The following is a 144,179-nucleotide window of genomic DNA, read 5'->3' as shown; positions in this document are numbered from 1 at the left end:
AATTAAAAAATAAAACGGAAATTAAATTTGATTTAAATTTTTAGATAGTCATAACATTTTTTCTGAGTTTAAAATTTTTTTAAAATAAACAAATAATTGTATCTACTTATGGGCAACAGCGCAGTGTTTTGATATATGTATTCATCCCTGAGTTTGTCCTGTAGTATTATTTTTGGCTGTCAGATGAATCCTAGGGATGCCATAAATAGTGATTTTTAAATGGATATAATAAAATACACAAAATTACTAAAGAAGTCAATTAAATTGAAATATAGCTACCAAAAAATTTTAAAAAATTGTAATATGGTAATATATACACTCTAACAGAATAAATAACAGGGAAATAACTTTAGGTCTATTATAATGAGTAATATGATACTGATGAATATAAACAATATTATTTTGTGACAATTATTATATGCTATAAAAATAAATTTACATTGGTGAAAAAGTCAAAGTTATTGTTATCGCTTCTGTGGGTTTTTTTAATGCTCATAATTAAATGAAATGATAGCTTCCAGTTAGTGAAAATCAATATTTAAATTTTTCCTAGTTCTCAGATTCCCTGATTTCTAGGGATTATGGACCCCATTTAGGAAACTCTGCTCTAAAGAATTATTATATTTTATGGTATCTTAATATATAAATATGAAACAAAGATACAAGTACACAAAAATAAATATGTCCTCCTGTGTTGGTCGCCCACCACCTTAGTGATTTCTAATTTCAATGATTTCATTTTTAGGAATTTTATTAAACTGATAATTTTTATATCTAATTTCTTGTCATATATTTTTATACCTATATATTTTGTTAAAAATATTTATCACATTTATTAATTTGAGTATTTATTTAAATGTATTATTTCTACTGACTTTTATCCATAGTGACTGATTTCATTGCATGTTTTATTAATTTTGTGTTATACATTTTATAAATTTATTACATTTGACCATGTGCCTTGCATGGTCAAATGTAATAAGGTAATTCCCACTTTACCTGTGGAATTCTTTGAGGCCTGATTTTATGTGATTTTTCTCTAGGAAGGATTTATATTTACTTCTTTCAGGTGCCTGGAGACACTACCAACCCAGGAACTGTTTAAACCAAAATTTCAGCTTTATTTTTGTTTTTAAGATCCACATACATATTGTGACCAGAAGGTCCTAAATCTGTGTGTGAGTGCAGGATTATAGTTAGTAATTTTCTGGATAGATTCCTTTTTTTTGACCCAAATCTAAGGATGAATCAAGAAAGTATCTTTATGTCTCCTTGAAGGTGTGGCCTTTTAGAAATCCCAGATTTAGGTGTCTTTTCCCACCTTATTGACTCCCTGGGTCCCATAGTGGGTCAGCAGATGCTCACCAGGCAAATGCAGGTCCAAGTACTTGCTTAACTCTCTAGTCATGTCTGTTTTTCATTGTTTTTGGCCTCTGAGAATTCCTCTAACTTTCCTGCCTACTCAGGCTTGCATTAGTTTATAAAAAATTACATTGTACAGCTTTTTTTAAATTTGGTTATATTCTCTACTGGGAGGAATTCTTTGGATACCTAGAACACCATTTGTAAGATTTGGTTCTGATTGACATTATATCTTGTTTAATTTTGTTTAATCTTTACAATAATCCTGTGAAGTATCTCTCATGTCCCCTTTAGTTATAAATGTTGAAAAGAGAGTCAGCAAGAGCAGCTAAACCGCTCAACATTATATAGCAAATCAGTGGCAACGGTGGGATTTAAAACAATGTCTGCTAGGCCACTAGCAGAAGAACTCATGTTCTTTCCCTTTTGCTCCCCTGGTTTTCATTCTGGGCCTTAACACAACGTTATATCATGTACATTATACCAGAATGTTAGGTCTGTTCTAGCAGAGAGTTTTGTCTATTTTGCCCTCTCACATACAACCAGCATCTACAGCAGAGCTGACTCACAAGAAAAGGTCAGTAAGTATTCATTTGATCAACAAACAAGTGAATTTTTACACTACCACATAATCTTCATAATGATAATTTTTGAGGTTGCTTAACAAGCCATTTGAGTTGACTAATTAAGAATCTCTTTTTTGAAGATCATTGTGTTTTTACCTTAGTCTAAGAAAAAAAAAATCTATATGTACTAAGATGTCATTGTAAGAGCTATCTTATAAGGACAAACAATACTCAGGAACCGGTCAATTATTTTTCTTTCTTGCTGTGTCTCTGCCCCACATTGCCTAAATACTTTTCAGTGTTGTTTTGTTTTGTTTTTAAATCAAATCAAATCACATCATGAAGTTCCTGCATTTCAACTTGTCACATTGGTCTGATGGGTTCCCCGCTCCTGGTTTTGAGAGCTTCGGAGGTGGCTCCCTTTCATCTTCTGTACTATTCTTTGTAGAGATTAGTCACAACAACAACGTGATCTTAGGCATTTCTTCTCCTGTGCAGCTGACCGTGAAGCAAAGTAAAAGGGCAAACTATTTATAAGTCAAGCGGTTACAGGTGCAGAGAATAGATAAGTATTTAGCTTTGTCCAGGTTGGGAGACCATTCTTACTGAATTTCCTTGTTTGGGCTATTGTAGCATAGGCTCACATTTACAGGCAGGTCTCGAGCTTTTTAAAAAGCATGTCCCAGTGGCTGAACTTAATCCCACCTAAACTGCCTTGAGAAATCTGTCAGTCAATGTCTCTATTATCAGTTGATGTTTTTCCAGTCAAAAACTGTTAAGTAATGTACCTACTATAAACTAATGCTACGCGAGGAAGAGGTAAAATTCACAGGGGACAGCAAAGAAATTAGTAATATATAGAATACTTGCTATGACTGATATATATGCAGCCATGGGAGCATCCACCAGAGAACTGCTCCCTTTGGTGTGGGCAGGGATGGCTCCACAGAGACGAGTCAGGAAAGTATATCAATGTTCCTTCGAAGGTGTGGCTTCTTGGAAATCCTAGCTTTAGGGGGTCTTTTACCTTCTCTTACCTTCTCCAGTTATTCACAAATAGCCTTACCAGGTTCATTATTCCTCAACATTTTTCTTTTTTCATCCTTTTCCTCCCAGCTTGGATTTGTATCTATTAATTACTAATAGATATGATGATTTATTGTTTACAATTAAGGTGTAATTTATTTCTCCAGGAAGAGAGAGGAACAGCTATGGTTCTAACTCCTCCTCACCCCTGATAATTACTTGTATGAATTAAGTTCTTCAATACGCATGCACCTAGCAAACACTTTTCCCAGTTTGTCCCTGAAATGCTCTTGTTTCTATTTCCTGTATTCAAGGAGCAACAATTCTTTGATGCTCACCTACCTTTGTTTATTTGCTTTTTAAAATTTATGTACTTACTTATTTGTACTCTTGCTCACCATGGTCTCTCTTGCCTCTCAAATTGTAGGAGTATTGAATATATATTCTTACTAAATTAGCTGTTTGATCCCGCTACAAATCCAGTATTTTTATCTTGAACAACTTTTTTCTTTTAACAATGTGTGTGAAATTTTTCCCAGTTAATTCTTTGGAGTTCAAGGGTTAGATGTTATTTATTGTGCTTCATGGGTTTGTTTTTAGATTTAAGATGTTAATGTACACAAAAACAATACTAAAATGCTTAGGCTCATAAAATAAATATTAATTTCCCAGAGTTTGTATCTTTTTGTCCTTTCCTTTTACAATTTCCTTTATTGTATATTCATTCATTCTTTATTTCTGTAACAAAAAGTTCCAAAATATCTTTGTTCTTAGCACTTTGCAGGCACAGGGTATAGACACAAACTCATAAGATATGGACTCTGCCGCGGAAGATGGGAGGACATGCTGTTTGAATACATCAATAAATAAGAAATCGTTTCATGCTGTTTTTGTTCAGTATGTATTTAATGATAGGTTTTACTATTTCTTTGATGTCTGTGAAGCTTCTATTACTTTGTGAGAATTTTGTTTACTGAGTCAAATTTTCTGCCTAGAGGCCTTAAGCTGCTGTGACAGACATGTTGAAATTTTTATAATGCATGAGTAGAGTATCAGTGTTGAGGCTCAATGCAGTGCATTTGAGAACATTGTTTTTTCTGTAAGGAAACAACTTCCTTTCACTCTGACCTAGGCACAGATTTACAGATGCACTTAGGAAATCTAGTGATCCTTACTATCTGTTATCTCTAAATGTGACTGAATTGCATTGAATAAATATTTACTGAGAGTCTACTAAGAAGAGCTTCCAAGATTCTGCATTAGATTTGTACAGAAGTCGCTGTAATATGCTGGGAGAGCCATCAGAGGAGACAGAAGCAAACTCATGGTGGTAAGAGGATGCAGGAGTCTGTGGTGGCTGTGGTCTTAGGAATATTTCAGGGTATCAAGGAAGTAAGCTGATGAATGATTTCTGAAAGGGCTTTGAATACTTGGCTGGCAATGGCAAGTTACATATGACCAACCTAATTATCACTTTGCTCCTCTTCCAATAATGAGTCAGTGTCTGTCTGGTGAGGTTCTGACACACCCAAAGTGCTCTGCCAGCAGATATATGAAACTCTGAAGAATAGTCTTCATATGATCTTTGGTTGTGATATGATTAGGAGGGAGTAGTCTGAATTGTGGGGCTCCCTGAAGTCTTCAAGCAGGGTTCTGGTCAGGAAGTTCTCTCCTGGAAGGTGGGAGGGGTCCTGAGGGGTCATGATCTATTCAAGCCCCCATCCAACCCCCACATCATGAAACATTCCCATTTGTGTCTTCTGGAGCTTCATGTTACTATGAAGTACAAAGACCATTGAATACTTTCACTTTCATTTTGGAAATCCTATCTATTGAGGGTAGGAAATGTGGTTTCTAGGATTCGTTGACCATTTAGTTACAATTTGAGATTGCAACTGACTTGCAGGATTTCAGACAATGCAAAGGCAAAGTGTAGTCTATTCCTAGAAGAAAAATCATGGGTTGGGGAGATCTTTTTTATCTATGCCACTTTTTAACCTTTTTTTGGAGGTACTGGCAGCTATAGCCACATAAATTCTACTAGGCCATCGATGGCTGGGTCTAGATCTGTGACTTTCAAATTAGGTCCTAATAGGTTTGAAATAGGGTTATAGTGGTGTCAATTGTAAATTGGTTCCTAAAATTTTATTTATGTCCCATCTACTCCTTTAACAAATATGCCTTAAGCACCTACTATGTGAGGGACTCTGTGTTAATTCTTGTCAAGAGATATAAAAATGTATAGTCTTGGCTGGGCGCGGTGGCTTATGCCTGTAATCCCAGCACTTTGGTAGGCCGAGGTGGGTGGATCACGAGGTCAGGAGATCAAAACCATCCTGGCTAACACGGTGAAACCCCATCTCTACTAAAAATACAAAAAATTAGCCGGGCATGGTGGTGGGCACCTGTAGTCCCAGCTACTTGGGAGGCTGAAGCAGGAGAATGGTGTGAACCCGGGAGGCGGAGCTTGCAGTGAGCCTAGACTGTGCCACTGCACTCCAGCCTGGGCGACAAAATGAGACTCCGTCTCAAAACAAAAACAACAACAAAAAAAAAGTGTAGTCTTGCATGCCTCTTTATCACCTGTCAAGGGTGATAAGTTTAAAACTATTTTTTTTCCTCTGGGATTTGAAGATTTTCTCCTGTTTCTTTTCTTCACTATTTCTTAAGATGAGAGTCTCTATGTCCTGTGAAGATGTAATAAGCAAAGAACAAAAGTAGTTTTCTGACCTTTAACTGTTTCAGAATAGTTTTGAATATATTAGTTAAAATAGCATAATATTATGTCTTCAACATGAATACAATATCTTAAATTTCATGAAACATGTCACACACTTGTTCTGTGTAGTAACTGTAATAAGGCAGGCATCGTTAAATGCCCTGTTTTGTAGATGGTGACTCAGAGGTCAAGTAATTTCATTATGACTGGTCAAGTGGCAGAACCTGAACTGGAAAGGGGAGTGTGGTGCCCTTTCCATTGCTTTACATTTCCTTGTAAATGTCAAGAGCAGCTGAATGTTAGTATTCTTTTCAAACTGCAAAGTGACTTTTCAGCAATTGGGGTTGTTGTTTGAAATGTTTTTGAATGGCTTGTCTTCTATCTTTCCCTTATAGGAAAAGAAAAATACGACACATAGCCATGGTTGAAGACATGTACCTTCATCTGAGAAGACATCTGCAAATATTCTGGTCACTATTAAACTATATCCAATTTTTAAGTTGTTTATTTTTTAAGTGAGGGCTGTTTTTATAGATAAAGTTTAAAAAGTCTGGCATTGTTGGCATATATTTTACATTAACCTTTGTTTTTGGAAGAACCAGCTATTCCCAATGTTAGTGTAATCATATTTTTTTATTGTTATATGGCAGTTGCATGTATTACGTTTTTAAGTTGTCATAATAACCTGGTGAGAGAAGTACTATTATTATTTGACTTTTGTAGATGAGAAAATTGAGAGACAGAAAAGTTAAGTGACTTGCCCAAGTTTATACAGCCAGCAAGTAGAAAAACTGAGATTTAAACTCGGGATGGACTTGTTCCAGAGCCCATGTTTTTAACCACAGCATTATACTGACCTGTCTTGGCACTGCACTGATGAGGTGTGTGATCTTTCTTAGGTCATCTAATGGTTTTGGTTTTCAGATTCATTTATGAGAAGGAGAATGCATGGGATAATTTATTTTCTGAGCAGTATTCCTTGTATGCATACATGCCTTTATTTAATCCTCACAAGAACCCTAGACATAGAATTATTATCATCCTTATGTTACATCTGGGAAAATTAGAACTTAGAGAGTTCAAGTAACTGCTAAAGGTGACATAATTGCTGTAAGAACTGGGAATCACCGCCAAGATTTCAATCACTATGCTTTACTGTCTTTCCTTTTTAGGGGCTTATGCTGCCTTCAAATTCTATACATTGAATCCTGGCTTTTTATTTTAGAGTCATAATGGCAATATATTTGTTTCATAAAACCTTTCATTTAGAATTCATCCAAGAAGTGACTTAGTCTACTTATGGCTGCAAATATTGGGGAGCCATTAGCACAGTAACAGCAATCTTAACAATGAAACATTGTGCTATTAATATTATATTATTATTTTTTTGAGGAGTCACATGTGTGGCAAACAGGATGTAACCGGACATGTCAGGCAAGCTGTTGCTAACCCTGAAGACTACAAGGGATTAAATTCTCATTATTCCTCAGAGTTAGTCCCCAAATATCTGTGTATGTTCAGTTTCTTCAGTTTGGCAGGAAGTTTTAAAGAACTAAACAGCATGCCCTTCCGCCTGTGGCATATTCATCAGCTATTTTTGGGTGAGTCATCGGAATTCTGTGGTTTGTATCCTGAAGGGGGAGAGGAGACACTGTATGTTTAGCCTTTTTTTTTTTTTTTGAAACAGCTAGTTGAAAAAAAAATCCTTTGATAAAAGTTCAACATTAGGTAAGAAATATCTGCGGCAGGATCTTTCCATTGTGATAAATATTCCTCTCATGTTCACATCTCTGGGAATATTATACAAGTTTAATTATTTGACCTGTGCATATTCATGGCTTGACCTAGTGCACACAGAAGCTCTGGTCTGGTGTTTAGCTGAGGCAATTCATGGGGAATAAACAACTGGCTGAACGAGTCTTCTTCTTTCCTTGGAGTCTCTGCTCCCTAATGTCAAATCAATGGTCTAAGCTGGATAGAGTTGTGGACGTTTATGAAAACACAAAGACCAAGCCAAACCTCTTGAGGCCTGTTAGGTAATATAACTAACACTGTAATTGTGGATTATGATTAAATATTTGTAATGGTAAAAAAAGAAGTGGGCGAAAATTGACAGTCTTTTTCTTTCTAACAACAAGAGAGCTTAAGAGGGAATTCCAGTAATTAATACATATTTTCCTATCTCATCAGGAAAAGGAGCTGACTGTTAATGGAAGAAGGAAGAAATACAAGTTTGTTGGGTATTTAGTATATGCCAGACGCTGTACTAGGGCTCAAAAAAAATTCCATAGAGACCATTTAGATGTGGCGAACATACTACTTTCAGAAACTGAAGCGAGTTTGTGGTCTACAGCATCAGTAGTCCATAAGACAGAGATTTAAGAAAAGAAATGGTGGTATTTAACACCCATGTTCAATTACAGTTATCCATATGATATGACTGACTGATTTGTGACTGTCAACAGACATATTCATAGAGGACAATTTCAAGTTAATCTTCAAAACGGGAGAGTTAAATTATTTTTAAAAAATAAAGAGTGACTACTGTTTGGTCCTTAAAATGATGTTAGGTGGATCAGGAATTAGGCATTAAATGGCATTAAAACACATAATGAGAAAATTCTCTCTTTTTAATTCCCTTTCAACTTTCTGAGTATGTCAAGCAGGAAGTTTCAGTGTGGTGTTAGTGAAATTTTAGCTCTTCTCAGGGAAGGCAACATCTCCCTTCATAACACTCCTTTTTAGAGTTACATTTTATTATGTTTTATTTCTGGCAAGTGAAATTGGTTTCCATTTATATGGAGTAGACATTAAAAATGTATTCATATGAAATATTAATTGATTTAAAAATATTAACTAAATAATACATGTAGTGAGCTGAATGGGCAATGGGACACTACCCTGAAGAAATTATCCATTGTGTAAAACTTCACAATTTTAGTGATTAAGAGGCAGATGGTTTCATAAATGAAAACAAAAAAAGGAGTTTGTTTAAGATCTACCTGCTTGTCCAGAGCAGTTGTGTTCAAAGTGTGGTCCATAGACAAATGATGGTCTACGAACTTTTTGCCTGTCTGGATAAAAATAAATATAGAACTCGTGAGTAACCATTTAGAAACTTTTATAGCTTTTATACCTTATAGCTTATTGCTTTGATATCCAATTGCACAAAATATTTTTCTAGTAATTATTTTTGGTATTTTACAAAAGTGTCATTCTGTGATAAATTAGGGGAAAACCTAATCATTTGAGAGGGATTGATCTAAAACATATATTTAGAACAAGAACAAAACTAAGAAAAGTGGTAGTCTAAGCAGTTATGGAAAAAGAACATGCATTGGCAGAAAGTATGCGATCATCACAGGATCTGAAAAATAGAAGTAAAGAGACTAAGATGGTACCTTTGTAAAGATTGGGACTGTCACAATTATCCCAAGGATCCAGTGTAGGTCTTGTCATATAATCAGCATTTGATAAATATCTGTGGAGTGAATGAAGAAGTAAATGAATCAATGAATGAGCTATGGTGCTTGGCAAGTAGGTCTAATGCAATCACCAGAGAAAATGCTCTATTATATTGCAGTAATAGTTCATCATGCTTTTCCATTTATAACACTCTCTAATTCCCTTTTTTTCTAGATATATAAATAGCAAGTCAACTTCCAAGTATGCATTAATTAGCTTGTCAGTGACTCTTGATTCCAAAAAGGTGGTGCCTCAATTTAAAATAAATGCTTTTAAATATTGGGTTGAATACTACAACAGGAAGCATAGACTGGATTGTGTTTCAGTAGGAAAAACCTCACTATCTCAATGGCTTAATCCAACAATCACTTATTTCTTTCTCACATACATGTCTAACAAAGTTGACACAGGGCTTTGCTTATTACAGTCATCTCAACCTGTGTTTCCATGATAACCATAACAAAGGATGTAGCAAATAACACACTGCCTCATAGAGCTTTTGCCTGGAAGTGACACATTTTACTTCTATTCACTTTTTTTTTTTTTGGCGAAAGCAATGAGTTCACATCTAATATCAGTGAGGTAGGGAAGTGCAGTCCTACTATGTACCAGGAAAGTGGAAAGCCAGAAAAGTTTCTTGAAGAACACTAATAACCGGCATATACACCCATATGAATTAGATTAACAATAATTATTCTACCTCTGGTTGATCTTCTGTGATTGTACCAACAGCATTGAGTTTATGCACTGCCAGATAACTGGGCTGAATCGTCAATGTGGTGATCCTGTGAACATACTGCTGTTGATACACTTCTGCCTCAGCTGTCAGCTTGCTTACTTTAGCAGCAGCTCTGTTTTCCATTCTTTCTAATATCAATAGTGACATCTGCTACAGAATAGCAACTTCTCTGGTTTGAATTCTCTCTCTACCAACTAAACATTACAAGTGAATATTTCCTCCCATGAGAAGGAAGGTGATTGGCCTTAGATCTTGCCCTGAGAGATTTCTTCTAATGAATTTTTTAAGTGGCTGCAAATGTAAACTTTCTGTAAATATTCTTGTGTGAGATTGTTAGAATGAGTCAGGTTCCAGGAAGCTGATCAAGCCTGAGAAAATTGAACATATGAAATTTCTAGACTTGCAAACTTGAGAAAGAGGCCTGAGGTCCTAGTGATCTATAGTATTCATGCTATGAGTGTTCAACAGTTTCTGTCTGTCTGTCTGTCTGTCTCTCTCTCTCTAATCTACTTATTTTCTAAATGTCTTCCAACACAGGACATACAAACATGTCTAAAGTGGGCTGGAAAGGATACTTCTGAGGTACATAAACATTTTTGCTCTGTAATGCAATATAAAATATCTCTACCCCTTGCTAATAGTTTTGCATAAAGTACTTAAAAATTTTCCAGAAAAAAAGATTTACCTTAAAGACATCACTTTTTTTAATGATACTGTCAGCATTATGTGGACTTCCAAAATTAGTGGAATCTGAATCCAGATGGGTGAAATCTAATGGCACACTAGAGAAACCCATGATTTTCAAAATTATAAATAAATATCAAAACATCAATATCTGCTTCTGTCTACAAACAGATGACAGAAGGAGGCAGATGTTTGAGACTTCAAAACATGATTAGTATTAACAGTCAAATTAGATTACTAAATGTCTTTAAAGCCACTTTGAAGAGGCTTTTCCCCAAGCGTCTGTATTGAACATATTAACAGAATGATTTCCAGATCTTTACAAGATTGTGCCAGTGGCACAGACTAATCACCCGCTGAATTATGGGGGAATGGGGGAGGATTTTTTATTATTCCTACATCAGCTGTGGCACATCTAGACATGTAACTAATCATTTATTAGCCTCTAATTTTGGAAGCTGGCTTTAGATGATAATCCTCATAAAAAGCTAACAAGGAGATGCCTTTGATAAGGCAGTAAATCATTAAGTAGAGAAATAAGCAGTTGATTTATGACTACTTAAATATTTTAGTCTCTGAAAGATAAACCTCCATTTCTGTTTTGCAAGTGATATTCCTATTGTTCCTTAAAAAAATTAAACTTTGATTACATGACGCAGACAGAACATATTTCCCCCAGTTTCAGAGATTGTAGTTGAGTGACTGAACTTAAATACTAAGATCACTTCCAATTTCCAGAGCCTACTCACTAAGTTTCTTGAAACAGTCTGTGTCTCCAGAGCAATCAGCCTGGCATTGGCAGAGCAAGTGCTCTGTTAGTATATTCTGGTATGTAGTGCATCAATCCTGTGTTAAAAATTTAAGATTCTATAGGTAAAATATTACTCAAATCATAAAATATTGTCCTTTTAAAAAAATCTAACACGTCCTTCATGTTCTTGTTTCAGGACCTTTGCATTTGTCATTCCTTGTAGCCAGAACACCCTTCTCTGAGATATTTTGTGGCTTATTCCTTTATGTCTTCCAAGTCTTTGTTAAAATTTTGCCTTCTTAGAAAGACCACAGCTGCCCACATTTTCTGTAGTATCACCTCACTCACTTTCTAGCCGTGCTGTTATTTTCTTCATAAAACCGTACTGTACTAACACATTAATTTGTCTATCTACTTATCTTTCTTCTTTATTAGAATGTAAACTCCATGAGATGGAGTGGTAGTACTGTGGGAAGTACTTCATATTGTTTATAACTGTTTCTATAGTGCCTAGATTAATGCTTACATCTTACCCGCTGAGCACTTAATACTTTTAATAAAAGTATGAAAGAGGGTTAGAGCAAGGTGAAGAAATAGAAGGCCTCACCGATCATCCCCCAACCTACCTCTGCAAGGACACCAATTTAACAAATATCTACACACAACAAAACACTTTCATGAGAACCAAAAATCAGGTGAGCACTCATAGTACCTGGTTTTAAATTCATATCGCTGAAAGAGGCACTGAAGAAGTAGAAAAAACAGTGTTGAATTGCCTATGCCATCCCTCCCCCATCCCTTGGCAGTGGCAATGTGGTGCAGAGAGCTTTTCTGCACCCTGGGGAGAGGGAGAGCCAGCAACTGTGAGGCATTGAACTCAGTGCTGCCCTTGTTATAGCTGAAAACAGAGCCGGACCAAACTCAGCTGGCACCCTCCCGCAAAGGGAGCATTTAAACCAGCCGGAGCCAGAGGGGAATTGCTGATGCCAGTGGTTGGAACTTGAGTTCCTACAAGCCTCACCACTGTGGGCAAAAGTTCTTTGGGGCTTCAAATAAATTTGAAAGGCAATTTAGGCCTCAAGGACTGCAACACCAAGGTGAGTCATAGGCTGAATTGGACCAAGAGACAGTAGACTGTGGTTGCATGCGACCTACTGCAACACCAGCTGGGGCAGCTAAGGGAGTGCTGGCCTCACCCATCCCCGAACCCCAGGCTGCAAAAATCCTGGCTTTAAAAGAGACGCCTTCCTTCTGCTTGAGGAGAGGAGATGGAATAGTGGGGAAGACTTTGTCTTGCATCTTGGATACTAGCTCAGCCACAGCAGGATAGCGCACCAGTCAGAGTTGTGAGACCCTCATTTCAGGCCCTAGCTCCTGGACATTTCTGGACACACCCTAGGCGAGAAGGGAATTCATTGCCTTGAAGAGAAGGACTCAGTCCTGGAAGGATTCATCACTTGCTGCCTGAAGGGACCCTGAGCTGTGAATAACCAACAGGGATATCCAGGTACTACATCAAAGGTCTTAGGTGAGATGCTGAGACTTGCTGGACTTAAGAGACACTCAGCACATTTCCAGTTGTGGTAGCTGATTAGGGTGAGACTCCTGCTTGAGAAAAGTGAACAGAAAATTAAAGGAAACTTTGCTTTTCACTTTAAGTATCAGCTCAACCATAGTGGAATGGAGTACCAAGTGGGCTCTTAGGGACCCCAGTTCCAGGACTTGACTTTTGGATGACATTTCTTGTACTTCCCATTGCCAGAGGGGAGCTCACTCCCCTGAAGGGTGAGTCCTAGCCAGGCAATATTCACTACAAGCTGACTGAAGAGCCTTTCAGCCTTAAGGGAACATCAGAGATAGTCTAGTAGCATTCCCCAAGGGTCTGAGATAGTGATATCCACTGGGTGAGGCTCCTCTGCCTTTGGAAAGGGGAGGGAAGAGTGAGAAGGACTGGGTCTTGTAGTTCGAGTGTCAACTCAGCCACAAGCAAAAGAGAACCCTTGTACACTGGTGGTGGTAATGTACATTAATACATTAATACAAGCACTATGGACAACAGTTTGGAGGTTTGTCAGAAAACCTAAAAATAGAGCTACCATATGAGCCAGCCATCCCACTGCTGGGTATATACCCCAAAGAAAGGAAATTAGCTGTTGCAGCTCTGTTTACAACAGCTATGATTTAGAAGCAAACTGCATGTCCTTCAACAGATGAATGGTAAAGAAAATGTGGTACTTACACACAACGAAATACAATTCAGCCATAAAAAGAACAAGATTCAGTCATTTGCAGCCACATGGATGTAGTTGGATGTCATTATGTTAAGTGAAATAAGCCAGGTACAGAAAGACAAACATCAGGTTTCCACTTACTTGTGGGATCAAAAAATCAGAACGATTGAACCCATGGAGATAGAGAGTAAGAGAGTAGACAGATCATTACTAGAGGATGGGAAAGGTAGTGGTGGGTTGAGGGAGAAGTGGGGGTGGTTAACTGGTACCAAGAAATAGTTAGAATAAATGAATAAGACCTAGTATTTGATAGCACAACAGGGTGACTATAGTCAATTTAATGCTACATTTAAAAATAACTAAATGAGCATAGTTGAATTTTTTGTAACACAAAGCAAAAATGCTCGAGGGGATGAATACCCCATCTTCCATGATATGATTATTATGCATTGTATGCCTGTATGAAAACATCTCATGTTCCATAAATACATACACCTACTGTGTACCCATAAAAATTAAAAATAAAATAAAAAGAATGAAAGAATGGATAAATGAATGAATAAGTTGATTAATCCATAAGACTGGAAAATTTCTCTGGCTCCCAGGAGTATATTGCTTTTTTTCTGTAAACTTAGTTAATGTGTAGTAAAATCAGATCTTAATATAACTTTTTATGATCTATCTTGTGACAATAGTCGTATAGTATAGGCTTATTCTTTTATGAAGATAATAATTTAGTTCTTTTTTCTCAGTATGCTGTATCCAAATTTGAACTAAAGTGGATTAAACAGGTTTTATTTGTGGGAAATTAGGGCCTTAGAATAATGAGGTAAATTCTGATAGCAAATGCTACCTCTCTTCAGTTTGTAGTGAGAAAATGTTAGCTTTTTAAATAACAAAGATGAGGACTTTTAGGCAAAGTTAATTGGTGAGAGCTAAAAATTCTCAAAGTTCTAAAATTTGTATATTGTTTGCATGTATGTAGTCTTTAGGAACTCATGACAAAAGGATATATTTTAAAAATAATGTGGAAATTTGAAAATGAAATCTCTTTTCCAATTCTAAAAGAGCTTTTCTTTTCCCCCCAAGGCTCTACAGTTTTAATTTAGCACTGTATTAATCAAATAATAACCAAATAGGGTTTATTTTAAAAATCCAAGGATGTTTAAATTAAGAAATCCATTATTATATTTCATCCGCAAAGAACTTTTCTAACATGCTGAGAGCTGAGAATCTCAAAAGACTGCACCCCCCGACCACTGCTTCTTAGAAAATTTCTTTTCTGTAAAAAAATGGACTCATAAACAGTCTTTCTGAATTCCAACAGCATGTTTACAGAAGCACTTGGGCAGGAGAGCATGGTAGGCAGTTTTGGATCTGAGCTTGGAAGATCTCTTTTCACATCTCACAGTGAAAAAACAAATCTATGGAAAGAAATTTGAAAAAACATGCTAGTAAACCCAGTGTCTAGGATTTTAATAATCCTCAATTAGAATAAATACTTACTATCCAGCTCTGGTATCCTATTTCCTCTTTGGAACACTCACATAGGCAGTTCAGAAATATTTGTGCCAATGTTTCCTTGGGAACATATAAAAATGGTAGAAATTATGAAGAATAAGTACACCAGGGTAATATCATTTTGTGAATAAATACAATTTATATTTGTGTTCAGCTGAGAATTTCCTAGTAGCATACATGATTTTGTCATAATTGAATTAGGCTCACATAGCAATCCACTCCTGTAAATGGCTGTGATTATTACTCTCATGTCAAGTTCTTCAGAACTCTTCACCCCCTCGCCAGGTGTGTGCAGGGAGAGATCACGAAGGGTGAAAGCACGAATCATGTGGGTCTGGAAGACACATTATGTAGACATGAGACAGTGATAAATTAGTGGAATCGACAGATGTGTCCTTTGCATTAAATAGTCATCAGATCCTGAGAAAGACAGTTATTCTGTCTGCCCTGCATTTGTTTTAGGAGTGGCATGGAGATTTGACTGAATATAACATTTCCATGCCATTTAACCTGCTGTGATATATGATTCATTTTCTGAGACAATAGCATTCATATGTGTCTAGGTTATGCTGGTGAAAGCGGATTATATCCTACTTTTATTTTATAACTAATGTTTTTTCTTTTTTCTTTTTTTTAAATTTATTATTATTATACTTTAAGTTTTAGGGTACATGTGCACAACGTGCAGGTTTGTTACATATATATACATGTGCCATGTTGGTGTACTGCACCCATTAACTCGTCATTTAGCATTAGGTGTCTCTCCTAATGCTATTCCTCTCCCCTCCCCCCACCCCACAACCATCCCCAGTGTGTGATGTTCCCTTTCCTGTGTCCATGTGTTCTCATTGTTCAATTCCCACCTATGAGTGAGAATATGCGGTGTTTGGTTTTCTGTCCTTGCAATAGTTTGCTGAGAATGATGGTTTCCAGTTTCATCCATGTCCCTACAAAGGACATGAACTCACCAGTTTTTATGGCTGCATAGTATTCCATAGTGTATATGTCCCACATTTTCTTAATCCAGTCTATCGTTGTTGGACATTTAGGTTGGTTCCAAGTCTTTGCTATTGTGAATAGTGCCGCAATAAACATACGTGTGCATGTGTCTTTATAGCAGCATGATTTATAATCCTCTGGGTGTATACCCAGTAATGGGATGGCTGGGTCAAATGGTATTTCTAGTTCTAGATCCCTGAGGAATCGCCACACTGACTTCCACCATGGTTGAACTAGTTTACAGTCCCACCAACAGTGTAAAAGTGTTTCTATTCCTCCACATCCTCTCCAGCACCTGTTGTTTCCTGACTTTTTAATGATCGCCATTCTAACTGGTGTGAGATGGTATCTCATTGTGGTTTTGATTTGCATTTCTCTGATGGCCAGTGATGATGAGCATTTTTTCTTGTGTTTTTTGGCTGCATAAGTGTCTTCTTTTGAGAAGTGTCTGTTCATATCCTTTGCCCACTTTTTGATGGGGTTGTTTGTTTTTTTCTTGTAAATTTGTTGGGGTTCATTGTAGATTCTGGACATTAGCGCTTTGTCAGACGAGTATGTTGCAAAAATTTTCTCCCATTCTGTAGATTGCTTGTTCACTCTGATGGCAGTTTCTTTTGCTGTGCAGAAGCTCCTTAGTTTAATTAGATCCCATTTGTCAATTTTGGCTTTTGTTGCCATTGCTTTTGGTGTTTTAGACATGAAATCCTTGCCCATGCCTATGTCCTGAATGGTAATGCCTAGGTTTTCTTCTAGGGTTTTTATGGTTTTAGGTCTAACATTTAAGTCTTTAATCCATCTTGAATTAATTTTTGTATAAGGTGTAAGGAAGGGATCCAGTTTAAGCTTTCTACACATTGCTAGCCAGTTTTCCCAGCACCATTTATTAAATAGGGAATCCTTTCCCCATTGCTTGTTTTTGTCAGGTTTGTCAAAGATCAGATGCTTGTAGATGTGTGGCATTATTTCTGAGGGCTCTGTTCTGTTCCATTGGTCTATATCTCTGTTTTGGTACCAGTACCATGCTGTTTTGGTTACTGTAGCCTTGTAGTATAGTTTGAAGTCAGGTAGTGTGATGCCTCCAGCTTTGTTCTTTTGGCTTAGGATTGACTTGGCGATGCGGGCTCTTTTTTGGTTCCATATGAACTTTAAAGTAGTTTTTTCCAATTCTATGAGGAAAGTCATTGGTAGCCTGATGGGGATGGCATTGAATCTATAAATTACCTTGGGCAGTATGGTCATTTTCATGATATTGATTCTTCCTACCCATGAGCATGGAATGTTCTTCCATTTGTTTGTATCCTCTTTTATTTCCTTGAGCAGTGATTTGTAGTTCTCCTTGAAGAGGTCCTTCACATCCCTTGTAAGTTGTATTCCTAGGTATTTTATTCTCTTTGAAGCAATTGTGAATGGGAGTTCACTCATGATTTGGCTGTCTGTTTGTCTGTTATTGGTGTATAAGAATGCTTGTGATTTTTGTACCTTGATTTTGTATCCTGAGACTTTGCTGAAGTTGCTTATCAGCTTGAGGAGATTTTGGGCTGAGACAATGGGGTTTTCTAGATATACAATCATGTCATCTGCAAACAGGGACAATTTGACTTCCTCTTTTCCTAACTGAATACCATTTATTTCCTTCTCCTGCCTGATTGCCCTGACCAGAACTTCCAACACTATGTTGAATAGGAGTGGTGAGAGAGGGCAACCCTGTCTCATGCCAGTTTTCAAAGGGAATGCTACCAGTTTTTGCCCATTCAGTGTGATATTGGCTGTGGGTTTGTCATAGATAGCTCTTATTATTTTGAGATACATCCCATCGATACCTAATTTATTGAGAGTAGCATGAAGGGTTGTTGAATTTTGTCAAAGGCCTTTTCTGCATCTATTGAGATAATCATGTGGTTTTTGTTGTTGGTTCTATTTATATGTTGTTTTACATTTATTGTTATGCATATGTTGAACCAGCCTTGCATCCCAGGGATGAAGCCCACCTGATCATGGTGGATGAGCTTTTTGATGTGCTGCTGGATTTGGTTTGCCAGTATTTTATTGAGGATTTTTGCATCAATGTTCATCAGGGATATTGGTCTAAAATTCTCTTTTTTTGTCATGTCTCTGCCAGGCTTTGGTATCAGGATGATGCTGGCCTCATAAAATGAGTTAAGGAGGATTCCTTCTTTTTCTATTGATTGGAATAGTTTCAGAAGGAATGGTACCAGCTCCTCTTTGTACCTCTGGTAGAATTCGGCTGTGAATCCATGTGGTCCTGGACTTTTTTTGGTTGGTAAGGTATTGTTTATTGCCTCAATTTCAGAGCCTGTTATTGGTCTCTTCAGAGATTCAACTTCTTCCTGGTTTAGTCTTGGGAGGGTGTATGTGTTGAGGAATTTATCCATTTCTTCTAAGTTTTCTAGTTCATTTGTGTAGAGGTGTTTATAGTATTCTCTGATGGTAGTTTGTATTTCTGTGGGATTGGTGGTGGTATCCCCTCTATCATTTTTTATTACATCTATTTGATTCTTCTCTCTTTTCTTCTCTATTAGTCTTGCTAGTGGTGTATCAGTTTTGCTGATCTTTTCAAAAAACCAGCTCCTGGATTTATTCATTTTTTTGAAGGGTTTTTTGTGTCTCTATTTCCTTCAGTTCTGCTCTGATCTTAGTTATTTCTTGCCTTCTGCTAGCTTTTGAATGTGTTTGCTCTTGCTTTTCTAGTTCTTTTAATTGTGATGTTAGGGTGTCAATTTTAGATCTTTCCTGCTTTCTCTTGTGGGCATTTAGTGCTATAAATTTCCCTCTATACACTGCTTTAAATATGTCCCAGAGATTCTGGTATGTTGTGTCTTTGTTCTTGTTGGTTTCAAAGAACATCTTTATTTCTGCCTTCATTTCATTATTTACCCAGTGGTCATTCAGGAGGAGATTTGTTCAGTTTCCATGTAGTTGAGCGGTTTTGAGTGAGTTTCTTAATCCTGAGTTCCAGTTTGATTGCACTGTGGTCTGAGAGACAGTTTGTTATAATTTCTGTTCTTTTATGTTTGCTGAGGAGTGCTTTACTTCAAACTATGTGGTCAATTTTGGAGTAGGTGTGGTGTGGTGCTGAAAAGAATGTATATTCTGTTGACTTGGGGTGGAGAGTTTTGTGTATATCTATTAGGTCTGCTTGGTACAGAGCTGAGTTCAATTCCTGGGTATCCTTGTTAACTTTCTGTCTCGTTGATCCGTCTAATGTTGGCAGCGGGGTGTTAAAGTCTCCCATTATTATTGTGTGGGAGTTTAAGTCTCTTTGTAGGTCTGTAAGGACTTGCTTTATGAATCTGGGTGCTCTTGTATTGGGTGCATATAGATTTAGGATAGTTAGCTCTTCTTGTTGAATTGATCCCTTTACCATTATGTAATGGCCTTCTTTGTCTTTTTTGATCTTTGTTGGTTTAAAGTCTGTTTTATCAGAGACTAAGATTGCAACCCCTGCCTTTTGTTGTTTTCCATTTGCTTGGTAGATCTTCCTCCATCCCTTTATTTTGAGCCTATGTGTGTCTCTGCACATGAGATGGGTTTCCTGAATACAGCACACTGATGGGTCTTGACTCTTTATCCAATTTGCCCATCTGTGTCTTTTAATTGGAGCATTTAGCCCATTTACATTTAAAGTTAATATTGTTATGTGTGAATTTGATCCTGTCATTATGATGTCAGCTGGTTATTTTGCTCGTTAGTTGATGCAGTTTCTTCCTAGCCTTGATGGTCTTTACAATTTGGCATGTTTTTGCAGTGGCTGGTACCAGTTGTTCCTTTCCATGTTTACTGCTTCCTTCAGGAGCTATTGTAGGGCAGTCCTGGTGGTGACAAAATGTCTCAGCATTTTCTTGTCTGTAAAGGATTTTATGTCTCCTTCGCTTATGAAGCTTAGATTGGCTGGATATGAGATTCTGGGTTGAAAATTCTTTTCTTTAAGAATGTTAAATATTGGTCCCCACTCTCTTCTGACTTGTAGAGTTTCTGCCGAGAGATCAGCTGTTAGTCTGATGGGCTTCCCTTTGTGGGTAATGCAACCTTTCTCTCTGGTTGCCCTTAAAATTTTTTCCTTCATTTCTACTTTGGTGAATCTGATAATTATGTGTCTTGGAGTTGCTCTTCTTGAGGAGTATCTTTGTGGTGTTCTCTGTATTTTCTGAATTTGAATGTTGGCCTGCCTTGCTAGTTTGGGGAAGTTCTCCTGGATAATATCCTGCCGAGTGTTTTCCATCTTGGTTCCATTCTCCCCGTCACTTTCAGGTACACCAATCAGATGTAGATTTGGTCTTTTCACATAGTCCCATATTTCTTGGAGGCTTTGTTCATTTCTTTTTATTCTGTTTTCTGTAAACTTCCCTTCTCGCTTCATTTCATTCATTTCATCTTCCATCACTGATACCCTTTCTTCTAGTTGATCGCATTGGCTACTGAGTCTTCTTCATTTGTCACATAGCTCTCTTGCCTTGGTTTTCAGCTCCATCAGGTCCTTTAAGGACTTCTCTGCATTGGATATTCTAGTTAGGCATTTGTCTAATTTTTTTTCAAAGCTTTTAACTTCTTTGCCATTGGTTCGAATTTCCGCCTGTAGCTCGGAGTAGTTTGATCGTCGGAAGTGTTCTGATCTCAACTTGTCAAAGTCATTCTCCATCCAGCTTTGTTCCATTGCTGGTAAGGAGCTGCATTCCTTTGGAGGAGGAGAGGCACTCTGATTTTTAGAGTTTCCAGTGTTTCTGCTCTGTTTTTTCCCATCTTTGTGGTTTTATCTACCTTTGGTCTTTGATGATGGTGACGTACAGATGGGTTTTTGGTGTGCATGTCCTTTCTGTTTGTTAGTTTTCCTTCTAACAGACAGGACCCTCAGCTGCAGGTCTATCGGAGTTTGCTAGAGGTCCACTTCAGACCCTGTTTGCCTGGGTATCAGCAGCGGTGGCTGCAGAACAGCGGATATTGGTGAACCGCAGATGCTGCTGCCTGATTGTTCCTCTGTAAGTTTTGTCTCAGAGGAGTACCTGGCCATGTGAGGTGTCAGTCCACCCCTACTGGGGGGTGCCTCCCAGTTAGGCTACTTAGGGGTCAGGAACCCACTTGAGGAGGCAGTCTGCCCATTCTCAGATCTCAAGCTGCATGCTGGGAGAACCACTACTCTCTTCAAAGCTGTCAGAGAGGGACATTTAAGTCTGCAGAGGTTACTGCTGTCTTTTTGTTTGTCTGTGCCCTGCCCCCAGAGGTGGAGCCTATAGAGGCAGGCAGGCCTCCTTGAGCTGTGGTAAGCTCCACCCAGTGCGAGCTTCCTGGCTGCTTTGTTTACCTAATCAAACAACTAACTTGGCAATGGTGGGCGCCCCTCCCCCAGCCTTGCTGCCACCTTGCAGTTTGATCTCGGACTGCTGTGCTAGCAATGAGTGAGACTCCGTGGGCATAGGACCCTCCGAGTCAGGTGTGGGATATTATCTCCTGGTGTGCCGTTTTTTACACCCGTTGGAAAAGTGCAATATTAGGGTGGGAGTGACCCGATTTTCCAGGTGCCGTCTGTCACTGCTTTCTTTGACTAGGAAAGGGAATTCCCTGATCCCTTGCAATTCATGGGTGAGGCGATGACTGGCCCTGCTTTGGCTCACGCACGGTGCGCTGCACCCACTGTCCTGCACCTACTGTCTGGCACTCCCTACTAAGATGAACAAGGTACCTCACCTGGAAATGCAGAAATCACACATCTTCTGCGTCACTAACGCTGAGAGCTGTATACCGGAGCTGTTCTTATTTGGCCATCTTGGCTCCTCCCCCTTTTTCTTTTTTCTAATTACAAACATAATTCATAAAAATAGTTACTTCAACTTTTTATGGTATTTAAAAATTTACATAAAATATTTTAAATAATGTTTTAAATCCATTCATATATTTATTTGGCAACTATCCATGAAATCCCAGCTAAGTGCTAGAGTGTATATTTATTAAAGAAATATACATGACCCTTGCTCTTGTAAGTGTTGTAGTCCAGTCCTAGGTATATTCTAACTTTCATTAGGACTTTTTATTTGATCCCTTAATTATTTAATAAAGTAGGTTTATGATTTTCCCCAAATCAATTTTCTTGTAATAATTTTTTACTGATTTCAAATATAATGGCACTAAGGACATACAACATGGTCTGAATGATGCTTACTGAAATTTACTGAGAGTTTTTTTATGGACTGATGTGCGACCAATTTTTATAAAGGTTTCATTTATGCTGGAAAAGAATGTAAATTCTCTTATTATTAGAAATGTAGGGTTTGATTTGTGCCCATTAGATGAATTATTAATTAAGCTGTTCAAATATTCTTTATTTCTATCATAATTTTGGTTTGCTTTATCTGTTCATCTTGTAGAAAGCATGTTAAAATTCCTCTCATTGATGGTGAATTTTATCATCTTTTCCTGGCAGCTTTGTTAATTTTTTTTGCTGTCTATATTATGAGGCTATGTTGATATGTATATACATATTTAAATTTGTATATGATCCTGGTGAATTGAACTAGTCAAGTTCTAGATAACTGCAGCATTGGCTGACAGCATGACAACGTCTTGTGAGAGCCTGCACTAAAACTACTCAAGTAAGCTCCTTCTAGATTCCTCACACTCTGAAACCATGAGAAACAATATGCTTGTTGTTTTAAGCAGCTAAATTTTGGGGTAATTTGTTACATGGCAATAGATAACTAACACAATCTCATTTTCTCTATTTTATCTTTTTGGAACTCTAATTGTACAATTATTAGACTTTTTTCAATCTATCCCCCTTTTCTTTAAACATATCATTCCCAATGCTTTTACTCTCTGTGAATTAGTAAGTATAATTTATTCAGATCTTGCTCATAGTTTACCAGTTCTTCTTTGTTTCATTATAAACTAGTATTTAGATTATGTATTTATTATTATCTATTTATAACTGAAATTCTATTTATTTACTTTCTCACATCTTTTTCTCATTTTTGACAAATTCTAATTCCTCATGTTTGGCTGATCATAATTTTTTTACTACTAAATGGATGATGATAAGAATGCCCTAAGTTCCAGAAAGGATTTGTGTTTCTTTTTGACAAGATCCAGGGTGTTATCAACCTAGAAGGGCATTCAATTTATTACATTGGCTTCAGAGTTCCAGGACTTTTCAGACATAGAAATGAACCCTCTACCTCCCAACCTTCTTGATGGGAAGCTTAGAATTTCAAAATTCTTAAGGGAGTATTATTCTTCACTGAGTAAAGGCTTAATACAGACAAGTTACAAATTACATTTGCTCACACTCTAGTCAGGGTAAGGTGCATGCTAGTAGCAGAGATGTGAAGGTGGAATTGTTTCCACAGCCTCTGTATCTCTAAGAAGACTGTGTCAACCCTTTTTCACCCAGGCCAGAGAGGAAAGGCAGTTCTTGCAGTTGGTCTAATATTAAATAATATTAATATTAGGTTATAATATAAATATTATTTATATTTATATATTATATTTATATATTATTTATATTTATATATTATATTTATATATTATTTATATTTATATATTATATTAGGTTATAATATAAATATTATTTAATATCAGTTAGTTTATTTTAGGGTCTATAGGGTTCACAAACTTCAGGAAGTATTCTGTTGGCGGATGGAAAGTATCTCTTTACAAGTGTCTTCTTCTTCATGATTCTTAGGCTTTATAAAGGAGACCCAGTGATATTAAGACTCTTGGGAAGTAAACTAGCGCTTCTTAAATTATTTGTGGTGGCGAATTTATTTTTATTATTTATCAATTCTCTTCTTCCATTTTGTTTAAATTTATACTTCAGCTTTTTCTTCTTTCTCTTGGCTCATTAAGTATTGACAATGATTGTTTCTCTTTTTGTCCATCCCTGATACAAGCATTGAGAACTTTAAGTATGGCATTGGCAGCATCCCAGATTGAGATGTGGCACTTTCATGATTTTGTTCTTTAGACAGTCTATTGCATCCTAAGTTGTCTTCCTTAACAATAGTATAGTTACAGAAGAATTCATTCTGCTGAACGCGATAAGAAACAGAACTCAGAAAGAGGGACACCTAGAGGATGAAAACAGAAGATACAATTTCAGTTGTTGATAATGTGATATTATGCCCAAATTATTCAAATAAAAAATTCTTAGAATTAGTTGAATTGAATTAAAAATAAACATTTGCAAATTGATTTCTTTCTTCTATACCAACAATTAGAAGATAAAAAGGCGAGGAGGGACCAAGATGGCCGATTAGAAGCAGCTGTGGTCTGCAGCTCTCACAAAATGGCAAGAAAATTCTGCACCTTCAACTGAGGTATCCAGATTCTCACATGAGAGCCTTGGGTATGAAGCACAGAGTTGTGCGGAGTCTCAGCAGAGTGGCTGCTCCCTCACTTTGGCACGCAGGGAAACTCAGGAGTTTTGCATACTCTAGCCCTAGGAATTCCAGCAAAGAATCCTGTGCATTCCCCTAGGAAGGGGGCTGAATCCAGTGAGCCCAGTGACATTGTTCTGCAGGCCCCATTCCCGTGTCACCTCACAAGTTGAGAAGCACTGGCTTGGAATTCCAGCTGGCCAGCAGCAGTAGGCTGGAAAGGGCCTGAGACCACGGAGTTTTTTGGGGGAGGGCAGCCGCCATATCTGTGGTTCCAGTCTGATGCTCTAGCCTGCTGGCATTGTGACCAGAAGAAATTGCCCACAATGCAGCACAGCTGTTGTTCCTGATCATGACCTGTCTGCTTCTTCTGTGTGTTTTTGTTGCTGTTGTTGTTGTTGTTGTTGTTGTCGCCCAGGCTGGATTGCAGTGGCGGAATCTCGGCTCACTGCAAGCTCCACCCCCCAGGTTCACGTCATTCTGCTGCCTCCCAAGTAGCTGGGGCTACAGGCGCCTGCCACCTCGCCTGGCTAATTTTTTTTGTATTTTGTAGTAGAGATGAAGTTTCGCCGTGTTAGCCAGGATGTCTCCATCTCCTGACCTCATGATCTGCCAGCTTCCGCCTCCCAAAGTGCTGGGATTACAGGCGTCAGCCACCCGGCCTTTTTTTTTTTTTTTTTTTTTGAGAACGGAGTCTCGCCCAGTCGCCCAGGCTGGAGTTAATGGCCTGAACTCGGCTCACTGCAGCCTCAGCCTCCTGGAGTCAAACGAGTCTCCTGCCTCAACCTCCGGAGTAGCTGGGATTAAAGGTGCCCGCCACCATGCCCAGCTAATTTTTTTTTTTTTGATGGAGTCTGGCTCTATCACCCAGGCCGGAGTGCAGTGGCACAATCTTGGCTCACTGCAAACTCCACCTCCTGGATTCAAGCGATTCTTCTGCCTCAGCCTCATGAGTAGCTGGGATTACAGGTGCGTGCCACCACACCTGGCTAATTTTCGTATTTTTAGTGGAGATGGGGTTTCACCATGTTGGCCAGGCTGGCCTCAAACTCCTGACCTCAGGTGATCTGCCTGCCTTGGCCTCTGAAAGTGCTGAGATTACAGGCATGAGCCACCACACCTGGCCAATTTTTGTATTTTTAGTAGAGACAGGGTTTCACCATGTTGGCCAGGCTGGTCTTGAACTCCTGACCTTGTGATCCGCTCACCTTGGCCTCCCAAAGTGCTGGCATTACAGGTGTGAGCCACCGTGCACGGCCCCAGTCTGCTTCTTTAAGTGGGACCTGCATCCATCCCTCCCCACTGGGCAGGGCCTCCTTGCCAAATTTCAGCAACTCCAGCCAGGGTTATATGAACTGAACTCTGATTTCTCCCTGGGATGGAGTCCCTGGTGGGAGGGGCAGCCAGCTGTCTCTGTGGTTCAGCCAACTTATTTTTTCCAGGCTGCTGGCTCTGGAGAGGCCAGGTGGTCAGCACAGCATACTTGATCTGCCAAGGGGCAAATGGACTGCTTCCTTAAGTGAGTTACTGATCCCATTCCTCCTCTCTGGGTAAGACCTCTCAACAGGGGTCTCCAGACACCTCCTACAGGAACCTTCAGACAAACAGCAGACCTCTCAGTGGAAACCCTACAAGCCAGAAGAGATTCAACATTCTTAAAGAAAAGAATTTCAAACCCAGAATTTCATATCTGGCCAAACTAAGTTTGATAATGTTGGGGTGATCAGACCCAACACCAGGTCGTGGGGGCGATGAAGTCCGGTGGAGTCAAAGGATTGAGAAAAAGACAGTTTGAGAAGTAAAGTGGGACCAGGGGGCCATCGTGATTGTGGAGGCTGCAAAGGCCCTGAGCTTGGAGCCCATGCTATTTATTGGTAATCCAACAAAGAAACAAGTGGTGAGAATGTAGGGGTCGAAAGAGCAGGCACATGATCTACAGCTGTGATGGTTTAGCATTTATAAGGAACATGTTCTGCTACTTGAGATAATGGGAATACAATCGATCTAGGAGCCTAGGAGGGCTAGAAGCAAGGAGCCAGCAAGTCTAGACACATTCCCGAGGACATTATATCAGACATGCCCGCACTGCCTCAGTTTTTTTTCCCAACACTTAGCTTTTTCCCGACAGATGAGCAAAGGAGAAATAAGATTATTTTCAGACAAGCAAATCCCGAGGGAATCCGTCACCACCAGGCCTGCCTTGCAAGAGCTCCTGAAGGAAGCACAAAATATGGAAAGTAAAGACCATTACCAACCACTACAAAAACACACTGAAGTACAAACACCAGTGACACTATGAAGCAAACACATAAACAAGATTGCAAAATAACCGGCAAGCATCATGACAACATAATCAAATTCACATATAACAATATTAACTTTAAATGTAAATGGGCTAAATGCCCCAATTAAAGGACACAGAATGGCAAGCTGGATAAAGAGTTAAGACCCATCACTATGCTGTCTTCAAGAGACTCATCTGATGTGCAAAGACACACATAGACTCAAAATAAAGTGATGGAGGAAAATTTACCAAGCAAATGGAAATCAGAAAAAAGCAGGGGTCACAATCCTAGTTTCTGGGAAGACAGACTTTAAACCAACAAAGATGAAAAAAGACAAAGAAGGACATACATAATGGTAAAGGGTTCAATTCAACAAGAAGAGCTAATTATTCTAAAGATATATACACACAATACAGGAGCACCCAGATTCATAAAACAAGTTCATAGAGATACTCAAAGAGAGACTCCCACACAATAATAGTAGAATACTTTAACACCCCATTAACAATATTAGACAGATTATTGAGACAGAAAATTAACAAAGATACTCGGGACTTAAACTCAGCTCTGGATCACAGGGATCTGATAAATATCTACAAAATTTTCCACCCAAAACCAACAGAATATACATTCTTCTCATTACCACATGTTATTTACTCTAAAACTGATCACATAATCACAAGTAAAACCCTTCTCAGCAAGTGCAAAAGAACTGAAACCATACCAAACAGTCTCCCAGACCACAGCACAATCAAATAAGACCTCAAGATAAAGAAATTCACTCAAAACCATACAATTTCATGGAAATTGAACAATCTGCTCCTGAATTACTTTCGGGTAAATAACTAAATTAAGCCAGAAATCAAGAGTTTCTTTGAAAGTAATGAGAACAAAGGCACAACATACCAGAATCTCTGGGACACAGCTAATGTGTGTAAGAGCGAAATGTATAGCACTAAATGCCCACATCACAAAGCTCGAAAGATCTCAAGTTGACACCGTATCATTACAACTAAAAGAACTAGAGAACCAAGAGCAAACAAATGCCAAAGGTAGCAGAAGACAAGAAATAACAAAGGTCAGAGTGGAACTGAAGGAGACAGAGACACAAAAACCCTTCAAACAATCAATGGATTCAGAAGGTGGTTTTGTGAAAAAAGTAATAAGATAGATAGACCACTAGCTAGACTAATAAAGAAGAAAAAAGTTTCAAATAAACACAATCAGAAATGATAAAGGGGATATTACCACTGACACCACAGAAATACAATCAACCATCAGAGAATACTTTAAACGTCTCTAGTCACATAAACTAGAAAATCTAGAAGAAATGGATAAATTGCTGGACACATACACCTTCCAAGACTGAACAAGGAAGAAATTGAATCCCTGACTAGACCAATAACAAGTTCTCAAATATATAGCCTACCACCAGCACCACCACCACCACCAACAAAAAGCCCAGGACCAGACGGATTCAAAGTTGAATTTTACCACATGTGAAAAGAAGAGCTCATATCATTTTTACTGAAACTATTCCAAACAATTGAAAAGGAGGGACTCCTCCCTAAGTCATTTTATGAGGCCAGCATTACCCTGATACCAAAACCTGGCACAGATACAGCAAAAAATGAAAACTTCAGGCCAATATCCCTGATGAACATTAGTGCAAAAATCCTCATGAAAATACTGGCAACCAACTGAATACAGCAGCACATCAAAAAGTTTATCCCCATGATCAAGTTGTCTTCAACCCTGGAATGCAAGATTGGTTAAATATACACGAATCAATAAATGTGATTTATCACATAAGCAGAATGAAAGACAAAAACCACATGATTATCTCAATACACTTAGAAAAGGTTTTTGACAAAATTCAACACCATTTCATATTAAAAACTCTCAATAAATCAGGTATTGAAGAAACATACCTCAAAATGATAAGAGCCATCTATGACAAACTCACAGCCAATATCATACTGAACTGGCAAAAGCTGGAAGCATTCTCCTTGAAAACTGGCACAAAACAAGAATGCCCTCTCTCACCACTCCTATTCAACCTAATATGATAAGTTTTGGCCAGGCAATCAGGCAAGAGAAAGAAATAAAGGGTATTCAAATAGGAAGAAAGGAAGTCAAATTATCTTTGTTTGCAGATGACATGATCTTATATCGAGAAAACCCCATAGTCTTAGCCCAAAAGCTTCACAAGCTGATAAGCAACTTCAGCAGTCTCAGAATACAAAAATCAATGTACAAAATTTGCTAGCATTCCTTATACACTAACAATAGACAAGGAGAGAACCCAATCTTGAATGAACTCCCATTCACAATTGCTACAAAGAGAATAAAATACCTGAGAATAGAGCTAACAATGGAAATGAAAGACCCCTTCAAGAACTACAAACCACCTGTCCAAGAAATCAGAGAGGACACAAACAAATGGAAAAAATATTCCATGCTCATGGATAGGGAGAATCAATATCATGAAAGTAGTCATACTGCTCAAAGTAATTTACAGATTCAATGCTATTCCCATTAAACTAACATTGATATTCTTCACAGAATTAGATGAAACTATTTTAAAATTCTTATTGAACCCAGAAAGAGCCTGCATATCCACAACAATTCTAAGCAAAAAGAACAAAGCTTGGTGCATCATGCTACCCAACTTCAAACTATACTACAAAGCTACAGTAACCAAGGTGATATGGTACTGGTACAAAAACAGACACATAGACCAATGGAACAGATTAGAGAACTCAGAAATAAGACTGCACACCTACAGCCATCTGATCTTTGAAAAACCTGACAAAAACAGGCAATGGGGAAAGGATTTCCTATTTAGTAAATGGTGCTGGGATAACTGTTTAGCCATATGCAGAAAATTAAAACTGGATGCCTTACTTACACCTTATACAACAATGAACTCAAGATGGTCAAGATGGATTAAAGACTTAAATGTAAAACCCCAAACTATAAAAACCCTAGAAGAAAGTCTAGGCGATACCACTCAGGACACAGGAATGGGCAAAGATTTCAAGATGAAAATGCCAAAAGCTATAGCAACAAAAGCAAAAATTGACAAATGGGATATAATTAAAGAGCCTCTGCACAGCAAAATAAACTATCACCAGAGTGAACAGACAACCTATAGAATGGGAAAAAATGTGCAATATATCCATCTGACAAAGGTCTAATATCCAGAGTCTACAAGGAACTTAAACAAATTAAGAAGGAAAAAAACAAACGACCCCATTAAAAAGTGGGCAGAGGACATGAACAGACACTTCTGAAAAGAAGACATTCATGTGGCCAACAAACGTATGAGAAAAAGTTCAACATCGCTGATCACTAGAAAAATGCAAATCAAAACCACAGTGAGATACCGTCTAATGCCAGTCAGAATGGCGCTTATTAAAAAGTCAAGAAACAACAAATGCTGGTGAGGTTGTGGAGAAAAAGAAATGCTTTTATACTGTCAGTGGGAATATAAATTAGTTCAATCATGGTGGAAGACAGTGTGGTGATTCCTTGAAGACCTAGAGGTATATTCCTTGGGTATATACACAGTAATGGGATTGCTGGGTCAAATACCATTTGACACATAGACCAATGGAATAGACACATAGACTATTGACCAAATACCTTTAAACTCAGCAATCCCCATTACTGCGTAGATACCCAACGGAATATAAATCATTCTATTATAAAGATACATGCAAGAGTATGTTCATTGCAGCACTATTCACAATAGCAAAGATGTGAAATCAACCCAAATGCCCATCAATTATAGGCTTGATAAAATGTGGTACATATATACCATGGAATACTCTGCAGCCATAAAAAGGAATGAGATCATGTCCTTGACAGGGACGTGGATGGTAATGGAAGCCGTTATCCTCAGCAAACTAACATAGGAACCAAAAATTGAACACTGCATGTTCTCACTTATAACTGGGAGTTGATTGATGAGAACACATGGACACATAGGGGAGAACAACACACATTGGGGTCTTTTGGAGGATGGAGGGTGGGATAGAAGAATAGCTAATGGAAGCTGGGCTTAATACCTAGGGCATGGGTTGATCTGTGCAGCAAACCACGATGATACATGTTTTCCTATGTAACAAACCTACATATCCTGCATGTGTACCTTGGGACATAAAATAAAAGTTGAAAAGAAAAAAGAAAAAAAAAGAAAAGAAAAGGGCATGGAAAGATCCCCAAACACAATAGCAACTGTGAAAATAAAGCAGCCCAGAAATTAGCTTAACAATACATGTATGGAAACTATATGAAAAACTATAAAATTTTACTGTGAGTTATAAATAAATGAATACAAGAAATACAGACATATCATGCTCATGATTGAGATTACTCTGTGTTATTAGGATATGTTTCTTTTCAAAGGAAAGATGATATATTTATTTAAAGTAATGTCAATCAAAATCTCGATGGACCTCTTTTAGGAGATGTGCACAAATTATTTTGAAGCTTATCTGGTAAAATAAGTAGAGATAATTCCTGCCTGTCCTCCTGGGGAGATGCAGGACTGGGCTGGGTAAGGAGGTTATAGATGGCAGTAAGGTAAGTACACAGGCTCGTGGCAGAGGATGGGCCACCACTGGAGTCTTGTAGTCTCTGAGTTTTCAAAGTGGTCCAGGAAAACTTCTGACAACACTTGGGCATTTCCCACTGAGGTGGATGAGTATATTTCAGTCATCCAACAAATATTCTTTAAGCATTAAGCATGATTCTAGGAAGTGGAGATGGAACAGTGAACAAAACAAAGTCCCACCCTGGGACTATTTGTTCTATTGGGACTGGTTCTATTTGGGAAGGAAGACAATAAACTTGAATTTTGTCAACTAATTCTTAATACTTTTAATGGAAACCTGGAGACACCTATCAAGACCCTAATGTAGTAAACTAGTGCTTTATAAACTGTTGGTCATGAAGGCCCAATTGTTTTACTTTCTAATACAGGCACACAGATATTTTTGGACATATGAAATCTTTTGCTTGGATGATGTGGCAATATCAAAGTTTCTACACACACTCAATTTTTGTTCTTATCTCATTGCTGACTGCTAATTAACAGTTTGTGATTGGTAGGTCCTTGGACTACACTTTAAGTAACATTGAAATAAATAATCTCAGGGACAATCTCAGCAATGGGATGTAGTGCTACAGACAAGCTACTTTTGAAAGGGAGTTGGCTCTGGGAATCAATTTTCCTTTATTTTATTGGCATTTCATCATTGTTCTCCTCCATTCATATAAGAGCACTCCAATTTTTAAAAGTTTCAGCCTTTCTACTCTTAAAAATTGGTCTCCATGGCAGCAGAATAAGGGGCATCAGCAGTGGCAAGTTAGTCTTGCAGAAGAGAAGGAGTTCAGACTTCAGACTTGACCATTCTTTGTCACACCTTGAAGCTCTGCCCACTAGCTCTGTGCTAATGGATGCTTTGGGCAGACTTCATTCCATGGGAAATAGAGTTTACTGGAACAGAATATGGATAATCTTCTAAAAGAAAGAAAGAGACAAAAGCGGGGATGATCAGAGTGTTTCCTTTCTCTATATACTGAGACATACTGGGAATTTCAGTTTCTGAAGATCCAAGAAATAATAAAAGGCCTAATTTCCCATCTTAATTTCAAGTTCAGTTTTTTCCTAATTCCCAGGTCTCTCAGGCTCTCAGGCATGCACAGGGCCTCGTTCAAGTTATGTCAGAAGAAATTGCTATTCACTTCAAAGAAAGTTCAAACTTCTCAAAGCATTAGTTTTTCTGATCATAGATATAAATAATTGTATACACCTTTTATAGCTGTTTAGAGTTTTAGAACTAATGCTTATAGATCCTCTTAGCACAGGTTCAGTAATATTCTAAGTGCTCCCTTAATGTTAGTTTTTACCTTGGAAGCGAAAGTTGGGTAGGTGGTTACTTGTTTCTATGTATGGTATACTTCTATGTCCAGGCTTCCATGTATATGTTCAGAAAATATTTCATTGATTCTTTTTCTCTATTTGCTTTTTATACAAAAAAGAAGAGGCATGCTGGTATATGATTATTACTATGGGTTTAGTTAACACACTTTGAATTAGATGTTGTGGACCCCACATTTCTCTCTTTTTTTTTAGTGACTTGCACTCAGAGAGTTTGGTTAGAAAGTCACTTTAGTCTTGAGGGAGATAAACAACACATCCCCAAAGGGCAACCTGGAGTTGCCCTTTGATGTGATAGTTAACCACATCAGTTAGTGAAGTGAGTGAGGGGAGGGGTAGTTTGACGAGCTAGCTTCCTCAAGGAGACAAGGTGTCCCCCCACATTAACCTCATGCTTTGTGTCCCAAGTCAGGACAACTTTGACTCATTTCAGTCTTTATTCCTAGGCAGAAGCAAGTATTAGTCCATGCCAGTTTATCCCTTGATTTGAAAATAGTCTCTGGCTGTCAGACACAACTATGTCTGAAATTAAGATTAAGCCCTATAAGTCTTCAGTGAACAAAATGGAAATAAATACTGAAAATCCCCCTACCTATCTTGAAAGCATACCCTGGAGTGAGAGATTGTTTTCTCAATTAAAATTTATCTTTTCAGGTGTTTTGTAGAAGTCTAAAGACTCAGTCAGTGGGCATGAGTCATCTGGCTGTGGTAAGATTAGAAATTCCTAACACATGATATAGGAGGCCAGTGCTCCAGGAGGCAGAGAAAATGAAGGAAAACAGCTTTCTATAGCTCTTACCCCCCCAACCCCCATCTCTTTGTAACTTAATTTTTCTCCTCAAGTTTCAAACAAGTACAGATAGAACCGCTTGTTTTCTAATCTTTTTCTCTTTTTCTCATTCCTCCTCTTCTTTCTTTATTCTTCTTTTCCCCCTCTTTTTGTTTCCTTTTCCTGACTCTTGAAAACCATGGCAAGTGCTTATTATTTCAGTTGAATATGTTAAAAACCGTTATCAGGAAGTTGATTTTGTGTGTATAAAAATGGTGAACTAAGATACTGTTAAAAGAGTGGAATAAATGAAGAGGAGAGACAGAAGAACTAAAGATGGGAAAAGGACTGGAAAAGAAAAAGAGACTAAAAGGAAGGTAAGGGGCGAGGAGGAAATGGGCCTCTGAGCCTGTAGAGACCAATGGGGACTACAGAAGTCTGAGTTTATTTAAAAGACTAACTGGGGGACATACTTTGCTAAATTGTGCTTTTTCACTGGCTAATATCATAACTAAAAAACCAAAGGTATTGCAGCTTCTATTTCAGGAAATCACAATCCAACTATTCAATTTTTTTTCAGCTGTTTTGATGTTAAAGATAGGCCAGAGCACAGGTTTTATGCATTTGAAATTGCTAAGTAGCTGGCCCCACGGGTTCTTCACTCACAGTGCTCTTCAGGTGACTGGTCAGTGTTGGTGAGGATAATGTTTCCATTGCTCATTCAGTCTCTTTGGCCTGCTTTCCTGAAGGAGAATAATACAAATCCTAATTAAAATGAAAATGAGAAGTTACTAAATGCCCTTTCCTTTACAGAACTCTATTTCATTTACAGAGGTCGGATGTTCGTGTTTAACTACCAAATCCCTCTATCTCACTTAGAGCTCAGGAGTCAGTAATCTAGACAAATAAGACAATGTGGTTCCTAAAAGTGCCGAAGTACTTTTCTGCCATAATTTTTTTTTTTTTTTTTTTACTTTGAGGACATCTAGCGGCCGTTTAGTGGCTGTGCTCTTCAAAGGCAAACTCAAAGAAACTTCAGGACATAGTAGCAATGGCAGAACCTATTTTTCTGAACACCTTCACACTTACATTGATTTATCTTAAGCCTGAAGACAAAACTGCTGTGGTCCTGGAGGATAAACAGGCTCATTCCAGACTCTGCAGCTAAATCCTCACTTCCTACTTTCACTGTTATCAGACAAAATTCCCTTGGCCTAATTGTTTTATGGGTAGTTTTTAATGAGCTCGTTGTATATTGACACAAATAGATCTCCTTTTAAAGACTGCAGAATGGCTACAATCATGTCAATTCATCAACTAATTAACAGATATTGATAGCCTGCTTTGGGTGGACATTTTGAGGGTCATACTAAGATAAGACAAAGGTCTACATGAAAGGGAATTTTTGACCTCTTTATTCTGTTTGGGCTTGAATTTTATTGGGTAGCATCTTCATCAGTGGAAAGAGGGCAGGTCTTTTTCAAATCCTGGTGGTGAAAGACTTCTTTTCAGCTCTGTGCTGAGAGATGAGGGCCTAATAATCTGAGTTTCCCTTTCCTCATTTGTAAATGAAGGTGATTATACTTAGTTCATAAGGTGGTTGTGATGATGACATGAAACCTGAAGACAACTCACATAGTGTCTAGTATCTGGAAGATACTAAAAAATTTTTAAAGCCCCTTGTCTACTCCTCTCACTTCACCCCATGCCTTCGACATGGCCCTTGCTGCAGTGGTCTTCTGGGCAAAAGTGTTCACTGCCTCACCCAGAGCCCTGCAAATGCCACTCTGATCCATCTTCATCTGAGTCTTTGGAGCTAACCACATCTCACAGCTTTGTAATTCTGATCTACTGACTTGCCCTGGATCTTTCATACAAACCTGTTCTATAAGATCAAGGTAAATCACACAAAATAACTTGTATAGGCAGAGTTTCTGATAGTTATGATAAGCAGCATCAAAACTGGCTCTTTTAGCAGTAAATTCCCTGATAATCATGGGTTCAAGAAGTGACATGTTCAGCTTGTTGACATGGAAGCTGTTGATACCTATATTTTTCATTTAATATAAATTTAGACAAGGTGATTTCTAAGATCCTCACTGCATGTAACAAAGTTCAAACATTTTAATTCAGTCTCAAAGAGCCACTCTAGTCTACTCACTTCTTTAGATTTATCTTGGGTCACTGTTGCCTTGCTCATTATATTCCTACCCATTCATTTTAAAAACTCTTTTTGAACTCACTGAGCTCTTTTCTACCTTTTGACACTAGACATAAGTTTTCTTCGTTTTGGACTCCTTGTTTTATTCTTCATCTGGCTAATTCCTTCCTATTCATCCTTTGGCATCAGCATAAATATTGCTTTATCAGAGAGATTATTTCTGACCCTAATCTAAATTTGGTCTCTTCCTTTATTCTCTCTCCTTATACTCCTCCTTCCTATTATAATTTCTAAACATGTGCTTGTGGTTTTATTCGTTCATTTATTGTCTGTGTCCTCACTAGAAATGTATACTCAATGAGAATAGGGACATATCTGCTTTATTTCCAATGTCTAGCAAGGTGCCTGGTTCATGCAGGGCATTCAGTATCAAATGACTGAAACTCAACCCTTCTAATAAAAAAGTCAATGGCCCTATGACTCATTTCTACACTTTAACATACTCCACATTTCCCTTGACAAAACTTCTGTTTTGATTATTAGCCCTCTGGGGAATCCCCTTTGTCTCAGATTATTTTTGGTTACTGATGGTTTCAATTCAGCAAATCTTGATTTATAAGAAAGAGTTCTTAAAATCATCTTCATTTTTCTCCATTCAAAAAATTATTTTTCTTCTTAAACAGGCAATTCAGTGTAGGTTTTTAACATATTTTTTGTGCAAACTTATAATAGTTCAAATCCCATTGGTACAAATTCCCTCACAACAGATATCTTTGCACAATGAAAAGATTTTTTCAAGCCCTCAGTTTGTGGGCTGAGAACTACTGAAAAATTGAAGTCTGTTCTCTAGATTCTTGTTAGTGAATAATGTGCAGTTCCATAGACCTTACTCTTGACATGTGACTAAGACTTACCTACTAGTGAACTATTAAGGAAGGTATTAAGGAGTGCTAAAATGTGGTATTCGTAAGCACCAGAGTATTAATCAAGCTTAATGAGGATTTGAACTTCTCCTTCTTTTACCATATTAGGCTGGCACAATGTCTTGGCAATTGTAAAACTCCCAGGTAATTGAAATTTCTAGGACTACATATTTGATAATTATTATAGCATGGTTTTTACATTGGTTTTGTATTTTATATGTGATTAACATTGCTTTTTCAAAATTGGAATTGCTGTTCATTTAGCTTGATTCTTTTCAATTTAACTTGTGAGTTGTTTGGTTAACCTTTCCCAGATCCTTCCAGTCAGAAGTAATTTCTCTTATTTCTGAACTCTTATAGTTCTTTGTAATACCATTTTAGTAGCCTTTACCAAAACCTATCTTTCAGATATTTGGCTATTTCATTCAGCTCCCATTTTTGGACCTCTTCTGCTTTCTGGATTGTCTTTCTCCATTAAAAATACAATCTAGTTAATTCCTAACTTCTTTACTCTGCAAACCTCTAATTCTCACTCATCCTTTAAGGTTTAGCTTAGGCAACCCGCCAGGTGACCTCTCTCCCACTTCCTCATCCTCATCTTCATTGCACACTTATATTACTCTATGTATGACTCTGTTGTAACATTTACCATGCTAAACTGTCAATTTATTTCTCCCCACCAGACCATGCTTCTCAAGGGAAAGTAGCCCACATTTTATTAGCACTCAGTGTCATTGCCTTAACACAATACATGTTTAATAAAATTAATATGTTTTATTTCCTCAAGTAGACATCAAGGTCCTTAAGTTTAGAGATTATGTTTCATTCAGTCTTATATTTCATTGTCTACTATAATGTCTTGTATAGTACATGCTTTCAAAACTTTTGCATAACCCTAAGGGAAAACCCCTACACTCTCCTCTTGTCTCTAAGAAAATGGGGCTATAAAAACATCTCTAACTCAAGTTGGTGGGCATCTGCAGATTGCATTTCTATTTAAGAAACTCTAGGTATAGAAGTATCAGTGACCCCATTTGTCAGGTATCTTCAGAGAATGTTTCTTTTGTAAATTTTAAATCAAAATAGTGGCTTGGGCTGTCTCCACAGAAGTGAGAAATGACAAAATGCAGGTGGTGCACTAGATGAATCTAATTAGATTTAGAATGAGAAACTAGTTTTGAAAGCCCTGTAGTCACTGCCTGTCTAGTATTTCTTCTATTGTGTGTAGTAGTATCCACAAAACAAAGATGTCTTGATATGTGTTTGGTTGATGTAAGAAAGTAACCTCACATATTGCAAAAAGGAGATTTTGAGCTGATTACATTATAATAACTTTTGTAAATCTTGTTATGTTTTCACATAATCCTTATTATTTATTTCCATTTTTCTTTGTTATTTTTATAGCCCACCTTTGGTGGGATCTGAAATGCTCTTACAATATAAACATATATGTCTATTGAAAAAAGCAATATCCAGAGATTCTTAGGGTCAAACACTAAATTCTTAGTGTAAAAATAATCATTCTCTTGAGTTTTGACCCATTCTATTTTTTTCAGAATCTGAGACTTTACTCTCACTTAGTCTGCCTTCTTCAGTCCTTATAGAAAAACCAATTATGGATGTCTATGGGTAGTGAAGATAAGGCTGCAGAAATGAAGTAAGGTGTTCTCAAGGGAAATTTAGACTTTATGAGAAATTTTGAGAAATTTTACACAGGAACAATTCGAATTAACAATCTTTTAAAAGTCAAATATTTCTGGGAGAATTAGGTGTTAAGGTAGGAGGAGAAGGTAGGTGTGTGTGTGTGTGTGTGCATGTACATACGAGTGTGGTTTGGCTGAATTAGAACTCTTCTTTATTTTAATGCCAATTTGCTCAAACGCAAACACACATACATACGTGTGCATGTATAGTTTTTATTACCTAGCTGAATTTAGCCAGTTTGAAAGAACGGCTATTTAGGCAGAAGGTCTGAGCGGCGGATGGGAAGGATAATGAGGAAGGCAAGCCTGATTGGGTGGTCCATCATTCTGAGGGCCTTTGAGGATGGAAGGTTCATGAAAAACAGTAAGTATGATAGTTAAAAAGTATTAGAAATACACTGCTCCACTTACCAGCTGTGCGACTTTGGGTAAGTTGTTTAATCTCCCTGGGCCTCAATTTCAGTTTTCTCATTTGTAAGATGTAAATAATAATAGGCCTATCTCATAGGGTTGTTGTGTTAATTAAAGGAGATTGATACATATAAAATGCTTAGGACATAAGCACTCAATATATATTAGTTTCTGTCCTCCTCTTCTTTCTCTTCTTCCTTTTTCTCTTCTTTTTCTCCTCTTCTTTTGTTCTTTCTTTGTTTCCTGGTGGAAGGAATACAAGACTGTACCAGAAGATGCAAGAAACATCAGAAAATAAACTCTGGCAGATACAAGAGATAATTCCTCTGGAACTGTGGTCTTTTGTCATACTTCTGTGTCTGCCCTGTAAATCATCCTCTGTCCTGGCAAAGAGGAGGCTGCAAGAACCATAGAGTTCTCCACTCTGAGACCCTTGGCCTCAAGTAACCACTGAGTCCTTGGTCACTTTAAGGTATACAGAGAAGTTCTGGCAGAAATTTTCCTCATACTAGGGCTGAAAGATGAAAGTGATTATCTCTGAGGCAGCTGGTTCTCTAGACTTCCCCACTGTATATAAACTTCTGGTTGTGAGCATTAGTGAGCTGGCTCCACTACAGAACATGTATGTGGAGAGAGAAGGGTGTCAGTTCCCATTTGTCCACAAATGGAGAATTTGTGCATTATTGGTGACTGCCTCCCATTTCAGTCCACAGCATTTAAACTCCAGCGAAAATAGATGCAAGCAGTGATATTGAGCTCACAATGTGCCAGGCACTGTTCTAAGTGCATTCTGTGTATTAATTTCATTTATGCTTACAACTACCAAATGTAAGAGACACTATTATTATCCCAGTTTAACAAATGTGAAAACCAAATCACAGAGAAGTGAAATAGCAGAGTCAGGACTAGGCCCATCTGACTTCAGAACGTGCCTCTGAGCTATTGCCATCTCTCAGCGCCCCCTGCCGTATTCAGCTCTTCAAAGGCTCTCATTCTGTGCTTAAAAGCTATCACAAGATTGTTTATTCTGCAAGCCATGCTTTTTCTCTTTAATCTTCACTTGGACACCTATTATAATTAAAAATCATTTCAGTCAATAAGCACCTAATATATTCCATTTTATTTGATTCCTTATTTCTCTTCTCCACAATAATGTTATGTTTTATTTCCTATCCTTAGTCCATTGTACATTGCCTGGTACAAAGGAGGTGCTCAGTAAGGTCTATGGAATGAAATAAAAAAATTATATATTGGGTTGAATATACAATTTATTCATTTTTGAATTCATTTTTTCAGAATATGATTGTATAGACAGGTCCAACTATAGAAGGTTGTCATGAACTTTGAAGTTTACAATAAATTTAAATGCGTTCACAGCTTCTAGTTAGGCAGAAGAGGCTAATAATTCTACAGGTGGTAGCTTGCTTTTCTAAGGAAAAGAAGAAACCAGCAGTACAATTATGCTGATTTCTGCCATTTAATGGTGTGTTTTTTGATTGTTTGACACTAGGTGGAGCCAAGAATCCTTGCAGGGAAACTCAAGCAGGAACTACTGTTACCAACCCTCTGATTGTACTCAAAATAATTTGAAGTGTTTTTTTTTTTTTTTTTAAAAGATTGCAGACTGGTGCATTATTCGCATCAATTATTTAATTACATTCATTCTCCAGTGAATTATTTGCTCTACTGGTTACCTTATTATTTTTGAAGTGGAAAGGTTTTATACTTTATTTCTTTCAGTTTCCTAATACTTAGAAACAATTTTAAATATTTAAGTGAAATCTCTATTTGGTAGTTGAGACTCAAAACACCAAATCTTTCTTCACTCTCCCACCCTCACCCTCCTTTCTTTTAAGTGCAATGTGGTTGCAGACACTGAAGGTCTGGCATTCTGTGAAAAAAGGTTCTGGACTAGCAGTGGGGAAGTTTTCTTTTTCTTCTCTTTCCTTTTTCTTTTTTTATTTTTAAAATAATTTTTGTACATTAAAACAGTGAATATCAGCAACTGCAATTCGTTCAACATAACCAATTTTACACTTAATAAGTTCACATGAAAGTCAAAAGCAGAGTCATAACCATAATAGTTTTGACTCTGCTTTTGACTTTCCTTATGACCTTGGTAAGTCACCTGTCTTCTTCGGGTCTCATTTTCTTCATCTGTTAAATGGAAGGAACAGGCACCAACTTGAAAGACACATTTTCATTTGAATTTTTCGTAATTTTGGCCCCTGAATTATTCTGATCTGTGTCATTGACTGGTTCTCTATGCTTCCTTGTCCAGCATGTGTTTTTGAATTCTATAGATTTTGGCTAATTATGGACTATTACTAGATGTTCATTAATTACGGACTACTGGAGACCTGAAATGTGTCCTCTACATAGGCTCAAGTTCATTGTTAATTTCCTGACATAATTTCTTACAGGATGCCGAGTTACTGTTAATTGTATTTAGTTCAATTAAAGGAAAACAATAATAGAAATTCATGTTTTATTATAGTGTTACCTTAGGTTTTTCCCTTTATAAATGAGCTTAGTGAGGTAGCTCTATTTCTGCAAAGTAGCGTTGATTTCTTTCCAGAGGGGTATTTTACTCTAGTACTTTTAATTTTTCAGCATAAGACTATTACATGGTTAAGTTGAACCAAACCTTAACTGGGAAAGCTAAACTAAATCTTAATTTTCATTTTATCCTTCACCCTGGGTGGGATGTCGGAATAAATCAGTTTTAATAGCTTTTCCAAATATCAGTGTTCACAGCAATTAATAGATGGTTCTGTACCATTTTCATATGGTACTATATTTAGTTGGTAAAAACCAGATGATGATTTTCCAATGGCTAAGCTGTAGGTATTTTAAAATAAGAGTATTATCATTTGCTAGACCAATAATTCCCCCAATAAATTCAGTAGCATGTAAATCCTAAAAAAACTCCCTAAGGAAATTATTTTATGATTAAATAGCTTAGGTAACATTGCACATTATATATGGGGGTTCACAATGAATAGCATAGTAAAGGCTATGAGAAGGCCTGCAGTTATGATTCTTTTTTAACTTTCACCTGGTATTCCCAAATTTTTATGACCTTTTCTCTATAATATTGTGCAGAGCTTGATATCCATGAGCCATATCTGATACATATTTTCTCTTATTCTTAAAATTTTTTCAAGGCAATCATTTATATTAAATTACTATATTAGCTAGCATCAATATTTTACCTCTGGAACAAAAAAGAGCATTCAAAATTTAATAACTCTTTGATTTTATTTACTTAGTAGTAAATAAAAGTGAAATTATAGTTGGAAATTGTACTTTGAAATTGGAGTTTCTTCCATTTTGAAGGAGATTTTCCTGCCCATAGTCCTTTACTAGCAGTGGACCAGGTAGATGTGTTTTTCAGTCTAAACATGATGGAGGAAGGTTCACAAATTTGGACCAAAACCATGATATAATTTCCCCATATTTCTCATTTCCTTGATGCTAAAACTGTTCTCTTTATATCAGTTGAAATGGGTCTTATTACTAGCTAAGGTCTCTTGAATTCAAATACTGACTTTCTGCTGTGCGCCTTTTTGCAAGCTTACTAACCAATCTGTGCCTCGTTTTCCTCATCTGTAAAATGGATATATTAGTATCTATGTTAAGAGGTTGTTGTGAGGACCAGGTAAGTGAACACTCACAATGCACTTGGAGCACTGATTGGAAAGCCTTTCATCATGTCAGCTATTATGGTTAATGCTTATGGTTCTATGCCTAGGTGGTGATGGAGAATGTCATGCATTAGCCTTTCCCCAACGCCCTCATCAATAGAATGTAAAATTTTTAGAGAAATAGATAAATCTTAAGCTCTGTTTTGCCAAGGCAAGAATTTCCAGTTCATATTGCGTTATTTGATCAAAATTCTATTTTGCTTTCCATCTATATCCTTAACATTAGTCAATTAGTTATCCATTTGTTGATCTCATATATATTAACTGAGTGCATGTTGTTTTATAGGCACTGGGCTAATATTGTAGTAATGATATTGGACACGTTAGATATGGCTCCTCTCCTTGTAGACCTCAGAGTTATAGAGGGACTCACAAAGAGCGTACTGGGTACTGTGAGAGAGGAATTCATGAGAGTAGACAGAGTTAGCCACCTCCAAATAGGGAATTATGGAATTTTCATGGAGAAAAATAACATCAAGGTTGAAGTCTTTTTTCTTTTTAGTGCCTTCATTTCTTCATATTTACTTACTTATTTTCAACTTCTATTTTAGATTCAGGGGCTACATGTGCAGGTTTGTTACCTGGGTATGTGATGTGACATTTGGGGTACAAATTATCCCATTACCCAGGTATTGAGCAATATTTACCCCTCTCCCTCTGTTCCCCCCAGTAGTCTCTAATGTCTGTTGTTGCCATCTTTATGTCTATGAGTACCCAATGTTTAGTTCCCACTTATAAGTGAGAATATGTGATATTTGGGTTTTTGTTACTGTGTTAATTTGCTTAGGATAATGGCCCCAGCTGTATTCATGTTGCTGCAAAGGACATGATTTAATTTTTTTTATGGTTGCATAGTATACCATGATGTATATGTACCACATTTGCTTTATCCAATCCACCATTGATGGACACCTAGGTTGATTCTATGTCTTTTTTTTTTTTTTTTTACTGTGAATAGTGCTGTGATGAACATGCAAGTGCATAGGTCTTTTGGCAAAATAACTTGTTTTCTTTTGAGTATGTACCCAGCAATGGGATTGCTGGATTGAATGGTAATTCTAAGTTCTTTGAGAAATCTCCAAACTGTTTTCCATAGTGGCTGAGCTAATTTATATTGCCACCAACAGTGTATAAGCATTCCCTTTTCTCCAGCCTCTGTTGTTTTCTGACTTTCTAATAATAGTCATTCTGAGTGGTGTGCGATGGTATCTCATTGTGGTTTTGATTTTTCATTTCTCTGATGATTACTGATGTGGAGCACTTTTTCATGCTTGTTTGGCCACTTGTATGTCTTCTTTTGGGAAGTGTCTGTTCATATCCTTTGCCCATTTTTAATAGGGTTATTTGCTTTTTGCTTGTTGAATTGCTTAGATTTTTTATAGATTGTGGCTATCAGACCTTTTTTTGGATGCACAGCAAATATTTTCTACCATTCTGTAGGTTGTCTGCTTACTCCTTTGATAGTTTCTTTTGCTGTGCAGAAGATCTTTCATTTAATTAGGTCCCAATTGTCTATTTTTTTTGCATTTGTTTTTGAGGATTTAGTCATAAATTACTTTCCAAAGTAGATGTCCAGAATGGTGTTTTCTAGGTTTTCTTCTAGGATTATTATAGTTTGATATGTTACATTTAAATCTTTAATCCATCTTGAGTTAATTTTTGCATATGCAGAAGGTAGGGATCCAGTTTCATTCTTCTTCATATGGCTCACCAGCTATCTCAGCACCATCTATTGAATAGAGAGTCTTTTCTTTATTGCTTATTTTTGTCAACTTTGTCAGTGATTAGATGGCTGTAGGTATGAGGCTTTATTTCTAGGTTATCTATTCTGTTCCATTGGTCTACATGTCTGTTTTTGTACTAGTACCTTGCTACTTTGTTTATTGTAATCCTATAGTATAGTTAAGTTGGGTAATGTAATGCCTATGGCTTTGTTCTTTTTGCTTAGGATTGCTTTGACTATTCAGGCTCTTTTTTGGCTCCATATGAATTCTGGCATTTTTTCCCCCAATTCTGTGAAAAAATGATGTTGGTAGTTTGATAGGAAAAGCATTAAATTTGTAGATTGCTTTGGGCAATATGACCATTTTTATGATGTTGGTTCTTCCAATCTATGAGCATGAAATGTTTTTCCATTTGTTTGTGTCATCTATGATTTCTTTTAGCAGTGTTTTGTGGCTCTCCTTAGTTAAAAGTATTCCTAAGTATTTTATCATTTTTGTGACTATTGTAAATGGGATTATATTCTTGATTTGGCTCTCAGATTGAAGATTATTGGTGTATAGAATGCTACTGAATTTGTACACTGAATTTGTTTCCTGGAACCTTAAAATTGCTTATCAGTTTTAACAGCCTTTTGGCAGAGTATTAGGGTTTTCTGAGAATAGAATCATATCATCAACAAAGATAGTTTGACTTTTTTCTTTTCCTATTTGAATGACTTTTATTTATTTCTCTTGCATGATTGCACTGGCTAGCATTTTCAGTACTATGTTGAATAGGAATGGTGACACTGGGCATTCTTGTCTTGTTCCATTTCTCAAGGAGGATGCTTCCAGCTTTTGCTCATTCAGTATGATGTTGGCTGTTGGTTTGTCATCGATGGCTCTCGTTATTTTTGAGGTATGTTCCTTCAGTACCTAACTTCTTGAGAGTTATTATAATGAATGTATGTTGAATTTTATGTAAGCTTTTTCCAAGTTCATTGAGACGATCTTTGTGTGTGTATGTTAACTTCTGTTAATTTGGTGAATCTCATTTATTGATTTGCACATGTTGAAACAACCTTGCATTCTAGGAATGAAGCCTACTTGATCATCGTGGATTAACTTTCTGATATATTGTTGAATTTGGTTTGCGGTGATTTTGTTGAGGATTCTTGTGTCTATTTTCCTCAGGGGTATTGGCCTGTAGTTTTCTTTTTTAGTTGTGTCCTTGCCAGGCTTTGGTATCAGAGTGATGCTGGTTTCATAGCATGACTTATGGAGAAGTCCTTTCTCTTAAATTTTTTGGGATAGTTCCAGTAGAATTGGTACTAGCTTTTCTTTGTACATCTGGTAGAATTTGGCTATAAAGTCATCTGCTTTGGGGCTTTCTGTGGTTGGTAGGTTTTATTACTAATTCAATATCAAAACTTGATATTAGTCTATTCAGTGTTTCAATTGTTTCCTGATTAAATCTTGGAAGGTTGTGTGTTTCCAGGAGTTGATCCATTTCCTGTAAATTTTCTAGTATGTATCCTAATAGTCCCTGTATTAGTCCATTCTCACATTGCTATAAATAAATACCTAAAACTATGTAATTTATTTAAAAAAAGAGGTTTAATTGGCTCATGGTTCCACAGGCTGAAGAGGAAGCGTGATGCTGGCATCTGCTTGGTTTCTGGGGAAACCTCAGGAAACCTTTACTCATAGTGGAAGGCAAACGGAGATCCAGCACTTCACATGGCCAGAGCAAGGAGAAAGAGAAAGAGGGGAAGGTGCCACAAACTTTTAAATAACCAGATCTCATGTAAACTCACTCAATCACTTTCATGAGAACAGGACCAGGAGATGGGGCTAATATTTCATGGGAACTCCACCCCCATGATCCAATCACCTCCCAGCAGGCTCCACCTCCAACACTGGGGATTATAATTCGACATAAGATTTGAATGGGGACACAGATCCAAACTGTATCATTCTGCCCTTGGCCCCTCCCAAATCTAATGTTCTTCTCACATTGCAAAATACAATCATGCCTTTCTAACAGTCCTCCAAAATCTTAACTCATTCCAGCATTAACCCAAAAGTCCAAAGGTCCAAGTCTAATCTGAGACAAGGCAAGCCCCTTCTACCTATAAGACTGTAAAATCAAAGAACAAGTTACTTTCTCCAAGATACAATGGGGCTACATGCATTGGGTAAATAATCCTGTTCCAAAAGGGAGAAATTGGCCAAAAGAAAGGGTCTCCAGGCACCTTGCAAGTCTAAAACCCAGCATGGCAGTCATTAAATTTTAAACCTTCAAAACAATCTCCTTTGACTCCATGTCTCACATTCAGGACATATTGGTGCAAGGGATAGGCTCTCAAAGCCTACTCAGGTCCATCCCTGTGGCTTTGCAGGGTTCAGTCCTCACAGCTGCTCTGATGGGCTGGTGTTGAGTGCCTGTGGCTCTTCCAGACTAGGGATACAAGTTGCCAGTAGATCTACCATTTGTGAGTCTGGAGGACAATGGCTGTCTTCTCACAGCTCCACTAGGCAGTGCCCCAGTGGAGATTCTCTGTGAGGGCTTCAACCCAGATTTCTTCTCCTCATTGCCCCAGTAGAGGCTCTCTATGAGGGATCCAACCCTGCAGCAGGCTTCTGTCTGGAAATCCAGGCTTTCCCGTACATCCTCTGAAATCTGGGCAGTGGCTTCTAAGCCTCAACTCTTGCATTCTGTGTACCTGCAGGTTTAACACCACATGGAAACCACCAAGGCTTATGTCTTGCACCCTCTGGAGCAGCGGTCTGAGCTGTACGTGGGCCCCTTTGAGCCATGGCTGGAGCTGAAGTGGCTGGGATGCAGGGCTCAGTGTCCGAAGGCTGTGCAGGGCAGCATGGTTCTGGGCTTGGCCCACAAAACCATTTTTCCCTTTGGGGCCTCTGCAACTGTAGTAGGAGGGGCTACTGTTAAAGTCTCTGAAATGCCTTCTAGGCTGTTTCTTCATTGTCTTGACTATTAGTACTTGGCTCCTTTTTACTTATGCAACTTTCTTCAGCCTGCTTGAATTCCTCCCCTGAAAATGGGCTCTTCTTTTCTATCACATGGCTGGGCTACAAATTTTCCAAATTTTATGCTCTGCTTCCCTTTTAAATATAAGTTCTAGTTTTATGACATTTCTTTACTCATGCATATAAGCATAGGCTGTTAGAAGCAGCCAGGTCACATTTTGAAAGCTTTTCTCCTTAGAAATTTATTCTGCCATATTCCATGAATCATCATCTGTCAAAGTTCCACATATCCCTAGATCAGGGGCACAATACAGCCAATCTCTTTGCTAATATGTAACAAAAGTGACCTTTGCTCCAGTTCCCAATAAATGCCTCATCTCCCTCTGAGAGATCCTCAGCCTGGACTTCATTGTCCATATCACCATCAGCATTTTGGTCACAACAGTTTAATAAGTCTCTAGTGAGTTTCAAACTTTCTCTCATCTTCCTGTCTTCTTCTGAGCCCTCCACAGTCTTCCAACCTTTGCCAGTTACTCAATTCCAAAGGTGCATCCACATTTTCAGTTATCTTTATGGCAATGCCCCACTACTTGGTACTAATTTTCTGTATTAGTCCATTCTTGCCTTGCTATAAATAAATGCCTGAAAGTGGGTAATTTATAAATAAAATAGGTTTAATTTGTTCATGGTTCTTCAGGCTGTACAGGAAGCATGATGCTGGCATCTTCTCAGCTTCTGAGGAGACTTCTGGAAACCTTTACTCATGGTGGAAGGTGAAGAGGCAGCCAGCACTTCAAATGGCTGGAACAGGAGAAAGAGAGAGATGGGGGAGGTGCCACATCCTTTTAAATAACCAGATCTCACAATAACTCACTCACTATCATGAGAACAGCACCAGGAAATGATACCAAAGTATTCATTAGAACTTTGACCCCATGATCAAATCACCTCCCACCAGGCGCACCTTCAAACTTGAAGATCATAATTCAACATGAGTTTTGTATTGGGACAGAGATACAAGTCATATTAATCACTGAGGATCTTTTGTATTTCTGTGAGATTGGTAGTAATATCACTTTTGTTATTTTTGATTATGCTTATTTGGATCTTCTTTCTTTTTTTTGTGATATAAAATTGTTTACTAAGAGCGTGACAATTTATAATACCTGGAAAGTAGAAATGGCTTTTTAATACAGTTTAAATTAATGCAACAGGAGTAGCTGAAGGCACAAATTAAAAATCATTTGCTTTTTTATACTTCAAATATAGAAAAAGAAGAAAAACTTTAATTTTAAAAAGTACTCTGATAATCCATAGACTTCATGTTGTACTTTTTAAAAGAAAATCTGATTAAAAAAACATATTTAGCCTTGTTGAACATCCACAATAATAATTTTTGAAAAAAAACTTGCCTCTTAAAGCTATTAGACACAGGGAAAGCATTGTGAATATACAAATATTTTAGTTCCAAAACTAAACTCTGCCACGTGTATACCTATGTAACAATACTGCACATTTTGCACATGTACCCCAGAACTTAAAGTATAATAATAATAAAAGATCCCGAAGAGTAAAGCAGGTGAATTGGTTTAAATGTCTGAATCTTGATGACTCTTTTATCCATTTTCATAGCATCCAAAACATGTCAATGCTGTGAGTTCCTTTGTTAATTTTTTTTGAATTTCCCAAGTGAAAAACATACGAAAGAAACAAAATTCAATTTACAACTAGCTGCAGAGAGCCATGGATGTGACCGGTTATGTTAAAATTCCTGCCCACTTCCACTGCATGCACAGGCCATCCAGCTGCCCCTCGTCGCACCCAGTTGTCCCAGTGATGGTGTTTCCCTGGCTATCACTACCACTTCTCTGCCCCTGTAGCCTGTTAGACAAACACCCTTTGCTGTTTCTGACAAAGAGTGCTTGCAGATCCACATAATTATTCTTGTAGCTCCAAATCCCAAGGATCTGACCACTAGCTAAAATGGCCATTTACCTGTTTTCATAAATCTTTTTTCTAGTTTTATTATTTATAATGGTTTTTTGTATTGTTACAGCCGCCACAATGCACATCCTTTTCCTGTTAGCTTTTCTCTAGGTCTCCCTTAAATCTCAGCTAAGAAGATCTCCTATATATGATTAGCCATTCCTTTTCTTTGAATGTTCTTTAAGACAGACAAACCCCTGGGATGACATACAGTTGGTTAAAAGTACATCATCAGGTAATCATACCACATCCATCAACTGTTAAGAAATACCAGAGACTAAAAAACACCCTGCTTTTCAGACCCAGTAAACTAAGAACTATCTTACAGTAGCACAGAATTAGCAGATGTTAAGCCTCAGGTAATTGCTAGAGGAGGTATTCCAAATCAGAGACCTTGGGGACCTCATCAAATTTGCCAGGATATCTCAGTTGCTCCATTCTGCCTGGTGTATCCCTAAGAAAAAAAATTAAATAGTGTCTTTCTTTGTTAATCTAGCTAGCAGTCAATCAATCTTGTTTATCCTTTCAAATCACCAACTTTTGGTTTTATTGATTTTTTTATGTGGAGTTTTTGGGTCTCTATTTTATTCAGTTCAGCTCTGATTTTAGTTATTTATTTTCTTCTGCTATCTTTGGGGTTAGTTTGTTCTTGTTTTCCTAGTTACTCTGGGTGCAGTGTTACATCATTAATTTGTGATCTTTCTAACTTTTTGAGGTTGACATTTAGTGTTATGAACTTTCCTCTTAACACTGCTTTTGCTGTATCCCAGAAATTTTTGTATGATGTGTCTCTGTTTTTCTCTATTACAAAGAATTTTTAAATTTCTTTCTTGATTTCATTGTCTACCCAAAAGTCATTCAGGAACAAGTTGTTTAATTTCCAAGAAATTATGTGGTTTTTGAGGCATCTTAGTATTAATTTCTATTTTCATTCCACTGTGGTCTGATAGTATAATTTTAATTTTTTTGAATTTATTGAGATTTGCCTTATGGTAGAGCATGTAGTCAGTCTTAGAGCATATTCTGTGTGCTAATGAATATATTCTGTGGTTGATAGGTGGAGTATACTGTAGATGTCTATTAAGTTTATAAATATGGATGCTCAAATATTGGATGCCTATATATTTAGTATAGTTATGTGTTCTCATTGAATTAAATCCTTTTATCTTTATGGAATGCCCTTCTTTGTTCTTCTTTACAGTTGTTGGTTGAAAGTCTGCTTTCTGCTATAAGAATAGCAACCTCTGCTCTTTTTTGTTTTCTATTTGTGCAGCCGATCTTTCTCCAACCCTTTACTTTGAGCGTATGGCTGTTAGGTGTGAGATGGGTCTCTTGAATACAGCAGATTAATGGATTTTTTTTTTTATTCAACTTGCCACTCTGTGTCTTTTAAGTCAGGTGTTTAGGCCATTTACATTCAAGGTTAATATTGGTATGTGAGGTTTTGATCTTATCATGAAGTTGTTACCTGGTTGCTTTATAGGGTCACATATTGTGTGATTACTTTATAGGGTTTACAGACTATGTATTTATGTGTATTTTTGTGGTAGCAGATATTGTTATTTCATTTCCATATTTAGGCTTCTCTTGAAAATCTCTTGTATTGCTGGTGTAGTGCTAATGAATTCCCTTAGTCCTTGCTTGTCTGGAAAAGATCTTATTTCTCCTTCTCTTACGAAGCTTAGTTAGGCAGAATGTGAAATTCTTGGTTGGAATTATTTTTTCTTTAAGAATGCTGAAAACAGGCCCCCAATGTTTCCTGGCTTGTAATGTTTCTGCTGAGAAGTCTGCTGTTAGCCTGATGGGTTCCCTTTGTGCATGATCTTCCCTTTTTCTCTAGCTGCCTTTAAGATTTTTTCTTCAGTGTTGATCTTGGACAGACTGGTGGCTGTAATGCCTTGGTGATGTTCATTTTGCATAGTATCTTACAGATGTTCTATCACCTTCTTGTATCTGGATTTTTACCTGTCTAGCAAGGTTAAGAAAGTTTCTTGAATTATTCCCTCAAATATATTTCCTATTATTAAATGCCAAATAATTTGTATGTTTTTTTGCTTTGAATGATTACATATTTCTTAAGTACTTTGTTCATTTTTAAAAAATTCTTCTTTTTTTAATTCTTATCTCACTGTGTCAGCTCAGAAAAACAGTCTTCAAGCTCTAAATTTTTTAATTCTGCTTGATACAGTCTGTTGATACAGCTTTCAATTGTATTTTGAAGTTTCTTAGGTGAGTTTTTCAATTCCAGAATCTCTAACTGACTTCTTTATCTCTTCCTTCATTTTCTAGATTGCTTTAGAAATTTCTTTGTGTTGATTTTCAACCTTGTCTTAGATCTCATTAAGCTTCCTTGAAATCAATGCTTTGAATTCTTTATGTGTCATTTCTGAATTTCCATTTTGGTTAGGGACCATTGCTGGAGAGCTGATGTGGTCCTTTTGTGGTGTCACTCCTTTCATATTTTTCATGCTGGCAGAATTCTTTTGCTGGTTCTTTCTCATATGGAGACACTAGCTCTTTAATTTTTATAATATTTTTGTGTGGGTAGTGTTTTTTCTTCTTGCTTTCTCTATAATGTTAATATTATTATTATTTTTATTCTTTCCTTTTCCCTTTTCCCTCCATTTTGGGGGGATGTGACTGTAGAGAATGCTGGATAGGGTCTTCTGCCTTTGCTTTCATAGCCTTATTCATTTACTTTGGCTGATTTTATATTGGGCTGTGGAGTTCAACCTACAAGCTATTGATGGCATTTATAGGTAAGAGCTGGCTGTGGCCAACGTGTCTGGGTATATATTTGATTCTTATTTACTGGCAGAAACTCCCTATTGCCTAAGACAATAGACAGATTCATGGCATGTATAGTGGTCTCAGCTCCCCGACCAGCCCCAGAGCAGCAAAGACCATAAAGGGTCAGGGGATGACTGGGCAGGTCCACCTATTTGTCCCCTGATGGCACGCTAAGGCACCAGCACCAAGGGCGAGTCTTGTGAGCAGCCACCAAATACTGACAGGTGTGCCTAGGGATGGAGTTGGAACACTGCTTCAGCTCCAGGTTCTCTGCACAAAATTGGAGGATGGCCTAAGCTTCTAATCCAGAAGGGTAAGCACTCTAAGTGCCTGGAGCTCTGTATAGCCATGTAGCAGAGAGGATCCCCTGAACCAAGATCTCTAAACAGGAGAGTTGGGTGACAGACTGATTAACCAGGCATGCATGTGCTTTGAATTCCTGGAGATCTGTTTGGGCCTGAAGCAGAGAGGCACTTGCTGCACCATGATCTATGTCCAAGGAGGGTGGGGTGCCTCAGGCTGTTGAACCAGATGAGTGGTTGTTCCAAATGCCTGGCATTCTGCATGGGTATGAAGCAGAGAGATTCTCCCTGTACCAGGATCTCTGCACAGGAAGGGTGGGGCAGGTCAGGTTGCTGATCCAGATGAATGGTGCCCTGAATGCCTGGATATCTGCTTGTGCAGGTGCTCATAATGCCTAGAGATCTGACTGAGCATGTAGTAGAGAGGTGTGCCAGGATATCTGCACAGGAAAGGTGGGACAGCTTAGCCTGCTAATCCACGTGAGCTGGTGCTCTGAACACCTGGAGATCTGTGCGGGTGGGGCACTGAGAAAGCCCTACTGTACCAAGATCTAGGTCCAGGAAGGGTGAGGCAGTTCAGGCTGCTGAACCAAGTAAATGAGTGCTTCAAATGCCTGGAGACAGATACCTGCCTGGGCATGGAGAAGAGAAAACTCCACTTCATTGCAGTCTATGTCCAGGAAGGTTAGGGTGGCTCAGTCTGCTGAACAAGTCAAACGGGTGCTCTGAATTCTTAAATATCTGCTTGGGTGTGGAGAAGACAGAGCCTCCCTGCACCATGATCTATTTCCAGGAAGGGTGGGGAAGCTCAAGCTGCTGGTCCAGGCAAGTGAATGCTCCAAATGCCTGGATTTCAGCCTAGGGGTGGAAGAGAGAGGGCCCCAGTGAGCTACAATCTCAGGAGAGCAGGGTAGGGAATCCAGCAATGGCACATATCAATCAGTTCCAGGTTGTCAAGCTGGCCCTGGCAGCAAATCTTGCCACTTAGGAGAAATTACAGCTGTAGCAGCTCTCCTCCTGACCCAGGGTTGTGATAGGGGAAAAACACAATTTTTGCCTTACTGCTGAGGCATTTTCCAGAGTTCTGGCTGTGGAGGCCCTTACCACACTGAGAGCAGGTGCTCTAGTCTCTGGCCTGAGACTAAAATGCCTGTGTAGCCACACTGCTGTGTCAACAAAGAATGGCTGACTTTGTATGCATTCAGATTAAAAATGGCATCCTGCTCTCATTTCTGGGTCTGGACTGAGACCCTGGACTAAAAGTGTATGCAAGTTTTCATGGTATCTTTCCTTTACAGCATCTCTAAGCCTCTCAGCCTCTTGCCAAGTTAGCTCCAGGGTGTGGGAGACACAAAGTGCTTTCCCTCAGCCTGGGTTGCTCAGATCCCCAGTGGAAAGGTGAGTTCCAGAGGGAGGATGTCTTCCTCTCTCACATGCTGGAGCTTAACTCACTTTTATCAACTGAACACCACAGAGGCTGTTTGCTGGTGTTCTGCTCTCTGGGATCTGAATGAGAGGAAGTCAGTCATGTTCAAAGAATTGAGAGAAATTCCACATGTCCTAAAGATAGAATGTAATGTGTTTGAAAGTAATGTGTGTGTGTGATAAGAATAAAGCTAGATATACAATTTTTCACATTAATTAGGCCTTTAGTGAACTATAGGTAGAGTGATAATCTGACAACTGTTATGTATTCATGGCCAGGCAGGAGATTCTCATCAGAATACTTTTAAGGCAGAAGGATGCAACATTTTGAAGACAATTTTTTTCCATTTTATTTGTAGTAAAGTACACATAGTATAAAATTTACCATCTTAATCATTTTAAGTCTACAGTTTAGTGGTACTAAATACACCCACAGTGTTGTACAATAATTACTACCATCCATGTGATAACTCATCTTGTAAAACTGAAACTCTGTATCCATTAAAAATCACTCCCCCTTCTACGCTACTCTGTTCAACTTGCTCACATAGGAAACTCAAGCCCTAGGAGAACTGTTGGTCCTGAACTCTGCAGGGTGGTATGACCTATCAGCTAAGTTGGTCTCACCTGAGCACCTCTTGGTCTTCTGGCCTGTCCTAGGAACCAAGTCTGACCATGCTTGCCTTCAAGGCAGCCTCAGAAGCCCTGGGGGCCTGCATCATAACTTCTGCACTGGTGGACTGTGCCTGAACAGTGGAGGACTTCAGCAGGGTGGCCCCCATGGCTATGCACCAGCCCACACACTTCTTCACCCCACTGCAGCTTCTTCTGGGCCCATGGCAACTCCACATCACTTTGCTGGCACATGTCTGCGTGGGCGACTTTTGCTTTCCTTGCTCTGCCAGCATGTGACTGTTTGTGCACCCTGCCTTGCCGCTGCTACAATAGGATGAAGCCCATCCCCTCACCCCTGCCAACAGCCATTGCAAGCAGAGACTTGGCAGGCACAGAGCCATTCATCCCTACCCCTGCCAGTGCCCTACTCTTGTAGTCACACTGCCGGGGGAGTGAAAGTAAGTGCAGAGAACATAGGATCGATCCTCTTCCAACTCCTGCTTGTGGCACACAGAGAAGGCACAGAGACATGTGCCCACTGGTGCCCCACCCCTGAGCCAACACCACCATCAGAACAAATGCACACATAGTCACCAGCAGGTGCCTCTGCCACCAACCCAGCTGCGTTGCCTCTGCCACCGTGGTTAATGCCTGCAGAGAGGAGGGCACCCACTAGCATCCTGCCGCAGCTGATGAGTATGCACCCCACTGTGCTGCTGCTACCACTGCTGCTGGCACATGCGAGCGAGAATGAATACTGCTGTCACTGCACTATGAAACACTTTGTCCTACACCACCCTTTGGAGTGTAATGACCAGCAGTGTGGGAGCACCTCGGCTCCCCCCAGTGCGTTGGATTCCTGACCTTGAGAAACCAGAGAACAAAGTCAGGGCCCAATACAAATCCTGCAGAATTAGAGTGTGCAGTTCAGAAATCGGGTGGGAGCACCTCGGCTCCCCCCAGTGCTTTGGATTGCTGACCTTGAGAAGCCAGAGAACAAGGTGAGGGCCCAATACAAGTCCTGCAGATTAGAGTGTGCAGTTCAGAAATTGGGATCTGAGTACCGGCCCCCCAAAAATCTTCCAGAAACAAAGCTAGTCAGTTGAATCTACTTTATGCCACAATCAAAACCCTCAGGGTAATCAAATATGATAAAAAGAAAAGAAAAAAAAATCCAAAGGTCAGCAAGCTCAAAGATGGAAGGAATGTAAGCCTACAGAGAGAAGAAGAAATCAACACAGGAACCCTGAAAACTCAGCCAGAGCTCCTTCTTTCCTCCAAGCAGCTGCATTGGCTCTGCAGCAAGGTTTTTGACCAGCTGAGATGGCTGAAATGACAAATACAATTCAGAATATGCATACAAATGAAGATCATTGAGCTCTGGTAGTACACTGAAACTCCGTCCAAGGAAGCTAAAAATCGTGATAAAACAATGCAGAATCTGATAAACAAAATAGCCAATATACAAAAGAATGTAACTAACCTGATAGAGCTGAAAAACCTACTACAAACATTTCATAATGCAATCACAAGTATTAGAAGCAGAGTAGACCAAGAGAAGGAAAGAATGTCAGAGCTTAAGGACTGTCTTTCTAAAATAAGACAGTCAGACAAGATTTGGGAAAAAGAATGAAAAGGAACAAACAAAACCTCCAAGAAATATGGGATTACTAAAAGAGGCCAAATCTGTGACCCATTGGTATCCCTGAAAGAGATGGGGAGAAGGGAACCAACTTGGAAAAATATTTCAGGATATCATCCGTGAGAACTTCCCCAACCTAGCTAGACAGGCCAGGATTCAAATTCAGGAAAATTAGAGAATCCCATTAATACACTCCAAAAGGAGCATCCCCAAGACATATAATCATCAGATTCTGCAGTGTTGAAATGAAAGAAAAAATGCTAAAGGCAGCTAGAGAGAAAGATCAGAGTCATGTACAAAGGAAACCTCATCAGACTAACAGTGGACCTCTCAATAGAAGCCCTACAAGCAAGAAGAGATTGAGGGCCGATATTTGACATTCTTAAAGAAATGAAATTCCAACCCAGAATTTCATATCAGGCCAAACTAAGCTTCATAAGCAAAGGAGAAATAAGGTCCTTTTCAGACAAGCAAATGCTGAGGGAATTTGTTACCACCAGACCTGCCTTACAAGAGCTCCTGAAGGAAACTATAGAAAGGAAATATGTGGAAGTGAAACTAAGCACAGAGAACATTAGGTCATGTGTCAAAAACACACTGAAGTACACAGACCAGTGACACTATAAAGCAACCACATAAACAAGTCTGAAAAATAACCAGGTAACATCATTATGACAGGATCAAATCCATACATATCGATACTAACCTTGAATGTAAATGGGCTAAATGCCTCAATTAGAAGACACAGAGAGGCAAGTTGAATAAGGAACCAAGATCCATTGGTATGCTGCTTTCAAGAGACCCACTTCACATGCAGTGATACTCATAGGCTCAAAATAAAGGAATGGGTAAAAATCTACCAAGCAATTGGTAAGTGGAAAAAAGCAGGGGTTGCAATACTGTTTTGTTTCAGACAAAACAGACTTTAAACCAACAAAGACCAAAAAAGACAAAGAAGGAGATAACATAATGGTAAAGGATTCAATTCAACAAGAAGACCTAACTATCTTAAATATATATGTACCCAGTACAGAAATACCCACATTCATAGAGCAAGTTCTTAGAGACCTTCAAATAGACTTAGACTCCCACACAATGATAGTGGGAGATGCTAACACCCTACTGACAATATTAGACAGATCATCAAGACAAAAAAATCAACAAAGATATTCAGGACCTGAACTAAGCTCTGGATCAAATAGACCTGATAGGTATCTACAGAACTGTCCACTCCAAAACAGCAGATTATACATTCTTCTCACCACCACATGGAACTGACTATAAAATCAGTCACATAACTGGAAGGAAGCTCAAGTGATCTGACCACCTTGGCCTCCCAAAGTGCTGCAATTACAGGTGTGCACCACCGTGCTTGACCTTCAGGTAATTGTTTATAGCAATTTGAGAATGGGTTAATATTGTGCATGTTTTAATTAATTAATTAATTAATTAAATTTATTTAGAGACAGGGTCCCACTCTGTTGCCCAGGCTAGAGGGCAGTGGTGTAGTCACAACTCACTGCAGCTTCAACCTCCCAAACTTAGGTGATTCTCCCACCTCTGCCTCCTGAGTGGCTGGGACTACAGGCATGCACCACCACAGCCAGCTAATTTTTATTTTTATTTTTTGTAGAGATGGTGTTTCACCATGTTGCCCAATCTGGTCTCAAAGTCCTGGGCTCAAGAAATCCACCTTCCTTAGCCTCCCAAACTGCTGGGATTACAGGCGTGGGTCACTACACCCAGACTGTCTCTGTTTTAAGTGTGTTATTTGGGGATTTTGTGACTGCTGAGTTGTTTTAGGTCCTTATATAGTGTGAATGTTAACCCTTTGTCAGATCTTTGGCTTGAAAATACTTTCTCCCATTCAGTAGATTGTCTTTTCACTCTGTTTATTATTTCCTTTGCTGTGTAAAAGCTTTTTAATTCAATGTCATCCCATTGATAGGGGCTGGATATTTGTCCCCACACAAATCCCATGTGGAATTTTAATCCCCAATGCTGCAGGTGGGGACCGGTGGAAGGTGTTTAGATCATGAGAGTGAATCCCTCAGGGCTTGGTGCTGTCTTCATGATCATGAATTTTTATGAGATCTGGTCATTTAAAAGTGTGTGGCACCCCCTGCCACTCTCTCTCTAACTCTTGCTCCTATTCTCACTATGTGATGTGCCCGATCCCCTTTGTCTACCACCATAATTGGATGCTTCCTGAGGCCTCTGAGAAGTAGATGTTGCTATGCTTACCGTACAGCCTGGAGAACCATGAGCCAATTAAGCCTCTTTTCTTATAAATTACCCAGTCTCAGGTACTTTTTGTAGCAGTGCAAGAATGACCTAACATAAAATTGGTACTAACAGTGAGGAATCACTACAAAGATGACTGAAAATGTGGAAGCAGCTTTGGAACTGGGTAACAGGCAGAAGTTGTAAGAGTTTGGAGGGCTCAAAAGAAGACACAAAGATCAGGGAAAGTTTAAAACTTCTTAGAGACTGGTTAAATGGTTATGACCAAAATGCTGATAGTGATATGAACAGTGAATTCCAGGTTGCTGAGGTCTCAGATGGAAATGAGGAACTTATTGGGAACTGAAGCTCAGGTCATGCATGCTATGTTTTAGCAAATAGTTTGGCTGCATTCTGTTCATGCCCTAGGGATCTGTGGAAGTGTGAACTTCATAGTGACAGAGTATCTGGCAGAAGAAATTTCTAAGCAACAAATTGTTTATGATGTGGCCTGGCTGCCCCTAACAGCCTGCACACAGGCACATGAGCAAACGAATGACTTACATTTGGAACTTATATTTTAAAAAGAAGCAGAGCAAAAACATTTGGAAAATTTCAAGCCTGTCCATGGGGCAGAGAAAGAAAAAGCTTTTAATTCAAGCAGGCTGTGGAGCAATTTCTTGCTAGAGAAATTTGCACAACTAAATGGGAGCCAAGTGCTAATACCCAAGACAGTGGGAGAAGACCTTGAAGATATTTTAGAGGTCTTCACAGCAGCCCCTCCCATCACAGGTCCAGAGGCCTAGAAGAGAAGAATGGCTTCATGTGCCTGGCTCAGGACCCTGCTTCCCTTTACAGCATCAAGACACAGCTCACCACATCTTAGCTACTCATCTCCAGCCTCATCTCAAAGGGGCCCAGGTACAGCTCTGGACACAGTTCCAGAAGGTGCAAGCTATAAGCCTTGGCAGCTTCCACATGGTGTTAAGCCTGTGGGTGCACAATGCGCAAGAGTTGAGGCTTGGGAGCCTCTGCCTAGATTTCAGATGATGTATGGAAAAGCCTGAGTGACCAGGAAGAAGGCTGTTGCAAGATTGGAGCCCCCACAGAGAACCTCCACTAAGGCATTGCCAAGGGAAACTTTGGGGTTCGAGCTCACACACAGAGTCCTCACTGGGGCACTGCCTAGTGGAGTTGTGAGAAGGAAGCCACTATCCTTCAGACCCCAGAATTGTAGATCCACCAGTGTCTTGCACCCTCAACCTGGAAAAGCAACCAGCATTCAACTTCAACCCACTGGAGCAGGCCTAGGGGCTGAACCCTGAAAAGCCCCAGGAATGGAGCTGCCCAAATCCTTGGGAACCCACCCTTTGCATCAGTATGCCCTGGATATGGGACATTGAACAAAATAAGATTATTTTGGAGCTTTAAGATTGAATAATTTCCCTGCTGGGTTTTGAAATTTCATGGGGCCTGTAGCCCCTTTCTTTTGGCTGATTTCTTCCTTTTGGAATGGGATTATTTACCCAATGCCTACTCCCAATGTATATTGTAAGCAAATAACTTGTTTTATTTTACAGGCTTATAGCTGGAAGGGACTTGTCTCAGATGAGACTTTGAACTTTGGACTTTTAAGTTAATGCAGGAATGAGTGAAGACTTTGTGGGACTGTTGGAAAGGCATGATTGTATTTTGCAATGTAAGAAGGTCATGAGATTTGGGAGGGGCCAGGGGCAGAATGATGTAGTTTGGATGTTTGTCCACACCCAAATCTCATCTCAAATTGTAATCCCCAATGCTGGAGGTGGGGCCTGGTGGGAGGTGTTTGGATCACGGGAGCAGATCCCTCATGGCTTGGTGCTGTATTTGTGATAGTAAGTTCTCATGAGATCTGGTCATTAAAAAGTGTGTGGCATCTCCTTCCATGACTCTTTTTCACTCTTACTCCTGTTATTGCCATGTGATGTGACTGCTCACCTATGCCTCTCATCATAATTGGAAGCTTCCTGAGGACTCCCCAGAAGCAGATGGCATTAAGCTTCCTGTGGTGCCTGCAGAACCATGAGCCAATTAAATCTCTTTTCTTACAAATTGCCTAGTCTCAAGTTTTTTTTTATAGCAGTGCAAGAATGACCTGATAAACTTACTTGTTCACTTTTGCTTATTTTTCTTGAACGTTTGAAGTATTATTTTAAAACACTTTTGCGCACTTTCATGTCATTTAAGGCATTTAAGATATGATTTCTTTTAGTATTGTCAGTTTGGGATTTTACATTTAACTCTTTAAGTCAGTTTTCAAATATGTTCAGAAATACAGGTTTAGTTTTATTCTTATGAATGTGGATATCCAATTTTTGAATCATTTATTGAAGAGACTGTATTTCCTTTAGTATATGTTCTTGGAATCTTTGTGAAAAATAATTTCACTGTAGGTATGTGATTTTTATTTCTGGTCTCTCTTTTGTTCTATGGTCCATGTGTCCAATTTTATGTTGGTACTATGCTGTTTGGATTATTATACCTTTGTAGTATAGTAATGTGATGTCACCAGCTTTTTTTTTTGTTGTTGTTGTTGTCATTTTAGGATTTTTTTCTATTTCTGTGAAGAATTTCATTTATATTTTGATATCAAATCAAATAGGGATTCCATGAAATCTGTAAATTGCTTTGGTAGTATGGTCATTCTAACAATATTAATTCTTCCCATTCATGAATGTAACATATCTTTTCATTTCTCTGTCTTCTTCAATTTCTTTCATCAATATTTTATAGTATTCAGTGTAAAGATCTTTCACCTCCTTGTTTAAGTTTATTCCTAGGTATCTTATTTACTTATTTATTCTGAAATCTATTTCAAATAGAAATAGATTTCCTATTGAAATTGGAATTATTTTCTTGATTTTTTTTAGATTGTTTGCTACTAGTGTACAGAAAAGATTCTGATATTTGTATGTTGATTTAATATTCTGCAACTTTACTGACTTTGTTTATTAGTTCTGATAGATTTTTCTTGAAATCTTTAGGGTATTATCTCTATAAGATCATGTTATCTGCAAACAGGAACAATTTGACTTCCTTTTTTTCCAATTAGGATTTCTTTTATTTCTCCTCTTGTCTAATTGCTCTGGCAAGGACTTCCTCTACTATGCTGAATAGAAGTGGTAATAGTGGGCATCATTTTCTTATTCATGATCTTAGTGAGAAACCTTCAGCTTTTTCCATTCAATGTGATATTATCTGTGGGTTTGTCATATACAGTCATTACTTTATTGAGATAATAACTTCTATACCTTATAGAGAATTTTTAAATGATAAAGCAGTGTTAAATTTTGTCAAATGCTTTTTATATATGTATTGAAATCATCATATGGTCTTTGTCTTTCTTCTTTTTAACGTGATGTATCACATTTTTTGTGTGTTTTTGTTGAACCATCCTTGCATTCCTAGAAGAATTCCATTTGATCATAGTAAATGATCTTTTTAACGAGTGGTTGAATTCAGTTTGCTAGTATATTGTTGAGAATGTTTGCATCTGTTTGTCAGGGATATTGGCCTAAAGCTTTTTCTTGTGTTGTTGTGTTCCAATTTATTTTTGGAATCAGGATATTGCTTGCCTTGTATCATTAGTTTGGAAGTATTTCTTCTTCAACTTTTTTCTGAAATAATTTGAGAAGAATTATTGGATTATCATTGAAATATTATTATTGAAATAATTCATATTAGATCTTCTTTAACCATTTGGTAGAATTCAGCAGTGAAGCTGTCAGTTCCTAATTTTTTTTTTTTTTTTGTAGGGGAGATGGAAGACTTTTTGTTATTGATTTAATTTCCTCACATAATACTACTTTGTTCAGATTTTCAATTTTTTAAATAATTCAATTTTAATAGGTTGTGTGTCTCTAGGAATTTATCCATTTCTTCTATGCTTTCAAATTTATTGGTATATAGTTTATATTAGTCTTCTATGATCCTTTGTATTTCTGTGATGCCAGTTTTAATGTTTTCTATTTCATCTCTGATTTTATTTATTTGGGTCTTCTCTTCCTTTTATTTAAAGTTACTGTATCTAAACTTCTATTGTGTTCATCTTTTCAAAAAGACCACTCTTTGTTGAGTTTCTTTTTTGGTTCCTATTTTATGTATTTCCCTTTTGAGCTGTATTGTTATCTTTCTTCAAACAATTTTGCATTTTATTTGTTCTTGACTTCTTAGTTTCTTGATTTGAAAAATTAGGTTGTTTATTAGAAATTTTTCTTCTTTTTGCATCAATATTGCTATGAATTTCCCTTTTAAAACTGCTTTTGTTATGTCCCATAGGTTTTGGAATAATGTCTTTTCATCCTTGTCTCAAAAACTTTTTTAAACTTATTTTTAATTTATTTATTGAGGTATTGTTCATTCAGAATTATGTTGTATAATTTCCATGAAAACTTTTGTAAGGTTTCAAAAATTTTTATTTTATTGATGTATAATAATGATTTATGGGGATGTATGATATTTTGATATGTGCATACAATGTGCAGTGATTAAATCTGGGTAATTGGGATTTCCACCACCTTAAATATTTATTTATTTATTTATGTTAGAAGTCTTCCAAATCTTTTTTTATGCTATTTTGAAATATTCAATGTTATTGTTATTATAGTTACCATACTCTGCTATTGAACACTAGAACTTATTTCTTTTATCTATTTGTATTTTTGCACCCCCTAACTGACCTCTGTTTATCCTTCATCCTCCTACCTTTCCCAGACTTGTAGTCACCATTCTGCCACCTGCCTTAATGAGATAAACATTTTAAGCTGCAATATATTAGTGAGAACATACAATATTTGTCCTGTTTTTCCTGGCTTATTTTACTTGTAATGTCCTCTAGACTTATTCATGTTGCTGCAAATGAAAGAATTTTATTCTATTTATGAATAAATAATGTTCTATTTCACATATATACCACATTTTCTTTATTCATCCATTGATACACACTTAAGTTGATTCCCTGTCTTGGCCATTGTGAATAGTGCTGTAATGAACATGGGAATGTAGATATCTCTTCAACATACCGATTTTCTTCTTTTTGGATATATATCCAGTAGTGGGATTTCTGGATCATTTGATATTTCTATTTTTTGTTTTTTGATTATTGTGAATATTTCTTGCTATTGTTTTCTAGTTTTTTGCCATTATGGTTTGAAAAAAATACTTGATATGATCTATATCTTCTTAAATTTGTTAAAATTTGTTTTGTAGCCTAACATATGATGTATCTTGGAGACTATTTAATGTGCACTTAAGAAGAATGAGTATCCTGCAGCTGTTACATGGAATGTTCTATAAATGTATGTTAGGTCCATTAGGTCTATGGTATGGTTAAGCGCAATGTTTCTTTGTTGATTTTCTGTCTAGACTATCTTCCATTGTGGAAAGTGAACTGTTGAAGTCCTCTGCTATTATTATATTGCAGTCTATCTCTCACTTTAGATTTAATATTTTCTTCATATATTAGGATGCCTGCTGTTTGGTGTATATATATTTGCAACTGATATTTTATCTTATTGAATTGTATAATAACCTTATCTTTTTTCCTTTTTTTACAATTTTTGCCTTAAAGTTTTACCTAGTATAAATATGGCTACTCCTCATTTTTTATTTCCATTTGCATGAAATAACTTATTCAGTCCATTCACTTTCAATCTGTTTGTCTTCAGTGGTGAGGTGAGTCTCTTGTAGACAACATATAGTTGGGTCTTATTTTTTTAATCCATTCAGCAATTCTATATCTTTTAATTGAAAATTTAGTTCATTTATATTCAAGGTTCTTATTGATAGGTAATGACTTACTCCTACATTTTGTTAGTTTTTTGGGGGTGCTCTTTTGTAGATTATTTGCTCTTTTTTTCCTTTCTTGTTTAACTCTGAGGTTTGGTGGTTTTCTGTGGTGCTAATCTTTGTTTCCTCTCTGTTCCTCATTTGTGTATCTGCTGTTAATTTCTTTCTTCACGGTTACTATATGGCTAATATAAAAATCTTGTAGCTGTAAGACATTATTTTAGGCTGATAATAACTTTGGTTGCATAAAAATACTCAGGACTTTTCTCCCTCGCCTCTGCTTCCTGATTTGGGTTGCCTTAATTTACTTTATGTTGTGTGTGTTGCTTAGTCACCAATTGGGGTTGTTCCTTTTTTTCCTTTTTGACTTTAAACTTTTATACTAGAGGATTGAAAGGTTTTTAGCACTGGGATATTCTGATTATGATTATGTATTTACCTGCAATAGTTAGTTGTATACTTTCATAATAGTAATTATGGCTTTTTGTTTCTAGTTGTAGCATTTTCTTAAGCATTTCTCTTAAGACCAGTCTAGTAGTGATGAATTTCCTCAGTTTTGCTTGTCTGAGAAGGCCTTTAATTTTCCATTACTGAAGGATAGCTTTGCTGGATATAGTATTCTTGGCTGACTTTTTTTTTTCTTACAGCACTTTGAATACATCATTCCACTCTCTCCTGGCATATAAAGTTTCTGCTGAGAAATATGCTGACAGTCTAATCATGATTCCTATGTGATGACATTATTCTCTTATAGCTTTGAAGTTTGTCTCTTTATCTTTGACTTTTGACAGTTTGATTACAATGTGCTTCAGAGAGATTTTCTGCAGGGAGGTGAGTCTCATCACCTTTGAATCTTTGAACTTCCTGGATCTGAATGTCCATTTATCTCCCAAGGCTTGGTAATTTTTCAACTCTTATTTTGCTACATAGGTTTTATGTGTCTTTTCCATTTCTTCTTCCTCTTGTACACCTACAATGCAAACTGTTTTCTACATAATATGATGTCCCATAAGTCCTATAATCTTTATTCTTTCTTCTTCTTATTTTTTTCCCTCTGAAAAGAATATTTCAAAATACTGTCTTCAAGTTCAGAAATTCTTTCTTCTGTTTAGTCTGCTGTTGAAGTGTTAAATTGTATTTTTATTTTGTTCTTGAATTCTTTAGCTTCAAGAATTCTATTTGGTTATTTTTTGTGATATCTATTTCTTGGTTGAAATCTCATTCAGATTATGAATTGTTTTCCAAATTTATAGAACTGTTTTTCTATATTCCCTTGTATCTTACTGAGTTTTCTTAAGATCATTATTTTGAACTCCTTTCCAGACATTTCATAAATAGCCTTTTCTGTTACTGAAGACTTACTGTCTTCTTTTGGGATTGTCACATTTTCTTGACTTTTAATTTTTTTTTGTCTTTCTACACTGATATTTGCACATCTACTCAAACAGTCAGTTTATCCATTTTTTTGGAGTAGTTTTCATAGGAAAATACTTTTTGTGTAGGTGTGTCCCAAGATTTTGGGTAAGAATGGTGTGTTGGCTTTGGTTCTGGGTAGACTCAGTAGTGTGGACTTTCTATGGATTCTTCAGCTATAATTTTTTATCTGCAATGACTGTGATTGTCTCACTGGTCTAGGCTGTGGGAATTTGTAATGACAATGGTACAGTTTCCTATGCAGGTCTGCCTGTTTCTCTGAAGGATAGGATGCCCATTGGGTTCAGGTGATGTGGTCATCTCTTTAGGCCTAGGCTCTAGATAGCTGGATTATTGGTGCTGCAGGTACCACAATGGCAGGGCCTCAGGTATACAGGTGGTCAGAGGCTACTGGCTGCAAGACCGGACACTCTCTAGCTGTGGGTCCTGCTTCAAGATGGCTGCATGCCTAGGTTATTTTTTAAAACAAACACCTTAGTCCTAAATTTAGTCATTTGCAACAAATGTGCTTACTTTATTTTAACTGTTGCATAAGATCAATTCATAATAAAGCCCAAGTGTCTCCTGACCATGGTGTACAATCATACTATGGGAAATATAGTCAAAATAAAAGTAACAATTAATCTTAGTTCTTTTCCTGGAACATTATTGTAGAGCTTCCTCTTTTATCATGTTATTTTATTCTAAAATGTTCTTGCTTGTATTATCAATCTTAACTTTTTCCAGATAATTGTGCCAAGCACCACATTCTGTTTAAGTAGTGAGTCTTTGTTATACTATAAAATCGGACATACGTTTTCTGAATATGTCCTGCAAAACATCTGCTTATAACTGCAACCTCCTGGAGAATGACTCCTGCTCGATTCTTATGGTGCTATGACCCCACTCTCTAGGTGTCTTTTTCTTGGTTTGTTCTGCATTATTTTTTAAATCATGCAATGATGGTGGAAAAGTTGTATATTTTATTTTGGGTTTTAGAAGGAAGAGTGATTTTCCAATTAAACCTAAATTGCAAAGTTCACTTCATTGTAACTGTGCCAGTTTATTTTCATTAAACAACATATTGGCTGTCATAGCTATGAATGATATTATAATCCCCAAATGCATTTATTCTTTCAATAAATATGTAATGAGTACTTTCTATGTGCTAGGCATTGTTCTGGTGCTTAGGATACATCTGTGAATAAAAATGTCAATAACATCTATTTCCATATAGCTTATTTTCTAGTTGGGAGAGAAAAACAATTCACAATAAATCAAAAAGTTCTACCTGGTAGATCTGGATTAGTAGGTATATTGAAGAATATTTTAATACTAGAAAATAACAATATATTAGAAGGTTAAAATACATTTGGGGTTTAAAAATGATATAAAGCTTGTCCAATTAAGTTACTTTTCTAATCCTTAGAATCTTCCTGGGTGTGGGTTTCCATATGTAAATTCTCCAAATTGTCTTCTTATATTTTGTTTTATTTAAATCAGGATTCAATCAAGCCACTTGCTGATTTGGTTATTTCACTGAAGTATTTTAAAAGTCTCCTTTAATCTGGTATAGTGCCTTTATCTCACTCCCTTTTCCCATAGTTTGATTGAAATGTCAGTTTTCCTATAGATTATTTCACTGTAGCAAATACTATTTTGCTCTATCATATTCTTGTGGCATTCACTGTTCCCATGAATAATAACTCAGTGTCTTCCAAAAAAATCGCAACTGTCACTCTGCCTTTGAGCTTCCTTGCCTTTCCTCACCACCGGGCATGCCAACATTCATGCCTTAGTTAACACTTCCCTCTGTCTTCACCCATCCTCAACAGTCTTCAACCAATGGCTGATAAGAGTAAATAATCTAGATCTCTCATTTTCATTTGGGATAACTCTGAGATATATTCTACTCTGTATTTCAGAGTCCCTTAGTGGGACTTAACCCAAGCGACTTGCAGTAGTACACGTGCTCAATAATACTCTTTTAGTGGCTTAATTGTTTTTCTGTGCTTGTGTTGCTCCCTCAGTTCTCTGCCAGTGATATCCCACGAAAAACCTATAAACCTTTTCTCAAGGTTTTATTTTGAGGGAATCCAACCTAAGATACCACAGATCTAAATTTGGTGAAATAAGTAATTCTCATAATATCATTTATTATATTAGTCTGCTTCTATAGACTGAAAGCTAGAATAAAGGCTTTTTTAGATTCAGGGTTTTTTTAGCGGGAAGGGTCAAGAATTTTTTGTAGTTAGTGCTGAGTATCTCACTTTGCATCACATCAGGCATCAAACAATGCTGGTTGTCTCACTTTTAGTACATTAGTAAATTAAGATGGCGGGAGTGTGTGATTCCCTACTAGCCTTATGCCTAAAGGTTTTAAGATTCATTATAATGACCATTGCCAGAATCAGTTATTTCATTAAGGATTGTAAACTGATTATTTTCTTAATTCTATTATTTCTTCAGCATACATTACCTGAAATTCTTCTGCATTGAATAAGTTTTCTCTCGTCTACTGGTGATATTTTGTTATCTTATAATACATTTTACACCAAAAGGTAGGATAAATGCTGGAATTATCTACTTATCTGAGTAAAAGTTTATACCCTAACAACTTAAAATCTTGTCCAATAAATTTTATTTCATTTTCCTTCTTCACTTTGTTCCATTCCTACTCATCTTTCTTTCTCTTCTCTCTCCTCTACATTCTAATCCTGCTTTTTCTCCTTCTACTTTTCTATTCCTTCTCCTTCTTTATATTATTGTAAACCATATCTTTTACATAATCAACGTTTTAAAATCATTTTTGGATGTTACTATTGGCCCATCTTTGGCCCGTGAGGGCCCTATTACTCTTCTGTTCTTTTGGCATGATCTTGTTTTACTTTGATAGTATCTGCAATAGACTCTATTTTTATGTTCCCCAAAATTCGTATATTGAAACCTCATCCCCAGTGTGATGATATTTAAGGTAAGGTCTTTGAGTGGTAATTAGGTCATGAGGGTGGAAGCTAAATGAATGGGATAATGTGCTTATCAAGAGATCCCAGAGAGATCCCTTGCCTCTTCCATCATGTGATGAGACAGAGCCTTGACATTGTCTATAAACCAGGAAGATAGACTTCAGCAGGCACCGAATCTGCCAATGCCTTAATCTGGGACCCCCCAGTCTCCAGAACTGTGAGAAATACCTTTCTGTGTTTTATAATCCATCAGTTTATGGTATTTTGTTATAGAAGCCTGAATAGACTAAGACAATATCTTTGCTTACTGGCACCTAAAGATATTTCAGGTTCCTTGTGAACATTTCTTTCCTAAGCTTACAATCAGATGTTTTGAAAGAAGGTTCCCTTTATTAGAACTTATTTAGAAATTATAGTCTTAGAAATAGGACTGTGTATTGCTACCATTTGTCCACTGCTTCTAGCATTTTTTAATGAATAGGGCAAGGAAACAATGTTTCCATAAAGAGGGAAAATAATTATTTTATAGTGATATTTTCTGATTCAAATTTAAGAGATTTTACTTAAAATATCTGATTTTATAGTTAAATATAATTTACATTAGATTCTAATGACTTTTACAAAATTACTAATTTCCATTATTTTACAAAAAAGTTATTAATAAAAGACTGCTGAGTAAAGGTTTTTTTTCTTGTTCTTTTTGTCCATAGAATATATCTCATTGAAAATGCACAGGGAAAATACTGGTGTTAGTTGGAATAATTATTTTCTCTATGTGTTTATGCCATGATCTTAACATATAGTTACATTTATTTGTTTTATCATTTTTATTTACTTTTGGGGGATTTTAACTTTTTTTTGTTTCCTTGATTATTAAAAACAATTATATGAGTGTAACACAAAAAGTATATTACAAAGTATGTCAGATAATTTTTGCCTTCATCCTAATTTCCTCTACTCTTCTTCTATAGATAGAAAGTAGTTAATCCTTTCTATTTGTTTTGCTTTATTCTTCCAGGATTTTCTTTGTTGTTGTTGTTTTTTTTAACAATGAAGCAATTATATCTATATCTATCTATTATCTATTTATTTATCTATCTATCTATCTGTCTATCTATCTATCTATATATCATCTATCATCATCTATCTCTAACTGTAATCTGTATTCCTCTCCTTTCTTTACAAAAGGTAGGTCATGTACATTGTTCTGTACCTTGCTCTTTTTACATTTTACAGCTGCATAGTCTTCTATCATGTGAATGCTCCAGTTATTTGACATTTGGTTTATTTCCTATCCTTTGCTATGTAAAAATGTCAGAAAGAATAACATATATAGCTTTGCAAGTGTATTTTCAGGACAGATTCCTAAAAGTGAGGTTGATGTGCAAAAGGGTAAATACACATTTACTTTCATTGGGTGTCTTAGTTCAGTTGGGCTGCTATAACAAAATACTGTCGACTGGGTAGCTTATACACAACTGATATTTATTTTTTGTAGTTCTGAAGGCTGAGAAGTCCAAGATCAAGGTGTCACCAGATTTGGTATCTGGTGAGGGCCTGCTTCCTGGTTGATAGATGGTGTCTTCCTTCCATCTCACATGGTAGAAGGAGCAAGTAATCTCTCTGGCATCTCTTTTTATGAAGGTATTAATCCCATTCAAGAGGTCTATCCGCATGACCTAATCACCTCCCAAAGTCCCCACCTCTGAATACCATCCCCTGAGGAGGTAGTATTTCAACATAAAAATCTTGTAGGACACACTGGTATGTGGTATGTCTTCAGACCATACCACTAAATATCACTAAATTCTATTCAAAGGAACCATAACAGTTGCATTTCCTCCAACAGTGTATGACAGTACCTGTCTTCCCTCAGTCTTGCTAACAGAGTATGTTGACAAACATTTGGAACTTTGCCTATCTGGTAAGTTAAAAATTATATTACAGTATAGTTTTGATGTTTTATTTCACGTGTGAGTGCAGTTGAATGTCTTTCAAATGTTGCAGCTTTTGTATTTCTTCATCTTCAAATGTCTATTCATATATAGCAACTATATTTCTGTTAGATTTTCTCTTTTTTGAAATAAGTTTATTGAGTTATAATTTATTTACAATAAGCTTCACCCTTTATAGATGTATACTTTCATAAATTTTCACAAATGTGTATGGTCATGCATTATCATCTAACTACCACCACAATGAAGATATTGAATCTGAAAAGGATTTGTTTCTCTTTGTTTTGCAAATTGTCAAAATTTTTAATATATTAAAGATATTACACCTGATATGGTTTGGCTCTGTGTCCCTATGCAAATCTCATGTTGAATTTGAATCCCCAGTGTTGGGGGAGGGACCTAGTGGGAGGTAATTGGATCATGGGGGTGGATTACATCCTTGCTGTTCTCATAATAGTGAGTGAGTTCTTATGAGATCTGGTTGTTTGAAAGTGTGTAGCACTTCCCCCTTTCTTCCTCCTGCTCCAGCCATGTAGTGTAGTGCATGCTAGTTTCCCGTTTGCCTTCTGCCATGATTGTAAGTATCCTGAGGCCTCCTCAGCTATGCTTCCTTTACAGCCTGCAGAACCATAAATCAATTAACATTTTTTCTTCATAAATTACCCAGTTTCAGGTAGTCCTTTACAGCATTGTGAGAATGGACTAATACAACCCTTTGAGATAAAGGTTGCAAATATTTTTTCTTTCTCTTTTTTTTGAGACGAAGTCTCACTCTATGACCCAGGCTAAAGTGCAGTGGTGCGATCTCGCTGCAACCTCCGCCTCCTGGATTTCAGCAATTCTTCTGCCTCAGCCTCCCAAGTAGCTGGGACTACAGGCATGTGCCACCACATCCAGCTAATTTTTTTGTATTTTTTTAGTAGAGATGGTGTTTCACTGTGTTAGCCAGGATGGTTTCGATCTGTTGACCTCGTGATACACCCACCTCGGCCTCCCAAAGTGCTGGGATTGCAACTATTTTTTCATAGTTAATAATTTTTTTCAGACTTTGCTCGCATTATATTTTACCATACAAAAGTTTTTAAAATATTTTATTGAGTGTGTTAGTCTTCCCTTTTATTTCTTCCAGATTTAAAGCTTTCCTTGTTTGTAAAGGAAACCTATATTTTCTCACAGAACTCCTAAAGTTTTATTTTTAATATTTAAATCTCTAATCCATTTGTATTTTATACAGTGCCTAGTATAAATTATAGATTAGATTAGATTTTCCCATGAAGTTTTATGCAGTTGTCTGGAGATCATTTTTTAAAGTTTACTTTTCTCACTATTTTTATTTGCCACCTTTATTACATATTAAATTTCTATATGTACTTGGATCTATTTTTATTTTGTCTATTATGTTCCATTCACCTACTTGCCTATTCAAAGGCTATTTAACTTTTAATTATAAAGAATTTATAATAAATGTGTAATGTCATCTTACCTGAAAAGTAAGGCCTTCCTCTTGCTCTCTTTCTCATCACTGTGTGATGCTGAGGTAATATAAAAATATAAACAATAATTTAAATTGCAGTAAGTATTTTATTTTGAATCATGAATAGTTTAAAATTAAAATGTTTGTGACATGAAGATAATCTTTTTCTTTCTTAGGTTCTATTCATACAATAAATTATATTGCTGTATTTGTTAATAATGAGCCTTTTCAGAAATGAGCCCCACAATGCATTTTTAATAGTATATTACATTCTATTTGCTGAGGTTTTATTTGACTTTTTATTACCACTCTTAAGGTTTTGATATTAATCTATACTATCTTCATAAAAATTTATTATGTTTTACTCTTTGCCTATACAACAGACAAATTTAAGTAGTATTAGGACTATCTGATTTTGAAGCTTCTTAGAATTGTCTAGAAAAAGCTATCTAAGTCTGGTGGTTTGGTTTCTCCTTGGAAACTCTTCACAAATTTCTTTACTTCTATTAAAATGGTTATATAGTCAGCTGTCTGTATCTGCAGGTTCCATATGTGCATACTCAACCAACTGTGGAGCAAAAAGATCCAGGAAAAAACATAAAAAAAGATGGAGTACTATACCGCCTTAAAAAAGAATAAAATCATGTCCTTTGCAGTAACACAGATGGAGCTTGAGGCCATTATCCTAAGTGAACTAACACAAGAATAGAAAAGCAAATACCACATATTCTCATTTATAAGTGGGAGCTAAAGACTGAAGACACATGAACATAAAGATGGGACAGAAGACACTGGGGACCACTACATGAGGGAGGGAGTGATGAGGGCATGGTGTGAACAACCACCTGTGGGTAGGATACTTACTACCTGGATGACAGACGGTTGGGACCTCAAGCCTCCACACCACACAATTTACGCATGTAACAAACCTGCATGTGTACCTTTTAATGTATAATAAAATTTGAAATTATAAAATATTTTAAAAAATAAAATTGAAAAATACAAATAATAAATATGATATAACAATAATGAATATAGCACTTACATTGATTAGGTATTATAAGTAATCTAGAGATAATATAAAGCATATGGGAGGGCCTGGGAGGCAGAGCAAGACGGTAGAATAGAAAACTCCATTGAGTGTCTCCCCACGCAAGGAAACCAATTTAACAACTAGCTACACAGAAAAAAACACCTTCATAAGAACCAAAAATCAGGTGAGCACTCATAGTACCTAGTTTTAATTTTATATCACTGAGAGCAGCGTTGAAGAGATAGTAGTAGAAAAAAAAACAGAGAAGATAGAATAAGCAGAGACAGAAAAAATAACAGTCCTGAATGACCGGTGCCACCCCTCCCCCACACCCCTGCAGCAGCAGCTTAGCGTGGAGAGCCTCTCTGGGCACTGGGGAAGGGAGATTGTGAGGCAATTATGAGGCATTAAACTCAATGCTGTTCTGTTAGAGAAGAAAGGAAAACCAGACCAAACTAAGCTGACACTCACACATGGAGGGTACATTTAAACCAGCCCTAGCCAGAGGAGAAATCATCAGTCCCAGTGGTCTGAACTTGAGTTCCCACAAACCTGGCACTGAGGGCTGCAGTGTTCTGTGTTTCTAAATAAAGTTGAAAAGCAGACTAGGCCATAAAGAGTGTAATGCTTAGGAGAGTCTTAGTGCTAAACTGGGCCCACAGACAGTAGAGTGTGGGGGAGCACACAACTACTGAGACAGCAGCTGGGCAGCCAAGTGAGTACTGGCATCACGGTTCCCCTAACCCCAGGCTGCACAGTTTGTGGTTCCATAAGAAATGCCTTCCTTCTTCTTGAGGAGAGGAAAGGGAAGAGTTGGGGGGACTTTATCTTGCAACTTGGACACCAGCTCAGCCACAGCAGAATAGGGCACCAGTCAGAGCCATGAGTCCACCATTCTAGACCCCAGCTCCCTGACAACATTTCTAGACACATCCTGGGCCAGAAGGGAACCTACTGCCTTGAAGGAAATGACCCAGTCTTGGCAACATGCATCATCACCAGCTAACTGAAGAGCTCTTGAGCTTGAATAACAAGCAATGATATCCAGGTGCTATGTTGAAGGCCTTGGGTGAGTCTCTGAGACTTGCTGGCTTCTGGTACCAGCACAGCCACAAGAGGTTAGAGCACCAAGCGGGATTTTGGGGTCACTGATTTCTAGAACTTGACTCTTGGTTTGCATTTCTAGACCTGCCCTGGGCAAGAGGGGAGCCCACTACCCTGAAAAATGAGTCTTAGGCCCAAGAAGCATCCACCACAAGTTGACTTAGGAGAGCCTTGGGCCTTAAAGGAACCTCTGTGGTCATCCAGCAGTATTCCTCATAACCTAGGGTGGCAGCAGCTACGGAGTGAGGCTCCTCTGCCTGTGGAAAGGGGAGGGAAGAGTAGGAAGGACAGCATCTTGTGGTTTGAGTGCCATGTCAGCTGCAATACAATAGAATACCGGGTAGACTTCTAAGGTTTTTGACTATAGTCCCTGACTCCTGATGGTAACTGTGGACCCCCCTGGGACCTGGGGAACTGCATTGCCCTGAAGGGAAGGACACAGGCCTGGCTGGTTTTGCCATTGCCTGATCATAGAGCCCTGGGTCTTGAGGGAACATAGGCAGTAGTCCTTATTTTTCATGTTTTGTTATTTATTTATTATTTTCTGAAACAGAGTCTTGCTCTGCCACCAGGCTGAAATGTAGTGGCATGACCACAGCTCTTTGTAGTCCTGACCTCCCACGCTAAAGGAACCCTCCCACCTTAACCCTCCTAGTAGCTAGGACTACAGGCATGAGCCACCATGCCCAGATAATTTTTTAATTGGCCACATTGCCCAGGCTGCTCTAAAACTCCTCACCTCAGCAATCCTCCTGCCTCAGTCACCATAAGTGGTGGGATTAACAAACATGAGCCACCACCCCTGGCCATTTTGTGATTTTCAATAACATTTTTCCTTCACCTAAGTGGCTTAACAGGAGGTGGTTTTAGTTTCTAGGTAGAGGGGACTGTTTTGGTTTTTGATTTTGTCATTAATTTATAACTTTGTTGTATTGTGACGAAGATTACTACTTCTATTAATTATCTTTTTGAAATTTAGTGATTTTCTGAGATCTAATATATGGTAAATTTTTAATGTGTTTTCTATTTCTGGAGTTCAGAGTTTAATATATATCCATTCATGTAGAATTATCTTGCTGATTAAGTTTTTAGGTTTTTATACTTATTATTGTTTTGTTCTCTTCATTTGTCTTGGACAGGAAGGTGTGTTAAAGCCTTCATTATTAGTGGTTTCTGTCTGTTTTCTTCTTGCCTCCCTTGTAGTTCTGCCTTATAAAAGTTTTAACTTTACATTCGCTTTATAAATGTTAACAACTTTTGTTTTCATTGTAAATTATAGCTTTTGGTATTAAAGTTACCATCCTTTAATGATTTTTGGCCTGAATTGTACCTGATATGAAGATGATAATACCTGATTTTTATTTGAATTTTCCTGGAATGTGTATATGTTTACCAAACTTCCCTTATTTTTTAATCTTGCTGAATTATCTTGTTTTAGATTTATCTCTCACATGCAGCATAGAGTTGGGTTTTGCTTTATTTAACAGTTTAAAAAGTTTTCTTTTTTAATAGATGATGTTAAACTGTTTACATTTATGGATATAAGCAATATGTTTAAATTAGATTCCATTATACTGATATGCTATTATATACGTGTGTATTTTTTCACTAATAGGTCTGTTCATTTGCTTTCTCTCCATTATTTTTAGCATTTTTTTTGTTATTTAGAAAGTTTTAGTTTTTGTTGTATTTTATCTTCAATCTCTTCATTTATTATATATGGTCTATTAAAATTCCTTACCATGAAAAATGATGATGTTAGTTTGTAACCTGTTCTTTCCACCCCACTTCCCAATTAGATCAAGAATAATTAGGAGGGGATTGTCTGAAAAATAAGAAAAATACAGAAAAGCAATACAAGGGCATTCTACCTTATATATGCAAGCTGCTGAACCCTAAAAGATGTCATTTAGTGAATCACAAGATTAATGTAATTGGAGTTTGTGGTGTGGTAGATCTGAGGAGTAGTGAATGGTGAGGCTGGGGCAACTGCTATAACTATATGAAGCTTTGTGTGAAGAGGTTAAGAACTGAGGTTCTGGAACCTGCTAATTGGATTCAAATCTCATTCTCCTCAACTTCCAAGCTTGGTGAACTCTGATAAATTTCTTAATCACTTTAAGCCACAGATTCAACGTTTATAATATGAGGATACAAATATTACTTATCTCAAAGTTAGGTTGGTAATAAATTAATTCATCCATATAAAACAATTATCATGGGGCTTCATCCATAACAAACATTCAACATAGATTAGCAATGAATATTTTTGTTAGTATTAACCAGTAGCAATTACTACTGCCATGACTTTTCCTTCTGAGAGATAGAGAGGAAGAGGCTCAAATCCTATCTGAAAATCACTTTAGAAAAGTGTTGGATATGGAGAAGAATGTTCTAGGCAGAGGAATCACCATATATGAAGACAAAGAGGTGAGGCCAAGTATAATATAATAGGAAAATAAAGTATACTTAGTTTGCAAGGTGTGTTTAGGAACAGTGAGAGGTGAATTTGAAAAGGTAGGCAAGAGTCTTTTATAATTTTATAGGCTTAAGATTTTGTTCTAAAATTAATGGGAGCCACTGAGGGATTTTAAACATAGGAGCATTAGTCATCACAAAATATTTTTTGGAAGAATCACTTTGTCAATATTGTGGAAAATAGATTGGACATTCGTGAGAGAAGAGGTAGGGAGAACCGTCAGGAAGATGTCACCATAGTTAAAGATAGTAGGAGATGGGAAAGATAAGTTATATGTTTCAGAAGATAGACTTGACAGGACTGAATGACTGACAGGACTGAATGATTGATAAAATATGGAGGCGAGAGAGAAGAGGAGTCCAGGATCTTTTCCCACTGGTACGAATGGTTGGATAGATGGTGCCCTTCCTAAAATTAGGAATGCAGGAAAAGTAGAAAGCCTGATTAGAAAAATATCTTGGCTTGGCTTTGTACATCTTGAGGTTGAGGTGATTATGGAACACACAGGGTGAAAATGTATAATCAATAGCTATCATTATGTGTAAAAATTCAGGAGGAAGATTGGAGGCAGAAATAAAGATTTGGTCTTTTTGTCATCAAAAATCTTTTCATTGGAAAAGTCCTATACCAAAGTTAGTTATTGTTGCCATCACCACAGCAGTCGTTATTTTGAAGACAAATATTACACTGTAGAGTTATTCTTCCTTATATTTAATTTGAAAATATTTACTTGCTAAAATGCATAGGCTTGGGGTAGAATGATAATTTTCAGGCTCTGTGAAGCTTCATGTATGAGCAAAGAAGGAAATGCTGTCAAAAGGGAAAGAAATATTTTTCCTAATCCAAAATGACTTCATTTGCAGCAGTTACAGAGAATTTGATTTTAACTTTCATTCACAAATGCTTTAACAAGGTTAAACTGAAGCAATGAAGACAGCTTTATTAATTGGAATCTTTCAATACTGTCATGCTTTCTTTGCTAGGAAGCCAGGAGCTTATGTTTTCAAAAATTCATTAAAATGCCAGTGTGCATCAGTCAGAGAAATCATTTTAAAAACATTTTAATCTTAAATATAGGGTAAAAAAAAACCTTCACACTCATTTATTTTTGTGCCAAGAAATAAAAGCTCAATTGAGCAACGGCATGAGTTAGAGTCTGGATTGTACAGAGTGGCTGAAGAACTACTCACTGATTCAATTCAATGCATAATTTTTCATCACCACTCAAAATTGCAGAGCCAAGCCTAAGTTAAAAAAAATACATAAGAGAAAAGCAGCCTTTGCTGATTGTTTGCCAATTTGTCCTTTATATATTAAAGGATAAAGGCATATTAAAAATGCAATTTTTACAGGATTTCTAACAGGTCTGAAATTCTCATTCTTATTTAGCCTAAGGCAATAATTCTTACAATTTTTTTTGGTGTGTGTCTTAGAGCATTTTGAGAGCCTGATGACAGAAGTGGATTCTCTTCCTAGAAAAATGCTCATATTTACAATATTTTTCACACTATTTTGGGGCATTTTTGACATACCATTTTCCCTGAAGTCCAGAGATCTCAGATAATAAACTGCTGGTTGAGATATTTAATCCTCTGAGATAGTCATTTGAAGGACAATTCAACTTTTAATCTTGAGCTTGAGCCTTGACATTAACACAAAACTATATTACACTTTTGTTTGAAAGAGATCTGAATCTCAAGGGACGGTATGAGCTATACGTTAGCTTTTCTACTGGAATATATCCACTCTTTATATGTACTTACTTGGCCTAGTCACTCAGAAAAAGGAAACAATCTTTTTATTACAAATTTGTTTGAAAAAAAACTAATTAATGAAAAAAATCAGACTATCTAGGAAGTTGGACATTGGAACTAGAATGATGTTTAAGAAACATGGTCAACCCTTACCTCTCACTATAGACAAAACTAATTCAAGATGGATTAAAGATTTAAATGTAGGGCCTGAAACTATAAAAATTCTAGAAGAAAACCTAGGAAATACTTTTCTGGACATCAGCCTAGGCAAAGAATTTATGACTAAGTCCTCAAAAGCAAACACAACAGAAACAAAAATTGACAATTAAAACCTAATTAAACTAATCAGCTTCTGTACAAAAAATGAAACTATCCACAGAGTAAACAGACAACCTACAGAATTGGAGAAAATATCTGCAATCTGTGCATCTGACAAAGGACTATTATCCAAATCTATAAGGAACTTAGAAAATCAACAAGAAAAAAACAAGCAACCCCATTAAAAAGTAGGCAAAGACATGAACAAATGCTTCTCAAAAGACACACAAGCTACAAGTAAACATGAAAAAATGCTCATTGTCACTAATCATCAGAGAAATGGAAAATCAAAACCACAATGAGATACCACCTCACATGCATCATAATGGCTATTACTAAATAAAGTAAAAAAAAAAAGATATTGGCAAGGTTGCAAGTAAATGAGAATGCTTACACACACTCTTGGTGAGAATGTAAATTAGTTCAGCCACTGTGGAAAGCAGTTTGGAGATTTCTTCAAGAACTAAAAATAGAACTACCATTTGACTCAGCAATGCCATTACTGGGTATATACCCAAAGGAAAATAAATCATTATATCAAAAGACACTTGCTCTCTCATCTTTATTATAGCACTATTCACAGTAGCAAAGGCAGGGAATCAACCTAGGTACCCATCAACAGTGGACTGGATAAAGAATATGTGGTACATAGACACTATGGAATTGATATAGCCATAAAATAAGAAAATTATGTCTTTTGCTGCAACATGGATGCAGCTGGAGGCCATAATCCTAAGTGATTTAATGCAGAGACAGAAAACCAAATATCACTTGTTCTTACTTATAAGTAGGAGCTAAACATTGGGTACATGGACATAAAGATGGGAACAATAGACACTAGGAACTTCAGAAGGGGAAAGTGGGGTGGGGAAAGTGTTGAAAAACTATCTACTGAGTATTATGTTCACCATTTGGGTAACACGTTCAATTAAAGCCCAAACTTCAGCATTACACAATTTACCCATGTAACAAACCTGCACATGTCCCTCCTGAATTTAAAAATTTAAAAATTTAAAAAAAAATTTAAAAGAAGCATAAGGCCATGGAATATATTTAAATTGCCATTATCCAGAGAGTCCTTCTAGCTCTTGGATGGATGGATGATCAACATCTTAACCCTATACCTGAAGAGCAACAGGCGGGAAGGGTTAGGGAAGGAAGCACTGTGTTTAGTCCCTGACATATATTTTCTGTTTCTAAATGCATATTGTATTAGTTTGTTTTCACACTGCTATAAAGAAATACCCAAGACTGAGTAATTCATAAAGAAAAAAGGTGTAATTGACTCACAGATCTGCATGGCTGGGGAGCCCACTGGAAACTTACAATCACGGCAGAAGGGGAAGCAGAAGGGGAAGAGAGCACATGAAAAGCCCAAGAAAAACTGTCATTTATAAAACCATCAGATCTTGAGAGGACTCCCTAACTATCATGAATAAGCATGGGGGAAACTGTCTCCATGATCCAGTCACCTCCTACCAGGCCTCTCCCTCAACACCTGGGGATTACCACTCAAGATGAGATTTTGGTAAGGGCACAAAGCCTAACCATATCACATGTCCTTAATTTGTCCTTTAATTTGGAAATTTAGTTTCCACTTTTTGCCTCAAAATAGACTTTTTTTTATTATCCAGACATTTAATTATTGATTTGATTTTTACAATTTAACACATTTGTTTTTTTCTTTTTATTATTATTATTATTATTATTATACTTTAGGTTTTATGGTACATGTGCGCAATGTGCAGGTAATTTACATATGTATACATGTGCCATGCTGGTGCGCTGCACCCACTAACTCGTCATCTAGCATTAGGTATATCTCCCAATGCTATCCCTCCCCCCTCCCCCCACCCCACAACAGTCCCTGAAGTGTGATGTTCCCCTTCCTGTGTCCATGTGTTCTCATTGTTCAGTTCCCACCTATGAGTGAGAATATGCGGTGTTTGGTTTTTTGTTCTTGCGATAGTTTACTGAGAATGATGATTTCCAATTTCATCCATGTCCCTACAAAGGACATGAACTCATCATTTTTTATGGCTGCATAGTATTCCATGGTGTATATGTGCCACATTTTCTTAATCCAGACTATCATTGTTGGACATTTGGGTTGGTTCCAAGTCTTTGCTATTGTGAATAATGCCACAATAAACATACGTGTGCATATGTCTTTATAGCAGCATGATTTATAGTCCTTTGGGTATATACCCAGTAATGGGATGGCTGGGTTGAATGGAATTTCTAGTTCTAGATGCCTGAGGAATCGCCACACTGATTTCCACAAGGGTTGAACTAGTTTACAGTCCCACCAACAGTGTAAAAATGTTCCTATTTCTCCACATCCTCTCCAGCACCTGTTGTTTCCTGACTTTTTAATGATTGCCATTCTAACTGGTGTGAGATGGTATCTCATTGTGGTTTTGATTTGCATTTCTCTGATGGCCAGTGATGGTGAGCATTTTTTCATCTGTTTTTTGGCTGCATAAATGTCTTCTTTTGAGAAGTGTCTGTTCATGTCCTTTGCCCACTTTTTGATGGGGTTGTTTGTTTTTTTCTTGTAAATTTGTTGGAGTTCATTGTAGATTCTGGATATTAGCCCCTTGTCAGATGAGTAGGTTGTGAAAATTTTCTCCCATTTTGTAGGTTGCCTGTTCACTCTGATGGTAGTTTCTTTTGCTGTGCAGAAGCTCTTTAGTTTAATTAGATCCCATTTGTCAATTTTGGCTTTTGTGGCCATTGCTTTTGGTGTTTTAGACATGAAGTCCTTGCCCATGCCTATGTCCTGAATGGTAATGCCTAGGTTTTTTTCTAGGGTTTTTATGGTTTTAGGTCTAATGTTTAAGTCTTTAATCCACCTTGAATTGATTTTTGTATAAGGTGTAAGGAAGGGATCCAGTTTCAGCTTTCTACATATGGCTAGCCAGTTTTCCCAGCACCATTTATTAAATAGGGAATCCTTTCCCCATTTCTTGTTTTTCTCAGGTTTGTCAAAGATCAGATAGTTGTAGATATGTGGCATTATTTCTGACGGCTGTGTTCTGTTCCATTGATCTATATCTCTGTTTTGGTACCAGTACCATGCTGTTTTGGTTACTGTAGCCTTGTAGTATAGTTTGAAGTCAGGTCGTGTGATGCCTCCAGCTTTGTTCTTTTGGCTTAGGATTGACTTGGCGATGCGGGCTCTTTTTTGGTTCCATATGAACTTTAAAGTAGTTTTTTCCAATTCTGTGAAGAAAGTCATTGGTAGCTTGATGGGGATGGCATTGAATCTGTAAATTACCTTGGGCAGTATGGTCATTTTCACGATATTGATTCTTCCTACCCATGAGCATGGAATGTTCTTCCATTTGTTTGTATCCTCTTTTATTTCCTTGAGCAGTGGTTTGTAGTTCTCCTTGAAGAGGTCCTTCACATCCCTTATAAGTTGGATTCCTAGGTATTTTATTCTCTTTGAAGCAATTGTGAATGGGAGTTCACTCATGATTTGGCTCTCTGTTTGTCTGTTATTGATGTACAAGAATGCTTGTGATTTTTGTACATTGATTTTGTATCCTGAGACTTTGCTGAAGTTGTTTATCAGCTTAAGGAGATTTTGGGCTGAGACAATGGGGTTTTCTAGATATACAATCATGTCACCTGCAAACAGGGACAATTTGACTTCGTCTTTTCCTAATTAAATACCCTTTATTTCCTTCTCCTGCCTAATTGCCCTGGCCAGAACTTCCAACACTATGTTGAATAGAAGTGGTGAGAGAGGGCATCCCTGTCTTGTGCCAGTTTTCAAAGGGAATGCTTCCAGTTTTTGCCCATTCAGTATGATATTGGCTGTGGGTTTGTCATAGATAGCTCTTATTATTTTGAGATATGTCACATCAATACCTAATTTATTGAGAGTTTTTAGCATGAAGGGTTGTTGAATTTTGTCAAAGGCCTTTTCTGCATCTATTGAGATAATAATGTGGTTTTTGTCTTTGGTTCTGTTTATATGCTGGATTACATTTATTGATTTGCGTATATTGAACCAGCCTTGCATCCCAGAGATGAAGCCCACTTGGTCATGGTGGATAAGCCTTTGGATGTGCTGCTGGATTCGGTTTGCCAGTATTTTATTGAGGATTTTTGCATCGATGTTCATCAAGGATATTGGTCTAAAATTCTCTTTTTTTGGTTGTGTCTCTGCCAGGCTTTGGTATCAGGATAATGCTGGCCTCATAAAATGAGTTAGGGAGGATTCCCTCTTTTTCTGTTGATTGGAATAATTTCAGAAGGAATGGTACCAGTTCCTCCTTGTACCTCTGGTAGAATTCGGCTCTGAACCCGTCTGGTCCTGGACTTTTTTTGGTTGGTAAGCTACTGATTATTGCCACAATTTCAGCTCCTGTTATTGGTCTATTCAGAGATTCAACTTCTTCCTGGTTTAGTCTTGGGAGGGTGTATGTGTTGAGGAATTTATCCCTTTCTTCTAGATTTTCTAGTTTATTTGTGTAGAGGTGTTTGTAGTATTCTCTGATGGTAGTTTGTATTTCTGTGGGATCGGTGGTGATATCCCCTTTATCATTTTTTATTGCATCTATTTGATTCTTCTCTCTTTTTTTCTTTATTAATCTTGCTAGCGGTCTATCAATTTTGTTGATCCTTTCAAAAAGCCAGCTCCTGGATTCATTAATTTTTTGAAGGGTTTTTTGTGTCTCTATTTCCTTCAGTTCTGCTCTGATTTTAGTTATTTCTTGCCTTCTGCTAGCTTTTGAATGTGTTTGCTCTTGCTTTTCTAGTTCTTTTAATTGTGATGTTAGGGTGTCAATTTTGGATCTTTCCTGCTTTCTCTTGTGGGCATTTAGTGCTATAAATTTCCCTCTATGCACTGCTTTGAATGCATCCCAGAGATTCTGGTATGTTGTGTCTTGGTTCTCGTTGGTTTCAAAGAACATCTTTATTTCTGCCTTCATTTCATTATGTACCCAGTAGTCATTCAGGAGCAGGTTGTTCAGTTTCCATGTAGTTGAGCGGTTTTGAGTGAGATTCTTAATCCTGAGTTCTAGCTTGATTGCACTGTGATCTGAGAGATAGTTTGTTATAATTTCTGTTCTTTTACATTTATTGAGGAGAGCTTTACTTCCAAGTATGTGGTCAATTTTGGAATAGGTGTGGTGTGGTGCTGAAAAAAATGTATATTCTGTTGATTTGGGGTGGAGAGTTCTGTAGATGTCTATTAGGTCTGCTTGGTGCAGAGCTGAGTTCAATTCCTGGGTATCCTTGTTGACTTTCTGTCTCATTGATCTGTCTAATGTTGACAGTGGGGTGTTAAAGTCTCCCATTATTAATGTGTGGGAGTCTAAGTCTCTTTGTAGGTCACTCAGGACTTGCTTTATGAATCTGGGTGCTCCTGTATTGGGTGCATATATATTTAGGATAGTTAGCTCTTCTTGTTGAATTAATCCCTTTACCATTATGTAATGGCCTTCTTTGTCTCTTTTGATCTTTGTTGTTTTAAAGTCTGTTTTATCAGAGACTAGGATTGCAACCCCTGCCTTTTTTTGTTTTCCATTTGCTTGGTAGATCTTCCTCCATCCTTTTATTTTGAGCCTATGTGTGTCTCTGCACGTGAGATGGGTTTCCTGAATACAGCACACTGATGGGTCTTGAGTCTTTATTCAATTTGCCAGCCTGTGTCTTTTAATTGGAGCATTTAGTCCATTTACATTTAAAGTTAATATTGTTATGTGTGAATTTGATCCTGTCATTATGATGTTAGCTGGTTATTTTGCTCGTTAGTTGATGCAGTTTCTTCCTAGTCTCGATGGTCTTTACATTTTGGCATGATTTTGCAGTGGCTGGTACCGGTTGTGCCTTTCCATGTTTAGCGCTTCCTTCAGGAGCTCTTTTAGGGCAGGCCTGGTGGTGACAGAATCTCTCAGCATTTGCTTGTGTGTAAAGTATTTTATTTCTCCTTCACTTATGAAGCTTAGTTTGGCTGGATATGAAATTCTGGGTTGAAAATTCTTTTCTTTAAGAATGTTGAATATTGGCCCCCACTCTCTTCTGGCTTGTAGGGTTTCTGCCGAGAGATCCGCTGTTAGTCTGATGGGCTTCCCTTTGATGGTAACCCGACCTTTCTCTCTGGCTGTCCTTAACATTTTTTCCTTCATTTCAACTTTGGTGAATCTGACAATTATGTGTCTTGGAGTTGCTCTTCTCGAGGAGTATCTTTGTGGTGTTCTCTGTATTTCCTGAATCTGAATGTTGGCTTGCCTTGCTAGATTGGGGAAGTTCTCCTGGATAATATCCTGCAGAGTGTTTTCCAACTAGGTTCCATTCTCCCCGTCACTTTCAGGTACACCAATCAGACGTAGATTTGGTCTTTTCACATAGTCCCACATTTCTTGGAGGCTTTGCTCGTTTCTTTTTATTCTTTTTTCTCTAAACTTCCCTTCTCGCTTCATTTCATTCATTTCATCTTCCAGGGCTGATACCCTTTCTTCCATTTGATCGCATCGGCTCCTGAGGCTTCTGCATTCTTCACATAGTTCTCGAGCCTTGGTTTTCAGCTCCATCAGCTCCTTTAAGCACTTCTCTGTATTGGTTATTCTAGTCATACATTCTTCTAAATTTTTTTCAAAGTTTTCAACTTCTTTGCCTTCGGTTTGAATATCCTCCCGTAGCTTGGAGTAATTTGATCGTCTGAAACCTTCTTCTCTCAGCTCATCAAAGTCATTCTCTGTCCAGCTTTGTTCCGTTGCTGGTGAGGAACTGCGTTCCTTTGGAGGAGGAGAGGTACTCTGCTTTTTAGAGTTTCCAGTTTTTCTGCTCTGTTTTTTCCCCATTTTGTGGTTTTATCTACTTTTGGTCTTTGATGATGGTGATGTACAGATGGGTTTTTGGTGTGGATGTCCTTTCTGTTAGTTTTCCTTCTAACAGACAGGACCCTCAGCTGCAGGTGTGTTGGAGTACCTGGCCAGCCATGTGAGGTGTCAGTCTGCCCCTGCTGGGGGGTGCCTCCCAGTTAGGCTGCTCAGGGGTCAGGGGTCAGGGACCCACTTGAGGAGGCAGTCTGCCCGTTCTCAGATCTCCAGCTGCGTGCTGGGAGAACCACTGCTCTCCTCAAAGCTGTCAGACAGGGACATTTAAGTCTGCAGAGGTTACTGCTGTCTTTTTGTTTGCCTGTGCCCTGCCTCCAGAGGTGGAGCCTACAGAGGCAGGCAGGCCTCCTTGAGCTGTGGTGGGCTCCACCCAGTTCAAGCTTCCCGGCTGCTTTGTTTACCTAAGGGAGCCTGGGCAATGGCGGGCGCCCCTCCCCCAGCCTCGCTGCCGACTTGCTGTTTGATCTCAGACTGCTGTGCTAGCAATCAGCGAGACTCCGTGGGCATAGGACCCTCTGAGCCAGGTGCGGGCTATAATCTCCTGGGGCACCGTTTCCTAAGCCCGTCGGAAAAGCACAGTATTCGGGTGGGAGTGGTCCGATTTTCCAAGTGCCATCTGTCACCCCTGGAAAGGGAACTCCCTGACCCCTTGTGCTTCCTGAGTGAGGCAATGCCTCGCCCCTGCTTCAGCTGGTGCACGGTGCACTCACCCACTGACCTGCGCCCACTGTCTGGCACTCCCTAGTGAGATGAACACGGTACTTCAGATGGAAATGCAGAAATCACCCGTCTTCTGCGTTGCTCACGCTGGGAGCTGTAGACCGGAGCTGTTCCTATTTGGCCATCTTGGCTCCTCCCCCCAACATTTGTTTTTTTTCATCAGACATAGCACCACCTGAGGTTGGTTCAGCAGAATTGAGAGTGAGTACATCTGTAAAATAAGTTCTGTGTCTAAAACGGTACACAGAAGTAAAGTTATTTTAGTTCTGTGTACTATTTTAAAATAAATATATGTGTCCTTAAAAGGAAATACCCAGAGTGGCTGCCAGTTTACCTCCTCATATTTGTATAACATTTTAATTCATGAAAGGTTTTCATATTAATGACCTGCAGTTTGAATAAAAGGCAAACATTGCTTGCCAAACTCACAGGTGAGGAAACTGAGGCTTAAAAGAATTGCAATGTACTGTTGATAAATGACAGAGCTGAGAATCCACCTCAGGTCTCCCAATCTTTATGTGATGCATAAGTTTCCAAATATATTTTAAAAGTCCATTTTATTCCTTTATACTTATGTTGGTAAATCGAATAATTATTTGAAGCATACAGCTATTTAACAACAATATATATCATCATGATTTAATGTTGCCAAGGGTTTATTCCTGGCCTTATTTCAGTCTTACTACCTATCTCTGCTATGGATTCTAAACCAGGATTAGTCTGAATTATGCCTGAGAACCAGTTTGCTCTCATGAGAAAAGTAGTTCTTTTATTTTTTTAAATAAAGTTCATATAAATTAGTGCTTCTGTTTGATGTCACTTTTCAGAACAATTCATGTATGAAAGGTCATTTCACATTAGCCTTGCAAAAGAATAACCTAATTTTCCATAAACTAGTTGCATAAAGGGTTATAGTTATAATAAAAACCCATCGCCAGGAATGCCATAGTGAATGTCTCTACTTTGCACATGATGTCATTTCTATGTTCCTAGTTCCTAGCAGAGAGCATGGCACTGAAATGTTGGTTTAATTGAATTATTTCACAATGTCACAACATAGGCCTTGTGGAAGTAGAGTTTGAATAAAGAAACAATTTCCTAAAGTTTCAAAACTGTACAGAACTCTTAATCTTCATAAAGGAGAAAAGTCTTAAACTGGAAGAGTTTTAACATACTTAATTCTAATATCACACATAAAACAGGATTAGGAAATAGTAAAGGAAAGCTCACCAAACACTTAAATCTGCTACACACTCAACTGGATTTCTCATTGAATATGAAAACTGAAGTTTCTCTTTTCTCGTTTTTTACATCTTTGCTTCTAAATGCTGACTGATTACTTTTAGATGAAATATATTTTCATTGCTATATGTTAAAACGCACACATGCGCGCGCACACACACACGCACACACACACCCCACAATGCTGACAGCAGAAAATTCATGCTTCCGTGGTTTTAACAGCTCAACCAGCACCTTCCTTTCAATTTTATGTAGGATAGTGCTTCACCCTTCTTCTATATCATTAAGCACTAATTGCCCAATTACAGTGCTTTGGGACACTGCTAAAATTGTGCCTGAGGCTTTTAAGCAAATTCAACTTTAAAGCAAATGATCCCAGTAGTCAAAATTATTTACTAAACACAGCACAGTTTCTTCTAGATAGATTATTTAAGGCCTATTACGCTTGCTAGATCCTTATAGTACAAAATGCTTGGGTATTTAGTGAGACTGTTGCCTCTTTCCATAAAGCCTTTTTATATTCAGCACCAAAATGTAAAAGGAGTATTATGTATTTGGGTAGAGAGGACTCATGCAAATATTCTTAACCTGAAAAACAGTTTTCTTTTTCTTAGGCTATTTTGAAGAAGGGATAAAGAGTTGTTCTGCATCAGAGCATTATTTGTAAATATAGAGTTAAAAGGTTTATTAAAAAAATACTCTCTTTTTGTTCAAATATATGTAGCCATGTAAACTATAAGGGATTTGAATGTGTTTTAACTTATTCCATTATTTGGGCATACCCCTTTTTAAATTTCTGTTTGGGAAATTTTGTCAATCCTTTGCATTACTGACAACAAATAATAACCATTGTGAACTGTGTTAGACATTTTCTCCATTTTCTCACATAGTTCTCATTAGTCTTCTCAACAGCTCTCAGCTATTCCCAACTTCATTTTACAGAAGAGGAAATTGAGGCTTTCGGTGGGTAAATAACCCACCTAGGATCACATTGCTGATAAGTGGCAGGAGAATATTAAGTATAGCTTAAAAAACTGAAAACCATGGTACAAATTATAATATTTCGAGAAGATAGAAACAAAAAATAAAGCACCAAATACTAAAACACAGATCTTAACAATACACTGAAAAAAACTGAATATAAATATATTTTAAACTTTGGAACAGGTTTTTAATAAAATACTTTTTTAAAGCCTGTAATGAATTCTTTTAAAAGTTAGTCTCTAATTTATCCTTCATAATAATCTGGGTTTTCAGATATCAGGTCTGCTTAAGGTGGGGTCCATCTTCACCATTTGGAACTATATCCATATAACACTTAAAAAGTGAGCCATCCTTTACTATATATAATTCATACATTTCACCACTCTCTGTCTTTATAGTTAATGAAGATTGTGGTTGTCTTTATTGTATTGATAACTTATAACGGTATTTACATCAAACCAAGTTGACCTCTATGTTAGGTCATTCTCATACGGCTATGAAGAAATTTATAAGAAAAGAGGTTTTAATTGACTCATGGTTCTGCAGGCTGTACAGGAAGCATAGCAGCATCTGCTTCTGGGGAGGTCTCAGGAGTCTTCCAATTATGGTGGATGGTAAAAGGGGAGCAGAGCACATAACATGGCAGAAGCAGGAGTAAGACAGGGAGAAAGTGGAGATGGGAGGTGCTACACACTGTTAAATGACCAGACTTTGTGAGAACTCACTATCACAAAGACAGCACCCAGCCAAGAAGGATTTGCCACCATTATTCAAATGCCTCCCACCAGGCCCCACCTCCAGCACTGGGGGTTACAATACAACATGAGATGTAGAAGCAGGGGCATAATATCCAAACTATATTAATCTATAATGTCCTTTTATGCCTTCCTCTGATATTTTAGAACCTGTAGCCAAACTCTACTTATAATTATGCAGTTCAAATGCAACATAGATATACTATTGACTTTTATCATTAACAGTTTTTCCTTTGGGGAAATTTTTTTAAAGCCTATAATTTTTTTTTTGTAGTTTAGAGAAAATCCAAAAGGAGTTGTTTACTCAGAAGAATCAGCCAACCAATCGAAGAAACGACAAAACAGATTCTTAGAAAGAAAACAAAACAAACAACAACTAAAAACTTACTTCAGTGTAGTTTCAGACTTGCCTTACACAGAGTAGGCAAACAAAAAATATTTGTTAAACTGAATTAAATGGGCTATTTCTTGTGTCAAGAACATTTCTTTGCAGTAATCTTTGACATTTTTGCAAGTTGAACTCTCTGGGAAACAGACTCAGATAGCAAGCAAAGTACAGGAGATTTACTAGGATGTCTTCTAGGGCTGGGCAGAGGGAGAAGCTGGTTAGCAATGCAGTGTCACCCAAGGTTTTAGCCAACACCATGAGGGGCTCTGAGGCTCAGTTGGCCCTTCCGGTTTGTGTCCTGTTATGATGAGAGGCCTCAGGTCTTTGTAATCTGTCATTGACTAGTCACTGAATATTGGCTGCTCTCTTCCCTCCCTGGGAAGGTGGACTGACCATGGACAAAGCAACTTTCTCCAGCTGATGGCAAATTCTGATAGGGCTGACCACAGAGATAGCACTACTTCCAGCAGCTGGTGGAATAAGTCTTGGTATCCTGACGTGGGATCTGAGAGAAGTAGCACTGTATTCATATCCACTACAAACACTGTGGCTGGTGAGTGAAATGAAACAAAAATAACAAGGAATATTTTCACTATGCTGTTCCATTCCAGCACTCCATCTTTCAAACTCGAATTCTGTTAAATGACAGACATTTGTGTGTGTGTGTATGTGTGTGTGTGTGTGTGTGTGTTTCATTACTCTCAACTCACAGGTAGGCTTGTGAGGTCTGACTTGGCTCATTATTCTGACAGTTTCCTATTCATTATCTCACATAGCAGGGAGCCTCTTTCGTCCATCAAGCTTATAAATTTACAATTGCACATTAATCTGTGGAATAAAATTGCTAGTTGCTGCCTCTAGGCTTGGGGCACACTGTAGATGCCAGGATATACACAGTTACCCCCAAGGTTTGCTTAGGAGCCTTTGCCCATCCAACAAGAAAATGAGCATTGCAATAATTGAGAAAATGAACACCTTGGGTCTTTCTCTTGCTGGCAATGGTTAGAAACCCTTATCATTGAATTGCCCTGCTTTTTTTCTTGTTTTCTCTCATAAATATTGCTAGGAAATAAGCTATTTGATACACAAAGAGTTTTAGCTTGTTTGGGTTGAGGAAGGTGAACTACAAGATGAAGAAGTGTTAAGTGCTAATGCCTTACAGACTCAGCACTCAGACTTTTTTATTAAAGTTTTTTCACTAGATGGAGCGGGGAGGTGGAGAGGGGAAAAATTTTACCTGGAAGTTCTGGAAATCACATAAAAGTGTATACATAATTTTGGATATATATATACATTCGTACATTTTTCTTTCTTTTATTTTTCCAGAGGAAATTGTCCATAGCTATCATTAGATGCTCAAAGTGATCTATGACAATAAAAGTTTAGGAATTATTATATTAAAACAAAAAAGACTCCTTTATTTTCTGATTTTAAGCTATCATCTTTCTATGCCTAAACATGTATTTGGACACTCCACAAGCACCTTATTCCACTTTAAACAACTAATTCATCACAAGTGAACTCTATCACTATTTTCTCTATTTCTGTAAGTCATATCACATTCATTTAAATTGTTCAGTTCAGAAATGGAAGCATTAGTCCCTTCTCGTCTTCTTTGTTTTCCACATCTGAGATCCATGTGATGACATGGCTGAAAGACAAAGTATCTTCCATTTTATAAATCTTACTTACCTTGGTGGTCTTTTGGTATATCACTGCTCAGAAAGTTTTATGAAGCCCCATTCAATGATAAAATGGTTTTTGGACATGATAATTATAAAGGAAGAGTAGTAGAAAATGTTTCTTTATAAGGGTACCTAATCCTGGGAAGTCCAAGGATAGAAAGAAAGAGCCAGTGAGACCTGGTTTATGAGACAATGCTTAGATAACTTTTTTTTTGTTTGGTGAATGGATTAGATGGCCTTTCACAGACCAGTCTAATTTTTGCTGTGTTAGCTGTAGCATGGTGATTATGAAGGGGAAGGTATATGTGTTGGAATCAACCACAGGTAGGCTGGGTTTGGGAGGCCAATAATCTTTGAAGTGATTATGTGAACTCTGCTCAGTAGCAATGCTTTATATTTAGTCGGACAAAAGGGCCCATTCAAATTCACAAGTTTTGGAAAACACAAATGGCAGGTGAGCAAAGAAAAGATAGAACATGAAAGCACAGGTTCTTGTTCCTAGTAAAGTTAGGTAGAATTTCCCAGTGTCTTATGAAATTTGCTACATATTCCTGAGCAGGAAGTTGTTCTGCTAAGTCCTCTTTTTCTGTTTCTCATATATCCTTACAATAGACTTATCCTTATAGGCAATTTGTGTATCTCTTCTTTAGAACTCACAAGAGTCTGGCCTGCTGGACTAGTAAAACTTCTCTAGCTAAAAGGGAACATTTCCCTGCCAGTGATCTCATAGGTGTTTACTGATGCCTGAAATTCCAGCAACAATATACAAAGCCTTTTATTCAACAAGGAAAGATGCAGAATAGGGAAGGAAAAGAAGGAAGTCAACTAATGTTTGCTGTGCATCTATCATGACTCTGGCACTGTGCTAAGCCCCATATTCAGATGACCTATTTGTGCACTTGATTCTACTTTCCAAGGTAGTTATACTTATCCCAGAAGAAAAAACTAATGCCCCGTGAGTTTACGCAACTTGCCCAAAGTCAGTCACTTTTTTCCTTAGGGGATTTTGTTATCACTATGACAGCGGCAATGTGACCCAGGATGATTCACTTAAATGTCTGGTACTTAGGGAAGCCCTTTACCTCTATCCTTTTGTTTGGATTTGGACCAGGAGGGAAGAGAGTAAAACTAGCTATGAAGGAGAGAGAAAGTTTGATGTAGGACTGGTTATTTAATAATTTCTTTAGCTCCAAGTCAACTCTCTTATGCTCCATTGTTTGATACTGCTGTGGGGCCCTGCAAACTATATTTTCTAGACTCCTTTGTCTAGGTGGTTTTTTTTATAGAACCTGCCAATAGAGGGTACTGTAGAGAGACAGGAAAGTGGGTGCAAGGGAGGAGGCACTTTATCTTTTTGCCTTTTCTTACACTGTGGGACCAGATACAGTGTTAGCCCTAGCAGCAGTTGTTGGCTGCAACATCTGATGATTTCCAATACTTTAAGAACCAGTGTCTTCATATTCCCTCATAGGAATCACCTGCAGGGAATGGTGTGCTCCCTCCTCAGAAGCCTGAAAACCAACTCCATGGGGCTCCCGGTCCAAGCTCCTAAGTTGTTGTAGCCCCACTTCTTCCCTTTCTTCTAGCGTTAGAGTGTCAGCAGCTTCCTCCCTGGGCTACCTCAGTGTTCCCTTTTTTGTTTTTTCAGTTGTACAATGCCCTTTGCACCCAATTCCTTGTATGAAAACCTCTGTTTTTGAAATGTTATGATGGTTTTTGTTTTCCTGACCAGAAATTGATGGTGTGTGTTTGTATGGCTAACATGGAGAGTAGATAGACAATTGGGAGTACCAAAGGCTTGAGAAAAATAAAAGTGTTTAATTTGGCCCAGCAAACTGCTAGCTGCATCAATGGATTGTTAGAAGAGGAGTTGTCTTGACCGAGAGGCCTTTGGAAGAAAATGTCTGAATTTCATGTCATCCACAGTAAGAGCATTTCTTAATGCATGAAGACATGAGATCTAGAAAGAGGCTCTGGATATTATGTCTCTTTAAAGTAAATGCAAAAAGTCACACACAGTGTCTTAGTCCATTTATGCAGGTATAACAAAATACCTTAGACCAGGTAATTTATAAAGCAGAGAAACTTATTTTTTCCCAGTTCTGGAGCCTGGGAAGTCCAAGATCAAGCCACCAGCATCATGTCTGTTGAGGGCTGCTCTCTGCTTCTAGGATGGAACCTTGATGCTGCATCCTCTGGAGGGGGAGAACACTATCATCACATGGCAGAAGGGATGGAAGGGCAAAAAGGGGTGAATTTCCTCCATCAAGCACTTTTATAAGGGTACCTAATCTCATTCATGAGGGCATAGCCCTCATGACTCAATCACCCCTAAAGGTCACACCTCTTAATAATGTTGCATTGGGAATTAAGTTTCAACATGAGTTTTAAAGGAGTCAAAAACATTTAAATCATGGCACACAGGAACCAGATTTCCATATTATAGCATATAGAATTACTTGCAATTTAATCCCTTTCACTAGAGACACAAGAGCAATCTTCCCTTATGTGTCCAATGTCTTTTTCACCTTCCTAGAGTTTGGGATGAGATGGTGTGCAAGATTTGATCCTCCCCCCACCACAGATTGCCTATGTTTCCTTTCTACTCAAATGTCAGTGAATGCTTTCAACTGTTTTCTAAGGGAACAAATTACCTATTTATCGAAATGAGTTAACTGTAGCTTGCTGACAAACAGTATTCCATTTTCGGGAGCAGCTGTCAGACTTAAAACATTAAACTCCCATCAAAAACATTTCAGGAAATACAGCCAAAACCTTACAAATGACTTTCTAAAATCTGTTCTGCTCTGATGTATTCAAGATAATTAATTGGCCTAGTACTTTTCATGTTCTGAGTATTTTTTTTAAGTTGATAAATGTGTTTCAGATGTTCTCATAGATACATTACCTTAAATTTAACAAATGGACACCACATGCAGTGATAAAAATAAAAATGACCATGATACAATGGAGACCTACAATATGTCCAAAAATGATGAAACCTTTTTCCATGCTGGCACAAGGGAAAGCATAATTATTTATACCTCTCCTATGTTTAACATTTTCCTTCACCCTGGTCTCCAAAAATGCTCTCCCATAGAGCTCTTCTGCAGTTCACTAGATGGAATGGCTGAAAGGCCCATGTGGTAGAGTCAAAAGGCCCCTAAGTCCTAAACAATTTGAAATAGTAAAGGTCTAGAATTCCAACTAAATCTCAGTTTTCTGAAATGTACTTAATATAATATTGTCCCACAGTTGCTCAACAAAAACAAGATTTTCAAAGCCAAAGAAATTGGGACAGTTAGGCATACTATCACTATTTCCTGGGGGTTTAGCTTGTAAAACACAAGTTAAAGGCTCTGAGAAGTCCTGCAGTAAAGAAACTGGTTTAAATTTGTGGAAGAAGTAACTTCCACATTTATATGATCATAGAGCCTCTCATCTTTTACATTTTGTATGATCAACACCCCAAACTAATATTTGTTGGAACACGTTTTTTGGCAATACTGTATATGAATAAAAGGAAGTAGGTAAAGATATTTAAAGGTCCTTCAGCAAAAGAGTAAAGCCTAGAGAAGATGAGATTCTGATAAATATTTACTTTCTGAAAAATATATGGTATTTTATATTAGTTAGATGTCTCTGTTGAAAGTGACAGAAAAACTGTTTCAAAGTGGTTTAAAGCAAAAATGTTAATTTAGTGTTTCACATTGAAAAATTCAGGGTAGACTTCCCTTCAGACACTGCTAAATTCTAAAATAAAGAAGTGTTTTACTTCTAGTCCTACCATTATTCTCAGAATCCTTGTATAGTCTCTGGAAACCCATCTTATCCATATGTGGCAGCATGACAGCTGTAAAATCTTCAGTCATTTATATTTTCAGAATCTAGTGTAGTGGGAAAGAGACCCTCTCTTTCCCACCACACTAGCTGGAGCTAGTGGTGGAGACACATTCAAATTGAGTACATTTCCCTGGTCTATTTTTATATTGTGCTAACAGGAAAAAATATCCAAAACATTTTCAAAGTTACACGCGCTTACTTGAGCATCAGGAGAAAGGGATAAGCTTGGTTGACTGGATTCCCATAGTGCATCCCGACAAACTGGAAAGAGATCCTGGTTAGAAGCAATCATTGCTTTTATCCAGAGAAAAGCAATCTGTTTCTCTGGATAACCCATCAATGGAGCAGTGTGTTAGTCAGGGTTATCCAGAGAAACAGATATATATATATATATATATATATATGAAGGTATATTATGGGAATTGGCCCACATGATGATGAAGGCTGAGAAATCCTTTAATATGCCATCTGCAAGGTGGAGAACCAGGAAAGCCTGTGGAGTAATTCAGTGTGAGCCCAAAATTCCAAGAACAAGGCACTCCTTTATCAGGCAGCAGGAGAAGATAGATGTCTCAACTCAAGGAGAAAAAAATTTGCTGTTCCTTCATCTTTTTGTTCTCTCTGGATCCCCAGTGGATTGGATAATGCTCACCCATGTTGGACAGAGGATCTTCTTCACTCAGTCTATTGATTCAAATGCTAATCTCTTTTAGAAATACACCTGGAAATAATGTTTTACCAGTTGTCTGGGCATCTCTTTAACCCATTCAAATTGACAGATAAAATTAATTATCACAAGTGGAAAGGAAAGCAGAAGCTCTTAGAAAAAAAATTGTATTGACCATCAAATGGCGTAATATGGCCTTAGTAATTCGCATTAGCAGGAGCCCCCAGAGCCACAGAAAGAAGAGGATGAAGATAGAGAAGGAAGAAGGAAAGCCCATGGTTGACCCTTACAGAATCTCCTTCCTTTGGCTTCTATGATTTCTCCTCTTTCCAGCATCTATTTCCTCACAATTCTCCATCACTTGGAGGGTTATTCCAGTTCTTCACCTTGCCAGTCTTGCTTTCCCTTCCAAAACTCCAAGAATATCTATCTGTCCTTGCAAATGATTACGTAGCCCCTGACTTGTGGCTTGGGTTTGGAGTCTCCTTATTTCTGGTGTATGGTGAGAAATGGAATGTAAATTATTGTTTATTGTAAATAGAAAAGATATTTTCCTGGCAATGCAAGATAGCAGTCTGAGAAATTTCCCTTCTCCCTACCTGTGTGAATACTTTATATGTATTGAAGTTCAATCTGTGTCTATGTGTGTGTATATCTCAATGATTTTATGTGTTGTTTCCCAAAGTACCTCATAGATTGGCTCCTTTCATCCTTCTAGCCTCCTCTCTCACCACTCCCTTACTTACACTTTTTGCTTCATCAGTGCAAGCCTCCTGTATTTCCACATGCATTCTCTTACTATGTACCACTGTCTTTGGTTGAGGTTTCCTCAGTACAGCCTGTGCCAGTAATTTATTGAGGGAGTGCTCTTAGGAGAAACCTGGAAAGGATTGAGGGAAGCAGGATAGAACAGAGAAAGACATCAGGCAAACATGTGGGTTCAACTGACCCGTGGAGAGCTCTGGAACATGAAGAATACCACAAAGTTTTTCTGTCTTAAGGTAATTGGACTAGCCTTTTATTTCTCCATATCATTCAGTCATTGGTTGACGATTATTTTCGAAAAGGGCATACCCTGCCATTCCTAGATAAGCCACCTCTCATGAGCTGAGAATGAGTCTCAGGAGAAGAGTGCAGCTCTGAACTGTTAAGAACCAATACTGAGAGCGACTGGAAGATCTATTATAACTATCCTAAGTGCTTAATTACAGAATTCACTCCCTGAAAATTCATCAGCCCTTCCTCATGCTTTATTGCTTAAAAATTGACCTATACTGTGCTTTTCAAACTTTAGTGTGCATCAGAATTGCCTTGAGCGTTCATTAAAACTCAGATTGCTTACTCTTGCCCTCAGAGCTTCTGATTCAGTAGCTCTTAGACTGGGCCTAGTAATTTATACTTCTTTCTTTCTTTTGGTGTAATTTTTATTTCTTAAATTTTTCATTAATTTTTAAACGTTATTTTAAAACACTTTTGTAGGTACATTGTAGGTGTATATATTTATGGGATACATAAAATGTTTTGATACAGGCATGGCATTGTGAAATAATCACATAATGAAGAATGGGATATCCATCCCCTCAAGCATTTATTTTTTGAGTTACAAACAATGCAATTATACTCTAAGTTATTTTAAAATATACAATTATTATAGACTATAGCCAGTCTTTTGTGTTATCAAACAGGATGTCTTATTCATTATTTCCACTTTTGTTGTACCAATTAACTATCTCCATCTCCTGCCCCATCCCCATTAACTTTCCAGCCTCTAGTAACTATCCTTCTATGCTCTATGTCCATGAGTTCAATTGCTTTGATTTTTGGATCCCACAATAAGTGAAAACATGCAATGTTTGTCTTTCTGTGCTTGGCTTATTTTGCTTAATATAATTATCTTCAGTTCCTTCAATGTTGTTGCAGATGACTGGATCTCATTCTTTTTTTGTGGCTAAATAGGGCTCCATTGTGCATATGTACCACATTTGCTTTATGCATTCATCTGTTGATGGACTCTTAGGTTGCTTCCAAATCTTAGTTATTTTTACAGTGCCACAACAAACATAAGAGTGCAGATATCTCTTTGATATAATGATTTCCTTTCTTTTGGTTGTATACCCAGTAGTGGGATTCCTGGATCATATGGTAGCTCAGTTTTTAGTTTTTTGGGGCAACTTCCAAACAGTTTCCCAGCATGGTTGAACTAATTTACATTCCCACCATCAGTGTACAAGGGTTTCCTTTTGTCCACATCCTCACCAACAGTTGTTATTGCCTGTCTTTTGGATATGAACCATTTTAACTGGGGTGAGGTATCTCATTGTAGTTTTGATTTGCATTTCCCTGATGATCAATGATATTGAGCACTTTTTCATATATCTGATTGCCATTTGTATGTCTTCTTTTGAGAAATATCTATACAAATATTTGCTCATCCCTTAATCAGATTCTTAGATTTTTTTCCTATATAGTTGTTTTAGATCTTTATATATTCTGGTTATTAATCTCTTGTCAGAGGGGTAGTTTGAAAATATTTTTTTCCCACTCTGTGGGTTGTCTCTTCATTTTCTTGATTGTATTCTTTGCTATGCAGAAGCTTTTTAACTTGATATGATCCCATTTGTCCATGTGTGTTCTGGTTGCTTGAGCATGTAGGGTATTGCTGAAGAAATCTGCCCAGACCAGTGTCCTGAAGATTTTCCTCAATGTTTTCTTGTATTACTTTCATAGTTTAATGTCTTAGATTTAAGTCTTTAATCCATTTTGATTTGATTTTTGTATATGGTAAAAGATAGGGGCCTTGTTTTATTCTTTTGCATATGGATATCCAGTTTCCCAGTACCATATATTGAAGAGATTGTCTTTTCCCCAGTGTAAGTTATTGGCACCTTTGTTGAAAATGAGTTAACTGTAGGTGTGTGAATTTATTTCTGGGTTCTTTATTTTGCTCCGTTGGTATATATGTCTGTTTTTATGCCAGTACTATGCTGTTTTAGTTGCTATATTTCTGTAGTATGATTTGAAGTTAGGTAGTGTGATTCCTCCAGTTTTGTTCTTTTTGCTCATGACAGCATGGCTATTCTGCGTCTTTTGTGGCTCCATATAAATTTTAGGATTTTTAAAAATCTATTTCTATGAAGAATGTCTGGTATTTTGATAGGAATTGCATTGAATCTGTATGTTGCTTTGGGTAGTATGGACATTTTTAACAATATTGATTCTTCCAATCCATGAACATGCAATATTTTTCCATTTTTGGTGTCCTCTTCAGTTTGTTTAATCAGTGTTTTGTAGTTTTTATTATATGTATCTTTCACTTCTTTAGTTAATTACTAGGTATTTAATTTTATGTGTGGCTATTGTAAATGGGATTACTTTTTAATTCTTTTTTTCAGATTGTTCACTGTTGACATATAGAAATGCTACTAATTTTTGTGTGTTAATTTTATACCTTGCAACTTTACTGTATTTGTTTCTCAGTTCTATAGTTTTCTTGTGGAGTCTTTAGATTGTTCCAAGTATGAGATAATATCATCAGCCGACAATAAGAATTTGAATTTTTCCTTTCCAATTTGGATCCCCTTTATATCTTTCTCTTGTCTGATTGTTCTTGCTAGGACTTCCAGTGCTATGTTGAATAACAGTATTAAAAGTGGACATCCTTGCTGTGTTCCAGATTTTAGAGGAAAGGCTTTTATATTTTCCCCATTCAGTATGATACTAGCTGTGGGTCTGTCATATATGGCTTTTATTAAGTTGAGGTATGTTTCTTCTATCCCCAGTTTTTTGAGGATTTTTGTCATGAAGAAATGTTGAATTTTATCAAATTCTAGTTATCTATCAATTGAAATGATCATATAATTATATTCTTCATTCTGTTGGTGAATACATCAGTATCATGTTGATTGATTTGCATTGGTTGAACCATCCTTGGATCCCAGGGATAAATCCCACGTGGCCATAATAAATGACCTTTGTAATGTATTGTTAAATTTTGTTTGCCAGGATTTTGTTGAGAATTTTTGCATCAATATTCATTAGAAACATTGGCCTGTATTTTTTTTAATGTGTCTTTGTCTGGTTTTGGTTTCAGAGTAATACTGGCCTTGTAGATTGAGTTTGGAAGTACTCCTTCCTTCTCTATTTTTCAGAATCGTTCAAGTAGGATTGGTATGATCTTTAAATGTTTGGTAGAATTCAGCAGTGAAGCCTTCAGGTCCTGGGATTTTCTCTACTAGAAGACTTTTTCTGATGTCTTCAATCTTGTTACTTGTTATTGGTCTATTCAGATTTTGGATTTCTTCCTGGTTCAGTCTTGGTAGGTTGTTTACATCTAAGAATTTGTCCATTTCTTCTAAATTTTCCAATTTATTGGCATGTATTTGTTCATGGTAGCCACTAATGAACCTTTGAGTTTCTGCAATATAAGTTGTAATGTCTCCTTTTTCATTTCTGATTTTATTTATTTGAATCTTCTCTCTTTTTTTCTTAGTCTGGCTAAGGGTTGGTCAATTTTGCTTAAGTTTTTAAAAAACAACTTGTCTCATTTCATTGATCTTTCATATTGTTTTCTTCATTTCAAATTTATTTGCTCTTGCTTTTCTAGTTCTCTACAATGTGTTGTTAGATCATTTGAAGTTTTTCCTCTTTTTCTTGATGTAGGCACTTATAGCTATAAAGTTCCCTCTTGGTACTGCTTTTGCTGTATCCCATCGGTTTTGATATGTTGTGTTTCCATTTTTATTTGTTTCAATAAATTTTGTAATTGCCGTCCTAATTTCTTTATTGACCCACTGGTTGTTCAGGAGCATATTGTTTAATTTCCATCTATTTGTATAGTTTCCAAAATTCCTCTTGTTATTAATTTTTAGTTTTATTCCATTGTGGTCAGAGAAGATGCTTGATATCATTTAAATTTTTTGAATGTTTTAAGGCTTGTTTTGTTACCTAACATATGGTCTGTCCTTGAGAATGATCCATGTGCTGAGGAAAAAGATGTGTATTATGGCTGGGCGCGGTGGCTCACTCCTGTAATCCCAGCACTTTGGGAGGCCGAGGCGGGTAGATCACAAGGTCAGGAGATCGAGACCATCCTGGCTAACACGGCAAAACCCCAACTCCATTAAAAATACAAAAAATTAGCTGGACTTGGTGGTGGGCGCCTGTAGTCCCAGCTACTCAGGAGGCAGAGGCAGGAGAATGGCGTGAATCCGGGAGGCGGAGCTTGCAGTGAGCCGAGATTGCGCCAGTGCACTCCAGCCTGGGTGACAGAGTGAGACTCAGTCTCAAAAAAAAAAAAAAAAAAAAAAAAACCAAGATGTGTATTCTGCAGCTATTGGATGAAATGTTCTGTAAATATCTATTAGATTCATTTGGTCTACAGTGCAGATTAAGTGTGATGTTTGTTGATTTTCTGTCTGGAAGATCTCTCCAATGTTGAAAATGAGACGTTGATGTCTCCAGCTATTATTGTATTGAGGCCTATCTCTCTCATTAGCTCTGATAGTATTGGATTTATATAACTGAATGTTCCAGTGTTGGGTGCACTTATATTTAAAGTTGTTACATTCTCTTGCTGAATTGACCCCTTTATCATTATATAGTGACCTTCTTTGCCTCTTCTTATAGTTTTTGTCTTGAAATCAATTTTGTGTGATGTGAGTATAGCAATTCCTACACTTTTTTGTTTCCATTGGCATGGATTATCTTTTTCCATCTCTTTATTTTCAGTTTATATGTGCCTTTATAGGTGAAGTGTATTACTTGTAGGCAACAGAACAATGGGGCTTGTTTTTTCGTTCATTCCATCAGTTTTTGTCTTTTTATTGGACAGTTTAGTCCATTAAATTTAATGTTATTATTGATACGTAGGACTTACTCTTGCCATTTTGTTACTCATTTTCTGGTTATTTTGTGGTCTTGTCTTCCTTTTTTTCTTTCCTCCCTGTCTTCCCTTTAGTGAAAGTAATTTTCTCTTTAAATACAATATAATTTATTGCTTTTTTGTGTGTCTCTGTTGTTTTTTGGTTTGAGGTTACTATGAGGTTTGCAAATACTGTCTTATAATTCATTTTAAACTGTTAACAACTTACTGTTTGTATAAACAAACAAGCAAAAAGAAAACTAATAAAACCCTACACCTTAATTTCATCCTTCCACTTTTTAATTTTTCTTGTTTCTATTTAAATCTTATTGTACTATGTCTTGAAAAGTTGTAGTTATTATTTTTTAATTGGTTTATTGTTTAGTCTTTCTACTTAGGATAAGAGCAGTTTACATACCACAGTTACAATAATAATATTCTGTGTATTTCTGTGTACTTACTATTACTATTACTTAATATTGCTATTACTTACTATTTCTATTACCAGTGGTTTTTGTACCTTCAGGTAATAATTTATTCCTCATTAATGTCCTTTTCTTTCTGATTTAAGTATTTCCTTTAATATTTCTTGTAGAATGGGTCTGGTATTGATGAATTCCCCTAACTTTTGTTTGGGAAAATCTTTATTTCTCCTTCGTGTTTGAAAGGTATTTTCACTGGATTCTAGGTTAAAAGGGCTAAAAGCCTTTTTTTTTTTTTTTCCTTCAGCACTTTAAATATGTCATGCCACTCTCTCCTGCCCTGTAACATTTTCTCTAAAACGTCTGCTGCTAGACACATTGGGGCTCTATTTTATGCTATTTGTTTCTTTTCTCTTGCTGCTTTTAGGATCATTTCTTTATTCTTAACTTTTGGGATTTTGATTATTAAATACCCTGAGGTCATCTTCTTTGGGTTAAATCTGCTTGGAGTTCTATAACCTTCTTGTACTTCCATATGGATATCTTTCTCTAGATTTGGGAAGTCCCGTATTTTTATTCCTTCGAATAAACTTTCTACTCTGATTCCTTTCTCTACCTCCTCTTTAAGGTCAATAACTCTTACATTTGTCCTTTTGAGGTTATTCTTTAGATCCTGTAGACTTGCTTCATTGTTTTTTATTCCTTTTTCTTTTGTCTCCTCTGACGTGTATTTACAAATAGTCTGTCTTCAAACTCACTAATTCTTTCTTCTTGCACCTTAGGTACTAACATGGCCACAAGGGAGGTAGAGTCCCCTTTACTTTTCCCTCTGGTTTTCTCAAGCAGAAGGAAAGGAATTTTTCCCTTTAGCCACCACAGCTGGTAATGTGCTGAGTCTCATCTGAAACCAGCAAGTCTCAGAGGCTCACTAAGGCCTTTGATGTCATACCTGGGTATTGCTGCTTGTTATTCAGGTCCCAAGGGCTCTTTAGTTAGCAGGTGATTAATACTTCCAGAACTGGGTCATTTCCTTTAAGACAGCCAGTTCCCTCCTGGCCCAAGGTGTGTGTAGAAATGTTGTCTGAGAGCTTGGGTCTGGAACAGAGACCCCATGACTGACCGGTGTCCTGTCCTGCTGTGTCTGAGCTGGCATCCCAGATGGAAGGCAAAGTTCTCCCCTTTGTTTCCTCTCCTCTCCTCAAGCAGAAGAAAGGGGTCTCTTTTGGGCCCATAGGCTGTTCAGTCTGGGAATGGGAAGGGGTGATGCCAGAACTCTCTTGGCTGTCCCAGCTGGTGTCTCAGTATGTCACATGTCCCCTCAGTTCATTGTCTCTGGGCCTGGTTCAGCCCTAGGATCCACCTAGAAGTTGCAGTCCTGATGGCCTAGACTGCCTTTTAAGTTTACTTAGAGACAAAAGGCTTTTTGCCCCTTGATGGGGAGGTTTGTGGGCACTCAAGTCTGGGCTGCTAGGATTAGCAATTCCCCTCTGGCAAGGGATGGATTAAACACACCATCTGTGTGTGGGCATCTGCTAAGTTTGATTTGCTTTTCCTTTCTGTTCTAACAGGAGAGAACTGAGTTCAGTGCCTCACAATTTCTGAGTTCTCCCTCTTCCAGTGCCCAGAGATGCTCTCTGAACCATGCTGTTTCTGTCTGTGGTGGGAGATGGATGGCATCCACAATTCAGGACTGTTTTTTCTGTCTCTTCAGTGCTTCTTTCTGAGATGTGAAGTTAAAATTAGGTACTGTGAGTGCTCGCCTCGTTTTTGGTCCTTATGAAGGTGCTTTTTCTGTGTAGATAGTAGTTAAATCGATATCCTTGTTTGGGGGAACCATTGGTGTAGCTTTCTATTCTTCCATCTTGTTCCACCTCCTAGTTTAGATTTCTAACAAGTTCTTAAGTCAGGTTGATGCTGATGGTCTGAAGTTCACACTTTTTGAGACTCAGTGGTGTAATGAATTTCACCCATCCCTCGTGGTTCAACTGATCCATCATCTTCTTCACCAAGGCTTTCTATCCATTCATACTCCCCTCGTCCTTTCCCATCTTGGGTGAGTACCTTTTTGGTTTCACTTAATAACTCATGCACTTATCATTCCACATTGGAGAGTCTGCTCCAGGTGTTAGGTGTTAGGAAGGTGGTAGCTAGAGGTATATGAGTATCCATTAGTAGAGTGAAAAAAATACATGCTTAGACTCGTAAGGGAAAGCTTTGAATACATTTCCCATAAAAGTAAATTCTGTCCTATTACCTTGTAAATCTTGAAGACAGCACCCTGTCTTATTCATCTTAGTACTCCTGGCTCTTAGAACTTCACCTGCTGCATTGTAGGAGTCAGATAAATGTTTGTTGACTTAAACAATATCAACCTTATTTTGGATTGGTTTTATGGGAAAGTATGTTTAACTCACATAAGTTGAATACTTACAGAAGTTAAAATATGTTTAACTTATGGGAAAATATGACAACATACAAATAAACTTTATGGGAGCATAATTTATTTTTTAGTTGAGGGTTGCTTTCTCTAGCACACTATGTTTGTCTCTAAATGTATGTAGGAAGGCATTTACCTGACTTTTCATACAGACAGGCAAATGAGTCATTTCAAAAATAAGCACCATTTCTGGTCCCACACTTACTTAATTTATGAACCTATAATTTGCTTTTGGAAAAACCATCTCATAAAATGATGTTGACTTGAGGTTTAAGAAAACTGGCACAGAGCTAGGAAAAAAATGTAAACGTTGTGGCAACACAGCAAAGAAAAAAATTTAAGCAGAATTTATTGTTAGTAGCTGTTAAATGTAAGCAGTCACTGTAGCAGACAGTCTTCCTTTAGAAAACACAGGCAATGACAGAGGATAACAAATAGATGTTGTTGCCAGTGAAAGTATGAGTCTTCTCTCCAGAAGAAACATGAAAATTGGGGAAAAAATTAGCAAAAGGCCAGTTTGGAAGATTGGTTAAGAAGTATATAATGTAATCGCTGTTCAGGTATATATTCATCAAAGCTGTTGACATAGTTCTCTTATTAGCTAATATTTAAAATTTTGTTTCAAGGAAATGGTACATCTGTAAAGTACCAGAGGCAAGAGGGTCTGGAGTAGTTGCCATTAAACCTCTTTGCTAATTGGACACGCTAGCCACTGCTACATTAGTCTACAGTCTTACCTGACAGGCTAAACAAACCGAGATAACTGAACATCTGAAATTAATGTGTTTACTTTAAGGAACACAAAGTCTGATTCAATTAGCCTCCAAAGTCATGGAGCCTACAGAATTTAATGTGGGAGGTTTTCTTTTCTTTTTTGTTTTAATGTGTACTCCACTGTTTACATAACCCAGATTAATGAGGGGATGTATTTTTTTTTGTCTTAGAGGCTGAAAACTTAAAAAATTGGATGAAAATTATGAAGATAGTCTGACATGATATATTAAGAGCTCTGAATGATGCCTAGGGATGTAGAAGAGGAGAAAAACACTTGAGTAAGTAAACAGAGTTTATGAGACTTGTTTATGCCAGGAAAGCAAGATGAATATTTCTGACTAAAAGTTAATTAACTATTTTGCCTTAGCAAGCCAATTTGTCGTCTGAAACTTTGATTCATTAACTGCAAGCTGAGACGATTTCTTGTTCCTTAGTGTACTTGTAGACTGAGTTTGTGTTAAATGGTGCTATGAGATATTGTCTCTTCTTCCCGATTGAAACTAACCAAAAAGGCTATTATAAAGAAAGTAAGACTTTTTAAGTGGCAGTAAGTAGATGGGTATTCTTTCAGAGCAAAGCCTAAGAACTATATGGCTTAATTGCAAAGCTAATCAGCCCTTATTAAATAAAACAAGAGTAAATCCAGGATTTTTGAGTCTGCACATTTAATGGGGCATGAAAGTTGACGATTTAGCAATTCTGAAGTTTTAAGACTTGTGAACTTATGAGTGGTTCCCCTTCAGGGTTTTTCACTTGGAGGCTCTAACCCTTTTTTTTTTTTTTTTTTTTTTTATATGTTGTGCTGAGAAAAATAAATCTCCATTTGTCAAGATATTGGCTTTGTCTCTTATCATTGCATGTTTTGTGAAAGCCCATTTGTTGGATAAGGAACTTCTTTGAACTCATAAATGGGCAAGTGAAAAGCGAGAAGTTTAGGGAAAAAGAGTACCAACTATACTGCTAGTATATTTATCTTTAAGATTTTCATAACAGCTAAAGAAAATATGTGAACAGTCGGAATATATGCTTCTTTTAAAAAAGTCACCTCATACACAACTAAATCTATATCATAGGGCATATTTGTGAAAATTCATGTAACTTAGGTAAGTTGTGTCTGTAAACTTTGATACAAATGGAAAAGAGGAAACACTATTCTTCACAAGGAGTGATTGCTTTTTACTTACAGCACACAACATAAAACCTTCTGTCTTTCACTGGCTCTCTGATCCTAGCATGGAAGACAAAGAGCGCTGTCCCTCTATGAGAATTCTTCTTATTAGTGCAGATACTAGAGCCCCTTCAATATGGACTGGATCATGATTTCCATGAGAGTAGGATGTGTGTTCATAGCTGTACCTAGTACCTAGAACAATGCTTATTGAATGAATAAGGCAATGACTGAACAAATGATGAATGTACCAAGACATTTTGATAGCTACTGAGAAGGTTATAGTCTTGTTTGGTGAAATGAATAATGAATTAAACCCGAGTTTTCTGCAAAAGTTTGGACTAAGCAGAATGTTTATGGTGAATGAGTTACAATCTTTGCTCTTCTACTTATTATGTAACTTTGAGTAATCTATTTAGTAAAAGATGAAAGATTCATACGATCTGAAGAGAAACCAGAGCATGGGTAATCTATTTAATCTCTCTAATCTCAATTTTCTTATTCATAAGTTAGGGTTAATAATGATAATACCTTTCTCATAGGCTAACTGTGAGGAATGAAAAAGATAATGTTTGTAAAGTGCTTAGCAGAGTGCCTGCTACTTGGCTGTAAGAATTTATGAAGCTGCCGTCTGCTATGAGGCGATTAATCCTAAAATGAAATTTGTCTCAAAAGAGAGTCAGAAAATATAAGCATCTACAGTTGAGGCTTTAGAAAGGCAGAAAAATTTAACTAGTAGAAATTTATAAAATAACTTTTGCATTTTCAAAGATTTCAGTCTGTGATATATACTGATAATGAGTTACCTTCATGCCTGCTGTCTTCACTAAAGAAAAAAACACAAAAGTTGACCAAGTTGGATATGTCTTATAATATATATAGGTACATATATGACATTATAAAAAATAGCAAGAACATCAACAAAAATGAATAAAGCCATTATATGGATTAAATGTCCAGAAGTTATAAAATGATCAGAAGTGTAATCACAATGGTGAAATAGAGTTTTATTTGAGAGAATCCTGAGATGTTTTAGAATAGCATGTATGTGTGTGGCAGGGTGTGGGGGAGGCACTGAGACTTTGGAGAATGAGTGGCTAAAGACTTTTTTGGGCATACTGAAAAAAATGGAGCTTGGACCCTGATTAATATAGTACGATAGGAATGCTCTTTACCACTTATAAATCAACAGCAAATGAGGGATGCAACCTTATATCGAATTCACTTTGAATCCTTGTAACATAGCAGCAGGCTTGCTATCTTTGGTCTGTAAGTTGTACCTATACGTTCTTCTCTATGGGGGAAGAAAGAGGAGATTGTCCTTTATTTCTTCCCCTGGGTTGTCTCCATGGGTGGATTCCCTAGCCACTTCATCATCCACATTAAAGGGTCATGATACACTACTATTGCTGGGGGTAGTTGTGGGGGTTGTTTACTGCAATGTACTCGTCTCAACCAAAAGAAAACATGCATGCACGTACACACACACACACAGACACACAAACACACACTGCTGAAAAAGTTTCAATCAACAATTTTCTAAAAAATGGTGGTAAGAAACACATGACCTAAAATTTACCATCTTAACCATTTTAAGTGTGCAGCTCAGTGGTGTTAAGTATTTTCACATTGTTTTGCAACAGATCTCCAGAACTTTTTATCTTGTAAAACGGCAACTCTGTATCCATTGAACAACTCCCCATTTCCCCCTCCCCTCCAGTTCCTGGAAACTACGATTCTACTTTTTGTTTCTATGAATTGGATTCCTTTAAATACCTCATATAAATGGAATCATACAGTATTTGTCTTCTATGACTGGCCTATTTCATTTAGCCTAATGTCCTCAAGGTTCACCAGTGTTGTAGTATGTAATAGGATTTCCTTCTTTTTTAAGGCCAATAGTATTCCATTGTATATATATGTACCACATTTTCTTTATCTATTTATTTGTTGATGGACATTGGGTTGCATCAATTGGCTACTGTTTGAAATGCTGCAATGAATGTGGGTGTGCACATGTCTTTGAGATCATGTCTAAGAGGCTCTTTATTCAATATTCCTGGTGAATAAATTCAAACCAGAATGGAATGGGGAATATCGTGAAAAAGTCATCAATGTTTGTTTTAATCTAGTGAATTCCTTTCTATTCATTACCAAAGAGTGTGGGGCCTCACTGCCAAAATCTCTGTGTGATCCCTAAATGAATGTTTATTATGCAGAAATGCCTTTTCTTTGTTTCTCATACCACCTAAACCCATTTTCCTGTATCTCAGCTCTTATTATTTTGGTACTTCTAAAGTTCCTGCTTTATGTCCCCCCTTTTCCTGGGGTTTGATCTTTCCTTTTGTATCAGGCAAGTTCATGGCATTCTCTTATATTTTTGAGATTTTCAATATTCCCATGAGTGTTCTAATACTCTACATGTGTCACTCCTCTACATGTTTATGCTCTTTTGAGTCATAGGTGTGGAGATAAGAAAGAAGAAAGTAGTTGGCGTTGAGGAGTAATCTTTACTCTGGTTGCGGTAGGCTCTTTCGTCTTCAGTGTGTCTAAATAGATAAGTAATGAGTGAATGAATGACTAAATGACATATTGTCTTGCTGGGTTTCTGTTAATCTGACTTGTAAATTGGATGGCTAATATTAGAAAAGTATGGGAAAAAGTTGTTTATCAAAAGAGACATGTAATTCAAGAGTTGGTGCCCATATCCTTGTCTTGATTTCATACAAGACAAAAAGGTTGAAGCAGCAATGTAAGTTTGTCTATGTAGAGTCAGGATTAGGAGTTTCTTCTGTACCAGTGAGGAGGTGGCAGGGCCAGTGACTAAGGCAATGGAAGTCAGCTTGGCAGGGAAGCTCAGCGAGGCACTGTAAGTCACTATTAAGTGCCACAGTGCATGACAAAAGGCAACCAAGACAGAACAAAGAATAGGAGACCAGGACAAATAGATATGTACCAAGAGCGGTCAAAAATCAGGTAAGATGTTTGGATATCAGGAATGAGACACAAGCAGCAAAAACTGAGTCATGTGTAGAATTCATGGATTAATAACATTAATATTACTATTAAGAATTACAAGCCGGGCATGGTGGCTCATGCCTGTAATCCCAGCACTTTGGGAGGCCAAGGCAGGTGGATCACTTGAGGTCAGGAGTTCAAGACCAGCCTGGCCAACATGGTGAAAACCCGTTTCTACCAAAACTACAAAATTAGCCAGGTGTGGTGGTGGATGCCTGTAATTTCAGCTACTCAGGAGGCTGAGGCAGGAGAATTGCTTGAACCCGGGAGACAGAGGTAGCAGTGAGCCCAGATCGCACCACTGCACTCCAGCCTGGGCAACAAGAGCGAGACTCCATCTCAAAAAAAAAAAAAAAAAAAAAAAAAAAAAAAAGATTTCTTAATTTGTACTGGATACTGTTAAGTACTTTCCATACATTGGGTCGTTCAATCCTTACTATAACCCTATGAGGTAAGTTCTACCCTTACTTAATTTTACAAACAAGGAAACAAAGTCTCAGAGAGGTCAAATAACCTATGCAAGGACACATTCAGCAATTGAAAGAGTTGATTTTCAGATTCAATAATGGCTTCTGGTTGTAGGAATATATAAATTGGACTGGGGGAGTCAGGGGATAACTAAAATGTCACTTAGCTCCCTGTAATGAGCCTTGCAGTGCATTTCCTGGTGTGTAACAGGTATCATTTATCATTTGATCAAGATTCAGTCAATGACCTTGTTTGCATAAATGAGATTTCAACCTAATTTCCTGAAAATCTGGTAGTTGCTTCTGCATAATCAAACGAAAAGGAGTATAGGAGTGAAAATCTTAAGTTTCCAATTTTTGAGAGACTGTTTTCAAACATGTTCCCAAACATAGTCCCATACTTACCAAAACTATCTTAAATTGTTGTTTAAAAATGTTTTCACTTTAGAGAGGGATACTAGTTTTAACTGTTGTACTTTTAAAAATTAGAAACATCTGCCTTCTAAGCCAGGCTTTAAAAAAAGTTTTACTATCTTATATCTGGCATAAAAGTTTTTAAAAATGAGACATTAGGACAGTGATCCAAGACTTTAAAACTTGAGAAAGAATCTCACCCTGGGGGGGAGGAATTGCAAGACTGAGAATGTGGAAGGGAAAGGATTGGATGGAAATAATTTTGGATTTGGTACCAGAAGATGCAGGTTTATTTTTGTTTCCTGCTAAATCCAAACCTGAAACTGAGCAGGATAATGCCACATTTTCAGAGTTATTGTGTAATTTAAATGAAATAATGTTACACAAAATATACTTTATAAAATGTAAATTTAGTAAAGCAAATGGCAGGCATTTATTGTCGCAACCGAATTACTAATGTTGAGGCTATATAAATCTTCAATACAACTTTTATTTTTTGTACTAATAATGCTTCTATCAGTTTGAAGAGTCAAGAGAAGTAGCTGGTGAAAATAAGCATAGCTTGAAATATGAATTGTTAGTGGTGAAGATGGGCCAAGACATCACACCTTCTCTTGGAGACAAAGACTAAATTACAAATTCTTCCACCTGGACTTCCAGTTGTGGGAGCTTCAAGTTTCAGAAGTAACTTCCAAGACCCACGAGAGGGAGCTCATGCACTTCTTAGGCACTACTGGTTAGCTTTTTAATATCTTATTCAAAACAGGCAGTAGTTTGGGAGGTGAGGTGTGATTAAGAAAATGGATTAAGGGAAATGAACTCCTTCAAGAAAAATCATTGGGGAAATACAAAGTTAACTCCTTTAGTGTGTTTGAAAGTGTCTGAGAAAATTCTGGCTAGAATCCCTTTTAACCAGCTCCCTTAAAGGAAAAGTAACTGCTGCAATCATTTGCAGATTAATCTTTCTGGCTTAACACCCATTCCAAATATTCTCTTCTTAGAAAAGAGCATTGAGAGATGATTATCCACTAATGTCATCCAACTCCACTTAGCCCAGGCTGCTTTGTGAGATAGCTAGGAATATCACAGTTTAGACATTTGTGATCACAGTTGAATTCAGTTAATCATCCAGAGAGCAAGAGTAGAGTAGAGGTATATGCTTACACATTTAACAACATGCTTATTATCTGATGTAATTTTGTAGCCTGTCAGAGATGAAGAAACCAGTTGTGTGTGTGTGTTTGTGTGTGTGTGTGTGTGTGTGTGTGTGTGCCTGACTGAACATGTGTATGGTGGAGAATTGGGATGGGTAGAATGCAGCATGAAACAATGGCAGAGGGAGAGGTCCTCAGTTTTGATGTTATTCATTTTATGACGTGGCATACTTCTAAGGTCTACAAACATGATCCAAAAGGAGATGTCTAAAAAGAACTAACCCATCTGCATGTAAAGCAACACAGTCAATAGAAGAGACAAGCTTTGGCTACTATTATTTTATTATAAATATTATATTACAATTGAAAAGTAGGTACCATTATAAATCCAGTCAATGTATTGTAAGTATTAATTATTTCATGGAATGCTTATTTTCCAGAAAAGCTTTTTGTAAATGGAGTTGGTATCATATAAAATAGAATTTTCTCATTAAATTTTGTAATAAAATTGAAAATGCTTTTCAAAGGATACATTTTTGGCTCAATTCATATTGAAATTACTAAGGCAATACATCTTTTAAAAACAAATAATTAAAGGAAAATAATGGTTGTTTTTGACCAACCGTTAACAAGGACATATTTTGCTATTAGTAAATCAGTAATGAAACAAACCACAAAATGCCAAGTCATAGGGTTGGAGTTTGAATTAAATGAAATGCAATGAGTTCAAGTTTGTTACCAGGAGAAGGCAACTGGCTACCTCCCAAAGTGTCTACACAAAGGAGTATTCACTATTGCCTATGAAATCAGAACCTAGGCTTGTCAACCCTTTCAAAATGAATTAATCTTTCAGGGAATAATCAATATATTAATTAAACACAATGAGAAATATACCTTGAATTTTGAAATCAATATGACCAGTGAATTGTTTCATAATAGGAAAACCTCCCAGGTATGTTATGTTTAATCAAATTGTTTTATATATCTATACAAACAGAATAAAAGGACTGATTTGGTTAGCTGAAAGGGTTTTTGCTTTTTTCTCTCCAGCTAAGTGATTTGAAAGACTGTTTTCTACTGCAGGGATAGCTTTTCCCATGGGATAGAAATGTTTAATACCTGGGAGCCAACATCCTCTTCTTTGGATGCTGTTTGGATGGCCTTGGGGTGTGATAGAGAGTAGGCACGACTCTTGCTCTCAACTGATTCCCAATCTAGTGGGACAGCAGACAGTAAACAGTAAGTGAACTAAATGTGATGGTGAGAGTGCTATGGATCACATAAGAAAAGGACATTTCACCCAACTTGTGTAGTGGGGGAGGATCAAGGAATACCTTCAAAGGAAACCATGTGAACCAATTTCATTTTTATCTGGAAAATTGTGCAGGAACAATAGATATCTGTCTTCAAGAATGTTTCAAACATAGTTGGCCATAAATTCCATATTCCATATGATTGAGGGTGTGAGCAATTATTCAGCCACTTGGGCATGATCAGCTTATTTGCAATTCATGGGATATTTCTCTTAATATTATTCAGTAATTCACCTCAACAGCATTTGTTGAACGTGGCCTCCTGACAATTGGATGTGGTTCATATTTCAACTTGAACTTCTGGCTTTTGTTGATGTAGGATTCAGCTTACTGCACAGTCACTATTTTGTGGATTAGCTTACTATTGATAGGTATTACTAGTTTGGTTAATGGTTTGCCAAGGGAACCTGTTAATCAGGAGACAAAAGAATATATGACTAATAAAGTAAGCGAATTACAAAACACTTTCCTTCAAGTGCCATATCAAACATATGTAATCAAAATTGAATTGTCAATATATCTGTCTGCAAATATGTTCCCCCACAAGCTCCACCAGGGGCATAATCATCATCCATTCAATTGCTCAGGCCAAAATCCTAGGAGTTATTTATGATTCTTTTCTTCCTACATAATTTATATCTAATTTCTCAGCAAATCCTGTTTGCTATACCTCGAAAATATGTCCCAAATCCTGCCACTTCTTCTGATCTCTATTGCTAAAACTTTGGTCCAAGCCACCATCAATTTTCATCCAGACCTCTGCAACCAGTTGGTATCTTTTCTTCCAGTGTCCCTCTCACCCTACATCCCCTGTCCTGATGCACTTACATACAATAGGCAGAAAGATCCTACATAATTTCATTCCATTCTGTTCAGAATAAAATCCAATCTTTACCTTGGCCTATAAGACCTCATCTGGATGTGGGTCCTGCTGTCGTCTCTCAGACCTCACTTCACACCACTCACAACAGCCACCCTAATCTGTAGGGTGTATCAGAGGGCTCTGTAGATTTACATCAAGTCTAATTGGATTTATAATGTTTTTAAGTTTTTAATTTCCATGCTGATCTTGTTACTTTTACTGGGACTCTGTTTCTTCATGTGGATTTGAGTTACTGTCTAATGGCCTTTAATTTCAGCCTGAAAGATTCCAAATGTCCCTTTGACTAAATTCAATGTCTGGGTTTCAGGAACAATTTCAAATAACTATTTTCCTGAGTATGGACTGTTGTTTCTTATTTCTTTGCATTTCTCATAATTTGTTGAAAAATTGATATTATAAATAATATAATGTAAGAGTTCTGAAAATCAGATTTCACCTCTCCCAAGGTTTTTTTGTTATTGTTTGTTGTAGTGTAATTGCCTAGCAGTTTCCTCCTGCTCACAGCACATACAAAAATCAGTCCACTGAGGCTATGGCATTGCAGTAGAGAGTTTAATTGACATATTGTGGGCCCATATGGGAGAATTGGAGTTATGACTCAAATTAGTCTTCCTGAAGGATTGGAGTGTAAAGTTTTTATCGACAATTTGGTGGACAGGGAGCTAGGAAATGGGTGCTGCTTATTGGTTAAGGAATGAAATTATAGAGGTGTGGAAAACGGAATGGTTGCTGCTGATTCGTTGGGGGCTAAAACTATAGGGGTGTTGAAAATGTTCCTCCTGTGCTGGTTCCACCTTTGGTTGGAGCCACAGGATCAGTGGAGTCATAAGTCGTGAGTCTGGGTGGGGTCATTCTGAAAGATATGTCAAAAAACCAATCTTAGGTTCTTCAATAGTGATGCTATCTACAGGAGCAATTCAGAAAGTCACAAATCTTGTGCTTACTGGCCACATGATCTCTGAGCAGTAAGACATTATAGAAACTATAGCTATTTTATCAGAATTCAAGCCACTCTTATAATCCAAACATTGTAGGCTTTTGTTAGTTTTACAAAGGCAGTTTGGTTTTGGGAAGGGCTATTATCATCTTTGCTTTAATGTAAAACTATGAACTAAATTCCTCCCCAAGTTAGCTTGGTCTATGCTCAGGAATGACCAAGAACAGCTTGGGAGTCAGAAGCAAGATGGAATCAAGTATGTCAGATTTCCCTTACTGTCGTAATTCTGCAAAGACAATTTCAGTAGTAGTTCTTGTGTGTGTGTGTGACTTTTCTAAATTGATTCTATAAAGTCTGTATTCTTCATCATGTGTAAACCTGAAGTCTCTGCTTTGTTAGCTTAGTTGTGAGTTGGTAATTGGAAAGAAATTTTTTTGAGTTCCTGAAACCAATAAGTCTCCCAGTCTTTGCCAAGTGGCTCTCTGTGCACTTTAGGGCATGAATTTAACACTCAGTGAAACTCTTGGTATCTTGTTTAATCCACATTTGCTGCTTGCATACAGCCTCTTGAGCAGCCTCTGCATGTCTTTCCTGACTGTGCATACGCAAAACTGCACACAGCTCTGGACATGGATGTGGACTTCTAGATTGCCAGGGACATGTCAGAGCTTTCAAAACCCCTATGGAGATTTTAATCCCCAGCCTTTTCCTTTTCAAGCTTTTTGGTTAGTCTATTATTTCTCTCAATTGTTATCAACTACTTTAGGCAGCTGCAAAGTTAATCACTTGCCTGAAATTGTTTTCAGCAACACCTTCTCATCTGCGGAAAAAGAGCTTTTTGTACTGGGAGAAGTCCAAACCAGGTCCAGATAGGTCAAATAATAAAAGTTCTCTGTTAATGGGGTTTTGAAAGGTCCAGCTGTGTTCTATCTTTAAAGTATAAAAAATGCAGCTTGTAATTTTTCAATGCTACTGTGGAATTGAAGAGCAGGGGATGGGATTGGGTTAAGTTAAAACACCACAGATGTCACCGGTGAGTTGTTTTTCTTGAGTACATATTTCATAGATTGCCGCAAAACTTTAATGCCCAGAGTTCTGAAAAGGTGTATTTTGACATTTTTTGGTCAAACATTTTGTTTTTATGAGGAGATAATTTTTGGAGGTTCTTATTCTATTTTCACTTGGCTGTTGTGACCTGGCTGTTGTTGATTTCTTTATGACAATTTTAAAGCCTGCTAGTTTATCAAATTCTTTTATAGTTTGAGTTACTATTGTTAATGATTCTCTAAAGGCTTTTGTAACCATACCCTCTGCTAACAGAGTTAGTTTTACTTCCGCTTTACCATTTTTTATGCCTTTAATTGACTTCTTTTGCTTAGTTGCCTTGGTTAACACATACATTTCAATGTTGCATAGTAGTGGAGACGGTGGTCAACCGTTATCTTGTTTTTTGTGTTAATGGAAATGCTTCTAGGGTTTTGTCTTAGTAAGATGCTGGCTTTTGATATATTTTATCATGTGAATAAACATACTTTTATTGTTATTTTGTTGAATATTTTATCAGACACTGGTGTTGAATTTTGTCAAAGGATTTAAAGCATCTCTACAGATGATTAAATTACTTTCTCCCTTAGGTCTTTAAGATACTGTATTATATTAATGGTCTGTCATTATTAATGATATTCAATATTGAGTCAGTTTGCATTTATGGATTAAATTTTATTTTCTTAAAGTCGTATTGTATTTTGATTGCTAATATTTTAGTTAGAATTTTACATCAATATCCAGACATTATACTGATCTGCAATTTTGTTTTTTATAGTATTTTATCAATATTTTACTTGATTTTCTGTATTTTAAATGTTCTGGAACAATTTATGTAGCATTGAGACTATCTAATTTTTGAAAGTTTGTAGAAGTTTGCTTTTGAGTCATCTTTTTTGGTACTGCATGGTCAGGTAGTTCTTTGAAAACTTACTGTTTCTTCCTGGGAAAATATCCAAGTTATGCCTTCTTTTTTTGATGTGGTCAAGTTTAGTAAATGCTAGTTCTTCAAGAACTTATCTTTTCGCTTTATATATTCAAATTAATTATGTCAAGGTTACAAAGTAGCTTCTTATAAACATATTATGTTTAAATTATTGTTTCTTGTTATAATTTCTCATTTCAATATTTATGATTTCTCATTTTATTTTGGTTCATCCATTTCTTCTAAAAATGGTTATTTGAAGTCAATTTTCTATTCTCTGTCATATTAATTTCTGATTTTATCTATATATTTCTTATCTCATGTCTTCATTTGGTTTATTTTCTTGTTTTTATTCTACCTCTGTGAGCTTCAAATTTACCTCATTTACTTTTATCTTTCATTTTTATTGGTCAAAGTAATAAAGGCTGTAGATTTTTTTCTCATCCTTGCTTTAAATGTGTCTCACAGATCCTCATTTCCAGTGTTTTAACTATGATATTTTTGGAAAAATCTGTCGTTTTGGCATATAATTCTCTTTGCTCAGAGGAGATTTTTAAATAAAAATAATTTCTGGCTGATAAGATGGTTTCACTTATTTTCTGAAATAATTTATCATATGTTTGGGGATCTGTGAATTTTACATTAATATTTCTATTTTACAGAACTTACTAATATCTTCTTTGTGATTTAATGTGTAATCTTTTGTAAATGTTCCATAAGTGCTTGAAACAACAGTGCATTTTCTTTTATGAACATATAAAAATTTTTAAGTATTCATTTTTATATTATTTATATTATTCATATCCAACCCTTCCCCTTGATCTCTTTGTTAATGAGTGTGACATATTACATTTTCCTATTATTAATGTGTTTGTATTTATATCTTTTTTATGCTTTGTAACTTTTTGCTCTTTAAAGATTGGTATATTATTTAATGTTGTGTAGACATTGCATCAATATTTGCATAGGTATTCAGTGTTGTTACCTCATATTTTGAATTGTGATTTTTAGTGCTAGAAGTACTTTTTGCATTTAATCATTTTATTTTTGGTTTAATTTCTACTTTGTTATCAGTATTATTATCCCTGATTTCTTATTGTTTTTATTTATTTGCTATATTATTGCCCATCTTTTAGCTTTCCAACATTATTTTGCTTTAGATATATCTCTTGAATTTGTATGTCAGTCAACTTTTGGTTATTGAGGTTTATCTTCCAGTAGATTCCTAAAGAATGGCTTATGGGTACAGAATTTTTAAAACTCTTGCAATTTAAAATCTGTTTTCTATAGCTTGATACTTGAAGGGTATAAAATATTTTATTCATACTTTTATACCTTGAGTTTGTTGAAAATGCCTTTTTATTATTACTTTGCTTTGTATGTTGCTTTTGGGAAATATGATGGCAGTCTAATTCATGGTCCCTTGTGTAAGTATTTGATCATTCTTTTAAAATTGGGGCCCTAAGATTTTTTATTTATATTTAAATCTATAGTCTTACTAGAATATATCTTAGAATTTATCATTGTATGTCAGCATTCCCTTGTCATCAGTGAGTCCTTGCAATAAATACAATCTGATATTTAAATATATATTAATAAACTTCTTAAGAACAGTTTTAGGTTTCTAGAACAATTGAGTAAAAAGGATAGAGAGTTGCCATATATTTTTTCTTCTCCTCTTCTCCCCCCTTCTCACAGTTTTTTCCATTATTAATATATTGTTTTAAAGAAGATTTTTCTCAAAGAAGGGGTGGCTCAGTTTCAACCTGAGTTTTAATGAGGGCTTTTAACTTACTTTATATTTAATTACATCAAGTAAATAAACACGTGTATTAAATACCTTATGGAACAAGGAAAATTTTTACATTTCCAATAAATATTTGAATTCACTTCAATGCATTTGAGTGCTTATTAAATATATTGTGAATTCTTACTAAAGGAAAAAAGTTAGACAAAATAGGAATCACAGAAATCCTGGATTTAATTGCTGAATGATAATCTGTTTACAATAGGCCTCAGATCACATTCACACTATTTACAATTCACTTTGTTTATACAGAAGGTATTACCCAGCATCCTCCTATTTGTTGATCAGTATAAACAGTGGTACTGGTATGTGACCAAGAATGATTAAAATGAGCTTTTGGTTTTGATCCTTTCTGGGTATCTTATTGCTTTCTTCTTGAATAATGATATATGCATAATTTGTAATGAATGTGTGCTTTGCATAATGACAAGTGTAAATGAGGTACGTTTCAGAATTTTGAGTCAAAACAAGAAATCCGTTTTGGATTTTGTTTTGAAGTTCCCATTTGAATCCAAAGAATTCATATTTATGAACTAGTTCTAGGAATTAGTTTTTAAATTTTATTTGAACTATAATGGTACCATGAATGTTACACATTTTACCCTAGATTATAAATACTTTCTTTCCCTTCAAGTAAGTGGATGGGCATATATCAACACCCTAAATGCCTAACCTGCTGATTTATGAATTATAAATCATAAATTTAAGAATCAGATTATAGGCTAAACTGTGTGCACCCCCAAAATTCATATATATTTAAGGCCTAATACCCAGCACCTCAAAATATGACTGTATTTGGAGATATTAGCTCTAAAGGGGTGAGGCAGTTAGGAGGGTGGTCACTAATTCAATCTGATTTTCTTTTTTCTGCTTCTTGTTTCTGCTGTTGCTGCTGCTGCTTCTGCTTCTTCTTCTTCTTCTTCCTCTTCCTCTTCCTCTTCCTCTTCTTCTCCTTTCTTTCTTTCTTTCCTTCTTTCTTTCTTTCTTTCTTTCTTTCTTTCTTTCTTTCTTTCTTTCTTTCTTTCTTTCTCTTTCTTTCTTCCTTCCTTCCTTCCTTCCTTCCTTCCTTTCTTTCTTTCTCTTTCTTTCTTTCTTTCTTTCTTTCTTTCTTTCTTTCTTTCTTTCTTTCTTTCTTTCTTTCTTTCTTTCTTTCTTTCTTTCTTTCTTTCTTTCTTTCTTTCTTTCTTTCTTTCTTTCTCTTTCTTCTTCTTTCTTCTTTCTTCTTCTTCATTTTTAGAAAGGGTCCAGGCTGGAGTGCAGTGGCATGACCACAGCTCACTGCAGCATCAACCCTCCAGACTCAAGTGATTCTCCCACCTCAGCCTCTTGAGTAGCTGGGACCCAGGCACATGCCACCATACACAGCTAACTTATTTTTATATTTTGTAGAGATGGGGGTCTCTCTATATTACCCAGGCTAGTCTCAAAATTCTGGGCTAAAGTGATTTTCCTGCCTCGAACTCCCAAATTGTTGGGATTACAGGTATGAACCAATGCATCCAGATGGTTTTCTTATAAGAGGAAATTTAGACACACAGATTGACACCAGATATGCATACACACAGAGAAAAGGCCATATGAGGAGGCAGAAATAAGGTGGCCATCCACAAACCAAGAAGGGAACCTCAGGAGACACCAAACCTGCAGACAGTTTTGATCTGAAACTTCCAGCCTCCAGAAGTGTGTAAAAATTAATTCCTGTTTTTAAATCAACCTAGTCTATGATTTTCTGTTATGGCAATCTGAGATGACTAACATATCATTTACCTAAGTTTTGGCCAGTTGTTTTACAAGTAGCTTTGCTTTCTGTGTGACCAATTAAGGGAGCATCTGTCAGTTAGAATCATGGCCAGATTGAGATATGTGTACATTTTGGAAAGTCTAGTAACTTGGTGTCCCTTCAAATCCATATTTTAAAAGTATTTCTTCAACATTTATTTGCAGGAAGGCTGACCATTTGAGGGACAAAGGAAGAGAAGAAAGAGTGAACATGATGGTTTTCAATGAACTCTCTACTATGTAGAGATCTATCCCTGACTCTGAACTGTAATGGAGCACTCAAGAATGAAGTAGTATACAAAGGGTTTACAGTTTCTTGCTCCATCCCAAGAAGGCAGTTTGGCAATCTGCTACTATTACTTGAGCATATGCCTTGTGATGGCCTTTTTGATGTGTCAACTTGGCTAAGCTATAGTGAATTCAATCAAACACTCATCTAGATGTTGCTGTCACAGTATTTTGAAGATGTGAATAAAGTACATTATCTATTGACTTCAAGTAAGGGGAATTATGCCAGATAATGTAGATGGGCCTGATTCAATTCATTGAAAGTCTTTAAAACCAGAGCTAAGTTTTCCCCAAAAGAAAAAGAAATTCAGTTTTGGACAGCAGCTTCAGCCCATGGCTGTCATTTCCAGCGTGTCCTTCCTGATGGGCCTTCTCTATAGATTTTGGACTTGCCTCATTATCCCTCACCAATGTATAATCCAGTTTCTTGTAATAAGTCTCTTAATGTACATTTTCTACTGGTTCTGCTTTTCTCACTGAACCATTACTGATATAAATTTTGGTACTAGAAGTGATTCTAGAGGACAGTACCTTAAGGATGAGGTTTCTGAATTTGCCCCTGATTTTTTGGAATTGGTTCTCTAATCCAATTAGATTTATATTTATGACACTGTTTTCAGTGGTACAGAGGGCATTTGCTGTTTATGACAAAATGTGGCAAAAGACATGTGCAAAATATTGCCATTTGATACTCCAAATCAAGTGCCTAGAGAAGGTGAGTTTCTGGGTGATCATGTATTGGCTACCTTAGAAGATTTTATCCAAACTAAGAAGTATGATGGGATAACTGGTTGCTTCTAACTGCTCTAGAGAAAGTGGGGAAAGAGAAGGATGAGCTTAAGGCTTCAAAGTTTTAGCTCAAGTTCCACATAAATTATATAAAAACTTCTGTGTCTGTCCTAAGTGAAATTCTTATCTTCTGAAACTACAGGGCTGAGATTTCTGAAAACCAAACCTAGAATCTCATTCTGCAAGTAACTGTATTATAACACCAGTTGAATACTCAACCTTTCAGGTTGTCTTCTATTAAAGTTAAGGCATTTCCAGCTTCATCCATGTCCCTACAAAGGACATGAACTCATCATTTTTTATGGCTGCATAGTATTCCATGGTGTATATGTGCCACATTTTCTTAATCCAGTCTATCATTGTTGGACATTTGGGTTGGTTCCAAGTCTTTGCTATTGTGAATAGTGCCGCAATAAACATACGTGTGCATGTGTCTTTATAGCAGCATGATTTATAATCCATCATTCTCAGCAAACTATTGCAAGGACAAAAAACCAAACACCGCATGTTCTCACTCATAGGTGGGAATTGAACAATGAGAACACATGGACACAGGAAGGGGAACATCACACACTGGGGCCTGTTGTGGGGTGGGGGGAAGGGGGAGGGATAGCATTTGGAGATATACCTAATGTTAAATGACCAGTTACTGGGTGCAGCACACCAACATGGCACATGCATGCATATGTAACTAACCTGCACGTTGTGCACATGTACCCTAAAACTTAAAGTATAAGAATAAAAAAGTTAAGGCATTTATTGGGAAGAAATGAGATCCTGAAAATTAGGCTGGAGACATTCATACAGATCACAATGAGGCTGGGGATTTTTAACCTCTAAATCCTGTCAAGTCTTTTCAATCAGTGAAAGTAGCCCCCAACTGCTGCTTGGAAAGATTAGTTCTCTTTTTTCATGAAAAACCTATAGTGGCACTGCTGTTCTCCTCAGACCCTTCTCCTACCACCCCTATTAGCCTCAAGACCTAATTTTCTATCATTCCTCTAATAATTTACTGCAAACTTCATGGTTTAAATCATATACATTTATTATCTTACAGTTTTGCATGTTATAATCCCAACATGGTTCTCCCTGAAATAAAACTACGATGTCAGTAGGGCTGAATTCCTTTCTCGAGGCTGTAATAGAGGATGTTTCCTTACCTTTTCCAGCCTCTTTAGGCTACTCACATTTGTTGACTTAAGGTCCCCTTCCTCCACCTTCAAAGGCAGAAACAGTAGATTGACTTCTTCTTTCCTTGCCACCCCTCTGGGTTTTTGACTGTAGCTGAGAAGTGTTCTTCACTTAAAGGTTTGCATGATTACATTGGGTCCTTATCCTTAATAATATCTGTAAAGTTCCCTTTTCCCTGTAAGCTAGCATATTTATAGGTTCCAGGTTTTAGGATGTGAACATCATTAGGGAAGTGATTTCATTATTCTGCCTACCATATCCCTGTGGAGGTGGGGATCTGATTCCCATTTCCTACCCTGGGTAGCTGAGCAATTACTTCTCCTACAAAAAAAGGCCTATACATTTTTCTCCATTTGGTTACATTTGTGTAAAATTTGTATTTAAAATTTTATGCTTTTATAGAAAAGTATAATATAGATTGAAAAAAGTACACAAAATATAAATGAACATCTAAATGAATTATTTAAAAATGTTTCTAACAACACTTAAATTAACAATATTTTCATCATCCAGAAACTCCTTCACATCCCTTTCAATCACTATTGCCTTTCTTTCCCCAGAGGTATTCAATGTCACCAAAGATAAGTTTTTCCATGTTCTGAAATTTACATAAATGGAATTATACAGTATGTATAGTTTCTATCTTCTGTCTTCACTCAACATTATCTGTGTGAGATTTATCAATATTATTGCATGTAGTTGTGGTTCATTTGTTTTCACTGCTGTATAGTATTCACTGTATGACTATGCCAAAAAATGTTTAAGCTAATATCAGGGGTTATCAGACTTCTTCTGTAAATAGCAAGATAGGAAGCATTTTAGGCATTACAGGACATTTTTTTTCCTGCAATTACTCAACTTTAACGCTGTAGAATGACAGCAACCATAGACAATTGTAAGTGAAGAGGTGTGACTGTGTCAAGAAAATTTACAAAATAAGCAGTGGGTGGATTTGGCTTGTGGGTCACACTTAAATATTTGGGTTGCTTCTAGTGTGAGGCTATCATGAGCAGAACTATGAAGTTTCTTGTACATGTCTCTTGGTGCTCGTGTGTATGTGTTTCTATTACATATGCAGCAAGAAGTAAATTGCTTTTTCAGCTTTAGCAAATGCTATTCAGTTTTCCAAAATGACTTTTAGGAACAGTGTAGATGCTGGATGTTTTTATCAACAATTGAATTTTTCAGTTAATATTAGGTTCGTGAAAAGTAATTGTGGTTTTGGCCATTACTTTTAATAACATTTTAGGCATTTTGGTGGGTACATAATGGTATTTCCCTAAACCTTTTTCTGATAAGTCAACTGGGAAAATCAGGGGTGCATATTGACATTTGAACATGTAAATTACATTGATTATTCTTGGGTTTGTATTATTTTATGCAAAATATGATCTGAAATGAAATTCAGGAGATTTAGGCACTGGAATTAAAAAAAAATTACTAGAATTTGGCCTGGTATTGAGAACAGTGACATTTAAAATTAAATGAAAGAGTGAAAGCTATTAAATTGCTTTCACCTTTTTAGTCCTTCAGTGTGGTATAAACTAAAGCAAAATGTTCTAAATTTGAAACTAGTTCTAGGTGTATAGTATTTAATATAGAATAAGTTATAACAAATTGAATGAGCTTGAATAAGTCATTTAATAGCATTATTGTAAAGTAGAATTAATGTCTCACAAACCTATTCCACGTGACTTTTGTGAACAGAAAATGTAATTATATTAGTGATAATTTAAAAATATTTGGAAAGAATTAAACTTGATTAAAATGCGTTATCCGCTAAGGACACCAAATCTTAACTGTTAACAATCTCCAAGGTCCTACCCAGTTCACATCCATCTATAAAAGTAATTGAAGGAGTTCTTTCAGTCAAAACCCTCTCATGACAACAAAAGGGTCTATTGAGACTAAGGAAAGACAAACTGCACAGCAGGAACTACATTTGTGACACAGCTAGGTAATACATAAATACATTATCCTGTGAGGTAGAGTTTTGGTATTTTCTAGTTTTTCTTTTTCACAAAGAAAATGAAAATGTTGGTGAGAAAATTTGGTGATTGAGACTAAGGGAGTGCTTCTGTTTTGGTGTAGGTTCATCTTTTCCCTGGGTGCTAATAATTCTTTTTTTTTTTTCCAATGAGGTCTGATGCCTCATTGCTTAATTGTTTTATAATATTCCTGTAGATTATTCTTAAGACTGTGCCTAAGTTATTGTTTGAAGTTCAACTCTTTATTATTTGTTTTTCATGTGTGATTCTTTCATTAAGATCTGTATAGTTACTAACACTATGTTTTTTTTAACAAGAAGTGACATTCTTTCTCCTAAGTTTTTTTTTTTTTAATGTTGGCTTTCTCACTGCAGTTATTGGAAAGTCTATATATTTTATTCTATTTAGCAAGCACAATAACTTACTTGTGCAGGAATCAACCTGATAATTTATTTATCTCCAATCAGGGGGAAAATCCTATGAAAAATCATTAAACATTCTCAGCTCTGAGTGTTTGTTTTTGACCATTTCTTCTCAATATTGTCTAGCCTTCAAAAAATAGTTTGTAAACTTTAAAGTGTTATACAAATACTAATTTATAATATTGTTAATCTTATTAAACTTTGAAAGACACATTCCTTTTTCTCTTGCTCCTTAAAATACTTTGATCCTTCTGCAAAACCATGAGAAAAAGCCATAGTGATGAATCCTAGACCAACAGGAGGAAAGAAATTTGTTTTGTCTATTTCTATTATTTCCAGATTTCTACAGATGAATGCTATAAAATAATTCCAACTTCCAAAGTTCCATGATTTCCTTGCAGCTGCAAATTCTATGCATTTTGAGGACACAAAGAAGCCTGAGCTGTGAGGTTTCTAATCTTGTTCTTGCTTTTTAACTCATCCTTGGTGAAGCATTTTAAATTTGCACAAGTTAGGTTATAGCCTTCAAGAGCTCTGGACATTAAAGTCTAACTTGGTTTCAATATGTAAATTTTCCACCTTATACTAGTGAAATTCACACTCATGGTCTGCTTAATTAGCTTCATTTTTAAAAGCCTAACATGGGATCATCAAAGTAACAAGTCTCAACTGTACAACTTGACATCTCATTAACACTTGCTTTATAACATATGGTGCTTGGATGATCTGAGTTAATGTGGGTGCCAGTAAGGTGGTGGAGGTGGGTATAGAGAGTCAAATTTTTATGTCATTTGACATGTTACTTTAAATAAAATATTCGTTACATTTACTGAGCACAGTATAGAGTTATGAATGTAATAGAATCTCTAGGTGTAGTTGTTTAGATAAATTACTATGTAAATGATCTTCAAAAACTTGAAACGTGTTTGACATCACATATGATAGAGCACAATCTAATTTGAGGAAGGATTGTCATGTTTTGACACATTTTTTACAATAACTGTGATCTAATCAACTGTATTACCTGCAGATTACATGTAGTATTTATAGTTATAATTATTTTTCTATAGTTTCTGCAAAAAACTTGAGTTCTTTCTTCATGCCTTAGATTCAGTATTTTGACAAATTGCCAAGCTACAAATTTAAACAAGTTTATCGAAAAGACTATGTATTTACTTAACTTGAAATGTGCTTTGCTTTATGGAATAGGAAAAGAAGAAGAATGGGAAATCATATTGCTGTTTAAAAGTTAAGCCTGTGTTAATTAAGATTATACTAATTAAAAATCTAGATGTTTAAGTGCTTTTATTTTACTATTCATAAATACTTTTCAATTAGTCTGCATGATAAGTACTTCACTGTACTCTAAACCTGAGGTGACCAGATGGTAGAATTACAGAATTTGGAGCTCAGAGAGACTTAGAGACTCACAGAGGTCACTTAATTTAACATCTTAACTTTACACAGGTAGAAAGTAAGCCTCAGAACTGTGGCTTGTATTTGTAAGACATCAGTTTCTTTCTTTATGAAAGAGCTATAGACAGACCATTGAGTCTATGATTAATAGATAGAGAAAACTGACTTGTTATGGCATTGCATTTAGCATTCTGAACAAATGAAAATAGAGGCATGGTAAGAGTTATGATACAGAGCACATTAAGGTCCCAATGCCACAAGACATGCAGTAACATTACTGTAGGAAGTGATTTCTAAGTCTCAGAGAAAGAATTGTCATTTCCTAAGTAACTGTAATTGGTTTTCAAAAATGAGACCTAGGATCTCAAGCTGTATATTCTGCATGGCAGTATATTCCACTGTGGATAAACATTAACTATACTCTTGTATCATGCTTTCTCATTCTTTCGTTTCATTGCTTTACCTGCTTAAAGCTCTATAGCTTCTCATAAATCTTTGAATGCTATAATTTACTTTTTAGTATTCTTTTTAGATCAAGCACTGTTTCTGTAAGAATACATGATAACATTTCAAAAATTTCAAAGTAATTCTTTCAAGTCCAGCAATGTTTAATGCAATCAGAATGTTGTGTTTTTTAATACAGAAATTATTCTTATGGAAAGGTTATGATTTGGGAAAGAAGAAAAATAGACAGAGGCCACATGATATCCTAAATTCTTTAAGATTTATTCATTTAGTGTTTGGCAATATGGAAGCAAGGAAGGAGATCTTAGGATTTACAAAAGCTCCAGTAGATTTTCAGCACTCAGATAAATGATGCAGATGTAAAAAACACGAGTAATAATTTGATTTTTAATTTTTTCTTTAATTTATTTACATTTGCAGATATTTTCTATTTTCCTAATGTTATAAACAGCGCATTTTGTTGTGAGAAAGTTTGGGAAATACAAAATATAATTGAATATATTTCTGTAATTATAAATATAAAGAATAAAATATGATTTATCTTGAATATGATGACAATGATTTGTCTTGAATATGATGAAAACATGACAATAATTTATCTTGAATATGATGGAAACTTTGATGTGTAATTATTCCTTCCTTTTCTACCATCTCAACTTTTTTTTTTATTATACTTTAAGTTCTAGGGTACATGTGCACAACTTGCAGGTTTGTTACATATGTATACATGTGCCACGTTGGGGTGGTGCACCCACTAACTCGTCATTTATATTAGGTATTTCTCCTAATGCTATCCCTCCCCCTGCCCCTCACCCCACAACAGGCCCCGGGTGTGATGTTCCCCGCCCGGTGTCCAAGTGTTCTCATTGTTCAATTCCCACCTGTGAGTGAGAACATGCGGTGTTTGGTTTTCTGTCCTTGCGATAGTTTGCTCAGAATGATGGTTTCCAGCTTCATCTATATCCCTGCAAAGGACATGAACTCATCCTTTTTTATGGCTGCATAGTATTCCATGGTGTATATGTGCCATATTTTCTTAATCCAGTCTATCATTGATGGACTCATCTCAATTTTTTTATGTTATCTGGGATTTAGGTCCAGAGTAGTAATATTTCTTTTAAGTGATTCATGTTTAGATATAATTTTGATATTTATTTTGAAGATTAAGAACTTTATTAATACATTTTAATTACAAGATTTGTCATATTTATAATTGCAAAGAGTATTAGATTATGTTATCAGTATTAATTATTTAATACTGAAATTCTTATAGTTGAATTCTTCATTTGGGTTCACCTCTTAGCTAGGATATGTCTGAGCAATTTCTCAGCAACAGCATATAGATGTCACACTCTCTGAGTTCTTGCTTGTCTAACAAAAGTTTTAGCAACTTTTGAACATGTGAGATAAATTGATTGGACATACAATTCTTGTTTCAGAATCATTTCCTCCACAAATCATTGATTCCTGTTATTTTATGCCATAAAAGAAAAGTCTTATTCCAAACCAATTGATTTTGTATCTTTTTAAGGTAATTTTTTTTCTTTTATTTGCTGCAATTTTAAGCCTTTTTTTAAAGTGATTTTTTTAAATGTACTTTAATTTCTGGGATACATATGCAGAACGTGCAGGTTTTTTACACAGGTGCACAGGTGCCATGGTGGTTTCTGCATCCATCAACCCATCACCTACATTAGGTATTTCTCCTAATGTTATCCCTCCCCTAGCCCCCCACCCCCCAACAGGACCCGGTGTGTGATGTTCCCTTCCATGTGTCCATGTATTCTCATTGTTCAACTTCCACTTATGAGTGAGAACATGTGGTGTTTGGTTTCCTGTTTCTGTGTTATTTTGCTGAGAATGATGGTTACCAGCTTCATCCATGTCCCTGCAAAAGAAGTGAGCTCATCTTTTTTATGGCTGCATGGTATTCCATGGTGTATATGTGCCACATTTTCTTTATCCAGTATATCATTGATTGGCATTTGGGTTGTTCCAAGTCTTTGCTATTGTGAACAGTGCTGCAATAAACATATGTGTGCATGTATCTTTATAGTAGAATGATTTATAATCCTTTAGGTATATACCCAGTAATGGGATTGCTAGGTCAAAAGGTATTTCTGGTTCTAGATCCTTGAGGAATTGTCACACTGTCTTCCACATTGTCTGAACTAATTTACACTCCCACCAACAGTGTAAAAGTGTTCCTATTTCTCCACATCCTTTCCAGAATCTGTTGTTTCCTGACTTTTTAATGATCACCATTCTATCTGGGGTGATATGTTATCTCATTGTGGTTTTGACTTGCATTTCTCTAATGACCAGTGATAATGAGCATTTTTTCATATGTCTGTTGGCCACATAAATGTCTTCTTTTGAGGAGTGTCTGTTCATATCCTTTGCCCACTTTTTGATGGGGTTGTTTTTTTCTTGTAAATTTGTTTAAGTTCCTTGCAGATTCTGGATAATAGCCCTTTGTCAGATGGATAGATTGCAAAAATTTTCTCCTATTCTGTAGGTTGCCTGTTCACTCTGATGATGATAGTTTCTTTTGCTGGGCAGAAGTTCTTTAGTTTAGTAAGATATTATTTGTCAATTTTGGCTTTTGTTGCCATTGCTTTTGGTGTTTTAGACATGAAGTTTTTGCCCATGCCTATGTCCTAAATGTTATTGCCTAGGTTTTCTTCTAGGGTTTTTATGGTTTTAGGTTTTATGTTTAAGTCTTTAGTCCATCTTGAGTTAATTTTTGTATAAGGTGTAAGCAAGGGGTCCAGTTTCAGTTTTCTGCATATGGCTAGCCAGTTTTCCCAGCACCATTTATTAAATAGGGAATCCTTTCCCTGTTGCTTGTTTTTGTCAGGTTTGTCAAAAATCAGATGGTTGTAGATGTGTGGTGCTATTTCTGAGGCCTCTGTTCTGTTCTGTTGGTCTTTATATCTCTTTTGGTACCAGTCCCATGCTGCTTTGGTTACTGTAGCCTTGTAGTATAGTTTGAAGTCAGGTAGCGTGATGACTCCAGCTTTGTTCTTTTTGGTTAGGATTGTCTTGGCTATGTGGGCTCTTTTTTGGTTCCATATGAAAGTTAAAGTGGAGTTTTCTAATTCTGTGAAGAAAGTAGCTTACAATAAGCCTTTTAAAATGCAATACTTTTAAAACAATATTTAAAACATTGTTCCCATTTACTGTATACCTAAAAATTGATATACACTTGCTTCCATGTTACTGAATACTGCATGAATAAATCTTAAAGATTTCAGTATATCATGTGGCATCTGTCCATTTTTCTTCCTCCCCAAATCATAACCTATCAATAGGAATAATTTCTGCACTAAAAATACAACATTCTTCTTACTAGTACTTGGTACTTAGGAAACCATTTTTATCTGAAGAGTCATGTCTCACTTTATTCCAGTAAATATTGTTTTATTTTTTAACTACTGAGCATGCTGTCTTACTATCCATACACATTGTTGTCACCCAAAGCTCTTTTCTTTCATCATGTTTATTTACTTATTAATTTTGAATTCTGAGAAAATTTCAAAAGTTTGTCTTGTAACATTTAATTGCATTATCTATGTTCTTGTATGTGTTGTATGTGTTATATACTGTCTCCATTGTATTTATTAATTTAACAACTGAGTTTTTAGCTTCCATGCCATCTCTCTAATCTCATCTATTTTCATGACTGCCTACTTCGATATCAGAAAGTACAATATTTTCTTGATTATTGAGAACATGAATTGAAACTTTTCTTGCATTAGCCTCCTGCTTCTTGCTGTTCATTGATTTTATTAAAAGCATTTCCTTTGATTTTTTTATACCATTTTCCTTTTCTGCTGTTTGTCTATCTTGATGAATGGATATAGCTGCCATTCCAACACTCCTTTGGCCTTCTCCTGATCATTGACCCTGAAGGAAGCTCCACTCTACTGGCCTTGGCCTGACATTTTCTAAGCCCTCTCAGTCCTGGTTTCAGTTACAGTTTCCTCTACTTATTGATTTCTATATAGAATTCTGTCTCATTCAGGCTACGTTTTGCCTGGAAGAAAACCATTATATTTCAGACAGATGGATACAACTCTATTTTTCACAGCTGATAAAAATTATTGCTTATTTTTTTAATTCTGCGGCCCCCATGCTTCAGTAGGGAGGTCTAGTAAGATGTCTTTGTGTTTTTCCAGCATATTATCTAGAAGTATCCAGTATTTTCTATAGACCAATTAGTCTTTACCTTTTACATTTGAGTAGAATAAACAGCTATCTGGCCTCTGACTATCTGGTCTGTCAGTATCTCATATGCTGTAATCTTTGTACTTTACTGTCCAGCCATAAAGAACCACCAACTGTTTCCTCCCAAACCACCATTCCATCATATCTCTGCCTTAAATGTGCCTGGAACACTCCTGAAAATTTGCACCCACAAATTTTCAGATAAATGACTTTTCATTTTTTCCTAGGTAGATCTATTCTTCACTAAAATAATTATCCTATTGCTTAGTCATTGTTTATATACTTGGCACATGGAAGGCATTTGAATGAATGGATGGATGGGTGGGTGGATGATTGAATGGAACAAGCCTGTCATAAGAACTTTGGACAAGCAAGTCAATAGATTATGTTTAACTACCGAGTATAGAATGGTGTACTGTGGTCATCAGGTCACATGGGAAAGCATCTCAAGAAGCAAATCCAACAATTCATTGCAAACCTAATAGTTATTTATCTACTCTTTAATGGATTAATGCTGGAGATGTAAAGATTTAGTAGTTTACAGCCTTACACCTCTTTTACATCTGTCAGAGAACTCATATCTAAATGGGATTAAAATATATGACGGACCTGTGTTGAAATCCCATATCCAATATTTATTGGTAACATGACAGTAGGCAATATTTGAGCCTCTCTGATAATTAATTGTTTCACTTTGTTTTTAAATCTGCAAGTGGGCATAAACATGATAGATATATGGTATTGCTTTGAAGATTCCTTTCTCCTCTGTAAAAATATAAGGAAAGTATATTCTTTTATTCATATTAATTTTGTGAGAAATCTATATTTGAAAATAAACTGGTGTCATTATTTTCACAAAATTAGAAAACTCTTAGTCAAATCTCAAATTTGACATGCGCTTTTATAATAAATGGGAAGGATAACCTATACATTCCCTTAGCTATGGTGCGTGCACGTTATTCAAAGTTTACTGATCATTAATATTTATTGGTGAAGTTTCAAATGGCCTGCCCACTTGGTGCGTCATTTCATAGTAATAATGAAAATAACAGCTGTCCTGTTTTATGACTTATAGTTTTCAAAGCTCTTTCACACACATTTAATCCTTTGATGCCAGCTGGTAATGAAATGTTTTCTAATTGTTATGCATCATTGGGCAGGGTGAGCCTGAAGGCCAAAAGCAGTTAACAGGTATTAATTATAGCCATTCACTTTTCTCTGAACTTTCATTGACACTCCCACAGGTTACAATTCTTAAATCTTTTAAAGATTTGATTCATTCAGTTTCTCCTATATTGATTTGTCTTTCAAATGTACCATATAGTGTCCAATTTTTAAATTTTTGTGGCTCAATATATGGTGTTTCCTACTGTAAGTAATATAATGCAGATTGCTTAGATTTCCTTGTTTTCTCAGGAGCATGTAATAATTTGTGACACTAACAGAATAAATAAATTTAAAAAATGGTTATTGGGACTGAAAATAGTTAAGAAGGACTATTTTTATACAGCACAGTCTTACAGATACAGTATAGTTGGCCAACATGATATTGATGTGGAAATTATAAAATATATGAATCATTGTGAATTACAAATTGAAATCCAAATAGCTACACAGGACTTTGTGGAGGCATTGAGTTCAGAGGCTCTCAACCTTTCCCATCTTATGGACCCCAGTCATACTGAAAATTGAGTCTTATCATCACGGGAATGAAAAATTATTTTTCCCAAACAAGATGAATCATATTTACATTCAAACTTTTATTATATGTGTATTTTATGGTAAATAAAGTGACATAAGATTGAGAAGCATTTACATTTTGGGTAGATTTTAGTGCTATGATTTATGCTAAATAGACAAAAATGTTATCCCATTTGAAGTTGAAGACTAGAATAAGAGTGCTCAGCATACATTTCATAATACCTAAGTGCAAAACAAAAAAGAGAATCAACACAAAATGTCATAATTATTTTTTCAGATCAACATAAAATAAGATAACATAGGGAACACATTCTTCACAAGTGCCATGAAAACCCTACATCTTAGCTAGACTACTTTTGTGTCTAACTGGTAGTATGTATATTTTGTACTTGATGTTGTTATTTCCTCGCCTCTTGTGGTACATTGCATATTGGCCCTAAACCTTAACCTTTTCCTTCCCATGCTCCTTATATTTGACTGTGTTTCCTCATATTAAAGAAGCAGGGCATATTTCTCTGGCTCTTGAGTTTTGGTTTGGCCATGTGACTTGCTTTGGCCAATAGAAAAAGTAAGGCATAACAGTGTATCAGCTCAGAGCCTAGGCTATCAGTGAACTTGGTGGCTGCCCCAACCGTGCCCAACTCTGATCAGCTGATTTCCAGTGGGTCCACAAATGTATGAGCAAGCCAATCTAACTAAATACACTGCCTATCTAGCTAGCTAGCTACCTATTTCTTTATGTATCTATCTTCTCCCAAATTTGTTGTGGGTTAAAGCTTAAAATTTTTATGAATCTGGATTCCTTACAGGAGAGTAAGTGGTTATTTATCTAACACTCTCCAGTGGACTGTGAGTAGAAAGGAGGCATAGAAGTTGTACAGTAATCTAAAAGAACATAAATATACATCTTCTTTTGTAAAGATAACTTCCAATGTCAAAGCAACAAGGGATAGAGGCAACATTTTTATTTAATATTTCAGATAGTTTTGATGTGCTTCTTGGTGTAGAAGATAACCTGGACACATCCCTTATATCTCAAAATTAATTAAACTAATATTTATTGAGCACGTATTATGGGCCAGAATATACAAGAGAAACTGGATATATAGTGATCAACAAGAGACACATGATTCCTGCCAACAGAGTTTGGTGAAGAACACTGATATTAATCTGTAAATGCACTAATAAATACATAATGACTGATTTTGGTAAGTGACATAAGGAAAAATATAAAATGCCATGGAACTTTGTAGGATGGAGCATTCTTATATAGTCAGAAAGGGCATTAAAATGAACTTTTAGCAAAATTTGAAAGGTAAGTAGGATTTAATCATGGTAGAAAAGTGGGCTTTGGAGAAGTGCATTGCAAGCTAAGGAGTAATCTGTGCAAAGGTTCAGAAGAAGGAAGACACATTGTGTGTTCTTAAAACTTAAAAAAAAAAAGCCAGGGTGACTAGACAGTGTCCAGTGAGAAACAGAGACCTGCAACATGGCTGGACCCATAGGCAGGACACATATTATACAGGATCTTGTAGACCATGTAAAAATGTGAGACTTTATCTTAAGTTCAATGGGAAGCTGTTAAAATATTTTAAACAGATGGAATTATATTCCAATTAGCATTGTAAAAGATCACTCTGAGTGCAGTGGGCAAAGAACCAGAGAGAGAAAAATGGACATAGGGAGACTAGCTGCAAGGTGGTAACAATTGCTCAGGTGAGTGATGAAGATGACTTAGACTAGGATAGTAAAGGAACTGTGGAAATAAACTGCAGAATTTCATGGTAAATTGGAGATTGGAGGTGCTTAAATAAACCATTGCTGCACAACAAACACCTATAAAATCTCAATGGCATATAACCATGAACATTTATTTAGTTATCACATCTGTGAGTTGGCTGTCTATGTTGGGCTCAGCTAGCATCTGTGCCACATGCCTTTCTTATTCTGAATTGTTACACAGTTTTACTTATCACATGGTAGGTTTTTGTTATTGTTGCTGCTATTGTTGTTAATAGTGCTATCCTTTATCTTTTCATTGACTAGATTGTAGCTTCTTGAAAATATAAATCAGTATTTATCAACCCCGCACCCCATTTTTTTTAGATACAGGTTCTCTGTTGTCCAGGCTGGTGGGCAGTGGGGTGATGGCACCATCACAGCTCACTGCAGCCTCAAACTCCTGGGTTCAACAGATCTTCCTACCTCAGCCTTCTGAGTAGCTGAGAATACAAACACTCACCATCATACTCGGCTAATTAAATTTTTTTTTTTTTGTAGAAATGGGGTCTCATTATGTTGCCCAGGCTGGTCTTGAACTCCATTGTTTATATACTTAAAATTTTTAAAATATAATTAAGCATTGTCTAAATAAATGGTAAGCCCTTAAAATATGTTTTATCTACCAATTTTTATAAAGTAGAATAATTGTTCAGAATTTGGAAGGGGTATATTGAATTGACTTCTAATTGATTGATTGATTAATGCATTAATGTATTTACCCAGCCTTTTGTTAAGCAATCATTGTCTAACAGTTATTGTACTAGGCCCTGGGAATGCAAAAAATTCCAAAATCTTATCACCATTCCCATGAAACTCAGAGTCTTGTAAGGGAGGGGGATCTAAGAGATCTACAAAGGAAAACAATTATGTGCATTTCAGAATCTAAATTATTACTTGACTATTACAAAAGTCACATTTAAAATATGCTCTTGCAAAATAACTATTAAAACTTGAGACCAGTAAGTCTTAATTATATAGTCTAAATGCAGTGAAGTTTGTTCACATCTTCTCAGAGATCAGTTAGCCTCACTCCAAACTCCTGATCAATAGCTCAAATTTAAATTCAAAATCTCCTCACTTGTGCCTTCTGCACACAAACCTGTACCTTTACTCTGGTCCCCATATATTGCTTTTGGCCCATTCATCACCAAAGACCAATACTCAGTAAATAATGTGGAAATAAATTTTATCCTTAAGAAGGAGCTCAAAATCAAAATGCAAGAAGAGAAATAATTTGACAAATTCTAAGTTCCCAGATGTCTCCTAATTCCAGGCATTATATGAGCATGGCGAAGAGCCTTAAAGCTAATACACACGTACAAAAGAGGATTTTATGAATTCTAATTAGAACGAAGAAAGAAAAATCTTTCTTACAGAGATTTTGTAATAAAAAAGAATGATATCCTTTTTTGTTTCATTTCCCAGGTATTATGTAACATTGAGTACTGATACTGAAATCATACAAATACTTATTTTCAATTATTTTTGTTCTGAAGATTTACAACAAAATAAAGTAGGAGATTACCCCATCTTTAATTTTTTAAGAAAAATCTTAAGATTACCCCATCTGGAATGTTATTTTATGACACCAATGAATAAGTTGGGTCTACAGAAGAATGCCAAGTGCATTAGCTGGTTTGTGTATTAGATTATGTTAGAAAATCTTGCCAAGTATGAGCTTGATGGTTTTCCAGGCCAAAATAGAGGGAAGGTTTACAGAAATTATTTTTGTTATTCATACTTCAAATTCATTTGGTCACAAATACCCAAGTTACTGAAGCTAAATGAGAACTTCTATTCATGGAATAAGTGCTAAAATGATTTAAGGTCTAGTGAAAAGCTAGGGTAAAATTTAAAAAGAGATGGCTAAGTTTTTGGCCAATGTTTTTTCCAATGTTTTATTTTTTATTTAAATATTTTGCTTTCTTAATTTTGAAAGCAAAAAAAGAAAAGTGATTCTACATAACTGAATTACTGTTGAAGTGCAAGTATTATGTTTGAAAGAAAATCATTGATCACCTAAGCTTTATCTATGTTACAATTTCTTTTAAAAAATTTCTATGAGGAATGGAGAAATAAATTTTGCTAGGTGAAGCTTATAAAGTTAGATAACTTTTATTAGCTAATATTCAAAGGCTTACTTTTGGCCTTTGGATGCCTATAAGACAAAGCTTATGTATCTTAGCTGGTAACTACACATAGAGAGATGGTAACTTAAAATTTGCTGTATACCTTATAAGAGATATTTCCATATCAAATAATAGCTTCCTGCACATCTTTTCACTAAGGTAACCAATGATGTTTGTAATGTTCAAAACAATAGACATTAAGTCCTCAGCAGACATTAAAATCCTTGATCTGTCTCTTCTTGAACTTTCTGTTCTTTTGGATCCTTTACTGTAAGTTCTTTCTGATTTTTCTATCATTTGGCCGCCTGTTCTCTGCATCCTTTCAAGTTCATCTTCTTCTGTCTGTCCATTAACGTTGACATACCTCAAGGTTCTCTTCTTTCCTCATTTCCTTTGGGACCTTCTTTACATATTCAGTTATCTTTGTGCAGGTGATATGTATTTATCGATCACCAGGCCTGATTTTTCCTTTCAGTTCCAGGCCTGAACTTCATCACCCTCCTTGTCATCACTTCATGGATACCTCACAGGCATCTGAAAATAAGCATGTTCACAAGCAAAATCATAAACCCTCCCCAAGATTTTATCATCTTTCAATATCAGTGGATGTCACCACTATTCAACTTCTTCTGTCCCCTATAAACCCAGTGGTCAGTCTTACATTGCCCACTTCCTCACCTCTATATTCAACTCTTCACTGTGTCCTGTTGATTTAACCTCCTAGTTATCTCATAAATCCAGCCATTTCTCTACTATCAAAAATTTAGTCCAAAGTGATCTATAATACTCTTCTTGAAATGGTGTAAACAGGTATTTTTATTCATCATTACCTATGCATTTACAGACACTCTCTTTCACATATACACGCACACTCATATACATTTGAAAAGTAAAGTATAAATGAGATACTACCACACACATTATGAAATGGGTTATTGTTTTGTTAACAGTTTGTCTTGATGACTCTTCAGTATTTGTCAGTCTATATAGATATACATCATTATACTACGTGCATTTTATTCCATAGAACTGTCATGCCATGATTTATCTACTCTATGATCAATAGAAATTATTAATTAAAATCATGACCAATAATTATAATGTCTGCTAAGGATTTAAAATACTAACCATTCTGTGAAACATTACGAACACCACTGGTTACCTTAGTAAAAGGATGTGTAAGAAGCTATTATTAGATAATGGAAATACCTGTTATAAATGTATACAGCAAAATAAATTAGATTGATTTGATTTATTTACTCTTAAGAGAATGTAAACTACATTCATGCATGTGGTTTACAAAAATGTTAAATTTTGATAGATATTGACAAAAGTACCCTGTGAAAATGGTGTGCCCTTAAACTCACACCAGTGTGTTATGAAAGTGGCTGTTTCACCAAAAACACATGAAAAAATGCTCATCATCACTGGCCATCAGAGAAATGCAAATCAAAACCACAATGAGATACCATCTCACACCAGTTAGAATGGCAATCATTAAAAAGTCAGGAAACAACAGGTGCTGGAGAGGATGTGGAGAAATAGGAACACTTTTACACTGTTGGTGGGACTGTAAACTAGTTCAACCCTTGTGGAAGTCAGTGTGGCGATTCCTCAGGGATCTAGAACTAGAAATTCCATTTGACCCAGCCATCCCATTACTGGGTATATACCCAAAGGATTATGAATCATGCTGCTATAAAGACACATGCACACGTATGTTTATTGCGGCATTATTCACAATAGCAAAGACTTGGAACCAACCCAAATGTCCAACAATGATAGACTGGATTAAGAAAAAGTGGCACATATACACCATGGAATACTATGCAGCCATAAAAAATGATGAGTTCATGTCCTTTGTAGGGAAATGGATGAAATTGGAAATCATCATTCTCAGTAAACTATCGCAAGAACAAAAAACCAAACACCGCATGTTCTCACTCATAGGTGGGAACTGAACAATGAGAACACATGGACACAGGAAGGGGATCATCACACTCTGGGGACTGTTGTGGGGTGGGGGGAGGGGGGAGGGATAGCATTGGGAGATATACCTAATGCTAGATGACAAGTTAGTGGGTGCAGTGCACCAGCATGGCACATGTATACATATGTAACTAACCTGCACATTGCGCACATGTACCCTAAAACCTAAAGTATAATAATAATAAATTAAAAAAAAATAAAAATAATAAAAAGAAAAATGAAGGGCTGTACGTGTCTGGAAGCGTCTTCAGTGAATCTGAAATTTCAAGGATGACTTGGAGGTCCCAATGACTCATGAAACAGGAATGTTAGCCAACCCTGATGTAATATTTTATATGAAAGGCTTTTCATTTACAAAGGTCTCAGTATTTAGCAAACTTAGCTATCCTAAGGCATTCATTTCATCCTTCACAGACTAATGATGTGCAAATAAGATTGGATGGACCTGAGAAGTCATTTAACATACAGCAAGTGTTTATAGCAACTGAGCTAAGTGGATAAAAAAGACCCTGTTCTTTTGAAACTACAGGGTAAGGCTTTAAGCCAGCAGCCACAATGATCCAGCTAAGCTGACTCGGTCCAGGATTCTGGGCTATGGGGAACATGACCGTGGGCCAACTGTATTTGCTAACCACACATTAAAAGTTATGAAATGTTTATTTTTGGCTTTTTCGTCTAGGGAAAGTTAAAGATCATATCTGTAACGAAATAGGCTTATGAGCCCTCCATACTTTAGGCCTTCTCTGTAACCCTAGTCTGTGCAAACAAACTCAGTTTTATCCCTTTTATAAGGGAGAACAGATTATCATTCTTTATTGGTGAGCTACCGTAAGTACTGAATTATATTCAGTTGGTAACATCAGAATTGTTTTGAGCCGTCTGCTTTTGTGAGTCTAATGTTTTGAGGACCATCTGTCTGCCTCTTGGAGACCATGGTCTGACTTGATTCTGTTGATACAGTTCTTTCTTCTTGAAAACCAGCATGCTAGTACTGTAGGAGAAACTGCCGATGTCAGGTTTTTAAATTGTATTAGGGAACTCACTCTGTTACAACCCATCCCATGTGCCTATAAATGTGGAGCACAGGTAAGCTACACAGATGTAAAACTTTGTTTCATGTAGACCATCTGGTCCTCAAAAGAAATTTTTTCATTTTGAATTAGTACTTTTCTTTCTAGAAATATTCAGCACAGTGACTTTTTGTGTTCTTAGTTTTGTTCTGGACTCTATTCCTAATGTCAGATTAAGTTAGAATATACATATGATAGAATCTCACTGGCTTAAATTTATGGAAAAGGGAGAGAAGGGGAATGTCACTGAGAAGTATGGATTATTTTAAGTGAAATGCAACTTTACTGCATTGAAGTACATTTGGCAATGAGAATCAAGCTAACAATCTTTTTGTTGAATGAACAAGAATGCACTGTAATTTTCTCAAAATTTGACATCTCCACAAAAGTTATGGTGGAACATAAAATTTAGTCCAGAGTTTCCTGACAGCTAAGACAAAAAGGGAAAACTCTTGGAATATGTATTGCTCATTGTCAAATAAGAGGAAACACACAATTTTCTGAGCAGGGACACTTTTACTGATGGTGTACTGAAGGTAAAGTTATTGCTGTTTATATATTTACTAGTTCAAGTTAGTTAATTAATTCTCTTATTTTATTGAGCATCCAGTATATGGTCAGGCATTGTGCTAGATATTGTGGTTTATAGACTAATAAGACAAAGTACATATCCTCAAAAATCTAACAGTCTATATAAATAAAACAATGCATAATGATTTTATAAAAGTGCAACTTAATTCAAACGGTATTTTTCTTTTTCTGTATAAACCTGGGGAGATTATATTAAATCTGAATTTATGAACATTATTCCTTGGACATTTGAGACAGTAGTTTGAGGACCACACATTCAGCCTAGAGCATAGAGAGTTGAAAGCAACAATAGTTTCAATGTTCATTGCACTATTTTTCTTATATATCAAATATGTAAAACAAGTATTTGGTAAAATTTGGATCCCAGGCTAGTCATGACTTATTTTTGAGGCATGTGCCTAGGTCTTGAATATTATGTGTTGGTGACTGAAGACTTTACTACACATTTAGAAAGTCGACTTTTAATTTTCTTGCAAAACTTTGAAGAGTTCTTGTGGAGTTTTTTGGGTTTTTCTGCCAAGACATTGGAACAGTCACCATCTGTTCTTCCTGGAACTCATGAGGATCAATAGAAAGGACAATATTTTTCCCCAGTAAGATCTCTGAATGTACTTGAGGCCTTGGACATGCGCTTGGTTGACTTCCCAGAAATCTGTGCCATATAGCACAGAAAAGGTGATTTGGGATAATGTGGTGACATGATTATTAAGGTCAGGAGGCCATACCTTATTCATGCTGCATTTTTATCACATAATATACTGCCTGGTATACAGAGCTCAATAAATGTTTGTGGATAGAATAAAGTTAAAAATAGAAGTTAGCACAGTATAGGATTTACCACATTAAATGTTCAAGTAATTCAATTGTTTTAATCATTACCGTACAAATACAAATCTTACTCATAAGAAATTTACAGTCTGGGTGCAGTGGTTCATGCCTGTAATCCCAGTACTTTGGGAGGCCAAGGCAGGTAGATCTTATGAGGTCAGAAGTTCGAGCCTGGCCAGCATGTGGCAAATCCCCGTCTCTACTAAAAATACAAAAGTTAGCTGGGCATGGCAGCACAAGCCTGTAATTCCAGCTACTCAGGATTGAGAGGTTGAGACACGAGAAATGCTTGAACCCAGAAGGCGAGGTTGCAGTGAGCTGAGATTAGCACCACCACCCTCCAGCCTGGGTGACGCCAGAGTGTGACTCTATCTCAAAAAAAAAAAAAAAAAAAAAAGAAAAAGAAAAAATAGATTTGCAGTGTTTTTTGGAGGGTGGACATTCAACACTGTAGAGGGGAATGTACTAAGTAGTGGAGAAGCACAAAATAGAGTAATTAACCTTGCCTCAACAGATTGGGGAAGGCTTTGTACTCTGAAGTAAGATGGCATTTGAACTGTATCTTTAAGAACAAGAAAAAATTAATCAGGCAGAGAAAGATGGAAAAGTATTCATCCAGTGCTATTTCAGGTATCTATTGTCTGCATATCAAACCCCCCAAACATAGTATCTCACCACAACAGTTATTTATTTTGCTCACAAATCTTCAATTTGAGCAGGACTTGACAGGCACAGCTTGTTTCTACTCAGTGTGGCTTCAGCTGGAGTGGCTGCCTTAGTAAGTTGTTGGCCAGTTGTTGGTTGGCAGATCAACTAGGGCTGCCATCTGGGGCCCTTTCTATGAAACTACCTGGGCTTTCTCACAGCATGGCAGACGGTTTCAAGACCATGTATTCCAGGAGACAGGAAGCAGAAGCTGTGAGCCTCTTAAGGCTAGCACTTAGAAAGACAGTATCATTTCTGTGTGTTTGCCCAAAATTAAGAAAATGGGAAAAAGACTCCCAGAATTTTGGTGGCCGTCCTTAATATACCACATCTTCAGAGAAAATACTGTTATTCATTGCCCACTAAATGCACAATTTGGTCAGAGAATATTGAAAAATCAGTTGTGGCAAGCAGCGGAACACAAAAGGTTATGATAGGGAATGTGTGGAGATGATTTTGGGAGGGGCACATTTAGGCAAGTTATGAAGAGCTTTTAATACCATATCGTGAGTTTTGCAATTTTTTACCTCCAGATAATTGACCTGATTATTTCTGTATTTGGAAAGATCAATAGAGTAGCAATGTGAAGAATCAACTAGAGGTAGGTTGCATTGGAAATAGCATGAATGGGAAGGAGTTCTTGTAACAGTTTATGAGAAACATGATGAACTTGGGCAGAAATAAGAGAAAGGGGATAGAAAACAAAGACGGATTCCAGTGAAATTTTAGATATAGATTTAGAAGGACCTGGTTGTGCAAATGAAAGTGTAGTTAAGAGATAAGAAAGAACCATGTGGCCCTGAAGTTTTCAGCTTAAAAAGTGGGAGAAAGTATGGAACACAGAAAGAAAATCATGTTTGGGAAAAGAATAAAAAGATGGTTGGTTTGATTTAGCACACACTTTATTTGAGATACATATGGAATTATTGGCTACAAATTTTAATAAACAAGTGGTTATATGAATAATAAATTCAAAAGAAAGTTCAAGTATGAAACACTTAAATTTGTAGTTGTCAAATTCTAAGCAGTAGTCAAAGCTAGAGGAATAAACAAGATGAATAAAAGAGACTATTTTTTAAGACGAGAAGAAACTGGAGATAAAGCCTGGGGAACAAAAAACTTTAAGCATAATGATAACAAGACTGAAAGAAATGGAGAAGGCATAGTCCAAAGTAGGAAAATTGCCTTATTGATCCCACTAATCACAATGAGCAAATGCCATATATTTGTCACAAACAAGGTTGGGCTAACAATATATTGTTTCCCAAACTACTTTTTATGATCCATATGTTTATTCAAACATGCACAAATGAGGCATACAACTTGTAGGCATACAACTTGTCTTAGCTTTCCCAACATTGTACACATGCAGCAGTTTTACAAAAAGGGGTATTCCACGGTTGAAAATGCAGGGACTTTAAAAAAGTTAGTATTGTTCTAAAGCTGTAACAGCTTTCAGAAAGGAAATAGAGTCTGATGTTTCTTCAAATAAGATCTGTACAGTTTAAACCTTTTAGAATAGCCATCTTCCTTAAAAAGTTCCTTTATTTTTTAGCAATCAGAATCACTGATATTTGGCTATGAAGTCACATCTCATCTTTAGACCTAACAAAGTAAGTAAATTGCTCCTAGTCAAAAATTCAGAAAAAATATCCTTACTTAATTTAAAAGCTTTGTCTAAACTGTTCCATAATTCTTGGAGCGTACATTATTGGGAATTTAAATATTGACTTTGAATATTAATAATGAAGGCATCTTAAAATTCCTTTTAGTGTTTTCTTTGCATATTTCCTGTGGAATGCAAAGAGATGGTTCCCATTTGGTTCCCTGTGAGCCGCACAGTCATAGAAATAAGAATATCAGCTGTAAGCTGGCAAGTAAATCTGCATGTAAACCACTTTCAACAGAATCTCTCAATCCTATAACACTGGGAGTTATCCTTACTAAGTATAAAGCTCACTTTGAATTCGAGTCAGAATCTATGCCTGGCTATGGGGAATGACTGGAAGTGTCTGGACATCAGGTCTGATTGTCAAAGGATGGTGCTACATAGACTAACTTCCCTGACCTAACTTTAGGAAGTTGTATGACAACAACTAGAAGGCTCACCAGGGACATTGCTGTGAGCACTTATTTTTTTTTTTTGAGACAGAGTCTCGGTCTGTCCCCCAGGCTGTCGCCCAGGCTGGAGTTCAGTGGTGCTGTCTTGGCTCACTGCAACCTCTGCCTCCTGGGTTCAAGCGATTCTTCTGCCTCAGCCTCCCAAGTAGCTGGGACTACAGGCACCCACCACCACACCCGGCTAATTTTTGTATTTGTAGTAGAGACAGGGTTTCACTATGTTGGCCAGGCTGGTCTCTAACTTCTGACCTTGTTATCTGCCCGCCTCAGCCTCCCAAAGTGCTGGGATTACAGGCATGAGCCACCGCGCCCAGCTGTGAGCACTTATTAAAGGGTGAGAAAAAGGAGATATATGGAACTGCTGGCTTGGATGACATGAATAGTTAAAGGAGGTGAGGAATACCACCACTATGAAGGCTGAGGCTGGTATTGTCTTGAGCCAACATTGGAGTAGTGAAAAGGATGTAAGACTTTAAAGTCTCTATCCCTTTATAGTTCCATTCCAAAAGGTCCATTATCAATTCTTAAAATAAGGACTTGCTGAGTTTTAAGGTTTTATGTTCTACTGGGCAC

At 36.8% G+C, this 144,179-nt stretch overlaps 1 long non-coding RNA gene across 1 annotated transcript; it reads left to right on the top strand.

Moving 5' to 3' along the window:
* The first annotated feature begins 33,443 nt into the window (after nt 1-33,443).
* LOC134759749 (uncharacterized) lies at nt 33,444-121,411 on the top strand. The gene is made up of 3 exons (XR_010136461.1): nt 33,444-33,828; nt 105,163-105,270; nt 120,067-121,411. It is a non-coding gene; the product is annotated as an uncharacterized LOC134759749 (long non-coding RNA).
* The last annotated feature ends 22,768 nt before the right edge of the window (nt 121,412-144,179 follow it).

The sequence above is a fragment of the Pongo abelii genome, chromosome 13, assembly GCF_028885655.2.
Source record: "Pongo abelii isolate AG06213 chromosome 13, NHGRI_mPonAbe1-v2.0_pri, whole genome shotgun sequence".
Taxonomy (NCBI): domain Eukaryota; kingdom Metazoa; phylum Chordata; class Mammalia; order Primates; family Hominidae; genus Pongo; species Pongo abelii.
The sequence above is the reverse complement of the archived record's forward strand: the minus strand, read 5'-3'. Positions and strand labels throughout refer to the sequence as shown.